Below are 130,000 nucleotides of genomic sequence, written 5' to 3' on the forward strand. Positions count from 1 at the left end.
GCAGCTGTATATCTGTGATAGTGTCCGGCAGCTGTATATCTGTGATAGTGTCCGGCAGCTGTATATCTGTGATAGTGTCCGGCAGCTGTATATCTGTGATAGTGTCCGGCAGCTGTATATCTGTGATAGTGTCCGGCAGCTGTATATATGTGATAGTGTCCGGCAGCTGTATATCTGTGGTAGTGTCCGGCAGCTGTATATCTGTGATAGTGTCCGGCAGCTGTATATCTGTGATAGTGTCCGGCAGCTGTATATCTGTGATCGTGTCCGGCAGCTGTATATCTGTGATAGTGTCCGGCAGCTGTATATCTGTGATAGTGTCCGGCAGCTGTATATCTGTGATAGTGTCCGGCAGCTGTATATCTGTGATGGTGTCCGGCAGCTGTATATCTGTGATAGTGTCCGGCAGCTGTATATCTGTGATAGTGTCCGGCAGCTGTATATCTGTGATAGTGTCCGGCAGCTGTATATCTGTGATAGTGTCCGGCAGCTGTATATCTGTGATAGTGTCCGGCAGCTGTATATCTGTGATAGTGTCCGGCAGCTGTATATCTGTGATCGTGTCCGGCAGCTGTATATCTGTGATCGTGTCCGGCAGCTGTATATCTGTGATAGTGTCCGGCAGCTGTATATCTGTGATGGTGTCCGGCAGCTGTATATCTGTGATAGTGTCCGGCAGCTGTATATCTGTGATAGTGTCCGGCAGCTGTATATCTGTGATAGTGTCCGGCAGCTGTATATCTGTGATAGTGTCCGGCAGCTGTATATCTGTGATAGTGTCCGGCAGCTGTATATCTGTGATAGTGTCCGGCAGCTGTATATCTGTGATGGTGTCCGGCAGCTGTATATCTGTGATAGTGTCCGGCAGCTGTATATCTGTGGTAGTGTCCGGCAGCTGTATATCTGTGATAGTGTCCGGCAGCTGTATATCTGTGATAGTGTCCGGCAGCTGTATATCTGTGATAGTGTCCGGCAGCTGTATATCTGTGATAGTGTCCGGCAGCTGTATATCTGTGATAGTGTCCGGCAGCTGTATATCTGTGATCGTGTCCGGCAGCTGTATATCTGTGATCGTGTCCGGCAGCTGTATATCTGTGATAGTGTCCGGCAGCTGTATATCTGTGATAGTGTCCGGCAGCTGTATATCTGTGATAGTGTCCGGCAGCTGTATATCTGTGGTAGTGTCCGGCAGCTGTATATCTGTGATAGTGTCCGGCAGCTGTATATCTGTGGTAGTGTCCGGCAGCTGTATATCTGTGATAGTGTCCGGCAGCTGTATATCTGTGATAGTGTCCGGCAGCTGTATATCTGTGATAGTGTCCGGCAGCTGTATATCTGTGGTAGTGTCCGGCAGCTGTATATCTGTGATAGTGTCCGGCAGCTGTATATCTGTGGTAGTGTCCGGCAGCTGTATATCTGTGATCGTGTTCGGCAGCTGTATATCTGTGATGGTGTCCGGCAGCTGTATATCTGTGATAGTGTCCGGCAGCTGTATATCTGTGATCGCAGTCGGGGATATGTCTGCTGTGTTTATTTGTGTTTTGTGTAAACTTTCCAAGAGCCGTGTCCTGGAGTTGAACATGAAATTGATCGCCGTCCTCCCCCGGATCACACAGGGTTGTGTCACTGGGCCAATGGCGCGGCCATGTTGCTGCAGCGCCCTCCCTATGGGCGGTGAGGTGAGAGCTGTGAGCAGGAGCCTTGTTGTGTCTAATGTATTCCGAGCTCCGGCCCTCACAGCTCACACTGCACAATACACGGGGATTCATTCCTGCTGGATCCTGTATCATGACGGAGCGGCCTATGGAGTGAGGAGGTGGGTAAGGGCTGCACACAATGGGGCCTGTGCTGGGGACATCCTCGGCTGACGATACACTTGTGTCTCTAAATAGCTGTAACTTGTCGGAGACTCTATATCTTGGTTGTATAGATGTTCTGTCCAGTGCCGACACTTTCCAAAGTTGTACCCAATGGGTTGGCCCTGGGTGTACTGGCGATTTGGACTACAATTAGCGCTCGTCACGATAATTTGGGCGTCTATGATGACCAAAGAATTGTTCACGACTAACGATATTCGTTCTTTTGATCTGGGACAATTAAAGATGTTTATTCATCATTGGAGCATTTATTGTAGCATTTAACTAGAGTTGACTTAGTAATTATCATGCCAAACCTTACCTCATTGATTTGTGCTTCTATCGTAATGATTTTCCATGCATGTCGTTTATAAATAGGGTAAACAAGCCTTGGCAGCAATGCCAGCCCTGTGGGCAGAGGATGGTGCATTGCATGGGCACCAAGGGTCAATGTACTAATATCGAAAGCATAAAGAGGGTTTTTTTTAGGGTTTTAGATAGTATTTTGTTATCATATCTTTGGTGTTAGCTTCATCTCAATGCCAGGCTGCTGCCTGTAAAGTTATTATAGTTATGCCCATTTCTTCACCTCAATGCCAGGCTGCTGCCTGTAAAGTTATTATAGTTATGCCCATTTCTTCACCTCAATGCCAGGCTGCTGCTTGTAAAGTTATTATAGTTATGCCCATTTTGTCACCTCAATGCCAGACTGCTGCTTGTAAAGTTATTATAGTTATGCCCATTTTGTCACCTCAATGCCAGGCTGCTGCTTGTAAAGTTATTATAGTTATGCCCATTTTGTCACCTCAATGCCAGGCTGCTGCCTGTAAAGTTATTATAGTTATGCCCATTTTGTCACCTCAATGCCAGGCTGCTGCCTGTAAAGTTATTATTTTAATGCACATAGTTTAAATTTCTTTATTTCTTATTAGCAACCTTCTGTTCTAGTACAGGGCTCCTTAATTTGTAATGAGTGGGGCCCTATATTCTAATATGTGGGTCTTTGATTTGATAGTGTAAGCTCTTGTGTTTTGCCCATTTCTTCATCTCAATGCCTAGCTGCTGCTTGTAAAGTTATTATATTAATACACATGGTTTTATTTCTTATTTCTTTATTTCTTACTAGCACCCCTTTGCTCTACTACAAGGCTCTACTACAAGGCTCCTTGATTTGTAATGAGTGGGGCCCTATATTCTAATATGTGGGTCTTCTTAATTTTATAGTGTAAATTCTTGTGTTTTTGACCATTTCTTCACCTCAATGCCAGGCTGCTGCTTGTAAAGTTATTATAGTTATGCCCATTTCATCACCTCAATGCCAGGCTGCTGCTTGTAAAGTAAATGTAGTTATGACCATTTCGTCACCTCAATGCCAGGCTGCTGCTTGTAAAGTAAATGTAGTTATGACCATTTCGTCACCTCAATGCCAGGCTGCTGCTTGTAAAGTTATTGTAGTTATAACCATTTCATCACCTCAATGCCAGGCTGCTGCTTGTAAAGTTATTGTAGTTATGACCATTTCGTCACCTCAATGCCAGGCTGCTGCTTGTAAAGTTATTGTAGTTATAACCATTTCATCACCTCAATGCCAGGCTGCTGCTTGTAAAGTTATTGTAGTTATGACCATTTCGTCACCTCAATGCCAGGCTGCTGCTTGTAAAGTTATTGTAGTTATAACCATTTCATCACCTCAATGCCAGGCTGCTGCTTGTAAAGTTATTGTAGTTATAACCATTTAGTCACCTCAATGCCAGGCTTCTGCTTGTAAAGTTATTATATTAATACACAATGTTTTATTTCTTTATTTCTTACTAGCACCCCTTTGCTCTACTACAAGGCTCCTTGATCTATAATGAGTGGGGCCCTATATTCTAATATGTGGGTCTTCTTAATTTTATAGTGTAAGTTCTTGTGTTTTTGCCTATTTCTTGACCTTAATGCCAATTTGCTGTTTGTAAAGTTAATTGATTTTTTTCCCGGCTTCTTCACCTCAATGCAAATCTGTGGTTTATAAAGTTATTTTTTCAAGATTTGCCCATTCCTTCAACTCAATGTCAGGCTGCTGTTTGTAAAGTTCTAAAAAAAAAAAAAGTTTTGCTTATATCTTAAACTCTTAAGCTGTTTTTTTTTTTAAGTTATTAATTGAAGTTTTGTTCATTAATTCACATTAATATAAGGCTGCTGTTTATAACATTATTATTTAAAGTTTTGCCCATTTTTACACCTCAGTGCTGCTGAATATAAAGTTAATTATTATTATTATTATTATTATTATTATTATTATTAATAAGTTTGGTGTTTTCCTTCACCTCAATGCCAGGCTGCTGTTTGTAAAGTTATTAATTGAAGTTTGGTGTTTTCCTTCACCTCAATGCCAGGCTGCTGTTTGTAAAGTTATTAATTGAAGTTTGGGCTATTCCTTCACCTCAATGCCAGGCTGCTGTTTGTAAAGTTATTAATTTACGTTTTGGCTATTCCTTCAATCATTGGTTAAATTCTTGTGTTCTGGACGCCTTGAAGCTTTTTTGCAGGGGGCACCATTGAGTTCTAATAGACCGGACCCCTTCTAATGCATAGGGTCATTCATATTCTAATGTTCAGGGTTCCTAATATTACAATAAATCCTTATACTCATGTGGAGAGTCCCTGATATTCTATATACTGAACCTCTTGCATCCTCGTGTAGAAGACCCCGTCGTGGTCCAATTTCCCTGGCCCCTTGTACCCTAATGTACCAGGCCCCTGGTATTGTAACCCAGATGTGATCATGTTACGAAGTGTTTATACGATTACCCTACAGAATGATATATACCGGCCTGCAGGGAGGCCTAGAGATTTACACCTTTGTATATAGACCTGGGCTTAGCTGTGATACTTTTGGAATTTGGAATTTACATTTTGTTTAGTTATCTATTGTATAAAGAACAAAACTGAAAACTAAGTAACTCGAACATTTGCACATAGCTAATGAGCAATTTGATGTTTTTTTGGCTTTTAGATAATTTGTTTGATGCGTATACGATAGGAAGATCCTCCAGACATATCTCCAGCACTGATTTATATACTCTGACAAAACTATCTGATTGTGGAAAATATTAGTGAGATTTATTTTATTTTAGTATGTCCTTTGGCTATGTGAAGGTGATGGAATATTTTCCATCTTCCAACCTTACTTCGTTAGACAGAACCTCACAATCGATGAGATACTGCGCATCGGTGGTGTGTTCATAATAACTGACCAGTGTCGGACGGCATAAAATTCAGCCAAACCCACCCAGTCTCATGTTTATAGGGGCCTCCTAGCTCTCCCTCACAAAGAAGGACTAGCCAGTTGGATTTCCAACTGTCGTTTCTTTTGTTCTCCAGGAGATACGCCACCGATAGAGGAGTCCAACAATGGATCGCTGATACAGAACACAAGAATGCTCGGCCAAAAGTTCCTGTGTATGGGGGAGCTTGGAGACGCAGCTTTCAGCTGAAGGATTCTTTGGGCAACCACTATCTATTGTGTGGGGGATGTCAACCAGAGGTATCAAGACCAGAGCTTGATATTTTCACAAAAGTTTTGGGAAGAATTGACGTGAATGTCAAGATCATTGGACCAGTGACCGAAAATCCAAAGGATCCTCCAGTTGGCCTAACTCTGTTATGGCACACCTTGTGATATGGATTCGCTAAGCAGTAGGTCTGGAGGAACAGCTCGAACCGGAAGTGTTGGTGCAGTGAGATACAGCACGGAAGGGATAACCGGATGACACATGGAACAATGAAATTGGTTATACTGCATGGTACATCGATCAGTGTGGAAGAATAGAGCTAGATATGCTGGATGTGTGGACAGAGAACTTGGAGCAGCAGAGATATGGATGTCGTCAGGCACCTTAGTACAGAATTACAGGGTGTGTGGACAGGCATCTTGAAGCAGCAGAGACATGGATGATGTCAGGCACCTTGGTACAGAATTACAGGGTGTGTGGACAGGCATCTTGAAGCAGAGGAGCCATCAATATCATCACGCACCTTGGTACAGTATTACAGGGTGTGTGGACAGACACCTTGGAGCAGAAGAGCCTCGATGTTCTCTCACAGCTTGGAACAGTAATACAAGGTGTGTGGACAGACATCTTGAAGCAGGAGAGCCTCAATGTCGTCAGGCACCTTGGTACAAATTTACAAGGTGTGTGGACAAGCACCTTGAAGCAGAAGAGCCATCAATGTTGTTAGGCACCTTGGTACAGAATTAGAGGGTGTGTGGACAGACATCTTGGAGCAGAAGAGCCTCAATGTCATCTTGGTACAATTTTACAGCGTGTGTGGACAGACATCTTGGAGCAGCAGAGACATGGATGTCATTAGGCACCTTTGTGCAGTGTTACAGGGTGTGTGGACAGACATCTTGAAGCAGAGGAGCCATCAATGTCATCAGGCACCTTGGTACAGTATTACAGGGTGTGTGGACAGACATCTTGAAGCAGAAGAGCCTCAAGGATGTGGTCAGGCACATTGGTACAGTAGAGCTGGGTGTGCAAGTTTGTGAGTCAAGTGTGTGGACATTAGATGAGATTTTATTGAGACATATTATAGCTGGTGTACACCAATCTACCTGAATACTCAAGAGGCTTGCAGCTGCCTGAGACGGCCTTAGAAAGTGGCATCTGTGACGCATGCTGCATGACCAAAAGAACAGAGAGAGACATTGCCAAGACATGGAACTAACAGATGCCTCTAATTCAAAACCACAGAAGTACCACTAGGTTCACAGCGTATATTATACAGCGTGTTCTTGTAGTATGTGTGTGATATTTCGTGACTAGAACCTGAAGAACAATGCAGATAGTTGTCACGTGTGGTTGATGTGAGCGGCGACTTCCCTAAATATTTCCCATCTCTGTGACAAGTTATGTGAAGCACGCCGTCAGATCTGACACTGACATCAGTGAGGATCCAGCCTGCCCACAGGACAGGTGACAGCGCAAAATTCATCCTCTCAAGGCAAATACTGGATTCCTAGCCGAGATCGCTTTGTTTGCAAAATATTGTTAAACTGTAGTCTGTTATTGAACAAGGCTACCGAACAACTCAGCACTCTGCTCTGCATCTTACACGGACATGGCACGTTTATTTGTATTTTGGAAAAAATATGTTTATTTTAATAATGTGTGGCAGTCGCATCACTACTCCTGGTCACATAGTACAAACAAATAGTCCATAGGTTGCAATGGGAAACCATAGTACAGCCGTATATTGAGGTCCATTTTAGTGTGATGATAATTGTATCCTCTAATTGACTGGTTTTAACTAGTGTTAATCCAATCCTGTCCTGAGCATTTTCCAGTACCTACAGATACTAACTGACATCTTGCAGCTGTGATGGATAGATGGATGGATAGATAGATAGAGGAATAGATAGATAGATAGAGGAATAGATAGATAGAGGGATAGATAGAGGAATAGATAGATAGATAGAGGGATAGATAGATAGAGGGATAGATAGATAGAGGGATAGATAGATAGAGGGATAGATAGATAGATAGATAGATAGATAGAGGGATAGATAGATAGTTAGAGGGATAGATAGATAGAGGGATAGATAGATAGAGGGATAGATAGATAGAGGAATAGATAGATAGAGGGATAGATAGATAGATAGAGGGATAGATAGATAGAGGGATAGATAGATAGATAGATAGAGGGATAGATAGATAGATAGAGGGATAGATAGATAGATAGAGGGATAGATAGATAGATAGAGGGATAGATAGATAGAGGGATAGATAGATAGAGGGATAGATAGATAGAGGGATAGATAGATAGAGGGATAGATAGATAGAGGGATAGATAGATAGAGGGATAGATAGATAGAGGGATAGATAGATAGAGGGATAGATAGATAGAGGGATAGATAGAGGGATAGATAGATAGAGGGATAGATAGATAGAGGGATAGATAGATAGAGGGATAGATAGATAGAGGGATAGATAGATAGAGGGATAGATAGAGGGATAGATAGATAGAGGGATAGATAGATAGATAGATAGATAGATAGATAGAGGGATAGATAGATAGAGGCATAGATAGATAGATAGTTAGAGGGATAGATAGATAGAGGGATAGATAGATAGAGGGATAGATAGATAGATAGATAGATAGATAGAGGGATAGAGGGATAGATATAGAGATTGCTAGATAGATAGAGGGATAGATATATATGTCGCGGGCAGAGGGGCCGCGCTTGCTACTGTCGCGGGCGGAGAGAAGACGCTGTGCTCACCCACTGCTCGGGTCCGGCTGCTCTGCTGCTGCTGCTCGGTGGTGGCTCGAGCGGTGGGCCGGATCCCGGGGACTCGAGCGGCGCTCCTCGCCCGTGAGTGAAAGGGATGGGTTGTTTGGTTTAGGGATATTGTCCGTAACGCCACCCACGGTTGTGGTGAGGTTGTGACACCACCGCTGCTCTGGACGGGGATCCCGGGAGCGATGACAGGGAGCAGCCTGGATGTTGTTTCTCCCCTCCGTGGGTAGGGGGTTAGTTGTCCCGGGGCCCGGTGAGGGTTAGGGATGGCAGGCGGGTTATGGGGCCTGGTGAGGTGCAGGGTCGCGGGGGCAGCGCTGTGCCGCACGGCACGGTGGTACTCACTCAGCCAATGATCAATGCAAAGTCTCCGGTAGAAAAAAAAAGGCTGGATGGACGGGTCCCACAGACGGCTGCGGTAGCTCTCCCGGTAGGTTGATGGTGACTGCCTTTTCCCTGCACCTGTGTTGTGTTTACGGTTCCAATGGCTTCCCACTGGTAACCCACTCCCCAGCTTGGATGGATGCTGAGGGAGCCCCTTTTGCCCGCAGGCTCTGGCCCTGGGAACTGTAGCCTTGGCGGTGACTGTGTTTCCCTTCATGGTGTGAGCTGTTGCCTTCAATCGGGTCTTGACTGCTGGGAAACCCCGGAGGTTCCCTTCGCTAACGGTTTTACGGCGACTCCTAGCCTGGTCGGGGTCCGTAAGCCCTGCCGAATGGTGCTGGCTTCTCTTCACTCCCCAATCCGGTACCGGCAGGCCACCGCCCGTCCCCGGTCCTTACGGTTCACTCCAATCAGCCTCTCCTGCAGACGGTCACCACCGTCTGCCAACCTTGCTGTATGTGCCCGGGCCACGCACCCGGACACGGTCAGTCTCCTCTACTGCCACTTCACTTCACTCTTCCCTTAACTGAACTGAACTGCTCTCCTTTTCCCGCCTCCAGGACTGTGAACTCCTCGGTGGGCGGGGCCAACCGTCTGGTTCACCCCCTGGTGTGGACATCAGCCCCTGGAGGGAGGCAACAAGGATATTTGTTTGACCTAGATGTGCCTAGCCGGGGTGTGGGGTGTGTTGATGTAGTACCTGTGACGTCCTGGCTTGTCCAGGGCGCCACACTACGCTCGGGTCCGGGGCTGCTGCTGCTCGGTGGCTTGAGCGGTGGGCCAGACCCGGGGACTCGAGCAGCGCTCCTCACCCACGAGTGAAAAGGGGGGTGGTTTGTTTGGGGAAATAGTCCGTGACGCCACCCACGGGTCGTGGTGATAATGGGCACCACCGCTGCTGGTGACGGGGATCCCGGGAGCGATGGCAGGGAGCAGCTGGGATGTTGGTTCCCCCTCCGTGGGTAGGGGTTGGTGATCCCGGGGCCCGGTGGTGATACGGGGAGGCAGGGTAGCTGGGGTGCAGGGTTGCGGAGGCAGAGCGGCGTGGTGCCGGATGGCACTGTTGTACTCACTCAGGCACAGATTCACAGAGTCTCTGATAAACCAAATGGCTGGATGGACGGGTCCCGCAGCCGGCTGCAGTGTCTTTGCTCTCCCCGGACAGGTTGATGGTGGCTGTCTTTCGCTGCACCTCTGTAGAAAGGTTTGACCCCGATGGTTTCCCAACGGTAGTCCGCTCCCCGGCGTGTATGTACCGAAGGAGCCCGTTTTGCCCGCAGGCGCTGGCCCTTGGATCTCTAGCCTATGGCGGTGGCTCTTTATCCTCACTGTGTGGACGGTTGCCTTCTGTCGGGTCTTGGGTGTTAGGGAACCCCTGGGGTTCCGGTCACTCTCGGATTTGACCGTTGTCGGCGGCTCCTAGCCTGGTCGGGGTCTGATGGCCCTGCCTTTGTGCTTGGTGCAGATCTGCTCCCCGGTTCAGTACCGGCGGGCCACCACCCGTCCCCGGTCCTACGGTTCCACTGACTTGCACCACCTCCTGCAGACGGCCACCACCGTCTGCCGACCTTGATGACAGTGCCTGGGCTCCTACCCAGACACTAGCAGTTTCTCCACTCCAAAATCAACTCCTCAGTCCACTTCCACTGAACTCCAAACTGAACTCCTCTTCTCCACTACTCCACTTCAACTCCTTCCCTTCACTAACTGCTTTTTCCCGCCTCCTAGGACTGTGAACTCCTCGGTGAGTGGGGCCAACTGCCTGGCTCCGCCCCACCTGGTGTGGACATCAGACCCTGAAGGGAGGCAACAAGGATTTTGTTTGACTGGTGTTGACTATCCAGGGGAGGGGGTGTGTGTGATGTTATGTTTGTGACTACCTGGCTAGTCCAGGGCGTCACATATACTGTAGATCGAAAGAAAGACAGAAAGAAAAAAAATGAGAAAGAAGGATTAAATACATAGATTAGATGGATGTGATGAATGGAAAGATAGATTGAGGGATAGATAGACAGATAGATAGATAGAGGGATAGATAGATAGAGGGATAGATAGATAGATAGAGGGATAGATAGATAGATAGATAGAGGGATAGATAGATAGATAGAGGGATAGATAGATAGATAGAGGGATAGATAGATAGATAGAGGGATAGATAGATAGATAGAGGGATAGATAGATAGATAGAGGGATAGATAGAGGGATAGATAGAGGGATAGATAGATAGATAGATAGATAGATAGATAGATAGAGGGATAGAGAGATAGAGGGATAGAGAGATAGAGAGATAGAGGTTAGATAGATAGAGGTTAGATAGATAGATAGAGGGATAGATAGATAGATATAGGGATGGATAGATAGATAGATAGAGTGATAGATAGATAGATAGATAGATAGATAGAGGATAGATAGAGGTTAGATAGATAGATAGATAGAGGGATAGATAGATAGAGGGATAGATAGATAGATAGATAGAGGGATAGATAGATAGATAGATAGATAGAGGTTAGATAGATAGATAGATAGATAGATAGAGGATAGATAGATAGAGGGATAGATAGATAGATCAGATTCATATCTTTTCTATCTCTCCCCTGTTGCAGGGTGCTGTGGTCAGACTATCAGGCGGAGGATGGGATATCATAGAATATTGATGTTTATTTTGGGAGTTGTTGGCCGGCACCTGCTGCTGAGCGAGCAGACGAGGGGGCGATGCTTATAGGATGATCCCCCTCCATGTAACTGAGTAGATGGCTGCTGAATGAGGCTTTAGAGGACGGTGTGGAGACATTTGGATGAAGTCCAGTATTAAACTTACTGAGAGCGCTTGGACTTGGATGTGGCAGAATACAGTGGAGTTTATCAATAAATTCAACTCATTGGGGAAATGGCTTTATTTGAGCAATATTGCACAGATCATAGGGCGGTAATGTGATAGAGTTTGTATTTTAAATCTCATTATTCATGGTCTTGGATTTTATTTCAGAGATGTACAAAATTTTCAGACACCTGCATTGTAATAATACTGTATATGACAGATGCGTGATAAACTCACAATCTGATAAATGACCGAACAATATCACAAAAATTATGCAATAAGTTATAATAAAAAGTGATGTGGAAATTACTGGATCCAAAATCAGTTTCCCTTCTCCCATACTCTGGGTGTGTGCTGCTAAAGGGAACATATTCCATTCAATGTAAATGAGATATTTGGGAAGAACTATGATGCTTTGACGTTTACATATTTTATTTTTTAACTTTTAATTTAATTTTTTTTTTACCCACAACTTTTATTACCTCGGTATCATAGCGAGGGAAACAAACAAGTTTATTTCATACATTTGGTTTCGAAGCACTTTTTTTTTCAGGCCAGAGTCAGGAGGGGGTTGTAAAGGAGGAGACATTCTACTTTCCCTCCATTTATTTTAAATTCATGCCTTTTTTGCCATTAAAAAAAGGTGTGGAGGGTTAATAGCTAATGAGGCCTTCAATTACTAGGCAGCATTACCTCCCTATTCTGGAAATTTGCATTTTATTTTTTTTTTACCTTTTGTATAAATGAAAACAAAAGCAATAAAAACTCCAAAACTTCAAAGTCAACCTTTTTTTTCTTCCAAGTAGTGCTTCAGAAAACCAAAGTAATTACTTTGCAAATTGGAGGAACTTCTATGACATTTAGCTCAATTTAGGACTTGGATACATGTGTACCATTGTTGTAGTGTCTTGCAAACTGCATAATTATAATATATATATATATATATATATATATATATATATATATTCGGTATATATGTAGATATGCATATATATATATATATATATATATATACATATATATATATATACACACACACCATTATTATTATTATTAATTATTATTATTTATATATATATATATATATATATATATATATATATATATATATATATATATATATAATGTGTATATATATTATTTTATAGATATGTATTACAGGATGGTCCAAAAGTAGGTGGAGTGGACAGTATGTGTAATAGGGTTATCAAACATGGTGTAAAGTGAAACTGACTCAGTTGCCCTTGGCAACCAATCAGATTCCACCTTTCATTTTCCAAAGAGTCTGTGAAGAATGAAAAGTGGAATCTGATTGGTTGCTAGGGGCAACTGAGTCAGTTTCACTTTAGACCATGTTTGATAACCCTATTACACATACTGTCCACCTACTTTTGGCCCATCCTGTAATACATATCTATAAAAAAAAAAATATACATATATACCGTATATATATATATATATATATATATATATATATGGATATATACACACACAGACATCATATATATATATATGTCTGTGTGTGTATATATCCATATATATATATATATATATATATATATATATATATATATATATATATATATATATATATATATACGGTATATATATATATATATATATATATATATATATATATATATGCACCCACGCACACATATATGTATATTTATTTATCTTTTTCTGTTTAAAGCTATTTTTGGCAGCACATTAAGAATAAAACAATCAATTCCTCTTTGCTTTTGCACGTTTTTATGGAGTGAAAGTAATTTATTTGGGACTTTTATTTGATTACTGTACGTTTACTTAACTTTACTTGCCTTTGCCTATCCGTTATCATTTTATTATTGCCGTGGTTTTTGGTTATTCAGATGTTTTAGGTTCATTCATAATGTTGCACATTTGTTCTCCACTGCCTTATTGGAGTACAAAATCTAATTTATTTTTATTTTTTGTGCAGTTGAGGCATTTTATTGTAAGGATAGTGTAAATATCTTTAAGCATCTTTATGTTTGCGATAATTCAAACACTGTGCGCCAATTTTGATGAATAACGTGCAAAAAGAAAGATGATAAACAATCCTGCAAATGATTCCGGAACTCAATTGTTTTGTAAAATATTTGTTTTTTCTAACTTTTTTTGCCCATTATTAAGTAATAATTTCTTTCTAGTTAGCTTTTTTAAAATCTTCTACCAAACATTAAGTATTGTTAGGCTTCCATGCTTTTTTTCATCTTTTTTTGTCAACCATTATTTTTTTTTTCTTCTTAGCTTTTTTAGTTGCTGTTGTGTGGGAAAAAAAGTGGTGAATATCTTGTGTTGCTGACATTCATTCAGATCATGCGATATTGCTGAAAGACAGCTGGTCTTTATTCAATCAATGCATTTTGAAGTTCACTGACTTCTTCCTCAAGGTCTCAAGACATACGGGTTTTTTTTTTTAAGCTCTTTTGACCACCATTTATACTTTTTTTTATTTTAGTTTTATTTTAGTTTTTTTTGTCAACCATTATTTTTTTTTCTTCTACTTAGCTTTTTTGTTGTTGTTTTGGGGGAAAAAAAGTGGTGTATATCTTGTGCTGCTGACAATCATTCAGATGATTCGATATTGTTCAAATAAGGGTGGTCTTTATTCGATTGACACGTTTCAAAGTCCACTGTCTTCTTCCGTAAGATGTGACACACATAGCTTTTTTTTTTCTTTTATGCCTTTTGACCACCATTAATAGTTTTTTTTTTAGTTTGTTGTAGTTTTTTTTTAGCTTTTTTTTGACAACCATTATTTTTTTTTCTTCTACTTAGCTTTTTATCTGCAGTTGTTGTTATGTAGAAAAAAGTAGTGTATATCTTGTGCTGCTGACAATAATTTAGATGATGCGAAATTGCTGAAAGTATTTAAAGTGGTCTTTATTCGATCGATGCGTTTTGGAGTCCACTGACTTCTACCTCAATATGTAAGACACAGCTTTTTTAAAAAGCTGTTTGACCACCATTAATAGTTTTTTTTTGTTTTAGTTTTTTGTTAACCATTATTTTTTCTTCTGCTTAGCTTTTTTTTGTGTGGGAATAAAGTGGTGTATATCTTGTGCTGCTGACAATCATTCAGATGATGCGATATTATTCAAATAAAAGGTGCTGTTTATTGAATTGACGCATTTCGAAGTCCACTCACTTCTCCTCAAGATCTGAGACACATTCTTCTTTTTATTTTTTTCTTAAACTTTTTGACCACCATTAATACTTTTTTTGTATTTGTTTTAGCTTTATTTTAGCGTTTTTTTGTCAACCATTATTTTTTTCTTCTTCTTAGTTTTTTTTTGTGTGGGGAAAAAGTGGTGTATATCTTGTGCTGCAGACAGTCATTCAGATGATCCGATATTGTTGAAAGACAGGTGGTTTATATTCGATCAATGCATTTCGAAGTCCACTGACTTCTACCTCAATATCTCAGACACTTAGTTGTTTTTTTTTTAAAGCTTAAAACAGTTGTTTTTTTTTAAAGCTTCTTTGACCACCATTAATATTTTATTCTTTGTTTTCATTTTTATTATTATTTATATTTTAATTTTATTACAATTTTTTTTTGTCAACCATTATTTTTTTCTTCCTCTTAGCTTTATTTGTTGTTATTGTGTGAGGAAAAAAGTGGTGTATATCTTGTGCTGCTGACATTAATTCAGGTGATACGATATTGTTGAAAGAAAGGTGGTCTTGATTCGATCGATGCGCGTTTCGGAGTCCAATGACTTCTTCCTCAAGATCTCTGACACACAGCTTTTTTGTTTTGTTTTGTTTTTTGTTTTTTTTTAAAAAAAAAAAAAAAAAAAGCTTTTTGACTACCACTAATAGTTTTTTTTTTAAATTTTTAGTTTTATTTTAGCTTTTTTTTCTCCATCTTTAATATTTTGCTTCTATGTAGTTCGTCAGAAAGCTTAGGAAATAATGAACCCAGTGTTTGTACGTCCTGATCCATCCTACTTATATAGTTAAACCACAAGAAGCCCATCACTTATTTTCATCTTAGTAAATCACAGGGTTGCGTCTAGCAGATTACAGAGGGAGACCACTTAAGTAAACATTTCATTTATGTAAGAAGCTGCCTCCCTTGGACTTGAATAGGTTCCCATAAATCAAATGTAGCTTTGTTGTACATAACAGCGTGCCGCCATATGTCTCTTATCACTATTCAGTAGTTGATCCCGTTATCTCGCTTACCATACAGGAGTTATGATAACTACACAGGTGGAGAGCGGCGCAAAATCTCTTGGATGGATGGAATTTCTCATTTCTTGCCACAATATTATAATCCCTATGGCCTACAGTCTATGGGAACGGGTCTCTACGTGTTTCGATAATGCAAGGATCATTAAGTTATGGGGGGGGGGTTTATTAAAAAAAAAAATCCATAAAATTCCAGGAAAAAAAGAGGGGTGAAAGGGCGATTGAAAATGAAAGATACGGCTCTAAGACATTATAGGGGCCTGAGGGTATTGAAGGAGGTGTGAGGATCAGGTATTTTCTGGAATGTGGCTCTTAGACTTGTGTGTTCTGCATAATATAAAGTCAATGGTGGCTCAATAGGTGGGAAATTTGCTTGTTTTGCTTTTCGACTGGGCCAAAGAAAGAAAATTCTGTGTGGTCTTAAGTCCTTGTCTAAAAAACCAATCTCTTTGAGACACGCACAAGGCAGAATGATGTGTCTTCATAGGCCCAACGTCCTTCATGCTTTCAACTTAATGGCCTACAGGTTGACCTGTGTGGCCTCGGATAGATTAATAAATTACATTTTGTGACATTTGTATATGTCAGCAACCAAACTTACAGAAATTTATTCTCCAACCTTAATGATTTGAAGAGATTCTTGGGTTGGTGGTGAATTAATTTGTTAGTTAATTAATTTATTTGTTTCTGTTTTTGTAGCCTTTTTATAGAAGATCACTTAAATTTTATTTTTTTTCTTTATATATATTATATATATTATATATATATATATATATATATATATATATATATATATATATATATATATATATATGTCAGTATTACATGTATGCAGTATAATAAAATTATATATAGGAAGTCATATTCATTTCACATTCATATATTTATGTGATTACGGTACATAAAATTCCATTAAATGTTAAAAAATTGTTTAAAGGAACTGAAGTCCTCAGTGGTTGATACCTTTTAATGACTAACTGAAAAGATGGTAATAATAGCAAGCTTTCGAGACTACTCAGGTCTCTTCATCAATATACCAGATACCAGAATGTACCGCATCTTTATGGAACTAAAGACAGTTCTGAAGAAGATGAAGAGACCTGAGTAGTCTGGAAAGCTTGCTATTATTACCATCTTTTCAGTTAGCCATTAAAAAGGTATCAACCACTAAGGACTTCAGTTCTTTTAAACAATTTTTAATCTCTACTGGGTAACACGGTACAAAGATATATTTTTACCTGCATTAAATGTTATGCATATATGTTAAAGCATATGCAATTTTTCAGGCATTTGGCTAAAACAAATTACAATAAAGAACCAAAAGATAAAAATGCATACACATAATATAAGTATGATATAAGAAAAATACATGCATATTTAAGGCTCCGTGCACAGGCACAGAAAAGGTCCACATGCTGTGAGCTTCAGGCAGAGACTGAGCAGCAGGGATAAGCGGTGATATCACTCAGGTTATTTGCGGTCACAGCTGGAGGATTTTTTCAATGTTTGTGTTCATTTCTTTTCACTTACAGATAAGTAATAAGGGTGTCTCATAGACCCTCCAATACTAATCTGGGGCTTAGTGGCAGCTGTGAGCTGTCATTAACCCCTTCCCCGATTGCCACCACACTAGGGCAATCAGGATGAGCCGGGTAAAGTTCCGGGATAGTCACATCTAATAGATGCGACCATCCTGGGCGGCTACAGGCTGCAATTTTTAGGCTTGGGGGGCCCAATGAGCATGGATATCCCCAGCTTAAAAATACCAGCCCCCGGGGCGTGTCCTGGACATGGCGGCGTGAGGAAGCTTGTTCCCAGAGCTCCTGCGCCCACAAACGATTACAGTTATATCCCGCTGACCCCGCTTACCCAGGATGGCTCCAAAGAAGAAACCGGGTAGTGCTGCAGCTCCTGCCTCCCCCACGGCGTGTCAGAACTCCCAGGGGAGCATATCCAGGTACCTGGCGGCGTCTGGGACTGAGCCTCCGCTGGCGGCCCGAAGCAAGATGGCGCCGGCGGGCTCGCGGCCCCCTCCGACGGGGAATTCCCCAGGCGCGGTCCGGCGCCCTCCCACAGCCAGCAACATTGCACTGGAGACCAGCGGTGGGGAGGAGCGGCGCAGGGCCCCGGCGCTGATACAGAAGGGAGAGAGCCCAGGTAGGGAGGGCTGGAGGGGTGGGGGGGGAACCGCGCAGCATTCCTCGCGGCCTGCCTCCATACATGCTGCTGCGGGGGAGGCGGAGACCTCGGCCCCTGGGGGATCATGCGATCCGGGAATACCTGCCATCCTCTGCACCCAGGGGTCCCCCCCCCCCGCTGGAGCGCACAGCGCCCCTGTCCTTAAAAAGCACCCTGCCCTCTGGCCCTCCGCAGGAAGACATAAATGCTCTCAGGGAGCTTATCCTAGCCCTCCCCAGCAAAAAAGACCTGGAAGATGTAGTGGCCAGAATTGAATCCTCCCAACAGATGGCGCTGTCCACCCTGAGAGAGGAAATGGTGGTGCTGGAGGACAGAATTGAAGCAACGGAGCAAGCACAGGAGTCCCTGGAGAGCAGATTGGAGCGAATTGAAAGGGACTGTGAATCTTCTAATGCCCACATCAGAGACCTAGCCCTGCTCCTGGATGACCAAGAAAACAGGAGCAGGAGAAATAATGTCAGACTGAAGGGTATACCGGAGAACTGGCTCCAGGATCTCCTGCGTTCTAAAGTCCTGTCCATTTTCAACATGGTCACAGATCGTCCGCTTGAGGCTACTTATCTTTTTGACAGAATCCACAGGGTTGCCAGGCCTGGCACCAGACCCACGCCCTCCTCCAGGGATGTGTTATGCCGCCTACATTACTATGGAGACAGAGAAAAGATCCTGCAGGGGGCCTGGGCACACGGCCCTGTGAAAATAGACGGTGCTATGGTAAAGTTGTTCCCGGACGTATCCAGCCGCACACTGTATATGAGGCGTCTGCTGCAACCTCTCCTGATTAGAATAAAGGAAGCGAACGCCACCTATAGATGGGGCCACCCCTTCCACCTGATTGTGCGTAAGGGGGACTCGGTGTTCCTTCTGAGGAGGCACTCGGAGCTCCCGAATCTTTGTGCCTTTCTGGATATTTCGGACTGCTCGGTTCCGGACTGGACGGCTTGGGAGCCTCAGGCCTATACGGAGCAGAGGAGGAGAAAGGGGGGAGCCACCCCTGCTCAAAGAGAGGTCCCGTGAGAATGAAGGCTCTATATGAGCAAGATCTGAGCAGAGGCAATGCTGGTGGTGAAGGAGACGGGAGCTGGGAGGGTCTTCTGTGAGCCTACGCCTCAGAGGGAAAGAAGAGAAAAAAGAAAAAAAATGACAATCTAGGCGTTAAATCAATTCTAATGGATACAATGTTCTGGGGGATGTCTAAAACATTTGCGTTGGTGGATCCTAAGATAGTGGGCTGGGGGGGGGGGGGCAAAGTTTCTATAAGCTTGTTCTGGGGGGTGGGGTTAGTGGGAGGTTATTTGGCGGACCCTTCCTAAGGTTTGGGAGGGAGGGGCCGGCCAGCAGGAAAAAGAAGGGCGCGGGGTAGCGCTCTGGCCGTGTGTCGGTTCGTGTCCCCGTTTTTCCCTTAAGTAGTCCCTGGGCTGGTCCCCGGTTCTACGAACAGTATATTAACTGTTTCTCTACTTTCCGGTTATCTTCTTGAGTTTCTGTTTTCTCTTTTTTCTAATCTCGAAGTTTTCTTCTCCCCCTTTCTTTTTTTTCTCCCTCTCTCTTCTCCCCTGCCCCTTCTCCCCCTCCCCTTTTTTAATTTTTTTTTTTTTTTCTCTCTCCTCTCTCTCGCCCCTCCCCCCCACCCGGGTTCCTGTGACAGAGCATGGTGAAACAAAAGCAGCATGAGCTACGAGTGGGCTCATTGAATGTCAAGGGACTCCACAGCCCGGAGAAACGCTCTATACTACTCAACCTCCTATGGAGAAACCGAATCCAGGTCGCCTTTCTTCAAGAGACACACTACTGCGAATCCAGACCATACAGACTCACGGACAGAAGGTATCCAATAGTACTCCACTCACCCTCCCCGGATCCTAGATCAAGGGGCACAAGCATCTTGCTGTCTAATACGCTCCCCTGGGAACCGTTAGACTCTCGGTCGGATGCCGAGGGAAGGCTCCTAATGCTCAAGGGACGCATTGTTTCTCAAATAGTCACCTTTGTGGCAGTTTATCTGCCCAACAAGGGTCAGTGTGCCGCCTTGATACGCTATCTTGAGCAGATTGAGGAATTCTCAGAGGGTACCCTGATTCTGGGGGGTGACTTTAATGTCGTGTTGGAACCGTCGAGGGATAGCTCAAAGGGGGTGTACAGTCTCCCACAAAAGGCACTACGCCGGATGAGAAGGGGATTACATGATCACCAACTGATAGACACGTGGCGATTGATGCACCCATCAGACAAAGACTTTTCATTTTACTCAGCTGTTCATAACTGCTATTCACGGTTGGACCTTTTCCTCCTCAGACATGGGGACCTTCATTCTCTGGTGGATGCGTCGATTGAGTGCATATCCTTTTCTGATCATGCTCTGATCACAGTCACTATTTCCCTCGACTGTTCCATCAGAAGACAGGGACAGTGGATGCTGAACACTTCATTACTTGCGGACCAGGCGACGATGCGGGAACTGGGGGAGGCCTTGACTGAATATTTTGACAGCCACAGAAAGGGGGAGGTGTCCCCTAATATTGTCTGGGAGGCGCACAAATGCGTGGCAAGGGGTCTACTCATCAAGCATGGTTCACGTTTGAAGAGGGAACGGGCAGCGGAGGTCACATCTCTCTTAGCCGAAATAAGGGAGTTGGAAGTAACACATAAGGGGTCTTTGGAAGGGGAGATAGGAGTCAGGCTGGGTAGGAAGAGGGAGGAATTGCGTACTTTACTATACCACAAAGCCAAGGGAGCACTAGCCAAGTGTAGAAGACACTTCTACGAATTCGGTAATAAGAGTGGCAGGGCACTGGCTCGTGCCCTGCGGACTCAGAGGGCGAGGGGATATGTCCCTAAAGTGCAAACTCCTGGAGGGGGGTGGGCCACACTGCCGAAGGACATCGCATCCGCCTTTAAAGACTTTTACTCCTCGCTTTACTCTATAGACGAGGGACGGTCCGAGAGAGCTGGGGCGGAGCTGCGGCAACGCATAAGGAAATATATCTTGGATTCCGGCTTGAAACATTTTAAACCCGAGGATGCGGCGGCACTGGAGAGGCCCATCTCCGAGGAGGAGTATTGGTCCGCAATCAAAAACTCCCCCACAGGCAAGGCCCCGGGCCCAGATGGTTTCCCTTTGCAATACTATAAAAAAATGGGCACTCTACTGCTTCCCCCATTCCTTTCAGCCTTTAACAATATCCCATCATGTGATGCAGCCCCGTTGCCGAGGGATTCCTTAGCCGCTAACATAGTAGTCATCCCTAAAGAGGGCAAAGATCCTTCCTCCTGCTCAAGTTACAGGCCAATATCCCTCCTCAATACGGATTTGAAGTTCTTTACTAGAATTATTTCGGACAGACTGTCCCCGCTGATAGGGGAAATTGTTCACACAGACCAGGCAGGGTTTGTAAGGGGAAGAGAAGCAAGAGACAATACAACTAAGGCGGTGAATTTAGTCCATAAGGCTAAAACGGAAGGGACGCCACTCATGCTCTTGTCGACTGATGCAGAAAAAGCGTTCGACAGAGTTAATTGGATATTTATGGAGGAGGTATTGCGAGTGGTGGGGCTGGGGAGGATGATGTTCAAGTGGATCTGCTCTCTGTACAGCATCCCATCGGCAACAGTTAGAGTGAACGGTCTCAACTCAGACAGATTCCCCATTCTTAATGGCACAAGACAGGGTTGCCCCTTATCGCCCCTGATCTTCATTCTGACCCTGGAACCCCTACTATGTCGAATAAGAGGAAACATTAACATATCGGGCCCTAGGGTTGACGGCTCCAACTACAAAATTGCGGCATATGCGGATGACCTACTCTTTTTTATAACTAATCCACAGGTTTCCCTCCCCAACTTATTGAGAGAGTTGGAAATTTACTCCTCTCTTTCTAATTTTAAAATCAACATGTCAAAGTCCGAAGCTTTAAATGTATCTCTACCCCAAGAACAGGTAGTCTCGCTTCAATCTGCATTTAGGTTTAGGTGGTCTAGTCACTCCCTGAGGTACTTGGGGGTCCAGTTGGCAGCGGACATTAGTCAACTCTACAAATTGAATTATCTTCCTCTCTTGCAATCTATTAGAACAGACTGCGCAAGTTGGGGGAAGGGCTACTTTACTTGGTTCGGGAGGTGTGCAATATTAAAGATGAACATACTTCCTCGGCTATTATACCTCTTTCAGTCCCTGCCGATTCGGATCCCGGGCTCCTTTTTCGGGGATGTGGCTTCACTACAAACTAAATTTATCTGGGCAAATAAACCGGCGAGAATTTCCCGTTCCCTACTGTGTAGACCTAAGAGCAGAGGAGGTCTGGGAATCCCCGACTTGAAAAAATACTACTGGGCTACTCACATGGTCAGGGTACTAGACTGGTGCCGCCACTTTAAGACAAAGGCATGGGTGGCACTGGAACAGAGTTTCTCGGACATACATCTCCCGGCCACTCCCTGGCTTTTGCACTTATCCCCGACAAATTTGAAATCTCACCCACTTATTGGAGCTACCCTGGAATGCTGCTCGAAAAACGAGATTCGGCGCCTTCTCCTCCCAGTGCCCTCTTGCATGTCGCCCATATTGGGAGATCCGGAGTTCCGCCCTGGCCTCTCGGACCCTGTCTTTCGGGGTTGGGTTCAGGGGGGTAGATTTAGAGCTTGTCATCTGGGAAGAGGGGGGGATTGGCTACCTCTTGAGGATATCCGTAGTCTCCTGACCCCGAATCCCATGGGGAGATGGAGAGCGACGCAACTGAGGCATTTTCTGCGCTCCCTCCCCTGCTTCACTCAGTATGCAGGGCCCCCCACGAGGTTTGAAAAACTGTGCTTAGAGGGGGGTGTTCTTCGGCATTCGCTCTCCTTAGTGTATACCATGCTAGCAGACCCAGGAGACTTGCCCATTCCGGCATACCTGCAGCAGTGGGAGAGGGATCTGGGGATGACCCTAACTGTCACGCAAAGAGACAAAATTTTAATGTTAGCACATAAAACATCGATCAGCTCCAGATTGCTGGAGGCCAACTATAAACTGCTGGCAAGGTGGTATAGAGTCCCGTCTAGGCTGCATAGGATATTCCCCTCAGTGGACCCTGCGTGTTGGCGGTGTGGATTGGAGGAGGGTGACTATGTACATGTCTTCTGGTCATGTCCCTCTTTGCAGAGGTTTTGGTCAGAGGTGAAGCAGGTAATCAGACAGGTGACCGGGACGAAGGAGACACTGGGACCAGAGCTGTTTTTACTACAATTAACGGGACTCCCGATCTCTAAATATAAAAGTTCCTTGCTGAGATTCCTAGTCATGGCCGCCAGGTCCTGTATTCCTCTTGGCTGGAAGTCTACGGACCCCCCCACGGTGGCTCAGTGGGTATCAAGGGTCAACGACTTAATGCACATGGAGGATTTGACATCCTCTCTTAATGATCGCCGGGGGGACTTCTGCAGGACATGGCTTCCATGGATGGAGTTCACCTCCTCTACAGACCACATAAGACTGCTCTCTGACCCGCGGGAGCGCCCTGGTGGGGGTGTGGGGTAATTCCCCTGGACTTTCTCCCCCCCCCCTTTTCTCCCAAACCCCCCCCCATTCTTCCCTCTTTCCCCCCCCCCCTTGTTTTTTTTTTTTTTTTTTTTTTTTTTTTTTGTCTTTTCCCTCTCTCTTTCTCTTCTTTTCCCTCTCCCTCTCGGTCTCCTTTCCCCCCCTCTTCTCACCTTTTTTCCCTCACCCCCCTTTCTCTCACCTTCTTCCTGTTCCTGATACACAACTTATGATGTTCTCTTTTAGGACTTTCTTTTCTCTCATTCTGCTAAATGTTCTTCTTTCTTTGTATAGAGTTGGTTCTCAAAATAAAAGGTTAAAATCAGACCAGACTCGTAGGGATGGCAGACGGGATGCATAAGGATACTGGAGGTCAGGATTTATGTCAACGTTATATCCCTGATATTTTTCATGTTGCTCCTTGTGGAGCAGAAAGTTTTTTCAATGTCACGAGTTGGTATGTAAAATAAAGAATTTAAAAAAAAAAAAAAAAAATACCAGCCCCCAGCTTTCGGCTTTATTTTTTCTGGGTATCAAAATTAGGGGGGACGACCGCACGCCGTTTTGTAAAATTATTTCTTTAAATAATTTTTAAAAATCTGCATGTGGTTCCTCGCATTTTGATACACAGCCAAGATAGGCACACAGCTGGGGGCTGCAGTCTGTAATGGCATGCTTTATCTATGCTGGGTATGATAATATGGGGGGACCCTACGCCAATTTTATTTATTTATTTTTACACCAATATGCACACAGTGCCTGTGATTGAAAGCAATCAGACATGCTGTCATACAGGTTGGGGGTGCAGTCTGACTGCAACCAATCACAGACGCCGGGACTGCCGATGGGCGGGGGAAGCAGTGCATATGTATGAGGTTAATGAGCAGCCCTGGAAGTAGTGTGAGCGGCCAGGAAGCAGTGTTACAGCTGATCGGTAAACTCAATAAGTATAATTGCTTTCCCCTATTTTTCCTTTTTTTTTTTCAATTACCCGAGTTGCCAGATCCGGATTGTTATGCAGAGTTCCCTGAGAACTCCGGGCCTGGGGTTGTAGCTCGGGTACTTTTGAACCCTCGTGGATCTTGGCTTTTACAGTCTGCGTCCACCCTTCACTATTTATAACTCAAAAATCTGGTGACAGGTTCCCTTTAAGTATTTTTATGGTAAAGGTTTAAATGTATCTTTAATAATAATACTTTTTGCAGAGAGTATAAAAGGAGTAAAAAAAATTAATAGATAAGACTACGTTATGTATTTGCAACATTTCTGCGCATCTTGGTGGGAAAAACGCTGCAAAACTAGGTGCATTTTTGTTGCAGATTTAAATTTGCAAGGAAAAAATAAGGAACGAGTGTATGGGATTTCAGGAGTCTCATTCATGCTGGGAAATCCTTCAGGTTTTGTGAAAAATCTGAGCAGAAAAACAACTGCAGGACAATATATATATATATATATATATATATATATATATATATATATATATATATATATATATATATATATATATATAAAAATAAAAAATATATATATATTTATTTTTATATATTTATTTTTATTTTTTTAATGTTTGATATTTTTGTGGGGTTTTTTTTTATCTTTGAGTGCTTATTTTGGTTTCTTTTTCTACATACATATTCTTTCTTTTGATAATACCCCAAAGCTTAAACCCTTGTTTTCTGTCACACCTGATCTAAAGGAGGATTTAGAGCTCTTTGTGTGTCGTCTGGCAGGTGAGGTGCCGAACAATGGGATCCTGGGGGAGATTACAGAAGTTTATCTAATCACATGTAGAAAGTCATTTAGATATGTGCATGGGAAACAGCAATGGATTTTTTTTCTTCATGGTAGAGCGGTTGATCTCCTTCTTGGGTTTCTTACCTTTAAGCAAAAGTTGAGATTTTTAGTTATTGTATGTGTTTTTTTATTCATATACTGTTTTATTTAATGGTAAACTTGTAAGGACAATATTCCGCCTTATATTTATCCTTATCTTTTACTTAGTGGCTATATGTTCATTTAAATATCCATTGACACTTTGATAATTTCTCTCCCACTAGGATAATGGCTATTAATTAAAGTTCTAAAGGCCCCGTCACACTAAGCAACATCGCTAGCAACATCGCTGGTAACGAACAACTTTTGTGACGTAGCAGCGATGTTGCTGTGTGTGACATCCAGCAACAACCTGGCCCCTGCTGTGAGGTCGTTGGTTGTTGCTGAATGTCCTGGGCCATTTTTTAGTTGTTGCTCTCCCGCTGTGAAGCACAGATCGCTGTGTGTGACAGCGAGACAGCAACAACTAATGTGCAGTGAGCAGGAGCCGGCTTCTGCTGAGGCTGGTAACTAATGTAAACATCGGGTAACCAAGAAGCCCTGTCCTTGGTTACCCGATATTTACCTTTGTTACCAGCCTCCTCCGCTCTCACTGTCAGTGCCGGCTCCTGCTCTGTGCACATGTAGCTGCAGCATACATCAGGTAATTAACCCGATGTGTGCTGTAACTAGGAGAGCAAGGAGCCAGCACTAAGCAGTGTGCGCTGCTCCCTGCTCTGTGCACATTTAGCTGCAGCACACATCAGGCAATTAACCCGATGTGTGCTGTAACTAGGAGAGCAAGGAGCCAGCACTAAGCAGTGTGCGCTGCTCCCTGCTCTGTGCACATTTAGCTGCAGCACACATCGGGTTAATTAACCTGATGTGTGCTGTAACTAGGAGACTGGGGGCTGGTCACTGGTTGCTGGTGAGCTCACCAGCAACTCGTGTAGCCACGCTCCAGCGATCCCTGCCAGGTCAGGTTGTTGGTGGGATCTCTGGAGCGTCGCAGTGTGACATCTCACCAGCAACCTCCTAGCAACTTACCAGCGATCCCTATCGTTGTTGGGATCGCTGGTAAGTTGCTTAGTGTGACTGGACCTTAAGGGCAAGTAATTAGAGATCAGTCATTAGGCGTGGTTGAGGTTTACTTTTATGTGCAAAAGCATTCATTAGGACCCCTCAACACAGTAAAATACAAAGAGAGTTCTGGTCATTGGTGCACATTTACTTCTTCTGTTTTGGACTTTTTTTTTCTTTGGCCTCATGATTAAATTTTAAACTTTATTCAGTATTTTTTTTAAGTAAAGTCTAAACCATTTTAATTTATTTTATTTTTTTACAGGTAAATTTGTTTAAAAAAAAGTAATCTCAAACTCTATAGTGTACAGATGTTTTCTAGAAAAATATTTATTGGACATTTTCAGTTATTGACACATATTTGTAGATTGAATGTTTCATACAATCTTTTTTTGGAAATGAGTTGGATTTTAAAGGGAACCTGTCACCAGATTTGGGGCTTATAAGCTGCGGCCACCACCAGTGGGTTCTTATATACAGCATTCTAACATGCTGTATATAAGAGTCCAGGCCGCTGTGTAGAACGTAAAAATCACTTTATAATACTCACCTAAGGGGCGGTGCAGTGCCGACTGGTTGAATGGGTGTATCCATTCTCCAGTACCGGCGCCTCCTCTTTCAGCCACCTTTGTCCTCCTTCTTCTGAAACCTGGGTACATGACACGTCCTACGTCATCCACACTAGCCGGAATTGAGGTCCTGTGCAGGCGCACTACAATTTTTTTATCTACCCTGATCAGGGCAGACACTAAATACTAGGGCTGGATTAAATTGGCCACAGTATGTCTTACCTTCCTTGTGTTGTCTTATTGCAGTGGCAAGATTAGCGTGTCACTGGCCTTCACTAGTCAGGGTGAATTTAGAGTCAGGGAGGGCCTAGGCATGTGATCGGCACACGGGGTTAAAGGACCCATCTAGGGACGTTAGGAAGTGCAGGGATCAGCCTGAGGTGAGTTTTTGGAGTTGACCCCACTCCCCTTCCCTTAGCAGCAGGGCCTTCCGTTGTATTGTTACCCTGATGTTCCCTCTGTGTTGTACCGCTTGCCGGGAGTCATCCCATACCTGACATTACACCTACGGTCACATCGTGACAGCAGGTCTGCTAAATGGGTGTCGACTAGAGTTCTTTTCCTTTTGGGTAACCTCCCTTGAGGGTTAAATGTGCCACCACTTCCTAATAAAGGAGAACAGTGGGATTGGCTTGTGAAAAAATGTCCAGAAAAACTCATGATTGGATTTTATGGTGATCTAAACTTGGGTCTGTGGAACCCCGGTGGCTCTGGACGTCAGAACTGTAAATTATATGGATGTTAAAATGTTTGTGCACTATGGCTCCATATAAGAGTTCATGTTCTGATCAGCTTGGGCCTGTCATATATGTCCTTCACTGGTTTGGAACATTAATAAATATAATAAGCCACACCAACAAACAACATAAAATAAACAGTATAAACCAAATAGCCAAAATTTTAGAGGAATGTTCTCGAAGCCCCAAACTTAAGACCGGTATAATTTGACCGCCTCGGCTCAGGTCATAGCTTACTTCTAACCACTTCACACCAGCTCAGAGGTACCTGTTAACCAACCTCGCCAATAAGGAAAAACCATTACTCACAAGCCCTTCAATCGCATTAACTTGAGATTATTTAATTACCCATTAGTTAAAAATTGTTTGTACCCTTAATGTGCATAACAATATTAGAAGACGACTCTTCCAATATTGGTAGCTAATGTGTTTGGGAGTTTCTGACGCTCCCTCGATGACGAATGTCAAAGTACGAAGAATTGGGCATATTGAGTTTCTACATGACCAATCCTTTGTTCCTACAGGTGATGTCAAACATGTATGTAGGGGTTAGATTAAAGGTCTCTTTACTCCGGGGCATAATTGGATGAACAAGCATTTGTAGAAGTGCCCGTTCTCGATCAATAGCCATTTGCTCATTGATGGATGACTGTAATTTTTATGTGAGCCCAAAAATCATGATTGGTCAGGAGCGCATCCCCTGTGTAAAGACAGAAGGCATGTTGCCATTTAAGGCTGCTTTACACACAACGATATCGCTAGCAATCTCGTTAGCGATGTGACACGCCCAGATCATTGCTATGATTTGCCGAGATCACTCATAGGTCGTTTTGTAGCGGTCACACGTACCCATCTCACAAACGACGCTACATCGTTCAGCGATATATTGTTTGACCAAGGCGGTCGTGTGGACACCGCCACACAGCATTCCTCCCAACGATTCCGGCAACGACAGAGGCATATAATTATCCATAGCATACACCCTGGCACCAATCAGAGCGGAGGAGGCGTGGAGCATTGCTCGTAACGACACGCCCGCGTCGCTGATGACGGACGCACTAACGATGTTGTTCGTCGTTGGCAGGGTGTCAAATGTAGCAATATCAGACAGCAGGAGAAAAGTAGGTTTAAATACCGCGCCAAACCACAGGAGTCCAGATGATGTTAGTAAAAATCTTCCCTTTATTTTCACAGGTCTACGCGTTTCGAGGACATGTTCGTCTTCCTCAGGACAATGTGCAGAGAATACTATAGTATTATATAGTATCATAGTATTCTCTGCACATTGTCCTGAGGAAGAGGACGAACATGTCCTCGAAACGCGTAGACCTGTGAAAATAAAGGGAAGATTTTTACTAACATCATCTGGACTACTGTGGTTTGGCGCGGTATTTAAACCTGTTTTTCTCCTGCTGTCTGGTATTTCTGCTCGTTGCGCGACCGCTGCCTTCCACACTACATATATGCTTGCAAAGGGGTTGTGACTGGCACAACCCGACCAGGTGAGTGCTTCTGCTTGCATTCACCCTCTTGTGTCATACCGGGTAAGACCCTATTGCGCCTTTTCTCTCCACAGCTTCTCTTGCCAAATGTAGCAATATGTCTGCTGCGTTTGAAACGATGAACAATATTTTGAAAATTAACGACGTGTCAACGATCAACGGTTTTCGCTATTTTTACGATCGTTTGGAGTCACACGTAGGTGTCACACGCAACGATGTCACTAACGACGACGGACGTGCGTCACGAAAACCGTGACCCCAACGACATATCGTCAGATAAATAGTAGCGTGTAACGGGGCCTTAATATGCACACATTACTTTAACAATCATTCATTAAACTGGGATTAGAATGTTAAAATTTAGTTCTTTGGGGTGGACTGGATCATGCATTGTGGTCGTACATGTGCCGCTTCCATTCGTCCTCTCCCATCCCTTGGTTTAACATGACGGAACATGTTGGAAATTTGTCTTTTTTCAACCCCCAAACTGTTTGCATTGGCCTGTGTAGAAAGCCATTTTAGCGATCAGCGATGGTCTCGGTATCTCAATGACCAGATCTCGATATGGGCAGAAATTTTTAATTAAAAAAAAGAGCTAATAAAATATTCCTATTATTTTTACAATCCACACTAATAGCGTTATAGTTAGATGTTGCCATGAGTCTAACCGGTCCTCATAAACTCAAAGTCGTAATTTTGAGGGCGTGTGTATTTATGGAAACAACATAAACCTATTAAAATTTTAAATATATATATATATATTTTTTTTTAATTATGGAAAACTATAAATAGTCTTAACGTGATAATTATCACTACAAAAAATAATAGTATATCTACGTGTAGCGCCAACAAAAAAGTCAGTAAAAATAAAATCAAAGACATTCTGCACTGGGTCGTTAAGACAGCAGTTTATGTTTACACATGCTGTCATCATCACGTCAAGGTTTTTCTTTATTTTTAATACATCTTCATTATCTAAGTCTGGTCTTGTAAGTGACACCACCCATCTATTGGCTGTGACCCTTCCCAGCTCAGAGCTGACTGACAGCCCTAGACCCCCTGACGTCTAAACAATAACAGCTTTGATATACTGATAAAGTTTTGGAAACACCCGTCATTGTTGGGTAGAACTCTTGTTAGGCAGAAGTTGACGCCTCTCCCAGAAATGTACACAGTTAGCACCAGAAAGCTGAATTTACCTGTCTGGTTGCTGTTGTGGGTGAAGTTTCCTGGAACAGAGTATTCAGTAAAGGCTCCGTGCACACTAGGAGAAGAGTGGTCAAAAACACTGAGTATCCGATGAGTATCGAGGCCTCTTGACTTTCCACCAGCAGATGCTGTCAGGGGATACAAGGATCGGGCAGTTATAATTTTAATGTCTGATCCTTTTGTTTTCGGGGCAGATAAGTCTCTGGCTTAGGTGTCTTGGCCGAGCTGACCCATCGTGTATATGGAGTAGTATGGAGAGACAGGTGGCTATACAACAAATGTCCATCTGACACCCATCTCATGTGTCCTTCTCTTCATTGTGGTCTTTGCATCCTCAGGATCCTTACAGTGGTATTGTTAGGATATGTCACCACTTAATGATCATTGGGGGCAAAACTCTGGAACCACTATTGAACCGGAGAATGAAAAGGCCATGGAGTGGCTTCACAGTTTTCCCTTGTAGAGTGCAACTCACAGCCACCTAGACGTCCCCCTTCAATGCAGCAGGAACCAGGAAAAACAGTGAAGCTGTGCTATTTTTAGGGTCAGTGGGGGACCCAGAGGTTAGACCGCTAGCAATGATATCAGTAACTAAATAGGAAAACCCTACAAGCCCCCCCATATATTTACAAAAGTTGCTAGCAGAATGCTCTTTGTCTCAACAGCTATTCATCGTAACTTCTTCAATCAAGCCTGTATGCCTTGTTAATTAAGTCAACTGAACCCGACTATTCTGGCTAGATCGTTTGACCCTTTAATGCTTAGGGTTATGGGGCCTTCTGACTTTCCTCTACAGATGATATCAGGAAAGAAAAAGATGTGGCATGTTGCATTTCCGATTGATCTCCGGGAGATAAGCCACTGCCAGGGGAGTTTGGCAGCTGCCCTCTCATAGAGAGAGAGGAATTGGGAGATAGGTAGCTGTCAGATGACCTCTTAATATTCTGTTTCCTTCTCAGAGTTTCTTAAAAGGGTTTCATTTTTAAAAATAAAAAAAAACAACTTGTGTCCAAAGGCGCAATTTGTTTTAAAAAAAACCCCCAACAAATTCTTGGCTTTACTAACCCTTTCCAGGGCCAACACAGAGGCTACGTGCCCACAATCCGGACATGCTGTGTCCTGGATGTAGCATGTGCTCTCCTGCGGGTCCACGAGTGCTCTCCACAAGATACCGTAGCTGTCCATGCTCACGATCAGGGTACGGGCCGCTGCGGTCTCTCTCTGTTCTCCCTGCGGAGAACACTAACTGCTTCGCAGCAATAAATTGACATGCTGTGGCTTGGGATGCCTTACCGCTTGTCAGATAACACTGTAGGAAATCAAGCACAGTGGGCAGGAGATTTCTATAAATCCCATCCACTGTGCTTGTATTGTAAATGCAGTGTTTTAGAGGCAGCGATAACACGCTGCATCCAAAACGCTGTGAAATCTGATCGTCGGCACGCAGCCGGAGTCTCCGCCGTTTCTCCCAGTATGTGGTATTATCTGCAGCATGGATGTAATGTCCCTGAGCTCAGCAGCACCGTCAACGTAGACTGAAAGCATGAGTTGCTGAGCTTAGTGATTGGCTGCAGCGCTGTCAACATTTTGTCAGTGCTGCAGAAAACAACAAACATTGGTAGCAGTGGTGGAGACTCTGGAAACCCAGGGAGGATTAGTATAGCATGGGTAGTTCCAACTGTGCCTGGGTACATAGGATTTCTGAAAATGGAAAATCCCTTTAATTATTATATAAAAAGATCACTATATGTACTCCAATCCCACCCTCCATTTTTGTCCCCAATTTTAAGTATTACGTAACGATTTCAATCATTGTTCCATAATAATGACCGCAACAGTATGCACATAATCGTTCCAACCACAGTGGCCAAAACAGTAATGTGCTGTAATAGGTGAGCTAACGACAGTGCCCCATAATTATGCCAGCCGCAATGCCCCCATAACAGTACCCCACATATAGTAGCTGAACCAACTCTACAGTTAAAAAAAGTATTGTGTAATTTTATAAATATTTATATTTTATTACGGGCCACCAATTTCTTTTTATTATTACGTATTTATGATGGGTATCATTAAAGGCACCGGTCTGTGTTTTTTACCAATAAATTAAAGAAGTCATCAATTACTGCTCCTCTGCCTTCTGTTGCCGGTGGCTTGCGATTCCAGACTAATGAAATCCCCCGCTCTGCTTTGATTTGTCGTAGTTATGCATTTGCCAGTCTGTCGTTGGCTTTTACCGTGTCTACAGCGAACTTGAGCTTGTAGGAAAATGCTTAATTACCTTGCGGAGGGCAAGCAGCTACAGGTCACCTGCAATGATCTGTCATTATGAAACCACAAGAAGACTTTTATCCGTCGGGATTCCTCGCTGAACCTGCTTACATAAGACGTTTGTCTTCTCCACCTGTTCGGTAATGGCCCGAGTATGACACAACATTATCATTAGCATCTGTTTATAATACAGCTCGTAATCACACAAGCTCAAAGGAAACACCCAAACATCAAGACTGTTTAGCTCATGTGGGATTCTTGAATATTAGGGGGATTTGCCGGTAATACCTCGAGATGCGGTCATTGGTTAGAATGTGGCCGGTCATTGAGATTGACCACACCTGAAATATTTGAGGTCAGATAGTACAAAGATAAGTCTTATAAAGCCTCAGTAAATATCAATAAATTAACACAAGAACAAAAACTGAAGGGCTGTCTTATGGCAAAGAATTGTTTGTAGTTTAGTCCTTCAGAAGGAATGTATCCAACCGAGATCTTCAAGAGATATTCCCAACTTGGCAAGTTACCACCTATCAACAGGTTAGAGGATAACTTGCTGATCACTGGGACCCCCATCAATCTCGAAACAGGTCTTCGAAATATTCCCAACTGAGATCTTCAAGAGATATTCCCAACTTGGAAAGTTACCACCTATCAACAGGTTAGGGCATAACTTGCTGATCACTGAGACCCCCATCGATCTCGAAAACAGGTCTTTGAAAAGCTATACTTGGCTATCTCCAGCAGAACATGAAGGAAGCCACCGCTTCTTTCTAACAAGACATTTCAAAGCCTGAGGATAGGTGGTAACTTGCCAAGTCGGCAATAACCCTTTAATGTGTTCATCTGGCCAATCTTAGCGGTTGGCCAAACACTTTATTGGCTGAAAGCTATCTGTCACGATTACCCGTTGACATGTACTTTTAAGCATGAATAGGTTTTCATTAGTGGGGAACGAAAAGAACCAACATGCACCATCCTTCTCTCCTCCCAACATCATGGTCGAAGAGCGAAGAGTGGTCCTTATACACATTAGATAGTCACCTGATCCCAATCTAATACATATGTATAGTGGCCTTTAGAAGGACCATATAGATAATTTTGTATGTACTTTTATGTTCTGTTATTAGTCCACGTGCAGCTTGTATTTATCTTTATTTATGGATCAGTGGAATCTATATCAAACCTTAGCACGGACCACAGGAAGTGTTTACTCATTACCATGTATGAATTAATGGAAGGATAGTATCCACCATTACTGTAGAGATTGGGATCCCATATGTACTAAAAGGGAGGACAGTATCCACCATTATTACAGACAAAAACTGAGCTGCAGTGAGTGCTGTCATAGGGTGCAATATGGTTGTACGTGACGGGACTGTATTATGGCAGCATAAATGAGGCCAAGTCAAGTGCAGGAAAGACATTTATGTTTGGCTAGGTTCAGACATTTTCGATGCACTTCGCTGAGAGGGGACTTCCATCAGAATCCATGAAAACAGAATTTCGAGAAACACAAACATTAACTCAATGGAGCCATTCACTATTATGAGACCAACGGAGTCTCTATGGACTTTGGCTTCCATCCTGGCCGTGTTAGGCAGAGGTCACACGAGCGTAGATTCTCTCATCGGAGAGAATTGGGTCAATTATGCATACTCACAGGTGAGACAATCGGAGCAGAATGTGAGGAGATGGAGATTGGGGAGCAACATTTTGTCATCTTCTCCATTGTGTGAGTCTGTGGATGTTATCAGATGTCATTCGAGTGTAGCCCAATGATTTCCATGCACTCATTGACTTGCATTGCTGAGTGGTATCTGAATATCGGATCAACCTCGGGTATGCTGCAATTTTTTCCTTGGATTGAATAAATCTATGTGATAGTAAAACAGACTTGGCACTCAAGTAAGGTGAAATAACGTAAAATTTATTAGGGTAATCCAAACCAACACCAGCACAAACATTTCGGTCCTGAACATGGATCTTCACATTTCTGAGTGGTGGATACCTCAGGATGTCCTCAGCGCTTGCTCCCCCCTGGGGCTAAACTAAACATTACCCTTTGCACAGTGATGAAGGTCCATGTTGGTTTGGATTACCCTAATAAATTCTACGTTATTTCACCTTACTCGAGTGCAAAGTTCTATTTTACTATCATATGGAATTGGCTCCTACTTGAGCACCAATACTCAGAAGTGCCATACTTAGTTTTTCCAAGGAAAAAAATTTGACATGTGAGGGGCCCCATAGGCTAACATTGATCCTAGTGCGATCCAGTGTTTTGTCGAATCGCACTCGGACACAAACTATGGCAGTGTGAGAGAGCCCTGACTCTTCTGAAGATCTGCACAAAAGCTTGGTGTCCCCCTTCGATTGCATTCCTGTTTTTTGGTGATTATGATGGAATCAGTAGAGAGCACTGTATGGCTATGTTCACACCACCATATTTCGGTAGAGAGCACTGTATGGCTATGTTCACACCACCATATTTTCGGTCCAAGTCCTGGTTTTAAAAAAATGGTCATTACACGGACAGCACTAGGATCAGTGTTATCCAATAACAATGGTCAGATGACCATTATTTTTTTAAGGATTACATTTTTGCACTACAAAAATCACAGCAAGCGCTAGCTTCAACTCCATGGGTGCACAAATAAAATCGGATCCCATCCAGATGAAACATAAAGCAATCGTTTATTCACGGATTTATTGCCAATATTAACCTAGGAAATTGTGTTTGATCGTGTGCATTTTAAAATGTTGATATATAAAAACGGATGTCACACAGATGTAAAATACGGACACATGGGTGGCACATGGATGACAATATGGATGAAAATCATCTGGGTTTTCTGGATGAAACTAGGATAATTTTTTATATGCTCACGTGAACTGTGATGCACGTCACTAGGTGGCGCTAGATACTACTTGCGTGCAGTGTGAACAAAGAGGAAGTCAGACAAGCCGGGATCAGAAACCAGGAGGACATGACAAGACACATGGAGCAGGCAGAGACGAGATCAAGACACAGGCCTAGGTTCAGGATACCAGGAGAGTACGCATAGGATACAAGGAGCAGGGAAAGACGTGGTCAGGAGAAGGTCCGAGGTCAGAAGCCAGGAGCTAACGACAAAGACAGGAGGGTGGGCCGAGCAGAGTCAACAACTGTCCAGGGTCGAGAAGCCAAGATCAGATAACTGTACACAAATGGGAGCCAGGAGCACTTACTGTGGAACCAAGAAGTACGACTCGCGACGTTCCAGACGAGTATGCTCCCTAATCATGCAGTGCAATCACTCGGAACGAGGAACATTTGAGAAAGCCCCTCCCAGCACCAGCGTAGGACCCAGTGCTGAGAAACAACCTGTACACAGGAGTTCAAGACAAACAGCAGAACATCTAAACCTATAAAATGCTCTGCGTGACGGAACAGGCAAGTACCGGCTCTGCAAGAGAGCATGGCAGAACATCACAGAGCACAATATGCTCCGCACATCGGAACCGTGACATGAACTTAGCCTATACATGTGAACTTACCCTTATCAGTTGGTTTTGAGTCCCAGACAATTGTCTTCACTATTAGACTCCTCCAATATCAAGCTATATGACAGTATCACTAGGGAATGAAGTATTTTCAGAATGAATGCAAAGATGACCGTGTCTCCCCATTGTCTCGTGTTCTGTCCTATTACTAGAGATGTTTCCGTCATCTTGTTGTGATCCCGAGAGACCATTCACCTAAACTCCTTACTGTCTGGACTCGTTTAGTGACTCAGATTCTGCTTTGTGATCATTGACCTTATAGCATTGTGGTTGTCTGTATAATGGTGAAATGTCAGGTTTGTAAAGTGCAGTCATTCAGCCATGAAATGTGAACAAAGATCTTTGCACTATACAATCTTATCTAGAACATTTCTTTAAAAACAACCTTTTTTTTTCTGGAGAAACAATTAGCAGTAAACCTGTTATGGAAAAACTTTCCACCTGAACTGTAGGACATTTAGGCTTTGTGACCTAAAGACCCGCTGTCACAATGTGACTGTTGGAAAGTGAAATACAGGGGCTCATATGCCGTCCCTCACTATAGGGGTCCCTAGACTATCCCTAACCTCAATGTTACCCCTAATGGTGGAGATGCCTGAATCCCATGTCTGGCTAAGCTTTTGACCAGAAGTGATCTTAATCTCCCCTCCCACTTGGGAAGGAAGGGGCAGGAGATATGGAAACACAGATAAAGACAGACAGGGGGGGAAATAAAACTGACACACTGCCAACACACAGAAACCAACAATGAGAGGAGAAAAGCAAGAGCAGGAAGGTAGCGACAAAAAGGCAACAGGGGTTAACTCCACAACCGCACATGTGCCGTTCCTGTGCCAGCAGCCGGGCTGCTCAGATCCAGATCCGCAGTGCCTCGAGGGGTCTCTGGACCCGGGGGGTCATGCGGCCATTCAGTAAAAGGGCAACAGGGGTTAACTCCACAACTGCACATGTGTCGTCCCCGTGTCAGCAGCCGGGCTGCTCGGATCCGGATCCGTGGTGGCTCGAGGGGTCTCCGGACCCGTGGGTCGTGCGGTCATTCAGTAAAAGGGGGATATTTACAAGGGGAATTGAAAGTTCGTGACGCCACCCACGGTGTGTGGTAATGTGGCAGACCACCGCTGCTGATGCGGGAGCCCAGTGGCGATGGTGTAGCAGCAGGATGTTTAACCCCTCCGTGGGTAGGGGGTTTGTGCCCCGGGGCCCGTTGGGTGTTGGTGTTTGGGGTGCCGTTGGGTAGAGGAAAAGGGGCTTTTCAGTGTACTCACTCAGTCCAGGAATAATAACACCGACAGCTTGTAAACCAGAATTCTGAGCACCACTGCAGCTTGAAGGGAGCACGCCGGGATCCGTGCCCTTGGTGTTGTTGTTAGCCTGTGGCCTTTTCCGTGGCACCTTCTTACTAGTTGGATCCTCAAGCTTGAAACTTTTCGGGTCCCGCTCACCCGTATGGCTAATGGAGTGAGCTTGCTCTCAGGGTTCACGCGTAGGATTTCTTTGGACTGTATTTGACAAAGTCCTATCCCATCGATGCGCTAGTACCCCGATTTTGGAGCGGGTTGGGGATGAATCTTGAAGTCTTCACCCCCGTCGGGTAAATCACCAGGATGCGTGAAGCTACTTCCTGGCCTAGGGTCTGTCCACGTACCCCGTTGTGCCCTGGCCCCTGCCCGGTGATGGCTCAAGGCCGCCGGCTGCCCTCCTCGGCAGTCCGTGCCCCTTGACACGATCCCCTGCGACCGGGGTTCCAACTCCTATCAGGCCCAGACCAACGTCTGCCACCTAGTAAACTCCAGGAGCCCTGCTCCGGACCGGTGACCTCTCTCTCCCAGAGAGTCACTTTCCATCTCCTCCTCCTTCACTCCTGTTTCACTTCTCTGTCACTTTCTCACTTCTCCCTACCAACTCCCCATGTGAGTGGCCCTATTCCCTTCAGGCCCTCCAATGGTGTGTCTGGTGGGTTCGGTGTAAAGTGTTCCTAGGATTTTGACTGGCTAAGCTGTTAGCAACACCAAAAGGACCAGGATCCGTAACCAAGGAGGAGTGGATACTGTGCAGAAGGGCAGATTGCACAATACCCTGTGACGACCTGATAGGCCAGGGCGTCACACACACAACAACAAATACTACAACAATCAGTTAAGCCTAGGTCACACGTAGCGACGCAGCACCGATCACGACGACGATCTGACCTTATCAGGATCGCTGCTACGTCGTTACATGGTCGCTGGTGAGCGGTCAAACAGGCAGATCTCACCAGCGACCAGTGACCAGCCCCCAGCCAGCAGCGACGCGTGGAAGCGATGCTGCGCTTGGTAACTAAGGTAAATATCGGATAACCAAGCAAAGTGCTTTGCTTGGTTACCCGATATTTACCTTGGTTACCAGCGCACACTGCTTAGCGCTGGCTCCCTGCACTCGTAGCCAGAGTACACATCGGGTTAATAAGCAAACCGCTTTGCTTATTGTTACCCGATGTGTACCTTGGCTACGTGTGCAGGGAGCAGGCAGCCGGCTTAAAGAAGCTGCGGATTCTGGTAACGAAGGTAAATATTGGGTAACCAAGCCTTTGCTTAGTTACCCGATATTTATCTTGGTTACCAGCGTCCGCAGAAGCCGGCTCCCTGCACATTCAGTTTGTTGCTCTCTCGCTGTCTCACACAGCGATGTGTGCTTCACAGCGGGAGAGCAACGACCATAAAATGGTCCAGGACATTCAGCAACAACCGGCGACCTCACAGCAAGGGCCAGGTCGTTGCTGGATGTCACACACAGCGACATCGCTAGCAAGGTCGCTGCTACGTCACAGAAAATGGTGACTTAGCAGCGACATCGTCGCTGTCGTAGTGTGTGACATGACCATTAGTCTGGATTACAACACCTCACCAGACCAGATAAGATAAACTATAGCTGGCACTAATGGACGTGTCTAGCCAGCATACATAGGAGGGAGCAGATGTGATTGGCTTCCCCACAACATGTGATCAAAGATGACTCAGAAGCAGACCAGCAGAGATTAACTCTTGCTAGCCTCCCTATAAACTACCAATCTGTAGGTCGACGTCTGAGTCAGCCTGTGCTGATTACAGACCTCAGGGAAGTTATTAGTGTCAGAATCAGAAGTCTGAACAGATCCCGAAGCCACCATGAGAGTTGGTAAAGTTAGTAAAAACCTCTTTGTGACACCCCCACTAGCATTAGTTTGGTCAAACATCTGATGTGAATGTTGGTTGAGACACAATGATGGAAAAAGTGGAATTTCATCTTAACGCCCCACAGAGAAATACAATTACAAATCACCTCAACGATGCTCGGACAATGCCAGGCTGGTCTCCTAGAGGTTGCAATCCGGCACCAATTGAAAAAAGTAAAAAAAATTAAAAAAATTTCCATCTTAATAAAAGCCATATATGAAATTTAGAACTTGAGATACATATGGCCATCTCATACCTTTCGAAACCCCATGAGACCTTAATCATAGGAATGAGAGGTGAGCCTAAGTGGAATGGCCACCTTAAAGTTAACTACTCCCATTAGATAGTATTGGAGCACTCAGCTTACTCTCTCATCATTGCTTTTTGTGATGATGGACGGGGCCTGCGGGCAAGGGGGGCCCAGTGCTGATGTTGGCACCGGGCCCCCCTGACTCACGGGCCCCATACCAACCACATGGACTGTCACCATTGGTGGTACACCACTGGTTGGCAGCCCGACAACTATTTCTCCCTAAACTTATCTTTTCGGATCTCCCTTTCCCAGCTAAGAAGGCAAGTGAACTAAATGGGGAGAGGGGAGTCGGCCAATGTCATACACATATGCAAGGTGCTCTGGGAACGATATGATCAAATGAGGAAATGCAACTGAATGGTCCTTTATTTCGGGAGAAAGTGAAAGGCTCCCATACACATCAGATGGTTGGCCCATCCTGCTGAAAAAAGGGCTATAAAGAAAATGCTTCTTAAATAAAAAAAAGACAAGGAATAATCCATTTTCTATATGTCATAATGTTGGAAAGCAATAAGTCTGAAGGGGCTTTTAAGACTTGTAAGTTTCCATAAATCCGCCCATGTTTATCATATTAAGCCGGTGATTACAGATATTTAGTAAGATAAAATATATTAAACGTAAGTGATTTTCATCTTTACAGCTATAATCCCTTACAGAACAACCTCCATTTAAATTAAATAAATTGTGAAGTATCCCTTTAAGCGAGGATTAAAATTTCACTGTTTTTAATCATGACCAAAATTTAGGGCAGGGGTGTGACATCTGCCCCCAGCATTTCCAATTTTGACAAGAATATTGCCTCGAATTATGTCCTGGCTGTTGGAAATGAATCACATCGTAGTTGTGCAGATCTGATAGATATCGTCAATATTTCATAAGTTGTGTAGATTTAGTTTAAAACCATAAAGCGATACAGAATATCACAAAAGTGAGTACACCCCTCACATTTTTGGTCAATATTTTATTATAAATTTTCATGAGACAACTCTGAATCTAAGGGGTACTTTGCACGCTGTGACATCGCTAGCATCAGCTAGCGATGCCGAGCGCGATAGTCCCCGCCCCCTTCGCAAATGCGATATATTGTGATAGCTGCCGTAGTGAACATTATCGCTACAGCAGCTTCACACGCACTTACCTGCCCTGCGACGTCGCTCTGGCCGGCGACCCGCCTCCTTCCTAAGGGGGCGGGTCGTGCGGCGTCACAGTAATGTCACACGGCAGGCGTCCAAGAGAAGCGGATGTGTGGAGATGAGCAGGACGTAAACATCCCGCCCACCTCCTTCCTTCCGCATTGCCGGTGGAGGCAGGTAAGGAGATGTTCCTTGCTCCTGCGGCTTCACACAAAGCGATGTGTGCTGCCGCAGGAACGACGAACAACATCGTATCTCCTATTGGTGCGACATTATGAAAATGACCGACGCTACACAGATCACCGATTTTCAACGCTTTTGCGATCGTTTATCGGCGCATCTAGGCTTTACACGTTGCGACGTCGTTACCGGCGCCGGATGTGCGTCACTTTCGATTTGACCCCAACGATATCGCAGTAGCGATGTCGCAACGTGCAAAGTACCCCTAACTGCCTCCGGAAAAAAGAATATATTGGCTTCTGTAGTCTATAGTAATTTGTCCATCCCCATGGATATCTTAAAGGGGTTGTCCACTACTTTTACATTGATGGCCTGTCATCAGAATAGGTCATCAATGTCAGAACAGCCGGGGTCTGACACCCCGCACCTCCACCGATCAGCTGTTCTCGATGTCAGACGCGACAGCAGGCAGTCAGAAATCCTCAATTCCAGAGCTGCTCCGTCTTCTGATAAAGGCCAAGGCTGGGTACTGCACATCCACCTGCTTTTCAGATCAATACGAGGCAGATGTGACCACTATTCAGAAGATGGGGCAGCTCAGAATGATCATTTCCAGCTGTCTGCTGCCACCGCCGGCATCAAGAACAGCCGATCGGCGGTGGTGCGGAGTGTCAGACCCCGGCCGATCAGCCATTCATGACCTATCCTAAGGATACGCCATCAATATAAAAGTAGTGGACAACCTCTTTAAGGCCCCTTTCACACGTACGTGAAAAACCACGCACGTTTTTCACGAACGTGTCAGAGGTCCGTTTTGCCCTCTTTGACCCGTGTTTATGGGCTACACGTGTTCTCCGTGTGTTATCCGTGATAACACACGTAGAACGGGAACTTTCTACTCTCCTGTCCCTGGCATTGTTGTCCGTGGTGCTGATCTTCGGTCTCCGGTCCTGCCGTCTCCCGCTGCTGCTGCTTCCGGCCGCAGTGAAGTGAATATTCAATGAGCATAATGAGCGGCGGTCGGCAGCAAGTGACAGCAGCTGGAGAGACAGCAGGGCTGGAGAAGGTGAGTAAAGGTTTGTTTTTTTCACGCAGACACATGTCTTATCTCCGGTGCATGTCACACGGAACACATCCGTGTGCTGCGTTTGCGTTACGTGTGACACCCGTGATGCCGGAGAGAAAACGGACACACAGACACACGGAAGTACGGGATGGACACACGTTCCGTGCGCAAATACTTACTTGTGTCCGAAACCATAGGAATACATAGGTCTACGTGTGTACGTGTCTCCGGTACGTGAGAAAACTGTCAAACACGTACCGGAGGCACGTGCGTGTGAAGGGGGCCTAAGATATATAGATATATTTTTCTAAAATTCTCAAAACTATGGATTTATGGATTTCCTGTAGAATAATACGCCTCTTCCACTTTTCCTGGCAAAACGCTGTCATCAGCTAAATAAGCAGTCAAGTAATTTTCAAAAACGGTAAAATAATATTTTTCAGCAGAAGGTCAGATAAGTTTGTTTGGTTTCATGGTTACTGGATGTATATGGTGTTGTAGATATATGGGCTTCTAATTCCAAAAGGAAATATTGCCGCGTGCAGTCTGCAAGGAAATCTCAGAATGACTTCACTTACACAAAGAAAGTTCCAGTGCGGAGAGTACGGTAATCTTTTTTTTTTTATTATTTTTTTTTTATTATTATTTATTATTAATTATTTTATTATTATTTTATTATTATTTATTATTATTATTATTATTATTTATATGCAGGAGCCTTATGTATCTACTCATTGAGTTTGCATTTTTATTTTTATTGTCATTTTGTAAAAAAAAAAAAAAAATATAATAAAATTATGAAATGAAGTGAATTAGGATACATGTTTTTCCTGATACATGTTTAACTCTGCCTTGTGAAAAAAAAACAAGAAAAAAGTCCAGTCATGAAGGAAGACCATTTCACGGTTGAAAAAGTTGATAAAAAAAAAAACTTTCACATTTATTTCTTCAAGAAAAAAATTACAAGCAATCAGACAGCGAAAAGAGAGAACAGTATAAAAAAAAAAGTGAAAATCAACGCATTTCGGCATGAAACCATGAATAAAGCATAGCCGAAACGCGTTGGTTTTCTCGCTTTTTTTCTATATATATGGGGTTATCTTTTTTTTCTGCCTGATTACTTGCAATTTTTATCGATGAAATAAATGTGAAGTTTTATTTTACTCAACTTTTTCAACCATGAGATGGCCTTCTTTCATCTCTAGACTTGTTTCTTTTCACAACTGTTCACATCTTACCAAGGTTCTTCCGTGCAGATAGAGGAGGACGAGAGGCATTAGGTACTTGTGGTGAGCTGAATTTTTTTTTACATTTTTTTTCTTTAATAACTGTCCCTCAACGCACTAGTGGCCATACTAGAAGGCCAAGCATATTCAATTCCGTGCCACGTTAATATATGATTACCATATAGCCAGTGGCGGAGTGTGTGTTTTTCCAGTGCTTGGGGCAAGGACATATTTTGGACCCCCCAACACATGAACCGTTATCACTCCCTGACTCCCTTCAATCATATTAATATGGAATTCCCTATTCGTCAAACAACTGTATTATTTCCCGAGAATACTGATGTAATTATAGTTTTTATTTTCTAATTTTTGTCTTTTATGGAAATCAGTCTTTAAATTTGAAAAAAACAGCATTCTTTCCCAAACCCCAAGCTTAATTCTAGCCCTATCCCTAGTTAAGCTTAGAAAAAAGTGCAAATGTGTAGAAGCAGAGTAATGAATGATTAAATGCTGTCTTTATTTACCAGTTGCTCATGTGCTGTCATTTTGCTATCCACTTTTGCAGTCAATATGAGATTGGCCGCTGTGCTCTGCATAGGCAGTAACCGAGATGATAAAGCTTACTTTAATTATATTGAGCTTTGTCATCTTGGTCACTGCCCATGCAGAGCGCAGCAGCCGATGACCAATTGTAATGCTTACCCTTGACCACAGACTCAGGATGACTAACACGGACAGGCTAGGGCTAGCCACCAAGCCGGCAGGATCTCAAAACCCCTGAAACACTTTATCCCCTGTACCGGGATTTGGAATTACACAAGGTCTAGGAGATCACTGCCTATGGAAGGCTGCAATCTAGGAAAGAGTGGTCATCAGGCAGAGTCCAAACCAGGAGGCATAAAAAGGGACAAAATTGGCAGGTGGGAGCGTAGTCAGGAAATCAGGCAGAGGTCAAAACCGGAAAGGGCAGCGAGTTAAAAAAATGGCAGACAGGAGAGCAGTCAATGAGCAGGCAGAGGTCAAAACACAGGGATCAATAGTCAGAACAGAACAGGAACCAAACACTAGCAGGAATACAAAACTATATCTGGCAGTGACCAGCAGACAACAGGGGGATTAGAAGGGTATGGTGTCTTCCTATTGGCTGTAGTTGAATGATGGTAACTTCAGCTGGAACACACACGCCACCTACAGTCAGCCAGTGGTACTGCAGGTACCAGGGAAACCCAGCTGAGCGGAGCCACTGGCACCGACTCCTCTCCTGTCACCAGCACCGTCCATGGCAGGAATACGGCGGCGCCTGGTGACCGTAGAAGAGGTTGCAGGAGCGGACTCCAGTGGGGACGTGACACCAATTCAGCTTGGCAGTTGTGCTCTGGATGCACAGAACCAGATGGCTTGCCGAGATTAAATAGCACTCGCAAGCAGTGATCATCAGACAGTGGGGGAAGGGGTGAATTTTTTTTTTTTTTTTTTTAAACTGTTTATTTATTTGCAAACGTTTCCATTTTAAAACATAAAAATGCAAAATTACACATCAAAGTTTTTGGCAAAGATTGACAAGACTTTTAGACAGGGGAGACTCAGGGAAAAATAAGGTAGGGAAGAGCATGAGGGGGTGATTGACATATTTTGCATGAAATACATCTGTTCGGCATATCGAGGTATATACATTCTTTTCTCTGGCGGCTAATTATGATTGTTCACAAAAAGATCCCAAGGCGACCATGTCCGTTGGTATTTTTCCAGCTGGTTATTGATACATGCGGTGAAGGTACTCCATCCGTTGTGTCTCTTGGATTCTCAGCTCCAAATCCTGGAGAGTGGGAGGAAGGCTCCTTTTCCAAAATGAAGATATCAAACATTTCGCCGAGGTCCAAATGTGAAGGAGCAGTCTGGCCGAGTCCCTCGAAACCCCCATAGGTGGAACATTGAGAGGGTAGCTGAACGGGTCTAGAGTGACCTCATATCCCAGAACGGAAGGGGTGAATTTCGACCTTCATTGGACTTTGGTGCTCTGAGCAACCACCCTTTTCCTCTGCCCTCAACCACTACACAGAGCTCCATGAACCTTCTACTATTCCATTTTTTCCCCTCCTATTTGATACATAGTATCTAAGGTCAGATTCAATATTACTTCTTATTTACTAAGATATTCTCCCCTAGAAGCATCCAACATGGAAATACAGTGCACGGAGGCCGTATGGCTGACAACACATAGGACAATTCCGGTGAGATCTGCTATGGGGGCAAAAATAAGATCAAATCTGTAGCAAGAAACTCAAAGAAAAGGAAAGAGATGAAAACGAAACAAAAATGAAGCAAAGATAAAAAGGAACAATCAGTTAAAATACTTTAAACAATAAATACAAACTGGATAAAAAACAAAAACATGAGATTAAAAAGTCAATTAATGAAGTAATGGGAGATATCACCTTCTCATATTGTGTTACACTTATGCATGTGTGCTGGTAAATACTAATAGAATTTCATTAAAAGCATCTTCTAAGGTTGTCATCTTCAGAGCGGTAAAAGCCCAAAATATTTTTTACTTTGACCTTCCACCTCCCCTGGGGTGTCGCGCGGCCTCATTATCTTGCAGATATCTGAGGCCCCTGTTCTTGCAGCTGCTCTTCTTAAATTATTTAAATTTCCTTTGATGAGATTTGAAACCTGAGAAGACCGCGGACTGTACCTAACCCCTGGGTGGAAACCGCAAAACTTTTTGGTTCAGGAGGGGGATAAGTTTACAGAACAGTTGAGAAGTTACTAAAAGTTTTTAGCACCAAAATGACAAGATAGACACAATGAGAAGGTCATTCCATGGCGGGGAGGAAATATTTGCCGGGGGTTGGGATTTGCTGCAATAAACCACCACTAAGTTACTTACTCCGGTAATGATATCCACCATTTGTTTTTCTTGTAGGTATTTAATTTTAAAGCCTTTTTGAAGATGAAATGTCATTTTGGTTGATTTTTGTTCATTTAGACCAGTGTTTCCCAAACTCCAGTCCTCATGGCCCTCAGCAGGTCATGTTTTCAGGATTTCCTTACTATTGAATACGTGATGGAATCATTATCAAGGCATCACCTGTGCTAAATTAAGGAAATCCTGAAAACATGACCTGTTGGGGGTCGTGAGGACTGGAGTTTGGGAAGCACAAATTTAGAAGGTCAACGCCATGAGCGAAATGATGCTAGAGTCTTCTTGAGATATTCCTACAATGACTTTTAGGTGTAAACCTTAAAGTTAGAAACAGGACTGGGGAAAAAATATACCTCTGGGTGCACTAACATGTCCAGAGCAGCACAAAAAGGGTACTCTACCTTGGCTTGGATTTTTTTGATAAGGAACTGAATCTTGCAGGAAGTGTCACGAGGGTCTTCGCTCCTTGGGAGACATATGAAAAGTTTGGTTTTGAAGTCTCACATTGGCTTGTGAGACTCTGAATATTTCTTTTAGTGCAGCAAGGGACACACTCTTTCTTTACTGGTAGTTCCTTGTTAGTTCATATCAGTCAGTTTGTGACCACTCCTTTTCCCTTTAAATAGTCACATATTTCATCACCTGATGCCGGTTTCAGAAAGCATTCCAAACTGACCACCATTGAAGGAGGAAGTCTGTTGAAGATGTTGAAGCCGTACCACCTTGAGCCCTTGAGCCGTACCACCTTGGCTGCAGCAGTTAAGTTGCTGACCTCTGGCCTCATGCAGTCTTGGTGTTTGGCTGCAATAGTTGGTGCATATTCTTTTGTCTATGTCTGTCCTTCACCTGTGTTTTATCACAGTGGTGGTGACATCTAGTGCAGAGTTCTCCAACTCAAGGTCCACCAAAAGTGCATTCTTTCAGGATTTCCTTAGCATTGCAGAGGTGTTGGAATCATCACCTGTGGAGGTGAATAAATTATCACCTGTGCAATACTAAGGAAATCCTGAAAACATGTGGAGTTGGTGGGCCATGAGGACTGGAGTTGAGGAACATTAGTCTAGTGGACTCACTGGCCATGGCACTATACAGCGTGAGTGAAGGGACAGTTAGGGACTAGGAATGAGACGGTGACAAGGGGAAGAACTCGCATAGGGACATTAGGGTAGCTCAGGGTTCAGACACAGGTTAGTATCAGGAGGTGCCCTGACCACTGCTCCCTAATGTCAGAGCATTTCTCTCCTTCTCCATCCCCAGTGTACCTCTGTATTGTGCCGGGTGTCCCTTTGCCTTCCAATGACTTTGTTTACATGTCTAAAATTCTTCAAAGTCAAATAACATTGAAGTGTCCAATAAGCTGGAGATTGAACTTAGTATTTTGATAGGCTATGCATCTGGCTTGATGGGATTTAGAACTACAGTATAGGTCCAAGCATTGGGCAGCAGATAAAGGCTACATAATATTTATTCCTTATACAGCGCTATTAATTCTACAGCGCTTTATAAACAGTGTGTCCACCCATATCCTGTCCACGACCATTAACTTGAGAACAGCGGCAGCTATAGGCATAGAAGTGGTGTCTAGGTATAGTAAATTAGCCATGCGCTACTCAATGAAACAACCTATAGCGCCACCTGGTGGAAAGCAACGGAGATAGCATTTTTATTTCAAAAACGGAACGAGATAGAGAAAAAAAGTGAATTACAAAGTTGTAGGGCATCATCAATTCAATACGAATCAACACCTTGCATTCAGAAATGCTATGATTAGAATGAGTAAAACTCACAAGGCTGCGGACGTGAAGCGATACCTCATAGAGACCTTCCTACAAGTCATTGGGTATGGTGGCTGTATGGAGTGGCCTCCGCGCTCACCTGACCTGACCCTATTGGACTTCTTTCTGGGAGGTCACATCAAACAGCAGGTGTATGCGACCCCTCCACCAACATTGCAGGACCTATGACAGCGTATCACAGATGCTTGTGCAAACGTGTCACCTGCCATATTGCACAACGTGCAGCAAGATACAATATGCTGTGCAGAGGCCAGATGTGCATTGCAGCTGACGGGGGCCCTTTAAAGTTAAATGAGCGCCATATGCGTGACCAGCATTCATTGTTTTTGGGGAGGGGGGGTCATGGGTTTCATATCATAGCATTTCTGTATGCAAGGTGTCGATTCGTATTGAATTGATGATGCCCTACAATTTTTTAATTGACATTTTTTCTCTATTTCGTTCCGTTTTCAAGATAAAAATGCAAACTCCGTTGTTTTCCACCAGGTGCGCTATAGGTGGTTTCATTGTGTAGTGCATGGGTACTTTACTATACCTAGACACCACTTCTATGCCTATAGCTGCGCTGTTCTCAAGTTAATGGCTGTGGACAGGATATGAGTGGACACACTGTATATTGGCAACACTGTCCCCATTGGGGTTCACAATCTACATTTCCTATCAGTCTTTGGAGTGTGGGAGGAAACCAGAGAACCCGGAATAAACCCACGCAAACACAGGGAGAACATACAAACTTCTTGAAGATGTTGTCCTTGGTGGGATTCGAACCCAGGACTCAAGCGCTGCAAGGCTGCAGTGCTAACCACTGAGCCACCGTGCCGCCACATCAAGCCAAAATAGCATCATCACCAAAATAGTCATCACCAGATTTCCAATAGTTTGATATTTCTGATCGTCTAGCAACTGGATGATTTCAAAAAGCTTGACAGCAGTAAGGTTTTTAATAATTTAACAGACCACTCCAGATTTAGGGTTTTGTTCACATTAGTGTTTATAATAGAAGATACAACGCTGTGGTGGATCTAACACATGACAGACACCAACAAAATCTAATTAACGTCATGGATATATAATGGAGTCCAGGGGCGGACATATCATTGGTGCAACCTGTGCAGTTGCATAGGGGCCCAAGAGGTAACGGGGCCCATTTTCACCCCCAAAGCAGGTGGACTTGTCTATTATGATGGGTTATTGGACTGCAAAGGGGCCCCGTATACTGTTCTTGCACAGGGGCCCTTTTCTGTCTATGTCCGCCAATGATGGGGTCCATCACATTCTCCCAGGACATGTGCACCATGGATTCCAAACAGATCCTCTGACAATGATATGAGCAAGGACTTCATGTTTTCTCAATTTCCCTTTCTACTTAAAAGGGTTAAAATTAAAGTTATTGTAGAGAATTCCCAATATTTATTTCTGAAAATTAATTCAGGTTCACTTCTTCAAAAAACATGAGAAACATTTAAATTGTCTTTAGATTTGTCACCTTTCTCTAAACCCAAGACAAGATTAATTATGCATATTTACACAATTACCTGTAATTATGTGTCTTTTATTGAGGTTTTCATTATTTTCAGGACTTTCAGTATTGTTAATTCTTAAAATGACAGTGCGAAATATGCCACATATGTGTGGTCACTCTCATTTAGAGGCCAGGACAGATGGAGAAACATTCTAGCACATCTACTATTTATTCATTTCAAGGGGCTTCCAATAATACGTATGGATAAACTAGAGATTTGGTAGAAAAATACTAAGCATGACTATAGCCAACAAATAATTATAGAGAATCACATTTTTCTTTTCATCTTGAGACCGATTAACATATGTGTGATCTACATGTGTGATGTAGGCAAGTCAAATTAGGAATACCTTACTTTTTTGTTTTTGAAAATATCTGCAGAGTAAGCTTCTGGAGACACTGATGTGTCTGTCAAGAGAGTGCTGGGTGACAGGTTGTCATTTTAGAACTTAATCCCATTATGTGGTCTTGGTTTGTAAGCACAAACCTGCTGATTCAATAGTTAAATATAAGGAGTTTGATGTCAGCATTCTTTGTGTGTTATAATGAACTTGACTACATGTGTTACAAATGTTTCTAGAACTTTTGCCCTGTGATAAACCCCATGGCGGTACCACATTTATGGTTAATGAATATAGTGCTTTGACTACATGTGTTACACAGGTTTCTAGAGCTTTTGCCCTGTGGTAAACCCCGTGGCGGTACCACATTTATGGTTAATGAATATAGCGCTTTGACTATATGTGTTACACAGGTTTCTAGAACTTTTGCCCTGTGATAAACCCCATGGCGGTACAACATTTATGGTTAGTGAATATAGTTCTTATAGGTAATATTTATAACAAACAATTTTTATGTTAAGGTCGACATAGGGAAAATGTTTTTAAAACATAAAAAAGCAGGTTGCCCTGAACACTGTATTGCTCTTAATTATATGGTTTACTTGAAATATTGTTCACTATTATGTAAAAATTTCCCCTGCAGTAGTTTCATTGTCTTATCTTTTTAAAAACGTAGTCAAATTTGACTTCATTTTGTTTTTTTTGTTTTTTTTTTTTAGAAAGCTGCGTGACAATCAACATACTATGTATTACTACTCCCATTAGGGTAGTCAGGCAAATGTTTTAACATTATTGACCAGTTATGATGCGAAACAAAGTGTTGGAAATTATCAGTAACAGTTTTGCTTTTGAAGGGTTAAAGATGGGTAATGTTTCAACTATAATTGTGACCGTGGACAATATGTCTATGACCAGCATTAAAAGGCATGGATCACTTGACCCTATACTTAAAGCTGAATTAGAAATGTTCAGTGAAGGAGCGGACATTAACAATCCACATATTTGTGTTCCAGGCTATGGATGGACATTCAGAATTGAGCTGGAAAGTGAAAAATTTGTCATCCAGAGGGTTAAACACGTGAAAAATATGCACTAATTACAATTTCACCCATTCTGCATCTTTCTTGGGATTTCTTTTTTATTAGATTGGTAAGTTACACTCGCTTATGTCGAAACTTTTCTATGTTTGTTATATTAAAGAGGTTATAAGCTACTTTAACAAGGGTGGCCTAGCCTATAGGGCACTTTACACACAACGACATCGCAAGCCGATGCTGCAATGCCGTGTGCGATAGTCCCTGCCCCCGTCGCAGCTTCGATATCATGGTGATAGCTGGCATATTGAACATTATCGCTATGCCAGCTTCACACGCACTTACCTGCCCTGCGACGTCGCTCTGGCCGGCGACCCACCTCCTTATTAAGGGGGCGGGTCGTGCGGCGTCATAGCGATGTCACACGGCAGGCAGCTAATAGAAGCGGAGGGGCGGAGATGAGCGGGACGTAAACATCCCACCCACCTCCTTCCTTCCGCATAGCCGGCGTGAGCCGGTGGACGCAGGTAGGAGATGTTCCTCGCTCCCGCGGCTTCATACACAGCGATGTGTGCTGCCGCAGGAACGAGGAACAACATCGTAACATCGGTCATTTCCAAATCATGGAAATGACCGATGCTACACCGATGATACGATTACGACGATTTTGCGCTCGTTAATCGTATCAAAAAGGCTTTACACACTACGATATCGACAGCGAGGCCGGATGTGCGTCACTTTCGATTTGACCCCACCGACATTGCACCTGCGATGTCGTAGTGTGCAAAGTGCCCCTTAGGATAGGTCATCAATGTCTGATCGTCCGGGGTCTGACACCCGGCACCCCCATGGATCAGCTGTTTTCGGTGCTGGCGGCAGTAGAAGGCAGCTAGAAATCCTCATGTCATGCATGTGACTAGCAGCGTTTACCTAGTACCTGATAAACCCCCAGAAGATGTCACAACACACAGGGAACACAATACAACGGAGGTCCCTGACGCTAGAGAGAGGTGTGAGGGGACACCTCCTGAACTCACCCCAAGCTGACTCCTGATCTCCCTAGTGTCCTTATACAGGTTCTTTCAACCTGTCGGCGAGCAGGATACCTTGGACCCTCAGCTGGCCCTACCCTCACCCTGGCTAGTGAGCAGGCCAACGAGATCACTAGACTCACCACTACAATACAGAAACACAAGGGAAGGAATACAAACAGGGGGAATAGACATGCAGGGAAAAGATAATCCAGGTGGCTTCAGTTCAGCAAACACCACTGCTGCACACAACAAGACTAACTTCTTCCAGATCGGGCTCCTTCCAAAGTGGACTACATAGAAATGAGGGATTCAGTTTCTATCAAAGGCATCATGTTAACAGATCACATGACTTAAATAGGGAAGGGGAGTGATCCCGAAGAGCCACACCTGAGATTGGCAGCTGCAGCCAGCAGCCAGGCAGAAGAGGGTGCTTAATCCTTGCAGCACCACAAGCAAGGAGATGTTATCAAAAAACAGTAGTGAACCTGCCAGCGGCACCAGACACCAGATGCACATGGGGTCTCCCCCGAGTGAGATAACACTCACGATTGCTCAGTTCTGGAGCCGCCCTGTCTTCTGATAGCTGCCGAGGCCGAGTACTGCACATCTGCCTCCTATTGATTTCAGTGGGAGGCAGATGTGCAGTGGTTGTTTGAGTAGTGGCTGATGATCCATTGCCAAAAAAGTCCTAAGTTGCTCAATCATAGGTAGCATTTATTTGGACATACACAAAAATAAATAAATAAAGAAATAAATCAGTGCTGCCTAAATCCAATGTACGTGACCGCTAATGGATAATTACAAAAGGGAACTCCAGAATAACATACACTGCCCCTTTAACAGATACCGCATTGATGTCATGGACCTGACAAGGGGATTTCGGTCAGCGACACGTCTACTTCTATGTAAATAAACTGCAGGAAGGCGTTTTGTGTTTTGTCAGGACTTTTTTGCTCTGGATTAAATTTGGAAAAACATCCTGTGAATCCGAGCCAAATACAATAGCCCGGGCGGCTGTGGCTCCGAGATTAAACACGTCCTCAGTGGATAATGTGCTTATCCTGGCGCTGACGGCGAGAATGGGCCCATTAGATGTCACAGAATTCTGATCGGATCGATAAGCGGTGCCGAATGCACACAAATAACTAACTTGTTAGGTATATGGTGCCAACATAGTCTGTAGCGCTGTACAAAGACTGCTCACTCATCAGCCCCAATTCTCTATCAGAAGACAAACGAACCACGTGGTTCTGGTAGATTTGAACCCTAGATTCTAGAAGAGGACCTGTTTTCTTCCTGGAAACCATCAGCAAGCAGGATATCATTTTAATGTGTTTGGAAAAGAAGGTGCAGAAGAGTGTACGTTTCTTTTTTTTTTAATATATGGAGGGAAAGCTTCCTGAATCCTGATGCCTGAATTTATACAATAAATAATCATATTACTAAAAATAATAGCTGTATGCAGCCTGCTTTTTGACAGTTTCCACATAGCAATAAACAAGAAAGTGAACAAAGCAGAAATCCGAATGATAAGTTTAGAATACTGACACATTCCATGAGGTCAATCAGTGGTAATCACCTGAACATGTTAGGGAAACAATCAACAAGCAGGTTATACGCTTATTATTATGATACAAGATGATCTCTTCCATATTGATATTTTTCTATCCTCAGGTATAAGGGAGGCTGTACTGATGGCTGCATGAATTGGACCTTCTTCTGCGATGGAATTGTGGCCGGCGGTGGCCTGGTTCCTGTTCTTAGGTCACGTTGCTGACTGGCTGCAAACAGTTCACTCCCGGGACTTCACAGTGCAAGATATCGTCTTCCTCTATCCATCAAGTAAGATTCAGTTCCGATATTTATTTATTGACCTTGGTATTACTGAGTGAAGTAGTCATTATCTGTGGAGTTTCCCTTTAAGGACTGCAATTCCTTTAGGACAATAGTATCTTGAGTTTTCCTCTATTGTTAAATTATTAAAAATTTGATTTCTTAGTTATTTTACTAGGTAAGCGGAGTGAAAAAACAGTCTGGGTGGCACTACAAATCCCACTGGAATGTCACCCAGCTTTTCCAAAACCTGAATGTCACCCAGCTTTCTCAAACCCCTGCATGTCACCCAACTTTTCCAAACCCCTGCATAATCACACAGCTTTTCTGAAACCGGAATGTCACCCAGCTTTCTTAAACCTCTGCATGTCAACCAATTTTTCTAAACTCCTGCATGTCACCCAGCTTTTACAAAACACCAGCATATCACACAGCTTTCTCAAACCCCTGCCTGTCACCCAACTTTTCATACCTCCTGTATATCATTTAGCATTTCCAAAACTCTTGAATGTTGCACAGCTTTTCCAAAACCTGATTGTCCCTCAGCTTTCTCAAAAAAAAAGCCTTGCAAGTTACCCAACTTTTCTTAACTCCTACATGTCACCCAGCTTTCTCAAAGCTCCTGCACATCACACAGCTTTCTCAAAACCCTGCCTGTCACCCAACTTTTCATACTTTCTGCATGTCATTTACCATTCCCAAAACTCTTGCATGTCATCTAGCTTTTCCAAAACTCCTGCATGTCGCCTAGCTTTTACAAAACCTGAATGTCACCCAGCTTTCTCAAACCCTTACTTGTCACCCAACTTTTCATACCTCTTGCATGTCATTTAGCATTCCCAAAACTCTTGCATGTCACCCAGCTTTCCCAAAACTCCTGCATACCACACACAGCTTTTCCAAAACCTGAATGTCACCCAGCTTTCTCAAAACCCCTGCAACTTACCCAACTTTCCAAACTCCTGTATGTCATCCAGCTTTCCAAAAACTCCTGCATATCACGCAAGTTTTCAAAACTCCTGCACGTCACCCAGCTTTCTCAAACCCTTACTTTTCACCCAACTTTTCATACCTCCTGCATGTCATTTAGGATTCCCAAAACTCTTGCATGTCACCCAGATTTCCAAAAACCTGCATGTCACCCAGCTTTCGCAAAACTCCTGCATGTCACCCAGCTTTCCCAAAGATATGCATGTCACCCAGGTTTTCTTTTCTACATTGCTGCAGTCATTCCCCAGCAAATCCTATGGATCTTAAAAAATGCTGTGCGCACACTGCGTTTTTTTATACCCGTGGATTTTCCGCTGCAGAATTAATGTGCATGTCACTTCTTTTCCGCAGGTACCTGCGGTTTTTGCCATAGATAAGGGTAAAAATCCGCAGGGACCAACCCGCGGAAAATTCGCAGCAAACCGCGGTAAAACCGCATGCGGATTTTGTTGCATTTTTTTACCGCAGGTGCGGGATTCTTTAAGAGGGTCCAGATTTTCCTTACGAAAAAGTCACTTTCTAGTGCACACATGGCCTTAAACCTGAATATCATCCATGATTCTCAAACACCTCCATGTCACCTCAACCAACTTCTCCAATCTCCTTCATGTCACCCAGCTTTCCCAAAACTCCTGCATACCACACAGCTTTTCCAAAACATGCATGTCACCCAGCTTTCCCAAAACTCCTGCATACCACACAGCTTTCCCAAAACTCCTGCATACCACACAGCTTTCCCAAAACTCCTGCATACCACACAGCTTTTCCAAAACATGCATGTCACCCAGCTTTCCCAAAACTCCTGCATACCACACAGCTTTCCCAAAACTCCTGCATACCAACACAGCTTTTCCAAAACATGCATGTCACCCAGCTTTCCCAAAACTCCTGCATACCACACAGCTTTCCCAAAACTCCTGCATACCAACACAGCTTTTCCAAAACATGCATGTCACCCAGCTTTCCCAAAACCTGAATGTCAACCATGATTCTCAAACACCTCCATGTAATCCTCACCTGACTTCTCCAATCTTCTGCATGTCACCCAGCTTTCCCAGACTCCTATAGATGTATGCAGTAATCTATACCCACCTGCTTTATATGCAGACATAAGCTGGTCAGACATATCAGAAAGCTGTCATCTGCTCGCTCAGCCTACAGCGCTCTCTTCTGAGCCACTAGACACGTGCACGCTCGGCTCTGCTATGTCCTTCAATTAGTAAAAAGGCTGGACCCATTTAGGCTTTTATGCACACAGTCTTTTTTGGGATTAGACAGTGGCTATGCGCACAGATTTGTTTTGTTTTAGGAGGAGTTTTTGGAGCGAAATGCAAAAGTCCTCAAAAAACTTAGAGGTCCTGCTCAGTTTTGCTTCGAAAACACTGCAAAAAAATTTGGTGTGCACTTAGCCATGGATCAGAAAAATTCCATTTTTTTTTTTTGAAGATTTTCAAGATTTGGAGGATTTAAAGAGTTTTCACTCCAAAAACTCATTGAAAAACTCCTTGGAAGTCCAACCATATAATATGTATGGGGACCTCCCAGCCCTCATTAAAGGGAACCTGTCATCAGAAATTGAGCTTTAAACCTAAAAGTTTCCCCCTCTGCAGCTCCTGGGCTGCATTCTAGCAGGTTCCTGTACTTTTTGTGCCCCCTTTTAAACCAAATTAAACACTTTATAAAGTTGTACCTTTTTGTCTGCAATTCTTGTAAATCGTCCATGTGGGCGGGCTCTCTTGCGTCCGTTACTGTCCCTCCTTCTGGTTTACGCCATCCCCCATTGCTTCATTTCATAGATCAGGACGCCGCCCACTGCGCCCGAGGTCCCGTGCACGCGAGAACTGCTGGTGACATGGTCGCAGGCACGATATTATGGGCGGCGCTGTGAATGCATCACCAGTGCCCGCCCATAATACCGTGGCCGCGCTCTCCCCTTTGCCTCCTGCGTTCTGCGCAAGCGCTGGCCAAATGATCCGACGTCACCTTTGCCATCTTGCCCTGCAGCAGGAAATAGATGGGAGGAGCGGATCAGGCCACCACAGGTTACGAGGAGACGCTTGCGCAGAACGCAGGAGGCAAAGGGGAAAGTGCGGTCACGAGGTTATGGGCGGCACTTGCTGATGACACTCACAGCGCCGCCCATAACCTCGTGCCCGCGCAAAGCGTCACCAGCGGTCACACGTGCACACAGTGCACAGCACCGCTACAGTCGCACAGCGCATGCGCGGGAACACGGGCGCCCAGGGGCGGCGTCCTGAGGTTTGAAATTCAGCGTTCGGGGGCGGCGTAAATCGGCAGGAGGACAACAACGGACACCAGGCAGCCCGCCCCCATGGATAATTTTCAAAATTTGCATACGAAAAGGTACAAGTTTATAAAGTATTTATTTTGGTATAAAAGGGGCCACAAAAACTATAGGAAGCTTGCTAGAATGCAGCCCAGGAGCTGCAGAGGGGGAAACTTTTAGGTTTACAGGTACATTTCTGATGACAGGTTCCCTTTAAGGGCAGATGTCTGGGTATAGCAGAATTGGGCAGATCTACACATCAACAGGTTTGATCCTTTTGTTCTCGGGGTAGATTTCTTTCCCATTGTCCTATATGAGCACATGCACCGTAGGCTGACCTGAGTGGACATCCGTATGTCGGGGGGCTTTATAAACATGGCAGACATGTATGCGCCATGTTCGGCGCCATCTCTTGTGTCCCCGCCATCTTTTTTAGTTAAAGGTTGCATTGCTGTAATAGGAGCAGCTTCTTTAACGCGCACCTTGGTGATATAGATGTGTTCCCTAACAGTTGGATGTACTGTTTTTATAGCGACGCCGTACCCCGGGGGATTTAAATGTTTCACCTGCGAAAAGGCAAGAGATAATTACGAGTGCAATCGCTGGGCCCCAGATGTCTACTGCCCAAGAGGTGAGTGCTATCATGCATGAAATCATATTCTCTAATCCTTTAATGACTGTCACACACCGAATTTTTGCCCTCGTGATGAAAGCACATTGGTTACACTTGCGCAGCGTTCTGCTTTAGAACTTGGTCTGCGTGTCACTATAAATCCGCGCCCCCCCTTCCCCCGCCCGCCCCCGACTTTGTGAACCCAGTTAATTGTAAGAATTTTCCTTTAAAAGAATGTTAATCTGTTATGTAGAAGGTTTTGAAGTTTGTGTCAGTTTTAATTTTCGGATGAATAGAAAGTTGGGGAATTTCTTACCTTGATCCTATTAATGCGTAATTAAATGAAGGTTAAAGGGAAAAAGCACCCAGCAATCCGGCGCTGTACAATCCGAGATCTCCAAGGGTACGGGATACAATAATAGGCCATTACTTACCATTATGGAAGGTATATTACTAGTACCGGTACTATGTGCATCTATAATGCAGAGCCTGGAGTCTGATGGAAATCACTGCTACTCCATACAGCGCCACCCTATGTGCTCCATCTGGCACCGCCCCATGTTCTCCTTCCAGCGTTGCCCTATGTGCTTCAACCGGCACCGCCCTATGTTCTCCTTCCAGCGCGGCCCTATGTTCTCCTTCCGGCGCCGTCCTTTGTTCTCCTTCCGGCGCCGTCCTTTGTTCTCCTTCCGGCACCGCCCTGTGTTCGCCTTCCGGCGTCACCCTATGTGTTCCATCTGGCACCGAGCCATGTTCTCCTTCCGGCGCCGCCCTAGGTTCTCCTTCCGGCGTTGCCCTATGTGCTTCAACCGGCACCGTCCTATGTTCTCCTTCCAGCGCCGCCCTATGTTCCCCTTCCGGCGGCGGCCTATCTTCTCCTTCCGGCGTCACCCTATGTGTTCCATCTGGCACCGAGCCATGTTCTCCTTCCGGCGCCGCCCTAGGTTCTCCTTCCGGCGTTGCCCTATGTGCTTCAACCGGCACCGTCCTATGTTCTCCTTCCAGCGCCGCCCTATGTTCCCCTTCCGGCACAACCCTATTTGCTCCATCCAGCACTGCCCTATGTTTTCCATCCGGCACTGCCCTATGTTCTCCTTCCGGCACCGCCCTATGTTCTCCTTCTGGCGCCGCCTTATGTGCTCCATCCGGCGCCACCCTATGTGCTCCATCTGGTGCCACCCTATGTGCTCCATCTGGTGCCACCCCATGCGCTCCATTCAGTGCCGCCCTATGTACTCCTTCCGGCGGCGCCCTATGTTCTCCTTCCGGCGGCGCCCTATGTTCTCCTTCCGGCAGCGGCCTATGTTCTCCTTCCAGCGCGGCCCTATGTTCTCCTTCCGGCGCCGTCCTTTGTTCTCCTTCCGGCGCCGTCCTTTGTTCTCCTTCCGGCACCGCCCTGTGTTCGCCTTCCGGCGTCACCCTATGTGTTCCATCTGGCACCGAGCCATGTTCTCCTTCCGGCGCCGCCCTAGGTTCTCCTTCCGGCGTTGCCCTATGTGCTTCAACCGGCACCGTCCTATGTTCTCCTTCCAGCGCCGCCCTATGTTCCCCTTCCGGCGGCGGCCTATCTTCTCCTTCCGGCGTCACCCTATGTGTTCCATCTGGCACCGAGCCATGTTCTCCTTCCGGCGCCGCCCTAGGTTCTCCTTCCGGCGTTGCCCTATGTGCTTCAACCGGCACCGTCCTATGTTCTCCTTCCAGCGCCGCCCTATGTTCCCCTTCCGGCACAACCCTATTTGCTCCATCCAGCACTGCCCTATGTTTTCCATCCGGCACTGCCCTATGTTCTCCTTCCGGCACCGCCCTATGTTCTCCTTCTGGCGCCGCCTTATGTGCTCCATCCGGCGCCACCCTATGTGCTCCATCTGGTGCCACCCTATGTGCTCCATCTGGTGCCACCCCATGCGCTCCATTCAGTGCCGCCCTATGTACTCCTTCCGGCGGCGCCCTATGTTCTCCTTCCGGCGGCGCCCTATGTTCTCCTTCCGGCAGCGGCCTATGTTCTCCTTCCAGCGCGGCCCTATGTTCTCCTTCCGGCGCCGTCCTTTGTTCTCCTTCCGGCGCCGTCCTTTGTTCTCCTTCCGGCACCGCCCTGTGTTCGCCTTCCGGCGTCACCCTATGTGTTCCATCTGGCACCGAGCCATGTTCTCCTTCCGGCGCCGCCCTAGGTTCTCCTTCCGGCGTTGCCCTATGTGCTTCAACCGGCACCGTCCTATGTTCTCCTTCCAGCGCCGCCCTATGTTCCCCTTCCGGCGGCGGCCTATCTTCTCCTTCCGGCGTCACCCTATGTGTTCCATCTGGCACCGAGCCATGTTCTCCTTCCGGCGCCGCCCTAGGTTCTCCTTCCGGCGTTGCCCTATGTGCTTCAACCGGCACCGTCCTATGTTCTCCTTCCAGCGCCGCCCTATGTTCCCCTTCCGGCACAACCCTATTTGCTCCATCCAGCACTGCCCTATGTTTTCCATCCGGCACTGCCCTATGTTCTCCTTCCGGCACCGCCCTATGTTCTCCTTCTGGCGCCGCCTTATGTGCTCCATCCGGCGCCACCCTATGTGCTCCATCTGGTGCCACCCTATGTGCTCCATCTGGTGCCACCCCATGCGCTCCATTCAGTGCCGCCCTATGTACTCCTTCCGGCGGCGCCCTATGTTCTCCTTCCGGCGGCGCCCTATGTTCTCCTTCCGGCAGCGGCCTATGTTCTCCTTCCAGCGCGGCCCTATGTTCTCCTTCCGGCGCCGTCCTTTGTTCTCCTTCCGGCGCCGTCCTTTGTTCTCCTTCCGGCACCGCCCTGTGTTCGCCTTCCGGCACCGCCCTGTGTTCGCCTTCCGGCGTCACCCTATGTGTTCCATCTGGCACCGAGCCATGTTCTCCTTCCGGCGCCGCCCTAGGTTCTCCTTCCGGCGTTGCCCTATGTGCTTCAACCGGCACCGTCCTATGTTCTCCTTCCAGCGCCGCCCTATGTTCCCCTTCCGGCGGCGGCCTATCTTCTCCTTCCGGCGTCACCCTATGTGTTCCATCTGGCACCGAGCCATGTTCTCCTTCCGGCGCCGCCCTAGGTTCTCCTTCCGGCGTTGCCCTATGTGCTTCAACCGGCACCGTCCTATGTTCTCCTTCCAGCGCCGCCCTATGTTCCCCTTCCGGCACAACCCTATTTGCTCCATCCAGCACTGCCCTATGTTTTCCATCCGGCACTGCCCTATGTTCTCCTTCCGGCACCGCCCTATGTTCTCCTTCTGGCGCCGCCTTATGTGCTCCATCCGGCGCCACCCTATGTGCTCCATCTGGTGCCACCCTATGTGCTCCATCTGGTGCCACCCCATGCGCTCCATTCAGTGCCGCCCTATGTACTCCTTCCGGCGGCGCCCTATGGTCTCCTTCCGGCAGCGGCCTATGTTCTCCTTCCGGCGCCGCCCTATGTGCTTTAGCTGGCTTCGCCATATGTGCTCCATACAGCACACACTGTGTAATGCTTACACAGTATTGCATCCAAGTTACTATAGAAAAACTGGTGATGGTGGCACAGAACCACATTACTGTAGTTATCCTATGTTCATACAGAGTTGTTTGAGGAGTTTCTTGGCGCTGATCCACACCAAGGTCCTCCTGAAAAAAAAAAACGTTTGAAGAACACTTGGAAAATCTTCCTATTAATTTCCATTGCAAACACTCATTGGGCGATATTTAAAAACTGAGCGGAAACTCTCCAAATCCTCCTCCAAACTTCAAAACAACCTCAAAAAGTTGGCTTTTCAGCTCCAAAATCTCAGCAGAAAGACCCCAAGTGCACATAGCCAGTTTCTGATGCAAAAACTCATCAAAAAAACTTGGCTGTTCATATGAGGGTTTTTTTTTTTTTCTACTGGGGAGGTGGGAAATTCTATTTAGGCCACATGCACACGTTCAGTATTTAACATCAATATTTATTGTAAGCCAAAACCAGGAGTGGGTGAAAAATGTAGAAATGGTGCACGTTTCTATTTTACTTTTCCTCTGATTGTGCCACTCCTGATTTTGGCTATAGATACTGATGTGTTTTTTCAACTTCTGAAAAATACTACATGTGAACCAAGTCTACGACGTGCAAAGTTATTCGAGGCTGTGAAAAAGATGGGTTTCTCAAGTGGAAACAGTTTCTGGAAGTATTTTTTATTTTTTTTTTTAAGATTTTGGAGGAGTTTTTCATTCCCTGAAGCAGTTTTGAAACTTTGTGCCTAATTTGGAGCATTTTCCATCAGGAGTCAATTTAACAAACTCACTCCTGACTGTCTTTTCTCCTACTAAGTGTTTTCCAAATCTAAAAAAGGGAAAAAAAATTAAAAAAAAATGTATGAAAAGTAAAGGGGTTTTACAATTGAAATGAATAGGAAGACTTTTTCAAGTATTTTTAAAGAGGTTTTCAGGCATTTTTTAACACTGAGTCTTATGCTCATAGATACCAACAGTCCAGAATTTGCCAGGACGGTTCCAATTTTTCATATACATTCCAGGCAGATCTGAAACGTAAAAAAATCTGATGTTTTATGTAATCCCAAACTAAAAGTGGGTGCCACAAAGCACTTTGGGGGTATTCCCTGTGAAATAAGCAGCACTTTTGGGAGGGTCTGGGGATGGTATAAACATCCCAATTGCTCCAACTCTATTATTATCATGCATGAATGGGTCACATTGGTGGGTCTGGAAGGTGAGGGCGCCAAAACAGTCCCTGTGGCTAGTTTAAAAAAACAAACAAAAAAAACCCAAAAAACAAACATTTGCCATATTAACTGTGAGAGCGCTCATACAGTCACATTAGTCTCACTGGTTTCAATGCATATACGGAGAGGGATGTGGATCCATGTTTTACCCTTCAATCTGTTAAACGGGGGTTTCAGCACTTTAATATTGATTATACTGTATATCATTAGTATAGGTCAATAATATGTGATCATTGAGGGTCCGACTCTTGGCATCAGCTCTGGCGCATGGGAAGCTTCACAGCTCTATTTATTGCAAACACCCCCCCCCCCCAAAATCTGCATCTCCAAATACTGCAAGTGTGAACAGGTGCCAGCTACTATAACTACCCAAAACACAAACAAAAGCATACATATTCCTAAAGCTTAGCATGGACAAAACCGAATTCATTATCTTTCCCCCATCTCTCTCAACTCCTCCAACAAGCCTATCCATCAAAGTTGATGGCTGCTCACTCTCCCCAGTCCTGTGTGCTTGTTGCCTCGGAGTAACCCTCGACTCTGCCCTATCCTTCAAGCCACAGATCCCAGCCCTTTCCACCACCTACCACCAACTCAAAAATATCTCCCAGATTCGTCCATTCCTTAACCAAGAATCAGCAAAAACACTAGTGCATGCCCTCATCATTTCCTGTATCGACTACTGCAACCTACTGCTCTGTGACCTCCTTTCCAACACTTGCACCCCTCCCATCTATCCCAAACTCTGCGGACCGATTAATCCAACTCTCCCCTTGCTATTCCCCAGCCTCTCCTCTCTGCCAATCCCTTCACTGGCTTCCTATTGCCCAAAGACTTCAGTTCAAAACACTAACCATGACCTACAAAGCCATCCACAACCTGTCTCCTCCTTACATCTGTGACCTAGTCTCCCGGTATTTACCTGCACGCAACCTCAGATCCTCACAAGATCTCCTTCTCTGCTCCTCTCTTATCTCCTCTTCCCACAATCACATACAAGATTTCTCCCGTGCCTCCCCCATACTCTGGAACTCTCTACCCCAGCATATCAGACTCTTGCGTACCGTGGAAACCTTCAAAAAGGAACCTGAAGACACACTTCTTTCGACAAGCCTCCAACCCACAATAACTCTCAGACCAGTACACCACTGCACAACCAGCTCTGTCCTCACCTACTGTATCCTCACCCTTCCCCTGTAGACTGTGAGCCCTCGTAGGCAGGGTCCTCTCTCCTCCTATACCAGTCTGTTTTTGCAATGGTCATGATTTTTTAACTTGTTTTTATGTATAGATTTTTCACTTGTAAAGCGCCATGGAATAAATGACGCTATTATAATAAATAATAATACAGCCGCACTCTGTAGGTGCCAAGACATATGCAAACATAGAATATATTAAATTTAAACTTAATGCTCTATAAAATATACTTAGAAAGATGAAGATTCTTGGTACCAGAATTGGCCAGTTCATGTGAGCTCATCTACCGTGCCAAGGTGACCTTTCTTTGATGGGACCCTATCCGAGTGTCATCCCTCTCCTGGACTAAAGGTCCACAAATAGATACCCTGGGGTCGATGAGCAGAGAGCACAGTGAGAATAGAAGGCTGTCTACAGCTCAAATATATACTACAAAAACAAAAAAACTGCATCTCCAAATATTGCAAGTGTGAACAGATGTCAGCTACTATAACTACACAAAACACAAACAAAAGAATACAGCAGCACTCTGTAAGCGCCATGACATATGAAAACATAGAATATATGAAATTTAAACAGCATTAATGCTATATAAGATATGCTTAGAAAGATGAAGGTACTCAGTGCAAGAATTGGCTCATTCATGTGAGCCCATCAACCGCGGCAAGGTAACCTTTCTATGATAAGACCCTATCCTAGTGTCATGCCTCCCCTGGACTAAAAGCTCCATTTATTGTATAGTGGGAGAATTCTATTGCGCTTTATTGAATATTGGACTACCATGTTCACACATGGAAAAACGATACATCCTTGTGCTGCAGCGGCCATGTTTCAATACATCTTTTTACCTTTCTCTGCAGGAACCAGGGTTATTATTTGGAGCTACATGAATGCAAGGGGTTTATAGTGAAACCTAAACCTGAATTTTAGACTAAATAAACCAGCTTCATATCTATGGCAATAGACAATGTTGGGAAGTCTGAATCTAATCAGAAGATCATCTGTGCAACCCAATATTCTGATATGCACTTAGCGTCTCTGATCAGATAATACATTTCTTAGATTACATGGGATTTAGCCGAGGGGACAGAGCAGATGATCTGAGAATGGCACTTCCCATACAGTTAGAGTGTAGCAGCCTCTTAAGTATCCTCATTCAAGACGTCTCACCGCACAGTGGCCACCGGTCCGTGCAGACTGCGCACAAACAATCCACTCAATGATTTTCTTCCCACGCCCAGAAGCCAGGGAAAAAAAGAGCAAAAATCCATTATTAGTGTAGCGGCTTCCGGCTGCCTCCACATAGCGCTCTCCACCGAGGAAATGCTTAAGATTCATGGTTATTATTGGGAACAGATCCTGTCAATGGCATTACCAGGAAAATAGGTTCCACCAACAGAGAGGTGATTGCACATTTGTCAGGATCTCGGCTCCAGGCTTCTGCGTCCTTGAGTGACAGATTTGCCAAGTGTCGACACCGGCCAAGTCTGCTTTTTTATATGGCTCAGATTTTTATAAAATCTGCGCTAAATTTAAAAATTGACCAAGAAAGTAGCTTAAAGAAGACCTATTACCTCTTCAGACGTGCATGTTTTGGGCATTGTTTCCATACAATCAGCCATCCCTTGTTTAGTTATTTCTTGTAGGCATTTTTCTAATATGCTGGAGGGAAACCGATAACAGAATTCATCCCATATCATTCTATAGAGGCGTTTTTGTGCTGGACCAATGCCGGGGTGTGTTTTTCATCCAGTTGCTAACACTAGACCTTTGGTCATTCTCGGACACAAAGAAAAGGGCTCCTGTGCAAGAACAATACATGGGCCCTTTGCAGCCCAAGAGTTCATCATAATGCACAATCCCACCTACTTTGGAGGTAGAAATGGCCCCCCCTGACCTCTTGGGACCCTTTATGGTTGCACTAAGAATATGTCGGCCCCTGCTTCCAGTGCAAAAAGTTAACAACTTTGTCATCAGTTGTGTCTGGCTTCGACAAAAAAGCAAGACCGGCTCCAGGATTATGCGGAACTTTGGTTATTGAGTCCCAATGGGCCAATCTTTAGCCCGCTTTACACGCTGCAATGTATCTTACGATGTGTCGGCGGGGTCACGTCGTAAGTGGCGCACATCCGGCATCGTAAGGTACATTGCAGTGTGTGACAGGTACGTGCGATTGAGATTGAACGGTAAAACATTCATCGCACGCACATCGTTCATTCCTCATGAATTGCACGTCAGATTGTTCATCGTACCCCGGGTAGCACACATCGCAGTGTGTGACACCCCGGGAACGATGAACAGATCTTACCTGCGTCCTGCAGCTCCCGGCCCACAATGCGGAAGGAAGGAGGTGGGCGGGATGTTTACGTCCCGCTCAGCTCCGCCCTTCCGCTTCTATTGGCCGGCTCCCGCGTGACGTCGCTGTGACGCCGAACGTCCCTCCCACTCCAGGAAGTGGACATTCGCTGCCCACAGCAAGGTCGTATGGACGGGTAAGTACGTGTGATGGGGGTTAATCGTTTGTGCGGCACATTCAACAAATTGAACGTGCCGCACATACGATGGGGGCGGTTATGATCGCATACGATATCGTATGTTGGATCGTAAGGTGTAAAGCAGGCTTTTGCTTTCAAATTGTCTTCTTTTGCTTCAAAGAGCTATGTACAGTATTTAGTTTTTGGGGGTTTTTTTTTGGTTTGATAAAAGTTGTGGGTTTTTATCATTGCCATTTTCCATTCGACTTTCTGATCTCTTTTTATTCCATTTTCTTTTGAGGGGACCAAAAAGAGCGATATTGATTATTTTGGTACAGCACAGATGGCATCCATGCTCTATGGTGCAGGCTCAGGTTCTGAGCTCGCTTCATACATGCATTACTCAAAGGGCCAATGTATTGGTCCCCAGAATTCATCCAGGTCCGTCGGGTGCTGATACGACCCTGCATATAACAATTTGTTGGATACAACAGATAGATCGAAACTCAGCTGTATCAAATTCATGTATTCTCCATGAAGCAACAATTGTCAATAATTATGCTTTAAACTCTGTTTTTACTCACTGACAATTGGGTGTAACAATTACCCTTGACAAATGGTGTGTCACTAGAATTAGGACACCCCACCCCCAGTGGTAACACCTTGTGATCAATTTATACATTAATTTCTAGGAGGAAACATGTCCGATCCTTTGTAAACCAAATGCATAAAGTAGCAATAAAAGAAGTGATGCAAAATTTGAACAAAAATTTAGGAAACAATCTTCTATTGGTAATTGATGGCATAAAAAAAAGTGTTTTTTTTCCTTTCAGGACCTTCAAAATGCACCAAATTTACAATTGACTTTAAGTAGATTTGGTCGATTACATATTGGTCAGTACTCGGTAGTAACGATTTTGCCAGGATTGCAAAGGGAGCTTAGAAAAACCAAACCCAAAAGTGGGAAGACCTAGTCATATTCAGGGACATTACTTGGGTTACGTGTCCCAAATTTTGCTTTCTAAACCTTCGTAAGTATGCAAATGCCATCGTTGCACTAACTTTTGACTTGCATACAATGTGCCATTATTAGAAAACATCAATCTATGAGATTTAGAGAAACATCTAAAGAGCCTGTGACAAGTTTTTCTCAAAATCTCCCATGGTGAATCCGACCAGGTGGTTGCAAAAGTGGTTGTCCGTCTTCATCTGTTGAAATGGTCGTGGGCCGAACAATGGTCCGGCCGAATATTTGGCCGCATCTATCTCGGGTGTTTCAGGAGCACTCACTTTGCCGAGAGCACCTGTGTTCTCAATGAGGGAGCCATTGAGACTACTTTGGCTCCCTATCAAATCTCCCATGGTGCATCTGACCAGGTGGTTACAAAAGTGGTTGTCCTTCTTCATCTGTTGAGATGACTGTGGGCTAAACAATGGTCCAGCCGACTGTTTGGCCGCAGCTATCTCGGGTGTCTCAGGAGAAATCACTCTGCCGAGAGCACATGTGTTCCCAACGAGGGAGCCATTGAGACTACTTTGGCTCCTTATCAAATCTCCCATGGGGCATCCGACCAGGTGGTTACAAAAGTGGTTGTCCGTCTTCATCTGTTGAAATGGCTGTGGGCCGAACAATGGTCCAGACGAATGTTTGGCCGCAGCTATCTCGGGTGTCTCAGGAGCAATCACTTTGCCAAGAGCACCCGTGTTCCCAACGAGGGAGCCATTGAGAACTACTTTGGCTCCTTATCTCCTGGAATACAAAAGGATTGAGAGTCTGAAATTGGAGACACCGACTCTGTATCTCCCCCGACAGCATCTGTACAGGGCTCCCATACACATTACACCGTCGGCTGAACTTGTTGATATCAGTGGGTTTGGTTGGCGTTAGTCCAATGTATATAGTTGACTTACAAATTGGGCTGAGTAAATCTGCAAAATCAGCTCCAGACCATATTAGGGACTTGCATTTATACTCTGATTTAACTGGAATTTTCCTTTAATAATCTTTAATTCTAGAAAACATGACCTTGTGGGCAGTAACGGTGCAGGCTGTAATCAGTATTGTTATGGTGGAGCTGTACTTTGTTTAGTTTTTCATTAATTCCTTGGTTTAATTCTTTCAGGGCAGGAATTTGTTTGCCGTGAGCGACCTCATACCTCATTCCTGCTTTCTTACTTCTTTCCATTACTGCCCTGTGCTGCCTTAAGGCGATATGTCTCCTCCACCTCTGCACATGTGCCAAACAATAGAAAAGTGGGACAGGGGAAGGTCATACCCTACTAAGTACAGGATAGGCATGTGGGGGTATTATTACTTTTCAGGCAAAATGTACCATGTAGACAACAAATTACGTGGGGTCCTTTTAAAGGGAACCTGTCAACCGGATCTACCCCTATAAACCTCTCTGACCCGTAGTTCGCACATGAACAGATCATCATTCGATTGTAGCATCTTATGTTGTCTAAAAACTACTTTGAAAAAAATTCTTCATCTACAAGTGAAGGCTGAAGTGTCCACTGGATGTCTATGGACCATGGAAGTGTCCTGGTGACTAAATTGGTGATAATTTTCTGCTGCTGTGGATCTGACAACTAAAGGGTGCTTTGCACGCTGCGACATCGCTAATGATATATCGTCGGGGTCACATCGTTAGTGACGCACATCCGGCACCGGTAGCGACATCGCAGCGTGTGACACCAAGGAGCGACGATCAACGATCGCAAAAACGTTAAAAATCGTTGATCGTTGACACATCGCTCTTTTTCATAATATCGTTGGTGGTGCATGCCGCTGGTTGTTCGTCGTTCCTGCTGCGTCACACATCGGTATATGTGACACCGCAGGAACGACGACCATCTCCTTACCTGAGACCACCAGCAATGAGGAAGGAATGAGGTGGGCGGCATGTTCCGGCCGCTCATCTCCGCCCCTCCTCTGCTATTGGGCAGCCGCTTATTGACGCCGCTGTGACGCCGAACAAACCGCCCTCTTAGAAAGGAGGCGGATCGCCGGCCACAGCGACATCACTAGACAGGTAAGTACGTGTGACGGGTGTTAGCGATGTTGTGCGCCACGGGCAGAAATTTGCCCGTGTCTCACAACCGACGGGGGCTGGTACGCTCGCTAGTGATATCGATAGTGATATTGCAGAGTGTAAAGTGCCCTTAAGACCATCAGCGAATCCCAAGAATAAGACTTTTGGTTCTGGAAAATTAAATTCTGCAGATTACTGTCTCAAATGGAGTGGGAGGTATGAAAGGTTCAATCTCTGCTCAATTCATTGTCTATGGGACTACCAAAGAAAGCTCTCACAAGGATGTTTTTGAAAGCATTGCCGACTGTCATGGCGGCATCAGGCTCTGCAGAAACTCCAGATTCTTGTACTCTGCATTCTAATGTCTCTGAGATATGGAGACTCTGGCATTGTCTTACAGACTTGTAGCTCCTAGGCAGGCTAGTAAAAGTTAATCTCTGCTGCTCTGGTTGTTAATCTCCTTTTGTCACATGCTCTGGGAGAACCAGTTATATTCTCTTTCCTCCTATATATGTTGGCTGGACACTTTCATTAGTGCCAGCTATAGCTTGTCTATACTGGTTTGGAGGGGTGGCTTTATCCAGACTTACTGGTGGTTGTGTGTTATATTGTTATGAACCGTTTTGTTGTACTACCTTGCTTCATTTGTTTCTTAGCATTCATTTCTGAGTGTGCAGTGTGACTGAGCTTCTGTTATTTCTGTCTAAATCTGTGTCTTCCCGTACACTCCTGCCTCCTCTTTCCCTAAGGAAAGGGGGGGGGGGGGAACAGATTAGTGATTAGTTCTGTTTAGGAGTACAGCATGGCACGAGACTCAGGCATCTCCACCATTAGGGGTAATCCTGAGGACGGGGACAACCTAGGGCCCTGTAATGTGAGAGACAGTATAGGAGCCAATTGTCCCTTGCTATTCTACAGTGACAGTGTGACAAAACCTGAGTATTCTTTCCCATAGACTATGTAATTGGTGTCATTCAAAACTGGAACTTCTCCCACAAAAAAACAAGCCCTCAAATGACTATGTTGATGGAAAAGTAAAAAAAGTATTTTTATGACAATTAAGTAAAAAATTTAACTTTAGAAAATCTTTTAATGCAAAAGAAAGGTGGTGGGAGCGGTTAAGAGGGATAAGTCCTGCTGATAAATTCCCTTTTAAGCAGGCATAAGAAAGCACAGATTATAGTTTCATATTAACTATTTGCCACCCAATAGACGAAAGTTGTCAGTGCAAGATGATGCAGATTTACTTTAATTTAACAGTTGATGTCAAACATGATTGTAGTAAAAAATCACTTCATGTTACAATGGAGGAAGAACCCTTTGTAATGTAATTGACTCTATTTCCTCAGTATATTTTGCCTCTGTGGCCTCACAATTTGCCTCTCTGGCCCCTCTTTGTTTTTCCTCTTTGGCCTCACATTTCAACTCTGTGGTTCTTCCTATGTTGTGCCTCTGTGGCTCCACATTTCACCTCCAAGGCCCCTCTATATTTCACCTCCATGGGACTTCTATGTTTCATCCCTGTGGTTTTTGTTTCTCCTCTGTGGCCTCACACTTTACCTCTGTGGTGCCTCTTATGTTGTGCCTCTGTAGCTTTACATTTCACCTCTGTGGCCCCTCTTATGTTGTGCCTCTGCAGCCTCACACTTCGCCCCTGTGGCCCCTCTTATGTTGTGCCTCTGCAGCCTCACACTTCGCCCCTGTGGCCCCTCTTATGTTGTGCCTCTGCAGCCTCACACTTCGCCCCTGTGGCCCCTCTTATGTTGTGCCTTTGCGGCTTCACATTTTGCCTCTGTGGCCCTTTATATATTGTGCCTCTGTGGCCCCTCTTATGTTGTGCCTTTGTGTCGCGGGCGGAGGAGGGGACGCTGCGCTCTCCCACTGCTCGGGTCCGGACGCTGCTGCTGCTGCGGCTGCCGCTGCTCGGTGGTGGCTCGAGCGGTGGGCCGGATCCCGGGGACTCGAGCGGCGCTCCTCGCCCGTGAGTGAAAAGGGGATTGATTGTGGGGATTTATGGTTATTGTCCGTGACGCCACCCACGGTTGTGGTGATTTTGGTGACACCACCGCTGCTCTGTACGGGGATCCCGGGAGCGATGACCGGGAGCAGCTTTGTTGTTAATTCCTCCCTCCGTGGGTAGGGGGTTGGTTGTCCCGGGGCCCGGTGATGGGGTAGGGGTGGATGGCAGGCGGGTTACGGGGCCTGGTGAGGTGCAGGGTTGCGGGGGCAGCGCTGTGCCGCACGGCATGGTGGTACTCACTCAGCCCAATGATGAAGACACAGTTCTCGGTAAAACACTCGGCTGGATGTGTTGAGGAGAGCCATAAGATCAAATACTTAATTAACCTCTTGACAAGGGATTGTGGGAAATATGTCGATTTGCCTTACATAATTCAGGTTTCAGATCATACACATGACACAGATATAAAGATGGCTGACATTGCCTGTTTCTCCACACCTTGCCTGGAATGCAAGGAATGTCCAGATGTAAGAAGATACCATATAAGGGAAGACCCCTGGTCAAGCTAGAAGACCAAACCAAAGATCAGATGACATTACAGACCAGACCATCCAGCATGGATCCACCAGATGACGTCCCTCCCATCACCATCACCATGGATCCATCCAATGATGTCATAGACCCGCCTACAATGACGCCTACCAATCAGCTCATGGACTAACACATTGTTCGATCCACTGACTAATGAACACATCCGGACATGCCCCTTTGCAAGGTTATATCAGAGCAAGCGCAGTTGTAATAAAGCAGAGCATGGGCTGACTTCTGTCGAGGAAAGATGAATATCCGACTGTGTCTGATCTCATTTTTCAAGCATGCACTCGATCCACACCAATTTGGCCAGGCAGTAGGCAACTAGTGATCTCTGGTTAAGAGTTCACCTTAACATTATTGGTGCCCAACGTGGAGCCAATAGACGGAGACACCTGAAATCCTGATGAACCGGCAACTGGAATGGCATGACGTGCTGGACACCCCAGGAAACTGATCACTTCCTAACGAGAGTATGGTAAGTCTGCTGATTTTTCATAATCTGTAGTCTTCCCGTGGTCTCGATGGGGTGTGTGGCACTGATTGCCTGACTGTGTCCGGTTTGTTGGGGTATCTGTTGACGGGCAGACGTGATCTCTGGTTAAGAGTTCACCTTAACAGATGGACGGGTCCCACAGACGGCTGCGGTGTTGTTGCTCCCGGCAGGTTGATGGTGACTGCCTTTCCCTGCACCTGTGTATGGTTGTTGGTTCCGATGGGTCCCCACCGGTAACCCGCTCCACAGCTTGGATGTGGGCTGGAGGAGCCCCTTTCTTGCCCGCAGGCTCTGGCCCTGAGAAACTGTTGCCTTGGCGGTGGCGGTGTCTCCCTCTTTTGGTTGGACTGTTGCCTTCTGTCGGGACTTAGCTGTTTGGAAACCCAGGAGGTCCCCTTCACTAACGGATTCGGCAAATTCACGGTGACTCCTAGCCTTGCCGGGGTCCGAAAGCCCCTGCCAGATGGTGCTGACTTCTCTTCGTGTACCGGTCCGGTACCGCCGGGCCACCGCCCGTCCACGGTCCTTACGGTAACTCCGATAGGCCACTCCTGCAGACGGTCACCACCGTCTGCCAACCTTGCTGTCTCGCCCGGGCCACACACTCGGACGCTGTCAGTCAGTTGCTCCACTACTACACTTTCCTCCTTCCACTTTCACTGTCAAAACTAGACTGTCTGTTTTTCCCGCCTCCAGGACTGTAAACTCCTCGGTGGGCGGGACCAACCGCCTGGCCCACCCCCTGGTGTGATCATCAGCCCCTGGAGGAAGGCAACAAGGGTTTTTGTCTGACTTCGGTGTGCCTGCTGGGAGTGTGGGGTGTGTAGGTGTTGTGCTCTGTGGCCCCTGGCTTGTCCAGGGCGCCACATTTGCGGCTTCACATTTTGCCTCTGTGGCCCTTTATATATTGTGCCTCTGTGGCCCCTCTTATGTTGTGCTTTTGCGGCTTCACATTTTGACTCTCTGGCCCAGCTTATGTTGTGCCTCTGTGGCCCCACGTTTCGCCTCTATGGCCCCCATTACGTTGTGGCTCTATAGCCTCATGTATCGTCTCTGTGGCCCCTCTTATATTGTGCTTGTGTCCCCTCTTATGTAGTGCCTCAGTGGTCTCACATTCCATCTTCATGGCCCTTCTTATGTACTGCCTCTGTGGCATCACATTTCGACTTGTGGTCCCCATTATATTGTGACTCTGTGACCTCATTTTTCACCTCAGTGTTCCCTTTTATGTAGTGCTTCTGTAGCCCCATGTTTCTCCTCTGTGGCCCCTATTATGTTGTGCCTCTGTGGTCTCAGGTTTCGCCTCTGTGGCGCTCATTATGTAGTGCCTCGGTGGTCTCACATTCCACCTTCATGGCCCTTCTTATGGTGTGCCTCTGTAGCCTCACGTTTCCCTCTGTAGCCCCCATTATGTTGTGCCTCTGTGGTCTCAGGTTTCTTCTTTGTAACCCCCATTATGTTGTGCCCCTTTGGCCTCACATTTTGCCTCTGTGTTCCCTCTTACGTTGTGCCTCTGTTGTCTCACGTTTTGCCTCTGTAGCCTCACAATTTATCTCTGTGTCCCCTCTTATGGTGTGCCTCTGTGGCCTCTGGTTTCGCCTTTGTGTCCCCCATTATGTTGTGCCTCTTTGGCCTCACGTTTCGCCACTGTGTCCCATCTATGTATTGCTTTTGAAAGGCCATCATGTAATACACGTTCTGCTCACTACCCATGTATCTATGACTCGGTACAATACTTAGTGACATCTGTCAGCTTTGCGTGCACAGGTTTACAGCTGAATGTGTCAAGTTACTGGATGTGTATGAAGTTTAATGGCTTGGGGCAAAATGTAAGGTCTAAAAGCGCCCATGTTGCAAAAATAAACCCAAATAACAGCCGCCATTTTTATTTCTGGTATTTCAGAGAAAGTTCAAGATCAGGCATTCTGCCTCCTCCGGGCACGTAACCTCCTGCACCTGATATCTCCAACTCTCACTGTAAATCTGCTCTCAGTGATGTGGGAAAGTGCGGCTATGGGGAGACATGCGGCCTGTCAAAGCTCAGAAATAAAAACCTTTCCTTTGTATCCTCTGTTTTATGCCATTACTAAAATGTGTCCGGCAGGTAATTGTAAGGATTGAGATTGTGCAGCACTTGCTGGTGATCTCATCAGTGCACATCCTTGATTTATGGATGCCATTAGTTACATGGAATTCTTCTGACCTCAACATAATGAACTTGTGATAAGTCTGTACGGCTGCTGATTTTTGATTTAGCATTTTCCTTTAAGAACATCAAAGGGTTTTACCATAAAAGCTTTTTAAATATTACTGACATCTCCTCCTGCAGCTGCATCTCCCTCCTATCCCTACTTCTTGTCTTTCATTACTGTTTTATACTAGGCAGATTTTTAGATGAATTTGGAGGTTTTTGAACCTTTATAGAGATCTTGCAAGCATGGAAAGACGTTTTTAAGGGTTTTATTTACTGCTTGCTTTAAAGTGTAAAGGGTACTTTACACACTGCGACATTGCTTGCGATCTCATTAGCGGTGTGAAATTCTAGATCGCACATGCGTAAAATGCCCTATGTGCGATCTCGAAAGATCGCACTTGCGATCCAGAATTTCACATCGCTAATGAGATCACTAGCGATGTCGCAGTGTGTAAAGTACCCTTAACTGTCATTTTAATTTTTATTTTTTTTTTTTTTAAAAAAAAATCAATAGTGCACATCAAAATAAACAACTTTGTAATACCGCTATCTCCTATCTCAGTAATTGTAAAGTCTTCACTGAATACAGATTTTAGCTCAGACTTTTGATAATGACTGATTAATCCTGGCACAGAAAGAAGCAGATTTGTCTGATAAGATATATTACAAAGTTGCTTCTTTTCATGTGTAATATTGATTTATGTAATAAAAATTAAAATAATAGTTACGCTTTAAATGCACGTTTTCCTTCCTGATGCATAAGTGGGTGGTCTTTTCCTGGTGCAATGTCATAGCTGTGCTCTGAGCCGTTCAGGTGTCTTTTTCCACTGTCCTTCTCTCATCTACATTTCAAACAGTTTCCCAGAAGCACAAAGAAAAGCTGCAGCTGCATCTCCCTCCTTCCCCTATTTCTCATTTTCTAATAACTGTTTTATCCTAGGTGCGTTTTTAGGTCACTGAGGAGGTTCCCAAATATTTATAGAGATCCTGTAGGCATGAAAAAAGGTGTCTGGGGTTTTATGAAGATGCCAATCCTATAATATTATATATAACCAAGTTTTCTATTTTCAAATGCACTAATTATGCATGTAAATGTTAGGACTGGCAGCAGTATTCAATCTGTAAGAAGCTTTTTACACTCTGAGGCAGGGTGACCCAAGTGAATTTAATGAAAAATGTTGGCGCTCTGGACCCACTGGGTCATCTCATGGATGCTCCAATTTAAATGCGTTTGTCCTGTCCCATTTATTATCTCTTCCTCATATGGTTTCTCGAAAACACTGAAAAAGAAGCTGCAGTTGCATCTCCCTCCTATCCCTACTTACTGTTTTACACTAGGTGGATGTTTAGGTTGTCAAACATTTATAGAAATTTAGCAGACATGGATATGGGTCTCTAAGAGGTTTCTTTGCTTATATATAAATAAATATATATATGTTTTTCATGCTTGCATAGTGGCTGGGCTTTTCCTTGTGTGAAATCAAATCTGTCCTGGGTGTTCTAAGCCAATCAAATGTTTAATTACACTGTCCTCTCTCAGCGCCTCTCTATTCAGTTTCTTAGAAACAGCTGCAGCTTCAGCTCCCTCCTTCCCCAACTGCTTGTTTTCTATTTCCTGTTTTACACTAGGAGGATTTTTGGGTGAATGAGGAGTTTTCTGAACATTTGCAAAGATCCTCTAGGTATGGAAAGGAGTGTGGAATTTAATGAAGATGACATAATCCTCTAAAAAATAAATAAATAAATAAAAAAATAAAATTATATATATATATATATATATATATATATATATATATAAATCAGTCTTTTATTTTCAATTGCACTACTGATATGATGGGCTCTTCACAGTAGTCAATCTGTAAGATACTTTTGGCTAGCTCACTGGGGGGCAGGATGCACTACATGCATTTGATACCAAATTTCGGCAGCCTAACCCAGTGGGGCGTCCTATACAGTGTGTGCACCCATATCCTTTCCACTGCCATTAACTTGAGAACGGCGGCAGCTATAGGCATGGAAGTGGTGTCTAGGTATAGTAAAGTAGCCATGTGCTACGAAATGAAACCACCTATAGCGCCACCTGGTGGAAAACAACGGATTTAGCATTTTTATCTCGAAAACAGAACGAGATAGAGAAAAAAAGTGAATTACAAAGTTGTAGGGCATCATCAATTCAATACGAATCGACACCTTGCATACAGAAATGCTATGATTAGAACGTGTAAACCTCACAAGGCTTCAGACGTGAAGCGATACCTCATGGAGACCTTGCTACAAGTCATTGGGTATGGTGGCTGTGTGGAGAAGACTCCGCGCTCACCTGACCTGACCCCATTGGACTTCTTTCTGTGAGGTCACATCAAACAGCAGGTGTATGCGACCCCTCCACCAACATTGCAGGACCTACGACGACGTATTACAGATGCTTGTGCAAACGTGTCACCTACCATATTGCACAACGTGCAGCAAGATACAGTATGCTGTGCAGAGTCCAGATGTGCATTGCAGCTGACGGGGGACACCAAGAGCATCAAAGTTAAATGAGCGCCATATGCGTGACCATCATTCAATGTTTTGGGGGGGTCATGGGTTTCATATCACAGCATTTCTGTATGCAAGGTGTCAATTTGTATTGAATTGATGATGTCCTACAACCTTGTAATTCACTTTTTTTCTCTATCTCGTTCCGTTTTCGAGATAAAAATGCTAACTCCATTGTTTCCCACCAGGTGGCGCTATAGGTGGTTTCATTGCGTAGCTAATGGCTACTTTACTATACCTAGACACTACTTCTATGCCTATAGCTGCTGCCGTTCTCAAGTTAATGGCGGTGGACAGGATATGGGTGGACACACTGTATATTCAATTTAGAGGGGTTTGCCCTGGTCTCAATGAAAGTTAGCACTTTTCCCCTACAGAGTCATTGTGTGCTGTGGCCATGTTTGCGTACGGGACTCCTGACAGCTCTAATGATTTATACGTTACCTGCGGAGCATCACTCGCCACCTCACCTGGCGTCTGCGACTAACGAGGAGACAGCGTTTCAGCATGCCCTCAAAGTTTTCTTTATTTCTAGGAGGAAAATGGCTTTTTTATTTACCAAACATCAACATCCGCACAGAATGTGTTTTCGCCTAATGATAAAATGCGTCTGGAACCCACACACTAATTAATCACGCACAATGGCGCTCTGTCCGGAGCGGATTAAAGCTGCAGCGCATTATAATGCTCAGCTGCTTCATTTTAAGTGAGATTATTATCAGGGGATTATTACCATGAAGACAAGACAGAGAGGATGAAAAAAGTGTCCCCCAAATACGTAAAATACAAAAGTATAAAAACACTACAATTAGCTGTTATTGCAGTATAAATATTCAGTAAATATGTATGATAGTTGATCTGCTAAATGTTTAATTGTTCCTGATGGACAGGGCGGTAGTTGTGGGACTGGGGTCCTGAGCGCTATTCCAGCCAGTTTATATTCAGGACCACTATAAACGTTTAGTCCTCACATTCCAAAAACTGCACCTCACCACAGTACATCATCCTGGACCCCGCAGGGGTAACTGGGGCGAATGTAGCATTTTCATCCCAATTTATCATTTACATTTTTTTAAGTCGTTTTTCTTTCTTCTCGTCTCATGATTATTGATGGGTGAACACAAACTGTAAAGTTCGGGGTCAATGCCGAACACCTAGTCTCCGTGCATGGACTCCAAACAACCAATCACAGCACAGCTTCCATTTTTAAAACACTTTGTCCATAGCAACCAATCACATCACAGCTTCCATTATTTCAAACCACTTTATTGTCCATAGCAACCAATCACATTACAGATTCCATTTTTTTCAAACCACTTTATTGTCCATAGCAACCAATCACATCACAGCTTCCATTTTTTCAAACCACTTTATTGTCCATAGCAACCAATCACATCACAGCTTCCATTTTTTCAAACCCCTTTATTGTCCATAGCAACCAATCACATCACAGCTTCCATTTTTTCAAACCCCTTTATTGTCCATAGCAACCAATCACAGTGCAGCTTCCATTTTTTAATACACGTTATTGTCCATAGCAACCAATTGCATCACAGCTTCTATTTTTTGCAAACCACTTTATTGTCCATAGCAACCAATCACAGCACAGCTTCCATTTTTTTTAAACCACTTTATTGTCCATAGCAACCAATCACAGCACAGCTTCCATTTTTTTTAAACCACTTTGTCCATAGCAACCAATCACAGCACAAGTTCAATTTTTTAAACTACTTTAATGTCCATAGCAACCATTCACAGTACAGCTTCCATTTTTGAATCCACTTTATTGTCCATAGCAACCAATCACAGTGCAGTTTCCATTTTTGGAATCCACTTTATTGTCAATAGGAACCAATCACAGCAGTTTCCATTTTTTAAATACACTTTATTGTCCATAGGAACCAATCACAGAGCAGCTTCTTTTTTTTTTTTAAAAAAAAACACTTTGGTAAAATGGAAACTTTCCTGTGATTTGGTTGCTACAGTCAACGACGACCATTTTCCTTTTATAATTACATATTTTTCTCCCATATTCTCTGCAGTTCACATCTATTCATTCCAGCGAAAAATCTCAACATATACCTCACAAATCACGTATCAAATCCGTCATCTGCCAGAATTCTTGTTTTTATTTTTCGGGTTTTTTTTCGGCTGGATAAATATTTTGCTTTGAATCGTAGCCTTATCTGTTAGGCGTGGAGATGAGAGATTTGTCAGACGACTTGTAAAAACACGGCAGCTTCTGTCGGGAAGGTTTTGTTTCGGGGCAGGCTGACATCATTACGCCATTGTGTATTTTTCATATGTATTTAACTATTGAGGCCCCATAGTCATGGCGATGTGCCAAGAACCCATAATGGAAAAAAAATGGCACAATATGGTTTGAATTCTTGCAATCACTGGGAGTAGCCTAAAGGGGGGTTTACACGCAACGACATCGCTAACAAGATGTCGTTGGGGTCATGGAATTCGTGACGCACATCCGGCCTCGTTAGCAACGTCGTTGCGTGTGGCACGCAGGAACTACCGTTAACGATCAAAATTACTTACCTGATCGTTGACACGTCGTTCTAATCCCAAATATCGTTGCTGGTGCTGGACGCAGGTTGTTTGTCGTTCCTGAGGCAGCACACATCGCTATGTGTGACACCCGAGGAACAACATAGTTCCTGCAGCCGCCGGCAATGATGAAGGAAGGAGGTGGGCGGGATGTTACGGCCGCTCATCTCCGCCCCTCCGCTTCTATTGGGCGGCTGCTTAGTGACGTTGCTGTGACGCCGCACAAACCGCCCCCTTAGAAAGGAGGCGGTTCGCTGGCCACAGCGACGTCGCTAGGAAGGTAAGTATGTGTGACGGGTGTTAGCGATGTTGTGCGCCACGATTTGCCCGTGACGCACAACCGACGGTGGTGGGTGCTTTCACCAGCGACATCGCTAGCGATGTCGCTGCTTGTAAAGCAGCCTTTAGACTTTTTGCCAGTAGGGTTAGAATGATATCTATACTACTTCAAACCTCTTTAAAGGGAACCTGTCAGCAGATTTGGGGCATATAAGCCGCGTCCACCACCAGTGAGCCATTATATACAGCATTCTAGAATACTGTATATAAGAGCCCAGGCCGCTGTGCAGAACGTAAGAATCACTTTATAATACTCACCTAAGGGGTGGTGTGGTGCAGACAGGTCGGATGGGTGTCTCCGTTCTCTGGGTGCGGCGCCTCCTCTTTCGGCCATCTTTGTCCTCCTTCTTCTGAAGCCTGAGTGCGTGACGCGTCCTACGTCATCCACACACCGGCATTGCTGTAGTGTGCCTCGTGTAGTAGTAGCAGGTAGTGCAGGACGTGGAAAGAAAAAAAAAGAGATTCTTCATCTTCTCCATTCCGTCAGTTCGTGAAAATCAGACGCACTCAGATGTCATTGGATTCTTGGAGGAAAATCGGGCTTGCTGCAATTTTTTTCACACCCTGAATCGCACAGTGATGAAATTGTTCATCTTCGCTGCCTCATTGAATAACATTTGTCCAAGTGCGCTCCGTTTTTTAACGAATAGTACTGGGATTGATACTATTACATCCTGGAGATGTTATGATTAAAGGGATCTTTCGAAAACTAAATAACATCTAAAACGTGTGTCCGTGATCTGTTTTTGGTATTGCAGCTCAGCCTTATTAAAGTAAATAGGTGTGAGCGGCAATACCACTTACAGTCAATAGACGTGAGTGGCGCTGTAACGTTTTTCTAATCAAGATTCTTGTGAACAGACTCACAATTTTCTCCCTCTGTTGAGGACATACAGCGTGTCCACCCATATCCTGTCCTCCGCCATTAACTTGAGAACAGCGGTAGCTATAGGCATAGAAGTGGTGTCTAGGTATAGTAAAGTAGCCATGCACTATGCAATGAAACCACCTATAGCGCCACCTGGTGGAAAACAACAGAGTTAGCATTTTTATCTCGAAAAGGGAACGAGAGAGAAAAAAAAGTGAATTACAAAGTTGTAGGGCATCATCAATTCAATACAAATCGACACCTTGCATACAGAAATGCTATGATTAGAACGTGTAAAACTCACAAGGCTGCGGACGTGAAGCGATACCTCATGGAGACCTTCCTACAAGTCATTGGGTATGGTGGCTGCGTGGATTGGCCTCCGCGCTCACCTGACCTGACCCCATTGGACTTCTTTCTGTGAGGTCACATCAAACAGCAGGTGTATGCGACCCCTCCACCAACATTGCAGGACCTACGACGACGTATCACAGATGCTTGTGCAAACGTGTCACCTACCATATTGCACAACGTGCAGCAAGATACAGTATGCTGTCCAGAGGCCAGATGTGCATTGCAGCTGACGGGGGACACTTTGAGCATCAAAGTTAAATGAGCGCCATATGCGTGACCAGCATTCACAGTTTTGGGGGTGTCATGGGTTTCATATCATAGCATTTCTGTATGCAAGGTGTCAATTCGTATTGAATTGATGATGCCCTACAATTTTTTAGTTCACTTTTTTTCTCTATCTCGTTCTGTTTTCAAGATAAAAATGCTAACTCCGTTGTTTTCCACCAGGTGGCGCTATAGGTGGTTTCATTGCATAGCGCATGGCTACTTTACTATACCTTGACACCACTTCTATGCCTATAGCTGCCGCCTTTCTCAAGTTAATGGCGGTGGACAGGATATGGGTGGACACACTCTATACTGCTGGTATATAAGTTGTAAAGATGTCTAATGTTCATATAATGTCATTTTTTCCCCAGATACCAAATATTGCTACTCTCAGCACAATATGGATTCTTTAGGGGAAAGTTTGTCAGTGACTAAGAGCTGTGCCTCGCTGGGGAAGTGCCTGAACACAGGATGCAGAGAGTCCGGTCTTCATGGACACAGGGTAAGACATGTACCTGTAGTTTTTAACTTACAGATAATGCTGTTTTTAGGGTTGGGATTGGGAAACCCCTTTAACTTAATCTTTTAGTTCCTGCTTCTCTCAATTGAAGTCTTCAGCACTCAATGTACAGTCATGTTACTTTGCAGCCCCCAAACGTCAAGCCTCTTTATATGGAAATAGTGAATGTCATCTCTTTATTTTTATGTCAGCCTTTGGTTTTACTAATTTGTTAGTATATCTTTAATGCAGCCAGAACTTTATTTTCCTATATAAAGCTTAAAATCCTCTGTATAGACAGAAGTTAGAAGCATAATACTTGGCTGCCTTCTGCTACCACTAGAGGGAGCTTAGGAGCTTACTGCATACTGTGTCATTGAGTAAAGGGTGTAGACTAAGCAGTACTTTTCCTCTGATGGTGACTGCAGTCAGTTCATTCTTGAGGTGACTGTAGTAAGCTCCCTTCAGTGTTGACAGGCTGCATTAAACTCCATCTGCAGTAAGCTCCCTCTAGTAGTGACTGCAGCAAGTTCCCACTAGTGGTGACTGCGGTAAGTTCCCACTAGTGGTGACTGCGGTAAGCTCCCTCTAGTGGTGACTGCGGTAAGCTCCCTCTAGTGGTGACTACGGTAAGTTCCCACTAGTGGTGACTGCGGTAAGTTCCCACTAGTGGTGACTGCGGTAAGCTCCCTCTAGTGGTGACTGCGGTAAGCTCCCTCTAGTGGTGACTGCGGTAAGTTCCCACTAGTGGTGACTGCGGTAAGCTCCCTCTAGTGGTGACTGCGGTAAGCTCCCTCTAGTGGTGACTACGGTAAGCTCCCTCTAGTGGTGACTGCGGTAAGCTCCCTCTAGTGGTGACCACAGTAAGCTCCCTCTAGTGGTGACTGCAGTAAGCTCCCTCTAGTGGTGACCACAGTAAGCTCCCTCTAGTGGTGACTGCGGTAAGCTCCCTCTAGTGGTGACTGCAGTAAGCTCCCTCTAGTGGTGACTGCGGTAAGCTCCCTCTAGTGGTGACTGCAGTAAGCTCCCTCTAGTAGTGACCACAGCAAGTTCCCTCTAGTGGTGACTGCGGTAAGCTCCCTCTAGTGGTGACTGCAGTAAGCTCCCTCTAGTGGTGACCGCAGTAAGCTCCCTCTAGTGGTGACCGCAGTAAGCTCCCTCTAGTGGTGACCGCAGTAAGCTCCCTCTAGTGGTGACTGCCGTAATCTCCTTCTAGTGGTGAGCGCAGTAAACTCCCTCTAGTGGTGACTGCAGTAAGCTCCCTCTAGTAATGACCGCAGTAAGCTCCCTCTAATGGGGACTGTAGTAAGCTTCCTCTAGTGGTGATGACAGTAAGCGCCATCTAGTGGTGGCAGCAGACTGTAAAACATTATATTTCTAATAAAGCACCATTATGGCAGCCAGCATTCTGTCCACAAAGCTGCAGACACAGGGAAGCGGTGTTGGTAGGTTTTGTCCTGTAGGTAATTGTTATTTAAGCAATTCCCTAGTGAGTTTTTACCTGTACTCTCTTCTTCCTCTAGGTTTGCACTTCATGTTGTGAAGGGAATATCTGTAACATGGCTGTGCCCAGGAACGAAACAGATGCCGTTTTTGCAACAACATCCCCACTGAGCTTCTCCCAGAGACATTCCGCGCACAGCGCCACCTACCTGCCATGCTTAGTATTTACTATATGGCTATTACTAACGTGAGCCGGATGCGCATCACTGATGTGTACATACGATTTATTTATGTGACCCCTATGGCTTTGTATATAATGTGTGCCTATCATTAATTTATATGCCAATACACATGTACTATTATTTTGCAATGGTGTAATATTTATAAGAATTTGGCTGCAGATCGAGACACCTTGGGGCTCAATCAGTTAATGATGTTTGGATGTCATGTTGCACTTTCCACTTCTCTAGATTCAGACCCATTAATGTATCTATACTGTTACTCTCTGTGTATTTAAAGACCATTTTAGTTCCTAACATAGTGCTGGTTACTTTTTCAGATTTCTTTATGGTGTCCAGAGTTTAGATATAGAGCTCAAAATCATCGATGATAAAATTTCTAATACCCACAGCCACCACTAGGGGGAGCTCATTACATTCTGTGTTATTGGGTTCAATGTATATCCAATATGCACTGATCTCCCCCTAGTGGTGGCTGCAGGCATTAAAAAAATTATCTCCTAAGTCAAAGCCTAAGCTGGCGGATTTGGAGCTCTGTATCAGAAAAATGGAGCTCTAACAGCAATAAAGATATTGCATAGAACAACATAATTTTAAACAGTAGTCAATCACATTAGATGGCAGGTGATATAAACTAGAAATTCAATGTCAAAGTTAAATATTAACCTATTTATGTGCCAAGTACAGTTGTATCCTAGTGTTTTTAATAAGCCCCGCAGTCCTATTAGTCGATTGTATGCACTTAAAAATGCCCAACCGCCACCTTAATGACAGCCAAATGTACTATGATATTATCATAGCTGATATTCTTATTTCTTTTTAAGTCCTGTGCTTTTTAATTACACATTATCTATAGCTTTATATGAGATTTCTGGGCTTCTGACTCCATGTGATAGAATATTTGTGCATGGAGCCACCACTAGGGGGAGCTAACTGAATAGTGTAAAGACTCATTGTGATCAGTACATATCTGCATGTAGTGAGCTCCCCCTAGTGGTGGCTGAAGTTAGTAATTATGCCAGTGTTACGGTAAGCAGAGAAAGCAATTCAGTTCTTCCTGATGTACCACCTAGTCCACATATTGATCTCCGTACAGTGTAATGAAAATTATGGGCTGTCCATGGTCCTTCAGACAATCAATTTTGCTATCAGATTATCCCAATAGTGGGACACCCTGTGATCATTTTTTTTAATGGAGGACCCCTGTAACAAAATGGGACCATCTAATCTGTACAACCCCCACCACCACCCTGTCCTTCAAGACCACAATATTAATATGTAATATTTGTATAGGACGGACTATGAGTGTATACGGCACAGACTCTTGTATATAGCCACCCAGCCGATATGCTGAAATATGGGCTCCTGTATATGTCACTACCTATGGCCAGAACAGTGATGTACATACATAGAATGTATTTTATGTGATGTACAAATATTTATTGCTATATATCTGTATATATTGTACAGCTTTGTACTTTTGTTACATTTCCTGTGTATAAACTCGCTGCTGCAATGTAATATATATAATAAAGTGACATCTATGTTTAATGTAAATGCTTCTTGTATCTATCCATCTATCCCTCCATCTATCCCTCCATCTATCTATCTATCCCTCCATCTATCTATCTATCCCTCCATCTATCTATCTATCCCTCCATCTATCTATCCCTCCATCTATCTATCCCTCCATCTATCTATCCCTCTATCCATCTATCCCATCTATCCCATCTATCCCATCTATCCCATCTATCCCATCTATCCCATCTATCCCATCTATCCCATCTATCCCATCTATCCCATCTATCCCATCTATCCCATCTATCCCATCCATCCATCCATCCATCCATCCATCCATCCCTCTATCTATCCCTCTATCTATCCCTCTATCTATCCCTCTATCTATCCCTCTATCTATCCCTCTATCTATCCCTCTATCAAATCAAATCAAATAAGCTTTATTGGCAGGACCAAATACAAATTAGTTTTGCCAAAGCAAGTGTACATTAGGGACTGGGGCTGTGGGGATGGTGGGTGGGGACTGTAGGAAGGATGGATGGGGCACATCCAGGGTGGGGACTGTGGGGGCACTTCTAGGATGGGGGCTATGGAAGTCCATGGCTTATGATGGGGCATATCCAGGGTGGGGACTGTAGTAACGGTGGTTGGGGCATATCCAGGGTGGGGATTGGGGGGCCACATCTGGGATGGGGGGCTATGGAAGTCCATGACTTATCATAGTTCTCTTTCTCGAAGTCTATGACATTCGCTCACATACTGCGCTGCTATCTCCACTGCGCTCTCTTCTTCCCCCAGCAGGATATATTTTTTCTCTTCCTCCTTCATGGAGCTGAAATCCGGGAAGAGATGGGAGAGTCTCCTGAAGTGAGTGTCCCTCACTGCTGAGTACTTGGTGCAGTGTAGCAGGAAGTGGGTTTCATCCTCCAGGGCCTCCAGGTCACAGTGTTGGCACAGTCTGTCCTCCCTGGGGTTGTAGCTCTGCTTGTGTCGACCGGATTCGATGGCTAGACTGTGGGCACTGAGTCTATATCGGCTCAGGGTCCTGCGGTCTCTGGGATCCGGGAGTTTTTCCAGATATGGGGCCAGTCTGTAGTCTCTCTGTAGTCTCTGGTACGTGGTCAGTTTCTGTGAGGTGTTGATGTCGGTCCTCCAGTCACTGACATACCTCTCCTGGCCCTCGTCTACCATCTTCCTGATTCTGGTTTTTGTCAGGCTGGTGTGATTGGTTATTTTGTCCAGTTGGGTTTGGGAGAGCTGTGCCAGAGGTCCTGGTTCATCTGGCCCACGTATATATATCAGAGCTTTGTGGTGATGGGAGCTTGGATTGCTACTCTGTAGGTGAGCCTGAAATGATAGTGACCTCTTCAGAGCTGCTAGGTGTAGAGGGAATCTGCCCAGCTCAGCTCGACAGGCGCTGTTGGAGGTGCTTCGATGGACCTGGAGAAGGTGCTTACAGAATTCCAGGTGGAATATTTCTGTTGGGCTGGAATCCCACCTTGACCAATCTGGGTAAGTGTGAGGGCCCCAGACTTCGCTGCCGTACAGGAGGATTGGGTCAATGATGGAATCGAAGATTTTTAGCCAGACCCTGACTGGTGGCTTCAGATGATACAATTTCCTTCGGATGGCATAAAAGGTTTTGCAAGCCTTGTTTTTCAGGGTCTCTATGGCTTGTTTGAATCTCCCTGACTGGTGAATTTCCAGGCCCAAGTAGGTGTATTTGTCTGTTCCTGTTAGAGTGCAGCCGTTTACGACAAATGAAGGATGCTGGTCAAATCTTCTTTTTCTCTTCTGGAACACCATGATGTTGGTTTTCTTTAGATTGATCGGTAGTGCCCATGTGGAGCTGAATTTCTCCAAAATTTGTAGGTTGTCTTGGAGACCTTTCTCGGTTGGTGACACCAGCAGTAGGTCATCTGCATAGAGCAAGAATTTCACCTGGGCGTCATGGAGTGTGAGACCTGGAGCAGGTGAGGATTCTAGAGCAGTAGCCAGCTCATTGATGTAAATATTGAAGAGCGTTGGACTTAGGCTGCAGCCCTGTCTGACTCCTCAGCTCTGCTGGAAATAAGCCGTTCTTCTACCGTTCACACTCACGCTGCAGAGGTTCTCGGTGTAGGAGCTTTTGATGACATCGTAGGTCTTTCCTCCTATTCCGCTTTCCAGCAGTTTCAAGAACAAGCCCGGGTGCCACACTGAGTCAAAGGCCTTTTTAAAGTCTACAAAGCAGGCGTATATCTTCCCATGCTTTGTATTGTGGACGTGGCTCTGAATGAGACTGTGCAGGGTGTAGATGTGGTCCATGGTACGGTGGTTTGGCACGAACCCTGCTTGGCTTTTGCTCAGGACATTGTGCTCGGTAAGGAAACTGATGATCCTTTTGTTTAAGATGCTGTTGAACAGTTTTCCCAAGTTACTGCTGACACATATGCCTCTGTAGTTGGCAGGGTCATACCTGTCCCCACTCTTGTGGATCGGTGTAATGAGTCCTTGGTTCCAGGTACGAGGGAAGTAACCACCACTCAGCACAATGTTGAACAGTTTAACCATTGCAGCTTGAATTTCTGGTGGGCTGTACTTCAACATCTCTGGGGGGATTCCATCCAGACCACTAGATTTTTTACACTTTATGGAAGTGATTTTCTCTGCAACTTCCTGTAATGTAATTGGTGTGTCCAGTGGATTTTGGAAGTTTTTGATTTTCTCTTCCATTGCCTTTAGTTTTGATGTTATGTGTTCCTGCTCTTGGCTTAGTCCTTCTTTTGGGATGTCTTTGTAGAGGTCTCTGAAGTACTGGAGCCAGATGTTGCCATTTTGGATATGGGTGTCATTCTTTTTCTTGCTCTTTGTGTCCATGTGGCTCCATATTTCCCAGAAGGAGTTGTCTTGGAGGGCGTCTTGGAGTTGGCTAAGTTTGGTAGAGATGTAGCTCTGCTTCTTCCTCCTGAGGATGGTTTTGTACTGCCTTTGTATGGTGTCATAGGCTTCCCTCAGGTCTGGGTTGTTGGGGTCTCTGTGTTTATTGTTTGAGGCTGTTCTCAGGGTCTTTCGAACGGCTTTACACTCTTTGTCAAACCAACCATTGATCTGCTTTTCTTTTGGCCTCTTGTAGTTGACTTGTTTGAGGTCGGACAATTTGGCCATGGTGTGGAATATTTTGTTGAGGTCTTTTGCAGCTTGATTCACTCCTTCTGGGTTTCTATCTATCCCTCTATCTATCTCTCTATCCCTCTATCTATCCCTCTATCTATCCCTCTATCTTTCCCTCTATCTTTCCCTCTATCTTTCCATCTATCCCTCTATCTATCCCTCTATCTATCCCTCTATCTATCCCTCTATCTATCCCTCTATCTATCCCTCTATCTATCCCTCTATCTATCCCTCTATCTATCCCTCTATCTATCCCTCTATCTATCCCTCTATCTATCCCTCTATCTATCCCTCTATCTATCCCTCTATCTATCCCTCTATCTATCCATCTATCCCTCTATCTATCTATCCCTCTATCTATCTATCCCTCTATCTATCTATCCCTCTATCTATCTATCCCTCTATCTATCTATCCCTCTATCTATCCCTCTATCTATCTATCCCTCTATCTATCCCTCTATCTATCTATCCCTCTATCTATCTATCCCTCTATCTATCTATCCCTCTATCTATCTATCCCTCTATCTATCTATCCCTCTATCGATCCATCCCTCTATCGATCCATCTATCTATCCCTCTATCTATCTATCGATCCATCTATCTATCCCTCTATCTATCTATCGATCCCTCTATCTATCCCTCTATCTATCTATCTATCCCTCTATCTATCTATCCCTCTATCTATCTATCCCTCTATCTATCTATCCCTCTATCTATCTATCCCTCTATCTATCTATCCCTCTATCTATCCCTCTATCTATCTATCCCTCTATCTATCTATCCCTCTATCTATCTATCCCTCTATCTATCTATCCCTCTATCTATCTATCCCTCTATCTATCTATCCCTCTATCTATCTATCCCTCTATCTATCTATCCCTCTATCTATCTATCCCTCTATCGATCCATCTATCTATCCCTCTATCTATCTATCGATCCATCTATCTATCCCTCTATCTATCTATCTATCCCTCTATCTATCTATCTATCTATCTATCCCTCTATCTATCTATCCCTCTATCTATCTATCCCTCTATCTATCTATCCCTCTATCTATCTATCCCTCTATCTATCTATCCCTCTATCTATCTATCCCTCTATCTATCTATCCCTCTATCTATCCCTCTATCTATCTATCTATCCCTCTATCTATCTATCTATCTATCCCTCTATCTATCTATCCCTCTATCCATCCATCTATCCATCCATCTATCCATCCATCTATCCATCCATCCATCCATCTATCCCTCTATCCATCTATCCATCTATCCATCTATCCAGCTCTCCAGCTCTCCAGCTCTCCAGCTATCCAGCTATCCAGCTATCCAGCTATCCAGCTATCCAGCTATCCAGCTATCCAGCTATCCCTCTATCCCTCTATCCCTCTATCCATCTATCTATCCATCTATCTATCCCTCTATCTATCTATTTATCCCTCTATCTATCTATCCCTCTATCTATCTATCGATCCATCTATCTATCCCTCTATCTATCTATCTATCCCTCTATCTATCTATCTATCTATCTATCCCTCTATCTATCTATCCCTCTATCTATCTATCCCTCTATCTATCTATCCCTCTATCTATCTATCCCTCTATCTATCTATCCCTCTATCTATCTATCCCTCTATCTATCCCTCTATCTATCTATCTATCCCTCTATCTATCTATCTATCCCTCTATCTATCTATCCCTCTATCCATCCATCTATCCATCCATCTATCCATCCATCTATCCATCCATCCATCCATCCATCCCTCTATCCATCTATCCATCTATCCATCTATCCAGCTCTCCAGCTCTCCAGCTCTCCAGCTCTCCAGCTATCCAGCTATCCAGCTATCCAGCTATCCAGCTATCCAGCTATCCAGCTATCCCTCTATCCCTCTATCCATCTATCTATCCATCTATCTATCCCTCTATCTATCTATTTATCCCTCTATCTATCTATCCCTCTATCTATCTATTTATCCCTCTATCTATCCCTCTATCTATCTATCGATCCATCTATCTATCCCTCTATCGATCCATCTATCTATCGATCCATCTATCTATCCCTCTATCTATCTATCCCTCTATCTATCTATCTCTCTATCTATCTATCTATCCCTCTATCTATCCATCTATCTATCCCTCTATCTATCTATCCATCTATCTATCCCTCTATCTATCTATCTATCCATCCGTCTATCCTTCTATCTATCTATCTATCTATCCATCTATCTATCCCTCTATCCCTCTATCTATCCATCTATCTATCCCTCTATCTATCTATCTATCTATCTATCTATCCCTCTATCTATCCCTCTATCTATCCCTCTATCTATCCCATTTAGTGAAAGGTATTGAGCATCTTAATAATTGAATTCTGTTTATTTCATTCAGCCATGTTACCCCCAGGGTATAATCTTCTTCCATTAACTGTGATTAATTATTATTGAGAAATGAAAGGAACCGCAGCAACTGAGCTATGAAATGGTGACCCCTTAACGTTACAGTTATAGTGGGGGCTGAGGAGCAGAGGGTAGAAAAGTCACTACTGCTCTGCTGACTCCATAACTGCAGAGTCCAGACCTCCTCTGGTAACATTAGTAGAAACACTGCGCCCACCAGGAGCTTCAAGTCCGAGTAGCTGCAATCGTACATCACCAGGCGCAATGCCGAGTCATACATCACCAGGCGCAATGCCGAACCATACATCACCAGGCGCAATGCCGAACCATACATCACCAGGCGCAATGCCGAACCATACATCACCAGGCGCAATGCCGAACCATACATCACCGGGCGCAATCCCGAACCATACATCACCGGGCGCAATGCTGAACCATACATCACCGGGCGCAATGCCGAGCCATACATCACCAGGCGCAATGCCGAACCATACATCACCACGCGCAATGCTGAACCATACATCACCGGGCGCAATGCTGAACCATACATCACCGGGCGCAATGCCGAGTCGTACATCACCAGGCGCAATGCCGAGCCAAATATCAACAGGCACAATTCAGAGCCGACCATCACCAGGCGCAATGCAGAGCCGACCATCAACAGGCACAATGCTGAGCCGACCATCACCAGGCGCAATGCAAAACCGACCATCACCAGGCACAATGCCGAGCTGCACATCACCAGGCGCAATGCTGAGCAGTACATCACCAGGTGCAATGCCAAGTGTTGGATGCAGCGATATAAAGCCGCCACCATTGGACTGTGGAGGTGACGTGTTCTGTACAGTGATGGATCGTACTTCTCTAGTTGCATCTTATGGGCGAGTCTGGGTTTGGTGATTCTAGGAGAATGTTACCTCATGCTTGCATTGTGCCCTCTGTACAGTTTGGTGGAGGACGATGATGCTCCGGGCTGTTATCAGAGGTCGGCCTCTTCGTTCCAATGAAGGGAAATTTTCATTCTTCAGAATAATTGTAGCCTCCAGCTTTGAGGGAACAGTTTGGCGAAGGCCCTTTTCTGTTCCCCATGACTGTGCCCAGTACACAAGGCCCATCAAGTTATAATTGAGTGGGTTTGGTGGAGGCACGTGAGCAGCCGCACAGAGTCCCGACCTCAACCCCCTCCAACACCTGTAACGAAGATTGTGAGTCCAGCCTCGCCCAACACATCGGTGTCTAATCTGCAAATGCTCTTGTGGATGAAGGGGCAAAACTTCAAATAGACCCCGCCAATATCTTCTAGAAATCCTTCCAAGAAGAGCGGGAGCTGTAATATTTACAGAGGTGTCAATGGATATAGAATGGAAGGTCAGAAAAGATTCTGGAGGTGTATTGTGGGGGTGTGAGAGGGGGCACACACTTTTGTCCATATAGTGTATGTATCCACCTATCTAATCTATCGGTCACTTGTTATCTGACCGTAAGGCGGGCTTTGCACGCTGCGACATCGATAACAATGTGTTACCGATGCTGCAGTGATAGTCCCGCCCCCGTCGCACGTGCAATATCTAGTGAAAGCTGCCGTAGCGATTATTATCGCTACGGCAGTTTCACACGCACATACCTGCCGTGCGACGTCCCTCTGGCCGGCGACCCGCCTCCTTCCTAAGGGGGCGGGTCGTGCGGCGTCACAGCGAAGTCACACGGCAGGCGGCCAATTGAAGTGGAGGGGCGGAGATGAGCAGGATGTAAACATCCCGCCCACTTCCGTCCTTCTCATTGCAGCCGGCGGCAGGTAAGGTGAAGTTCCTCGCTCCTGCGGCTTTATACACAGCGATGTGCGCTACCGCAGGAACGAGAAACAACTTCGTACCTGTCGCTGCACCGGCATTAAGGAAATGTCGGAGGCTGCAGCGATGATACGATAACGACGCTTTTGCGCTCGTTCATCGTATCAAAAAGGATTTGCACGTTGTGATATCGACTGCGACGCCGGATGTGCGTCACTTTCGATTTGACCCCATCGACATCGCACGTGCAATGTCGCAACGTGCAAAGCCGCCCTTAGACTTGTTACAGGCTAAGATTAGCGAATCAGTTACTTTAATAAAGATTTTCTTTAGACATCATCGGGAAGTTTTAGGTTTTCTATGAAGGAGGAGATTAAGATATTTCCATTGTTCGTGAAAACCAGAAACGCCACTTTAACTTTAGAAGTTTAACAGTAAATGACAGCTAAAAGGCTGCGAAGCGGAAGTCATCTATTATTGGATTAATGGCGGAGCGGGGGTTATTTGGAGGATATTATAGTCGCTATTTACAGAAGGGAAGTGTTTGATCCAGAGCCATGAGATGGAACACAACACGCCTTTATGGATGGAGTTAATATTTGTTGTTAATGTGGTTGATGGAATCAATGGGTTGCTAAACCGGAGGCGCAGTGTTCACAGGTCAGCGGTACATTCATGGCACCAATACATTGTAATAATATAATAATATTATATACCGTAATAATATCATAAAGTTCTTTGTTGGTTTTTGCATCTCCCATCTATGGCCATAGAACTGGACCTCTCCACTGTGACAGTTTGAGAGAATTGGTCCAACCCTTCCGGACCTTTTTTTTCTATATATTGACTCAATTTTTGGGGTAAAGGATATAAAAATAAACTTTCAATAAACAATATACAGCAAAAAAAAAAAGTTTCCTTTCAACTTTTGCTGCTTGTAGGCACAAGTTTGTGACGGTGGGATGGACCACTGTACTTCACCATAGAGCCGGCCCTGAAGGTCATTCCTTTGCGTAGTTATGATGGAGGCCGCCATTCTGTACGTGGAGCAGCTATCTGTGAGAATGCAGTCTGACCTGTCATTGCTTCTCAGTGAAATCATAGACAGCAGGAATGTGACTTCTGGGGTCAGGACCTCATGGAATTTTAGCAACGATAATCCCGAGTCTTTCCTGGGGAGATCTTATTGGTTGCCACCTTTATAGAGTTGTTCCAAAAACAAATTAAATCATCTATCTACAGAATGGGAGGTCCGATTACTGGGAGCTTCATGATTGAGAGAATGGAGGAGTCTCCTGTGTGAATGGAGTCGTAATGAGCATGAGCGACCACTGCTCCATTCATTGTATAGGGTTGGTGGTCGCACATGTTCACTGCGGGTCCATTCACCCAGAGGACTTTGGGACTCTTATTCTTATTCTTAGGATCAAAAGGGGTCTGAACAGCCAGAGACATTTATCATCTATCTTGTGAGCAGGTGACAGATGTTATTTAGACGATGCCTTTAAGGGAAGATTTCTCAAAAATCCTTGAGAAGGCCAAGGGATGTAAAGGAAAGTGCTTTGCTCTGCTGGGCTCCAGGATCAGTCAAATGGGTCAATGCCTCAAGTTTCCCTCAACTGCTGCTATGTATTTCGGAATACCAATGTATATAAAGAGAGTCTGTCAGCACAGATTGAGGGTTTCTGTGGGTTATGTGGCTATGCTTCCATAGCGGATTATCAGAATTCTTTAAAGGGAATCTGTCAGGTGCAATCTACACCCAGAACCACGAGCAGTTCTGGGTGCATATTGCTAATCCCTGCCTAACTGTCCCTGTATCTAGTAGCAAAGATAAAGAGATCTTTAGAAAAAGTATTTTTAAAGATCCTTTATGATATGCTAATGAGTGCAGGGATGATTCACAAGGGCATTCATTCCTGCGCTCATTTCGCCCTCTTAGTATGATAGCACACCCACAGCAGCTATCTATGATAATATGCTATTCAGTGCCCACTGCCCAGCATCATCATCGGTGACGCGCTTACCTGTGTTCGTTGTCACCGCTTCGTAATTCTGGGTTTAGGGTCAGTGCGCATGATCAAAAATCCTGGCGCTTCTGGTCATGCGCTCTAGACCTCTCTGAAGCCGGGACGTGTACACCCGGCTTCATAGTGCGCATGACCGGAAGTGCGGTGACTTCTGATCATGTGCACTGACCCTAAACCTATGAAGCGGCGACAACTGACACAGGTACGTGCATCACCACTGATGACACTGGGCCATAAGCATTAAATAGTATTTTAGTACGCTCCTGTGGGCATGCTAAAAGGGCGGAATGAGTGCAGAAACTACCACCCTGCCTCATTAGAATATCATAAAGAATCTTTAGAAATACTTTTTCTATACATCTCTTTATCTATGCTACTATATACAGGGAGGGTTAGACAGAAATTAGCAATATGTACCCAGAACTGCTCGTACCTCATACCTGACAGGTTCCTTTTAATTACCGGATTGGCTCTTGATGCACCCTTCATGCGACTAAAAGTCCAGTGCACCTTCCCACCTACTTGTTTTCCATCTAAAAAAATTAAGCAATAAAATAAATTACATTTGGAATTGTTTTGTGCAATTGGATGTTAAATTAAAGTAGACCCGTCACCATGCTGGAAATATTTATTTTAAGAACTAATTGTATTTAGTAATTTTGGAGCAGCTTTTCTTCACTGTGTCGCTCCTCTGTTATCTCTTCAGGACACATTGGAATAAATTGATACCTTGGCGTTACCAGTTAGTAATTGTTATTGACCAATCAGTGCAGACTATATAGGGGCACACTTTTTTGACAAGGGGAATGCTACCCTAAACATTTATAGGAGGAATAACAGAGGAGCCACAACAGAGTTCTCAGAAAATCTGCTCCACTCTTGTTATTTCATGGAGAATGCAAGTATTGAGTAACATAGACATGTCAGCAAAAGTGACAGATCCTCTATAACAAAAGAAGGCGATGTATGGCAAATATACAAGAAATCCCCGCAATTAATTTTCTTCTTTTCCTTTTATTCTGATCTGACTCATTCTGCAAACAACAAAAGAATTTTTCAATAGATGTAAAAATATATAACATTTTCTCCCCTCATTTCTCATAAACCTCGGATTGGTCTAGGACGTCTGTAACGCAACTGGAGGCTGCAGGAGCCCTTCCCCAATGCCCCGGTGGCAGCAGAAGCCCTTCCACAATGCACCGGCGGCGGCAGGAGGCCTTCCCTAATGTCACGGTGGCAGCAGGAGCCCTTCCCTAATGCCCCGGTGGCAGCAGGAGCCCTTCCCTAATACTCCGGTGGCAGCAGGAGCCCTTCCCTAATGCCTCGGTAGCAGCAGGAGCCCTTCCCTAATGCCCCGGTGGCAGCAGGAGACCTTCCCTAATGCCCCGGTGGCAACAGGAGCCCTTCCCTAATGCCTCGGTGGCAACAGGAGCCCTTCTCCAATGCACCATCAGCAGCAGGAGCCCTTCCCTAATGCCTCGGTGGCAGCAGAAGCCTTTCAACAATGCACCGACGGCAGCAGGAGGCCTTCCTTAATGTCCTGGCGGCAACAAGAGCCCTTCCCCAATGCACCAGCGGCAGCAGGAGATCTTTCCTAATGCACCGGGGACAGCAGGGGCCCTTTCCCAATGAATCAGTGGAAGCCGGAGCCCTTCTCCAATGCATCGGCGGCAGGAGCCCTTCCCCAATGTAGCGGCGGCACCAGGGACCCTTCCCCAATGCACCGGCGACAGCAGAAGCCCTTCCCAATGCTCCGGTGGCAGCAGGAGCCCTTCCCAATGCACTGGCGGTAGCAGGAGTCTTTCCCCAATGCATTGGAGGAAGCAAAAGCCTTTCACCAATGCACTGGCAGCAGCAGAAGCCCTTCCCTAATGCACCAGCAACAGCAGGAGCCCTTCCCCAATTCACTGGCAGCAGCAACAAGAGCCCTTTCCAATGCACTGGCGGCAGCAGGAGCCTTTCCCCCAATGAATCGGAGTAAGCAGGAGCCCTTCCCTAATGCACCAGCGACAGTAGGATCCCTTCCCCAATGAATCAGAGGAAGCAGGAGCCCATCCCTAATGCACTGGCGGCAGCAAGAGACCAGGAATGCTAACCTTCACATACTTAGCTATCTCCAAATAAAAAAGTTTGGCGGAAAAGGAAATCCTTGTTCTATGCAAGATTTCTGCAGGTTTGCTTGTTTCCTGAGCATGCATGCAGTAAAAGAAATCTTAACCTAAACTTCTAAAGTTTTGCTATCTCTGTGTCTTCCAAATTCCTAGCAAAAAAACCTAAACAAGCTAAAAGGTGTGGTGACCTTAAAGGGAATCTGTCAGTAGGATCTACCCTTCTAAGCCATTTATATGAAAGGGGGTGATAACAGTGTGAGCCATGTAATGACTGACAGTCTGCTCTCATAATCACACATAGCTCTGCAGTGTTACCAGAACTAACAGTATCATGCCTCAGGATTTGATCCAGTGACCTTCTGCTCCAGAGCCGGTTTCCTTCTCTGTTGAGCCGTAGCTTGGTCTGTCCTTGCCTAAATACTGAAGGTCTATTACTTCTTCATTTGCTTCTATTCCTTTGTTATGCGGTCACAGGTATTATGACTTGCTCATTTTGTCTTTCCAATCACATGTCAGGTGGGGCTTTAAATACTTTCCTTTTTCCAGAATTAAGTACTGGCCATACGTCTGTGTGGATTGCTTCTAAGTTTTGCAGCTTGGGATTTCGTCTGCTATGTGACAGAGACCTGTTTTTTGGATTGGGTGGTGACATTTGTTGAGAAATTCATGTTAATAGCACTTTTAGAAATAAATTTACATAGAAAATTGGTGATGTGTTCAATATTTATATACTGTACAGACATCAAAGATTATACTCAATTAGAAAAATATTTAAGTCATTTATAAAAAGTAATACTATATATAATATAAAAATAGTAAAAAAAAAAAAAAATGACATTAATGAGTTAAAAATGCAAAAAAAAAACAAACCACTGTTGGAGATAGCTCAAAATAGCAGCGGTAGAGTAAAACATAACTTTGCCCAGTAATTAAGGTGCAAAAAATGTCTTAAAACCCAATACGCGTATAACCACCAATCTTTATCCAGATGCACATTAGCATAGAATATTTTTTCCCCACTAGTATAATTTTTTTTTTTAATATAGTTTGTTCGGCACTGCATATATCAAAGTCAACTAAAGTCAAGACTCGGTAAAGAGACCTCACAAGAGGATACTTTAACTCAAGTGTTGTAATTGTACTACCGCTATACCCTTATCTAGACAGCATTTGTATCAAATAGTCTTAGTAGTGTTTGTGTTTTTAAGTTTATAGCTTCAAAGACCTAGACCTGGGCTGATAACCTAGAGAAAGAATGTCTATGGGGCCCTGACTCTTCTTGGACTGATGATATTGGGGGAGAGAAGGACCGGACATGTTACAACATCCAACGCTTTCACTTCTCGGGAAGATAAGATACCACCAGAGGTGTCAGGCTTTACTCAACGTTCTTCATTAAAAACACATGCACACTTGGCCTAATGTGGAAATCGGCAAAGATGGCAGCTCCCTAGATATGTACAAACACCGAATATATGAGATTTAAACTCCATTACTACCACATAGACTATACTTAAAACACCGAGGTACTTAGCGCAAAAATTGTCCAATTTGTGTGTGCCTACAAGACAGCCTTATTTTTGATGGGACCATATATATATATATATATATGTATATATATATATATATATATATATATATATATATATATATATATATATATATATAGGGATTTCAACTAATAGAGTGGAGAATTTGGTCAGGATTAATGGTGTGATCCAGGCAGATACTTATCCATCATGTAATACCATTGGGAGACGTCCGATTGGCTTTGAATATATTCTGCAGCCAGAGAATGTCACCAAACATCCAGCCATTGCCATTAGGAACAAGGAGTCTTGTAGGTGATTATCCGGCCCCCGCAGAGCACTGATCTCACAGATTAAGGGTGTCTCCCATGCTGAGAAATACAGGCAGATACTTATTCATCATGTAATATCAGGGAAGCATCTGATCTGCTCCAAATGTATTCTGCAGCCGGAGAAGACACCAAACATCCAGTCAATGTCATTAAGAGCAAGGAGTCTTGGAGGTGATGATCCTTTCCCCCGCAGAGCACTGATCTTACAGATTAAGGGTGTCCCCAATGCTGAGAAATCCAGGAAGATACTTATTCATCATGTAATACAATCAGGGAAGCATCTGAAATGCTCCAAATGTATTCTGCAGCCTAAGACGACACCAAACATCCAGCCAATGTCATTAAGAATGAGGAGTCAAGGAGGTGATGATCCGGCCACCACTGAACCCTGATCTCAAAAGTTCATGGTGTAATCATTGCCAAGAAGTCCAGGCAGATACTTATCCGTCATGTAATAGCATCAGAGAGGCATCTGATCAGCTTCATAATTTATTCTGCAGCTGGAGAACAATTAGAAACAGCCAGCCAATGTCATTAAGAACAAGGAGTCTTAGAGGTGATGATCCGGACCACCGCAAAGCACTGATCTCATGGATTAATTGTTGTCAATGCTGAAAAATCTAGGCAGATACTTATACATCATGTAATACCATCCGAGAGGCGTCTGATCGGCTTCAAATTTATTCTGCAGCTGGAGATAGAACAACTAGAAACAGCCAGCCAATGGCATTAAGAACGAGGAGTCCTGGAGATGACGATCCAACCCCCACAGAGCCTTGATCTTATGTATTCGTGGTGTAATCAATGCAGATACTTATCCATCATGTAATACCATTAGGGAGGCGTCTGATTGGCTTCAAATGTATTCTGCAGCTGGAGAACAACTAAGAACAGCCAGCCAATGGCATTAAGAAAGGGGAGTCCTGGTGGTGATGGTCCAGTCCCCGAAGAGCCCTGATCTCATGGATTAATGGTTTCCTCAATGCTGAGAAATGCAGGCACTTACTTATTGATCATGAAATACCATAAGTGAGGTGTCTGATTGGCTTCAAATTTATTCTACAACTGGACAACAACTGCAAACATTCAATCAATGTAATTAAGAATGAAGATCTTTGGAGGTGATGATCCGGCCCCCGCAGAGCTCTGTTCTCATGGATTAACGGTGTCCTCAAAGCTGAGAAATACAGGCAGATACTTATCCGTCATGTAATACCATCCGAGAGGCGCCTGATTGGCTTTAAATTTATTCTGCAGCTGGAGAACAACTAGAAACAGCCAGCCAATAGCATTAAGAATGAGGGGTCCTGGAGGTGACGATCCGGCCCCCATAGAGCCTTGATCTCATGAGTTCATGGTGTAATCAATGCAGATACTTATCCATCATGTAGTACCATCAGAGATGCCCCTGATTGGCTTCAAATGTATTCTGCAGCCGGAGAACAACTAGAAACAACCAGCCAATGTCATTAAGAAAGAGGAGTCCTGGAAGTGATGATCCAGCCCCCGAAGAGCCCTGATCTCATGGATTAATGGTTTCCTCAATGCTGAGAAATACAGGCAGATACTTATTCATTATGTAATATCATAAAGGGACGCAACTGATTGGCTTCAAATTTATTCTGCAGCCGTAGAACAACCCTAAACATCCAGCCAATATCATTAAGAGTGAAGACCACTAGAGGTGATGATTCAGCCCTTCGAGAGCTCTGATCTCACAGATTAATGGTTTCCTCAATGCTCAGTGAGCCAGACAGATACTGATCCATCATGTAATACCAGGGAGGCGTCTGATCACCCTCAAATTTTTTTTGCAGCTGGATAATGACACCAACCATCCAGCCAATGCCATTCAGAACAAGGGTGTTCTGGATATGATGATCCGGCCCCCGCAGAGCCCTGATCTCACATCATCTCATCTATCTGGAATTACATGAGGAGACAGAAGGAAGCAGAAAAGCCTCATACACAAAAGATCGGGGGTCAGTTTTCCAAGATGTTTGGAACAACCTTCCTGCTGAGCTACTTAAAAAAACAGTGTGGAAGCGACTGAGAAGAATTGATGATGACAGAGTGCGGTCACCAAATAATGTGATTTACATTTCTTTTCTCTTCAAAACTAAACTATTAACACTTCTATTTTTTAATGCATTCTTACTATTCTTACTGTGCAGCAATTTTTCCACACCTGCCTAGAAGTTTTTCACACCACTGTATATACAGTATCCATATCATATATTCAGGTTTTTTTTTAAATTTAGGATATGTTCACATTTCCGTTTTCTTGCATCAGTCACCTGCGTTGCTTGACGCTTGTGACTAACGCGTTGTACAACGGGTGACAAGAATTGTCACGAGAAAGCGGATTGCGTTGGTGAAATGCTTTCAGTATAAAAACGAGAGCTCAAAAGCCGGCCACCGGGAGATCAGCTGATCGCTCTCAAAAGCCAGCGGCTGGCTATTGTGAACGATCAACTGATCGCCCGGCGGCACTTTTATGAGAGTGATTGTTCACAGAAGCCGGCCGCCGGGCGACCAGCTGAGCGCTCACGGAAGCCGGCCGACCAGCTGAGCGTTCACAGAAGCCGGGCGACCAGCTGAGTGTTCACAGAAGCCGGCCGATCAGCTGAGCGTTCACAGAAGCCGGCCGCCGGGCGATCAGCTGAGCGTTCACAGAAGCCGGCCGCCGGGCAATCAGCTGAGCGTTCACAGAAGCCGGCCGCCGGGCGATCAGCTGAGCGTTCACAGAAGCCGGCCGATCAGCTGGTCGTTCACAGAAGCCGGCCGATCAGCTGGTCGTTCACAGAAGCCGGCCGATCAGCTGAGCGTTCACAGAAGCCGGCCGATCAGCTGAGCGTTCACAGAAGCCGATTGTTCGGCCGCTGAGACAGACATTGATTTGAATGATTAAACACAAGATCTGAGCATGCGCAGTGAAAACAAAAGGATTCCACTGCTCAAAAAACGTTACATGCTGCGCTCCTGACGCCCGACGGAATCCGCCAAACAGATTGCATTATCATAGTGGTGGATTGTGACTGATCCTAAACAATGGAAATTTGTGAACATAGCCTGTAAGCACTGGAGAACTAAAAAAAAATGGTTACAAAACTCTACATAACATTTTAAAAACTCGGATATCTTGACGAGAAACAAAACCACCTGAAGACAGCATCTGTCAGAAGCAGAAATATGGCCTCAATAACCTAAAGGAGCTTAAGATCTTCTAAGAAGATGTATTGCGTTACCGGTACTAATGACTGGAATCCGCTGAATCTACCGGAACTCAAACACGCCACGGGCTGCAGAGCGGCCGCGGGCTCCGGCCTCGGAGATGGCGGTGACGGGGGGACGTGGTAGTGTGTACAGGTGTTTATCGTGGTGTCAGGTATTCTCTCATTCTCGGAACTTTCTATAAACCGTTGTTTACTTTTAAGAATAAAAGATTATTTTTTTCCGTGAGTAATGAATTTCTGCAGTCAGGAATGTCACCTCTGACCCAACTCTTGACACCTTTCTATGGTCCGCTGTCAGGACACTCCCCGGCCCGCAGCACGGCCCGCAGGCCAACATAAATTGCTAATGTTCTTACAAATATCTCTCATTGTCTGGACCCCATCCTTCACCGTCCGGCACGCACTCTGGCAGGCGACACACGTCATGTGCACAATTAACTCACACAACACTTTATACACATTCAACAGAAACAACAGGGTAGTACTGTTAAACTACCAAAGATGTATGGAGATCTATAGGGCAGGCAATGCCCCCTGGGAAAAGGGTATGCAAATCAGCTCTTCTTCACCGGGAAGAAAATTGACTCCCTGGTCCCACCTACTGGAGGTAGCTGCAATATAACACAATGTCCGACCCTATTTGAGCTTAGGATATGTACTCAAACCACAATTTTCTGGTAGATAAAAAAACCCCACCTTCATTGGCACAGAGCAGTTTCTGGTTTCTTGCTCCTCATCAGCGCAGAGCAAGGAACTGATTAGAGGTTAGTTGGGTGAGATGCCTTCAACGGAGGTCAAGGGTCCTGTTTGGTTTAATATCCTTACTTGTCGTAATGCGGGCGTCACACGAGACGAGTATCGCGCGATGCATTGTCGGGGTCACGGTTTTCGTGACACAGATCCGGCATTGCTTGCGACGTCGTTTCGTGTGACACCTCCGAGCGATGCAGAATCGCTCACAAATCGTGAGTCGTGTACTCGTCGCTTATTTTTAAAAAATTGTTTATTTTTAATGGCTTTGTGTGACACCCCGAAAACGATGAACACAGCTTACCTGCGTACCGCGGCTCCCGCCGGCTATGCGGAAGGAAGGAGGTGGGCGGGATGTTTACATCACGCTCATCTCCGCCCCTCCACTTCTATTGACCGGCCGCTGTGACGCCAAACGTCCCTCCCCCTTCAGGAAGAGGACGTTCGCCGCCCACAGTGAGGTCGCTCAGCAGGTAAGTACGTGTGACGGGGGGTTTCACGACTTTGTGCGCCACGGACAACTAATTGCCCATGACGCACAAACGACAGGGGCAGGTACGATCGCTCGTGCAATCGCACGATAGATCGTACCGTGTGACACCCGCATAAGGCTTATTAAAAGACAGAGATTTACCTACAAGGCAGCAATAGGTGGCAATTGAGAGACAAATTTCTTCCTCCTGGAGGAGAGATAATTTGCATATGCTGGGAGCTTAGTATCAGGAAAAAATGCTGCCTAATGATGTTAGGACTAGTGATGAGTGAGCACTACCATGCTTCGGTGTTTGGTACTTGAGTCACGCAAATCTGAGCATCCAACTGCTCATTACGAGTACCGAGCACCCGAGCATGGTAGTGCCCGCTCATCACTAGTTACGAGTACTGAGCACCCGAGCATGGTAGTGCTTGCTCATCACTAGTTACGAGTACTGAGCACCTGAGCATGGTAGTGCCCGCTCATCACTAGTTACCAGTACTGAGCACCTGAGCATGGTAGTGCCCGCTCATCACTAGTTACGAGTACTGAGCACCCGAGCATGGTAGTGCCCGCTCATCACTAGTTACGAGTACTGAGCACCCGAGCATGGTAGTGCCCGCTCATCACTAGTTACGAGTACTGAGCACCCGAGCATGGTAGTGCCCGCTCATCACTAGTTACGAGTACTGAGCACCCGAGCATGGTACTGCGCACTCATCACTAGTTACGAGTACTGAGCACCCGAGCATGGTAGTGCCCGCTCATCACTAGTTACTAGTACTGGGCACCAGAGCATGGTAGTGCCCGCTCATCACTAGTTACGAGTACTGAGCACCCGAGCATGGTAGTGCCCGCTCATCACTAGTTACGAGTACTGAGCACCCGAGCATGGTAGTGCCCGCTCATCACTAGTTACGAGTACTGAGCACCTGAGCATGGTAGTGCCCACTCATCACTAGTTACGAGTACAGAGCACCTGAGCATGGTAGTGCTCGCTCATCACTAGTTACGAGTACTGAGCACCTGAGCATGGTAGTGCCCACTCATCACTAGTTACGAGTACTGAGCACCTGAGCATGGTAGTACTCGCTCATCACTAGTTACCAGTACTGAGGACCTGAGCATGGTAGTGCCCACTCATCACTAGTTACGAGTACTGAGCACCTGAGCATGGTAGTGCCCACTCATCACTAGTTACGAGTACTGAGCACCTGAGCATGGTAGTACTCGCTCATCACTAGTTACTAGTACTGAGCACCCGAGCATGGTAGTGCTCGCTCATCACTAGTTACCAGTACCGGGCACCCGAGCATGGTAGTGCCCGCTCATCACTAGTTACGAGTACTGAGCACCTGAGCATGGTAGTGCCCGCTCATCACTAGTTATGAGTACTGAGCACCTGAGCATGGTAGTGCTCGCTCATTACTAGTTACGAGTACAGAGCACCTGAGCATGGTAGTGCCCACTCATCACTAGTTACGAGTACAGAGCACCTGAGCATGGTAGTGCTCACTCATCACTAGTTACGAGTACAGAGCACCTGAGCATGGTAGTGCTCACTCATCACTAGTTACGAGTACAGAGCACCTGAGCATGGTAGTGCCCGCTCATCACTAGTTACGAGTACTGAGCACCTGAGCATGGTAGTGCCCGCTCATCACTAGTTACGAATACTGAGCACGTGAGCATGGTAGTGCTCGCTCATCACTAGTTACGAGTACTGAGCACCTGAGCATGGTAGTGCCCGGGCCGCTCATCACTAGTTACGAGTACTGAGCACCTGAGCATGGTAGTGCCCGCTCATCACTAGTTACGAGTACTGAGCACCCGAGCATGGTAGTGCCCACTCATCAATAGTTACGAGTACGGAGCACCCGAGCATGGTAGTGCCCGCTCATCACTAGTTACGAGTACTGAGCACCCGAGCATGGTAGTGCCCGCTCATCACTAGTTACAAGTACTCAGCACCTGAGCATGGTAGTGCTCACTTATCACTAGTTACGAGTACAGAGCACCTGAGCATGGTAGTGCCCGCTCATCACTAGTTACGAATACTGAGCACGTGAGCATGGTAGTGCCCGCTCATCACTAGTTACGAGTACTGAGCACCTGAGCATGGTAGTGCTCGCTCATCACTAGTTACGAGTACTGAGCACCTGAGCATGGTAGTGCCCGCTCATCACTAGTTACGAGTACTGAGCACCTGAGCATGGTAGTGCCCGCTCATCACTAGTTACGAGTACTGAGCACCCGAGCATGGTAGTGCCCGCTCATCACTAGTTACGAGTACTGAGCACCCGAGCATGGTAGTGCCCGGTCATCACTAGTTACCAGTACTGAGCACCCGAGCATGGTAGTGCCCGCTCATCATTAGTTACGACGGCGGGATGCAGTTTTATGTCGCAGGACGCCGCATCCGGCGTCCATAGGCTTGCATTGTAAATTGCGCCGGATACGGCGCGATGTGGTTTTTTCGCCGCACAAAAAAACGTGCCAGGCAACGTTCTATCCGGCCGCCGCATGGGCTAAATATGCCGCATCCGGCAAAAACCGGACGCAACGCAAGGCCATGCGGCACAATATGGTGTAATGCAAGTCTATGCGGGAAAAATCGCAACCGGCGGCAAAAAAAAAAACGGTTGCGTTTTTTCTGCAAAGCATCGTATTGTGCCGCTCAGCAAAAACCGGATGTGTGAAAGCAGCCTTAGGCATTAAATGCTGCAGTTGAAAAAGCAGCAAAAAAGCAGGTAAAAAGCAGGTAAAAAGCAACGTGCGGTCGCACCCTTATTCCGTGCACTTTGGATGCAGCTCCCACTCTGTCTATGGTGGGGGCAGCAGCCATAGCGCATGAAATTGGCATCTAATCTGCTAAACACTGTATCCATTATGCAGTGTTTCTGCAGCGATTTGAAGCGCACATGTGCTGTCAAATCGCTGCAGAAATTTCAGCATTTACATGCGAACAAGGCCTTATAGTGGCACTATCATTACCTGGGAAAACCCTTCTTAAGCATTAGGCTCTGTGCGCACGTTGAGTATTTGGTTGCAGACATTTCTCCATCTCTTGGCAGGAAAAGTGCTGCGTTTTTGGTGCATTTTTTTCCTATGCTTTCTGGGGTGCAAAATCGCTGCAAAAATGCTGAGAGAATTGACATTCTGCAGATTAATTTCTGCAACAAATCTGCAAGGAAAAAAAAAGCAACGTGCAACAAATGCAGCAAAAAAACGCAGCTTTTTTACTGCTAAGATCAGGTTTTGTTGCAGAAAAAAATGCAACGTGTGAACACAGCCTTACTATATTTTTTTTGCTCCTTTGTAGCAGCAATCCGTTTTTGAGCCACAGTACGAGCTGCAAGTCTCCGAACCCCAAATGATTAATAGGCGGCTGAGCGAAACTGAACGGATTTTTCCTGAAAAATAGGACTTTTGCAGAAGTATATACCGTATATTTATGGTGTATGCACATTATATGGGTCATTGTATTTACATTTGTGCTTCATTTCAGTGTCTTGTTGATTTTGCTCTCCGCTTTAGATGGTCACAAGTTCACAGGGTAAACGTTATTTTTCAGGGCGTGTGAGAGGACGTGAACTTTAACATAAAAAGTGACATAGGTAAATATTAGCTGCTTGATGGCACTGTCAGCTTTACATAGCACTCAATGGTGTCACCTTGCAGCGCCCTGCTCCAACCTGTTTACCTGTCAGAAAGCTTAGTTCTGCTAAATTTACATCAAAGTGGTCAGGGGACACGTATGATACATACGGTATACAAGAGGGAAAAATGATGAAAATTTGCTCAAGTGTTTGTATGAAATTCTAAATTCATTGCAGAAACAGCGCCACGCTTGTGCAGTGGCTGAGTCTGGTATTGCAGGTCGGCTCTATTTTGGTAAATAGAAGTTAGGTTGCAGTATGAGAATCGATCCAATGGCCCAAGGATGGAGAGGTTTGGGGAACACATATTAACTGTTTTCCCAATCTCAAATAACTGTGATGTCTCCGAAAATACCCCCCAAAAATGTGAAAGACCCTGTAGGCAAGTCCTAACAGATCCATGTGCATTTTATAGGCTCAGGTGACAATTTAATGCCGGGGATCATTGTCAGCTCTGTTGTTTTGCAGCCTTGGGTTCACATCCCGGCACCATCAACATTTGTATCGGGGTTTCCTTTGTGCAATCTGCGCTTATGGATCTTCATCCAAAACATACCGATTAGTTTCCAATAAACTTGGCTTTATATGTCCGACCGACATCACAAATCACAATACAACTCTATACATTATAAACAGATCATGTGGACCTGAGGGGGCTAGTGTCCTTACCTAAAAAACAAATGTCACAATGAAGGCATATATTATTTTTACATTTTCCGGACTGATTTCAAAATAAGCATTTTATATACTGTAGTTTTAACTTTTCAAAAATGAACATCCAGCCACATGGACATTTTCAAAGTAAGTACACCGGCCTCATTGGTTCAAAAGTAAGTACACCGGCCTCATTGGTTCAAAAGTAAGTACACCGGCCTCATCAGCTCAAAAGTAAGTACACCGGCCTCATAAGCTCAAAGTAAGTACACCAGCCTCATCAGCTCAAAGTAAGTACACCGGCCTCATCAACTCAAAAGTAAGTACACCGGCCTCATCAGCTCAAAGTAAGTACACCGGCCTCATAAGCTCAAAGTAAGTACACCGGCCTCATAAGCTCAAAGTAAGTACACCGGCCTCATCAGCTCAAAGTAAGTACACCGGCCTCATCAGCTCAAAAGTAAGTACACCGGCCTCATCAGCTCAAAGTAAGTACACTGGCTTAATCAGTTCAAAAGTAAATACACCAGCCTAATCAGTTCAAAGTAAGTACACCGGCCTCATCAGCTAATAGTAAGTACACCAACCGTATCAGCTCAAAGTACACCAGTCTCAGCAGCTCAAAAATAAGTACACCTGCCTCATCAGTTCAAAGTAAGTACACCGGCCTCAGCAGCTCACAGTAAGTACACTGGCATAATCAGCTCAAAGTAAGTACACTGGCCTAATCAGTTCAAAAGTAAGTACACCGGCCTCATCAGCTCAAAAGTAAGTACAGCGGCCTCATCAGTTCAAAAGTACACAGGCTTCATCAGCTCAAAGTAAGTACACTGGCCTCATCAGCTCAAAGTAAGTACACCGGCCTCATTAGCTCAAAGTAAGTACACCAGCCTCATCAGCTCAAAAGTAAGTACACTGGCCTCATCAGTTCAAAGTACACCGGCCTCAGCAGCTCATAGTGAGTACACCGGCCTTATCAGATCAAAGTACGTACACTGGCCTAATCAGTTCAAAAGTAAGTACACCGGCCTCATCAGCTCAAACGTAAGTATACCGGGCTCATCAGCTCAAAAGTAAGTACACTGGCTTCATCAGTTCAAAAGTAAGTGCACGGCCTCATCAGTTCAAAGTAAGTACACCGGCCTCATCAGCTCAATGTAATGTATTACAAATGGATAGCGTTTGCTTTATGAAATCTGGTGACAGATGTACTTATGTGCCCCTCTTCAGTGACAGGGATATGAATGGTGAAAGATTTCTCTACTGTGCTGCAAAACATGTTGGTACATTGATGTGAAAAAACAAAACTTCAGTACGGGCCTGTGCACATGTTCCAGATTTGTGGTGTTTATTTTTTCTACGCAGATTTGTGTTTCCCAGTCCCAGCAAAGTGAATGAGATTCCTGAAGTCTCATGCACACATTGCTTATTTTTTTTTTCCTTGCAGATTTGATGCAGAAAAATCCGCAGTGTCAATTATTTCAGGGTTTTGTTGCAGTTTTCACTGAAATGGAAAAATCTGCACCAAAAATGCATGTTAAAAAATGCATCAAAAATCAAACAAAAAACAAAAAAGAATAAGTGCACTTTGAGTTTTTGGAGCAGTAACTGAACAAAAAACTCTCCAAATCTCAAAATGCCTCAAAAATTTGGAGTTTCTGGGCCAAAAATTTAGCAAAAAGACTGTTAGGCTATGTGCGCACGTTTCGTCGGAGTACCTGCAGTTTATTCTGCACGTTTTCCTTCCCTTGGTTTTTGACCAAATGGCTTTTGACCATTTTTTAGCGCTAAAAACGCATGCGTATTTACCGCGTTTTTAGTGTGTTTTCAGCGCTTTTTACCTGCGTTTTCACCTGCGTTTCTGCAGATGCGTTTTGTAGATCAAGACACTGAGAAATAAAGTTGGAATAGTCAAAAAGAATGAAAAAAGAGAAAAAAAAGGATAAAATTAACTTTTAATAAAACTATATGGAAAATTATCAATTTTAATGAAATAATAGCGGTTATGCACATTTTAACAGAAAAATAGGTAAAGTTTATTATTTTTTAGCATTTAAATTTTCGGTTATTGTGTGTGTGTAAAGGAACATTATAACCCTTTAATTTTATGCCAGAAAAACATGCGTTTTTGAAGCCAAAAACTCAGTGAAAAAGCAGGGAAAAAGCAGGAAAAACGCAGGAATTTAGATTTTGGTTGCCTTTTGCCATTTCTCATTGACTCCAATGTTATGGAAACGCTGCAGAAATTGCAAAAACAACTGACATGCTGCTTCTTTTTCAGCATGGTTTTTGACCAAAAATATGCAAATTAAACGCTGCAGAAAAAAAAGCAAAGTGCAGACAGGATTTCAGCTTTTCCCATAGACTTTGCTGGAAAACAAAAACGCTGCCGCTAAAAACGCTGCAGAAACGCGGGTAAAAACGCAACGTGCGCACATAGCCTTAGAAAAGCTTTTGTCCTGCAACAATGCGGCACCTGATAACGATATATATTCCTATTAATTGACAGCAAGCAGAGATCTAGAAAGCTGTAAAGGAATTGATGTTGAAGGTTTATTCACTCCGTACGGAATGAGATTTATTTGCAGAATCCCTTCAAGAAAGTATGGTTAGTTTGGATCCTGGGATCTCGCAGTCACAGCCCAGTGGACGGATGAAATGTACAAATCCCAAATCTGTTTCATGTCCTGAGAAAGGAAATGCGGAGGGGATTATAGGGCTGGAATTACACACAGCTCTGGGCTGATCGCGCCGCGTTATAACTTCCTACAAATTGCCTTTCTGTAATTCACGTTATGTAAAATAACTACTAACGGAGGAGAGACTGAGAAGACCTGAAGAAGGTGCCGCCGGGGGCTGAGGAGCCGAAACCCGGATATGAAAATTATGGTGAAAAAATCCCTTATTCTGCCATAATTCACTCTATACCCCGCAGTTCTCAGTAAACCCTACAAGCTTAGAAAAATACGATTTAGATCTCCGTAAAGTGTATGTTGCGGTTTTATCGCATTTTTCTTACACTTTTTTGTTGTCCATGAGTTTTTGCGGCAAAAACTGCAGCAATTTTATTATTATTATATTATTTATTAGTATAGCGTCATCAATTCCATGGCGCTTTACATGTGAAAGGGGTGTACATAATAGGGACAAGTACAATATTCATAAACAATACAAGGCACAGACAGGTACAGGAGGATAGAGGTCCCTGCCCGCGAGGGCTCACAGTCTACAAGGGATAGGTGAGGATACAGTAGGTTAGGGTAGAACTGGTTGTGCGGCGCTGTAGCAGACTGAGGGTTACGGCAGGTTGTAGGATTGTTGGAAGAGATGGGTCTTCAGGTTCATTTTGAAGCTTGTTAAGGTAGGCGAGAGTCTGATGTGTTGTGGCAGAGCATTCCAGAGTATGGGGGAGGCACGGGAGAAATCTTGGATGCGATGGTGGGAAGAGGAGATGAGAGGGGAGTAGAGAAGGAGATCTTGTGAGGATCGGAGGTTACGTGCAGGTAGGTACCGGGAGACTAGGTCACAGATGTAGGGAAGAGACAGGTTGTGGATGGCTTTGTAGGTCATGGTTAGGGTTTTGAACTGGAGTCGTTGGGCGATGGGAAGTCAGTGAAGGGATTGGCAGAGAGGAGAGGTCGGGGAGTAGCTGGGGGACAGGTAGATTAGCCGGGCAGCATAGTTTAGAATAGATTGTAGGGGTGTGAGACTGTTAGAAGGGAGGCCACAGAGCAGGAGGTTGCAATAATGCAGGCGGGAGATAAAAAGGGCATGCACTAGGGTTTTTGCAGCTTCTTGGAATTTAAAAGTCTCAGGAAAGTGACCCTATACTCACTTTCCATACTGTCCTGGGTCTTTCGTGGGGTTGTGACATCACGCTAGCTCCATGTTTCCCCAAGGTAAAAAAATAAAGCCTATACTCACCTCCGGTACCGGCGCCGTTCTAGCGGTGTCCGGACTTGTGGTGCCGGGGCTCACGTGGGGTTGTGATATCACATGAGCCTCGCATCCAATCAGCATCGGCTTCCGTCTCCCCGCCTCCGGACCAAACCAATAATCAACAGGAAGTGAGCACAGCCACTGTGCTTATTTCCTGTTGATGAACTGATTGGATGCGAGGCTCATGTGACATCACAACCCCACGTGAGACTCCACAAGCTTGGTCACTGCTGGAAGGACGCCGGAACAGGAGGGGAGTATAGGCTTTATTATTTTCCCTGGGGGAAACATGGAGCCAAAACGGGTTGTCCTAGTAATGGACAACCCCTTTAACAAACTTGTAGATTATTTTGACTGCAGTTTACAGTGACTGCAGCTGATGTCTTCATATCAGAATTATGGGCTGGAGACATGGATCACTAATAATCATTTATTCTATTTTTCAAAGTGTTCATAAAAAATATTGTCTGCCCATAATTTTTTGGGGTCTAAGCCAGATCAGATCTCACACTTTGCACTGACGAGGGACAATCATCCCGAAACAGTGTGTCTGCAAATTGAAATTCTGATCTGGCATTAAATCCTAAGTCATATGACAAGACTCGTTAAAGAGCTACTTTTGACTTTCAGGATTGCTACTTCCAATAGGTGGCGCTAGAGTTTGTCTCCTTCCTCCCTAAAGAGACAATTTGCATAATTTTTTGATAAGCGGTCCAGAAAAAGTAAAAAGTCAAGTTGGCAGCCCTGGTGCACCTAACACTTAGAATTTGGGCACATAACGCCTCCTTTTCTGATAAGTTTTTCTAAGCGATGCCGCTGCACAGAAATGCCAGGGTCCTTTCCTGCCGCGACTTTCCTGGCGTCTATACTATCGCTATACAGCAGCTTCCGAACATGACCTGCCCAAATAGTAGACAAGCTGCTTCTTCAAGGTTTCTGAACCTTGAAGCTGTTAAAAGAAGTAACAAAGGAATGAAGTAGAGCACAGCAACAGGGTTTTTACAATGCTGTGCAAAAGAAAAAAAACTGAAAAATTAAAATCAGCAACCTTTACTGAACAAAAAAATAAAAATCAATCAAAACATTGTTTTGGAGGATTGCTGATGTGGTACCGATATTTAAGAAAGGTAAGAGGGTAGATCCAGGCAACTAGCGTCCAGTAAGCCTGACATCAGTAGTATGCAGAGATTTTGAGGGCATTTTAAGGGATGACATGCAAAAATATATTGCAGAAAATAAAATAACTGACAGACAGTATGGATTCATGAAAGATAAGTCGTGTCTAACCAACCTGTTGGGGTTCTATGAGGGGGTAAGTGCAAACCTGGATATTGGTAATGCAGCTGATGTGATTTATTTGGGCTTTGCAAAGGCATTTGATACTGTACCACATAATAGCCTTATACTAAGGCTCCAGAAGCAAGGACTGGGGGAAACTATATGCAACTGGGTAAGGCGGCTTTCACACTACGTTTTTGTAACATGCGTCCTGAACGTTTTTTTAACGCAAAAACGGATCCAGTGCAAATGCGTTTTCATTTCAATGCATTTGCAATGGACTCGCGTCAACATGCGTTCACCTGCGTTTGCGTGCGTTATAGTGAGGATCCAGCGACTTGCAGTTTTTTAACTTTTTTCAAAACGCTACTTGTAGCGTTTTTGAGCTGCGTCCAAATACTGCAAGTCGCTGGATCCTGACTATACTGCACGCAAACGCATGTACTGGCATGCTGATAGACAGGATCCTGCTTGCTCTACTGAGCATGCCCAGAAACCAGCCTCGCGTGATCAGTCTCTCTCTCTCCCTCCCTCTCTCTCCCCCTCTCTCTCTCTTCCCCGCCTGAGAGCGGCGGACGCTCGTAACCAAGGTAAATATTGGGTAACCAAGCAAAGCGCTTCACTTAGTTACCAGATGTTTACCTTGGTTACGTTTGCATGGAGCAGGCAGCCCAGCTTTTAGCAGCTGCGGACGCTCGTAACCACGGTAAATATCGGGTATCCAAGCAAAGCACTTCGCTTAGGTACCCGATGTTTACCTTGGTTACCAGAGTCCGCAGCTTCCAGATGCCGGCTCCCAGTCTACCACATTCAGTTCCCCTCACTCCCGATCACATGACTCCAATGCCCACCCATAAACTTCAAGTGACAGGATCCTGCAAAATAACACATGCGTTTTTCTTTGTAAAAACAGGATCCACTTTTACAGCAAAAAAACCATTCATGACGTATGTTAGAAAAACGTAGTGTGAAAGCAGCCTAAGGAATTGCTAAAAGATAGGAAACAAAGAGTAGTCATAAATGGTACATTCTCTATATGGGCTATAGTCAGCAGTGGGGGCCGCAGGGATCTGTGCTTGGACCGATTCTTTTTACTCTCTTTATTAATGACCTTGTGGATGGGATTGATAGTACAGTGTCAGTCTTTGCTGATGACACCAAACTATGTAGGATATTAAAAACTGACCTTGATAGTAAACTATTACAAAGAGATCTGGATAAGATGTCTGAATGGGCAGATACTTGGCAAATGAGATTTAATGTTGATAAATGTAAAGTAATGCACCTAGGACGGAGTAATCCTATAGCTGCGTATACATTAAATGGAAGTAAACTCGGGACTACAGAACAGGAGAAGGACTTGGGTATTCTCATTACAAATAAGCTGAGCAGCAGCACTCAATGTCAGGCAGCAGCTGCTAAAGCAAACAAGATTCTAGGGTGTATAAAAAGAGAGATTAGATCCCGTGATCCCAACGTATTGTTACCCCTCTATAAATCACTTGTAAGGCCACATCTGGAATACAGGATCCAGTTTAGGGCTCCACATTTTAAAAAGGACGTTCAGAAGTTAGAGTCAGTTCAAAGGCGGTAACTAGACTATTACAAGGAATGGAGGCCGCCCGTATGATGGCAGGTTGAAAAAGTTAGATATGTTTAGCTTAGAAAAAAGACATCTCAGAGGAGATCTCATGTAAATGTATAAATACATGCGTGGTCAATATAAAGGACTGGCACATGACTTATTTCTTCCAAAGACAATACTAAGGACCAGGGGGCACTCACTGCGAGTGGAAGAAAAGCGATTCCGACACCTAAATAGGAAAGGGTTCTTTACAGTTAGAGCGGTCATACTGTGGAATACACTACCACAAGAGGTAGTAATGGCAGATACTATAACAGCTTTTATAAAAGGGCTGGATGATTTCCTCAGTACACAACATTGTTAGTTATAAGTGACTTGGGGACAAAATGAAGAACTGGTGGAGGAAGGTTGGACCTAGGTCTTTTTTCAGCCTAGGTAACTATGTAACTATGTATTGTATGTTACCCAAAATAGTACCGATAAAAACTACCGTTCAGCAAACAGCAAGTCTTTTAAAAGGAGCTTAAAAAAGTTACAGGTTTTGAAAAATGACAAGAAAAGCCACTTTTTTAAATTTTATTTTAGAAACTTCAGAATTTTTTAAAGTCACTAACATAATAATAAAAAAAAACTACACAAGAATGGTATCGCCGTAATCGTACCGGCTTCAAAAAACATTTTGCCACAAAAGTTTTACTGCACACATTAAACTTACAAAAAACCATAGTGTAATTTTTACCGTCATCTTATTTGAATTTTTTTCTCCCATTTTTTGGTAAATTGTGATGTTCCAAAATACAACTCGTCCCGCTTTAAACAATCAAAAAACATCTATGTGGCCGGAAAAAATAAAAAAAAAGTTGTGACTCTTAGAAGAAGGGAAGGAAAACAAAATAAAAATGGTCTCCTTCCTTATCCGTTTCCGACGTAGGTGCAGCGCAAAAATCTGCAGATATAGGGTTCACGGATGGAAGAATTTGTTGTAAAGTTACTTTTAGGGTAAAGAATAGGAGTTCGATATCAAAGGCGGAAAATCTGATTACAGCGGCGCGTCGGAATAATCTGGAAATGAGGACATCTCCGATAACACCGGCCGCGCTGCTCCTGCCCCACAAGGATCTCACTTTCTTTTTTGAAGCTTTTTTTTTTTTTTTGTAACCAGTGGCTTAAATTTCCTCCGAGCTTCAGCCGCTGATAATTGGAGTTTTGTTGGAAAATTTAAATCCAATAACAGCTTTGGAAAACGGTTGAAATAACGAATCAGATGAATCTGCCTTCAACTAAGGTCACGGATACATTGGCCGTAAACGAGATTAAGGGAAAACAAAGTAATTAGATGGACTTGTCACTTTTGACCCCTATTGTGTTGGGGTTGGGAGGCACTTCAATATATCAGGGCCGGTTAGCAGGTTTTTCTTTTTGGTTTGACTTCTTGTTCAGCCTAAAGGGTACTTTCACGCTGCAATCTCGCTAGCAAGATCGCTAGCGAGCGTACCCGCCCCCGTCGGTTGTGCGTCACGGGCAAATCGCTGCCCGTGGCGCACAACATCGCTTACACCCGTCACACGGACTTACCTTCCCTGCGACGTCACTGTGACCGGTGAACCGCCTCCTTTCTAAGGGGGTGGTTCGTGCGGCGTCACAGCAACGTCACATGGCAGCCGTCCAATAGAAGTGGAGGGGCGGAGATGAGCGGGACTAACATCCCGCCCACCTCCTTCCTCCCTCATTGCCGGCGGCCGCAGGTAAGGTGTTGTTCCTCGTTCCTGCAGTGTCACACATATCGATGTGTACTGCCGTAGGAACGACAAACAACCTCGCTACTGACCAGACAAGATTTTTGGTAAGTGAACGACGTCTCTCATACCAATGATTTTTGCCTCTTTTGCGATTGTTTAAGGTCGCCCATAGGTGTTACATGGAACGACGTCGCAAACAAGGCCGGATGTGCGTCATGAATTCCATGAACCCAACGACATCTCGTTAGCGATGTCGTTGCGTGTAAAGCGGCATTTAGGGTCCCGTTACACGTAGTGACGTTCCAGCGATCCCGACAACGATACGACCTGGTCAGGATCGCTGGTACGTCTCTAAATGGTAGTTAGTGAGCTGGCAGACAGGCAGATCTAATTAACGACGCAACGATACAGCGATCCGTATAACGACCTCGGCGGTCGTTGGGACCCTGTCACACAGCAGCTATTCTGACGACTCAGACCTCGATAGAGGCGTAGCGTTTCTACCCAGGTGTGCCTTTGCATTGCCTTTTCCACGCTCCTCTGCTCCGAATGGTGGCCACTACTGCTGTGCTGTCATTCTCGGATTGGGCGACCTTGCCATTAAAAGGCAACGCAGTAGCGCTTCCTTCCTTTGTTCCTGAGCGCGTACCTATCTGTAGCTCGTATTATACCTCCATTTCACCACGCGGTTTACATCAGCGCCCAATCATAACGCAGTTGTGACCACCAATCGAAGCAGAGGGGGCGTTGAAAAGACAAAGCAAAAACACGCCCGCGTCGATGAGTTCTGAGTCGCCAACGAGGTCGCTCGTCGTGGTTATGGCGTCAAACACAGCGATGCATGCTGCCCAGCGGGACACCAACAATCAAAAAATGAACCAGGACATTCAGGTACAATCGGCGATATCGCACCGGGGACCGGTCGCTGCTATGTGTCACACGTAGCGAGATCTCTAGCGAGGTCGCTGTTGCGTCACAAAACCTGTGACGTTTCAGCGATCTTGCTAACGACATCGCTATGTGTAACGGGGGCTTAAGACTTTATTCAAACATCCGATTTTGAGCCAAAAACGATCAATTTTTCATCAATTGTTTGGATCAGATTTTCATCCATTTTTACGTCCTGTGTCCATTTTTATTTTCACATATGGGAAAAAAAAAGTTTGTATTTTTCCCTAAGATTCTACTACCGGCTATTAGGCCTCCTTTACATCTCCGTGTCTCCGGTACGTGGGGCGTCTGTTTTCACACGTACCGAAGACACGTTCACACGCATACTAATTAAAGTCAATAGAGATCTTCAATCTCCGTGTTTTCCCACGGATCGTGTGACTGTGTGAAACAACTGCGTGTCCGGTGATTATCACGGAGACAAGTCAGTTTTTTTTCGGCAGCACGGGTCAAATACGAACGGCATCTATTGGGCACGTAGTGGGAAAAAAACAGATGTTACTGAAATTAATGTTTTTTTATGTGTAAAAGATGTGCAAAGCAAGAAAAATGATAGATAGTACAGCCATTTAGCTGAATTGATACATAATTTAAGAAAATAAATGATAAGTCCCCCCTAATTTTCACAACCAGCACAGGTACAGCAGCAGGTGCAGGCTGCAACCCTCAGCTGTACCTTGGATAGTTTTCAAAAATAGAAGGGATCTCATGCTGATTTTTTTCAATTATTTGAAAAAAATAATGAGAAAAAAAAAAAAGGGTGGGGTTCCCCTCTATTTTTTTCAAAACCAACCAAGGACAAACAACTGGGGGCTGGTATTCTCAGACTGGGGAGGCCCATGGTTATTTGGTCCTTCCCAGTCTAAAAATAGCAGCCTGCAGCTGCCCCAGAAGTTGCACATCTATTAGAGGTGTCAATTCTGATTGGCGCTGTACTCCAAATACTCCTCATACTAGCAATAATATAAAAAAAAGAGTAAAGAAACAAATTAGCAAATCACAATAAAAGCCCTTAAAATCTAAAAGTTAAAATCATCTCAAGCATCTGTTGTGCATTTCAAACCCCCATCACCACGCAGAAAGAACAAGAGAGAAAATTACTAAATTCTTATGTGATACGGCTTAAAGGGGTTGTCCAGATTTTTATAGCCTAGTGGGTTATTTAGAAGTAATAGACTGAGTCCTCTGTTTCTGATCCACATCTTTTGGCCAGAGCAGCGTGCGGTTACAAATAGCGTTCCTCCGTCTGGAGGACTTGCCCGTTGTAATGCTTCACTTTTCCTATGGGGGTGCTGCAGGAAAACTGAACACTTACTTAGGTTTCTGTACTGATTACAGGTCAGAGTTGGGGATCCCAGCAGGGGGAAGAGAGCACTTTTGATTTGCTCACTGTGATGGGCGCCACTTCTGTATGTGTGGCCGTGTTTGGTACTGCAGCTCTGCCCTGCAGTGGTCTACGCTATATTCTTTATAATCAATCAATATTCCTGGGGAGCCCCTATCATTGCTGTATCAGAGACACTTCAGCAAGCTCTGCAGGCCTCCTTCCACGCTGGCCTGGTCAGAACCTCAGGGGACGGACATCTACAATCTTATCCAATAGGACCTACCTAATTGCCAAAAATGTCTTTTTTTTTTTTTTACCTAGTATAAATGCTGATCAAATCTTGAATTTTGCTTCTTTGTTCCTCTCCGTTCAAGAAATATGGCCTACTTTTCCCTGTATGTAAATCATACATACATCTCAAAACGCCCAATGAGAAGAGCTTAGGACCACACCCCTTTGGCTAACAAGACTATACACAGGGATTTCGGGCCCTTATCTCAGGAATGGAGAGGCGCTGAAAGAAAAGAAAAACAACGCCGGATTCAGGAGAACAGCGGCATCAACATAGCGTTAATATATTACATATTTATTGAAAGACACAGGTCCTCCTTAAATATGAAATATAGTCTTACACAGCTTAGTTAAAAAAAATTGTGAAAAATATTGATAAATTAATTTGCAATTTATCCTTTCAAGAGGCCGAACTATAAAGGAGCCCAACAAAAATGTACAATAAAGCGGATCGACTAGAACATGAATATAATCTACTTCAGCCGACGTTAGATCTTCTGAAAGACCTCACCTGTTGTGGGTCAGTGCATCTAAAACTACAAAGCTGCGATTTAGGGCATCAGAGCCGGGACATCTCGTGTAGAATGACACCTCAATTATGAAGAAAAAAATAAAAGGATCTGGAAATCAAGATGGCAGACAAGAAAGGGCGCAGTCTCTCCGGAGAAGGACCTCTGACCTTGTCTTATAAGATGCCTCTTTATAGAAAACTCTACAGGCAGAGGGGAAATAATGGCTCCTTCACAGCTTGGGGGTCCCTGAAAGACGCCATATTCTTATCTGAAAGAACTGTATGAATAGATATTATTTGGAGTTGCTCCCTCGTGTGCCCGATAAATAAGAGGTTAAGTCACGTAATGTAACCTGGGAAATAATCCACAATGCAATGTCGTAATAGAAAGGCGAGAGACAGTAAAATAAAGAAATAGAATAAAAGTCTAGAAATTTAACAAAAGAAAAAAAATAATATTTTATACCATTGTAATATATAAAATATAGTAAGATTAAAAAAAAAAAAAAAAAGTAATCTAAGAAATAATCCATGGTGAAGTTATGTAATAGAGAATGGAAAAAAAAAACAAAAAAACCCCCTGAAAAATAGAAATGATTAAATACATACAGTATGTCTAGTGATGGGCGAACCCAAACTGTAAAGTTCAGGTCCAGGGGCTGTATATATTTTATATATATATGTATATATATATAAAAAGCACATTATTAAAAAACATTATTATGATTATACTTCCAGGTCCCACGACGCGTCCCGCAGACTCTGTCTCCCGGCCGCTTCTGGTTCCGATCACTGCTGTGCCTCTGGGTAACCACCGCTGACTAAAGGACTGTCCATGATGTCATAGTCATGTGACCAGTCTGATGTGAATGTTGTACAGACATTGGCTTACAGACTGGTCACATGGCTATGATGTCATGGAAGGTCCTGTTAACTTCCGGGGATATTCATTACACTGCTCGTCACTCGGCAGTCTTAGGCTGTTTTTGGCCGTGCTCGCGGTGACGTCAGGGTTCACCCGAGTCCATGGCTCATGGACTCGATTGAACTTTGACTTTCACTGTGCGAGTCTTGCATCACATCAGCGGGCACAGCTCACACTCTCCCGATAGATGCAGGTCGGCTGCATGTATTTCCATGCAGATGAGCTGACCCTGTCTGGAGAGCGTCACGCCGTGTGGGGTGATGCAATGCGAGACTCGCACGAGTCATATGTTAGTGGGATTGTACCCTCAGTGTCAGCCTGCTTCTCCCTCTGTGGAAACACTTGTCTGTACAGAGCAATGAAACTAAGCTGATATTGGCCTACCTGTAGACTACGTCAGACTAAGATATTTTATAATAAAGATGTAGTCTCTAAATATTTGTTTTGTTTTATTTCTAATAAAATTATTTTTTCTTGTATTGTGGTTTTTTTTTACGGTTTACTAGAAATTCATGGTGGCCATGTTTAATTTGGCATTACAACATGGTTTTCGGGCTTAGTACCAGCTGAGAATACAAAGCTGGTATTAACCAATTTATTACCCAGCATGCCACCTCCATCAGAGCTACTGGATGAGCCGGGTAAAGTGCCTGGAAATGGCGCTAAGAAACAATTCATCAATTCCATCCATGGACAGCTGCAGTTTTTAGCGTGGGGGGCCCAGAACGCTTGGGCCTTACCATGCTGAGAATCCCAGCCTCCAGCTGCCTGGGTTTACCTGACTGGCGATCAAAATACGGCGGAAGCCCACGCATTTTTTTAAAATAATAATAAAATTAAAAAATTAAATAATGGGCTTCCCTATATTTTGATTGCCAGCCAAGCTAAAGCCCGGCAGATGGGGTGGCAGCCCGTAGATGTCCGCTTTATCTACGCTAAGAATCAAAAATACTGCGGAGCGCTATGTCATTTTTTTTAAATTATTTATTTTTACACTACTATAAGTGTGAGGGACCCAACAGCCAATCACAGACGCTATCACGCAGAATGGGCGTCTGTGGGAGTAACCTGGATCTGCCCATACATTTTAGATGCTAGAATGCATGGGCTCGTTTCAGGTTACTCCAGCATCCAATCACAGACGCCCATTCTGTGTGATAGCGTCTGTGATTGTCTGTTACTTTAACCGTAAAATAAAACACAGAAAAAAAAAATATTGTATTAGAAATAAAACAGAAGACATTTAGGACTCCATCTTTATTACTCAAAAAAACCCCAAACCTCCGACGTACTCCAAAGGTGGGCGAGCATCTTCAGCTCTGCTATATCTGACTTACAGGACCTTCCATGATGTCATAGCCACGTGACCAGTCTTGTGTGAATGTTGTTACCTCATGGGTTACAGAACTTTCCGTGACGTCATAGCCATGTGACCAGTCTGTAACCCAATGTCTATACAGCATTCACACCAGACTGGTCACATGGCTATGACATCATGGAAGGTCCTGTAAGTCAGTGGTGGTAACTTGGGGGCACAGCAATGATTGGACCCGGAAGCAGAAGCGGCCGGGAGACAGAGTCTGTAGGACGTGTCGCTTGACCTGTAAGTATAATGACAATGTTTATTATTGACTATATTCTTTATATTACAGCCCATCCCATAACTGTAAAGTCCATGTTCGACATTTAGACGTAAGTTTGCGTTCTCAGAACCCGAACTAGAACTTCACAAAACGTTCGGGCAAGGCTCCCAAACACGAACATCGGGGGGGTTCGCTACATTCGTCTTTAAACTGATGAATGCATTCTGTAAAATAAAATAAAATAAAAAATTGCCTTGGTTTCTTTTAGAGAAATAAATATCTACAGTATCTACTGTGGAGTTCTGTAATCTAGATAGTGATTAAAATATAACAGTGAAATACAAACAAAAAAAAAAAATGCTGAATTTTCTTTCAGGCCAATTTTAGACAAATGTTTTTATGTCGAAAAATAAACAAAAATAACAGACATTTATCTATAGCTTTGTGTTTAAAAATAAAAAAAGAAAATACAGAAGTGCAAACAGAGCTTCCTTTGTTAAAGGGTTTTGCGGATTTCCCTCTGTAGTTTGTTTTATTTCCCCTCCCCGGATCCAGCGTTGAGTCTTCCCTGCTGCTCCCGGGTTCTGATATTGTGTGCAGCGTTGAAAGCGCTGCAGCCAATCAGTGAGCTCAGCTTTCACTTTATGAACCGCTGAGCTCACAGATCGGCTGCAGCGCTTTTGATGTGATGTCAGTGTCGTAAACAAAAGCAGCAGCACCACTAGGGGGTGTGGAACTTGCTTTTCTTATAATCTTTAGGGTCCACTCACATGAGCGTATGACTCGCATGAGTGCAGTGAGAAAATCTCGCATTGCACTCGTTCCCATGTAAGGCTGCTTTCACGCATCCGGTTTTTGCTGAGCGGCACAATCCGGCGCTTTGCAGAAAAAACGTAATAATTTTTTTGCCGCCGGTTGCGTTTTGTCCGCATAGACTTGCATTAGCGCCGTATTGTGCCACATGGCCTTGTGTTGCGTCCGTTTTTTGCCGGATGCGGAATATTTAGCCCATGCGGCGGCCGGATGGAATGTTGCCTGGCACGTTTTTTTGTGCGGCGAAAAAAACGCATCGCGCTGGATCAGGCACGATTTACAATGCAAGCCTATGGACGCCGGATGCGTTTTTTTGCACTGCACATGCTCAGTATCAAGCCGCATCCGTCAAAAAAACGGACGGGCCGCATGGAAAAACTTATGCAACGGATCAATTTTTTTCGCCGCATCCGTTGCATAGGTTTTTGAGCCGGATTGAGCCGCAGTGCTAAAACCGGATGTGTGAAAGCAGCCTAAGACAATGCTGCAGCTCAGATCTGCAAGTTTTTCCTCAGCCCTAATCGAGAAAAAAATCTCAGCATGCCGCGATTGTCCGCGAGTATTGGATCACTCGCACCCATACAATTCTATGGGTGCGAGAGAAACATTGGATTGCACTCAGATGACATCTGAGTGCAGTGAGATATACGCACAGACTGACAGTGAAGGAGATGGGGAGATTAATCCCTCCCTTTCCTCCACAGCTGAAATCCAATTGCAAGTTCAGATCACAGTATAATGACACTCACTCAAACCACTCTGTGGGAGCCGAGGATCATCAGCATATGGCATCCAATGCACTCGCATCGCATGCCATACGCTAGTGTGACTCCAGCCTTAAAGGGAACCCATCAGGTCCAATATGCACCCAGAACCACGAGTAGTCCTGGGTGCATATTGCTAATCCCTGCCTAACCGTCCCTGTATACACTAGCATAGATAAAGAGATCTTTAGAACAAGTATTTCTAAAGATCTTTTATCGTATGCTAATGAGCGCAGGGACTAGTCCCCTTGGCGTTAGTTTCCCTGGCCAGTCACACCCATTAGCATGTTAGTATGCCCCTGTGGGGCTTCAAACTGAAGTAGTGCTCATGACCGAAACTCCAGGGTCATGCTCACTGAGCCGAAATCCAGCGTCGTAAGCAATGACACTGGAGAGGTGAGTGAGATCATCCTGTGACGCTGCACATTCATTAGCATGTCACCACACCCACAGGGGCCCACAGGGGTGTACTAACATGCTAAAAGATCTTTAGAAATTTCTTTATCTATGCTAGTGTATACAGGGACGGTTAGACAGGGATTAGCAATATACACCCAGAAATGCTCGCGATTCTGGGGGCATATTGGACCGCACAGATTCCCTTTAAAAGGGACAAAACTCTTCCCCCCCCTCCAAAAAAAAAAAAAACGTCCGGAATCATTCTCTCATCCTTATTCTTGCTCTCCCTCTCTCTCTGCCAGGAACTCAGAAATGAAAATGTCGGAGCAGATGTTGTTTTATCCGTCGGATACTGAATAGTGGCGAATACATTTGCTCATCCCTATTAAAAATTACAATTGCGTTTGTTTTTTAAAGTCCTCATTAGTTCTATGTGTCCATGTTTATTTGTATTTATGCTCGTGTAATTCTCCTCGTCGGTCACCCGCCAGTGATTCCCCCATTTTGTCTCCATTAGGCTATGTGCGCACGTGTGCGTATTGCATGCAGTTACGCTGCGATATGCACCGCAGCGTAACTGCATGCGTCCTGCGTCCCCTGCACAATCTATGAAGATTGTGCATGAGACGTGCGCACGTGGCGTATTAGAACGCTACTGCCCGAAGCGTGCGTTCTAAGAAGTGACATGTCACTTCTTTCGTGCGCTTTGCATGCCGTCTATAGGGAGAGGCAGCATGCAGAGCGCACAAATTCTACAGGCACCAGGCGCTTCAGAACGCAGCTTTTCAGCCGTGCTCTGAAGCGGACCTTTTGTGTGCGGTGCAGAGTGCGCACATAGCCTTAGGGGTACTTTGCACACTACGACATCGCTAGCCGATGCTGCGATGCCGAGCGCGATAGTCCCCGCCCCCGTCGCAGATGCGATATCTTGTGATCGCTGCCGTAGCGAACATTATCGCTACGGCAGCTTTACACGCACTTATCTGCCCTGCGATGTCGCTTTGGCCGGCGACCCGCCTCCTTCCTAAGGGGGCGGGTCGTGCGGCATCACACGGCAGGCGGCCAATAGAAGCGGAGGGGCGCAGATGAGCGGGATGTAAACATCCCGCCCACCTCCTTCCTTCCGCATAGCCGCCGGCGGCAGGTAAGGTGATGTCCATCGCTCCTGCGGCTTCATACACAGCGCGACGTGTCCGCAGGAACGAGGAACAACATCGTACCGTCGCTGCTGCTAAATTATGGAAATGTCGGACCCTGCACCGATCATACGATAACGACGCTTTTGCGCTCGTTAATCGTATGTAAAAGGATTTGCACACTACGATATCAACAGCGACGCCGGATGTGCGTCACTTTCAATTTGACCCCACCGACATCGCACCTGCGATATCGTAGTGTGCAAAGGGCCCCTTACTGTATTAATACATTTATATATTTCTTATTCTTTGGCTGAATACATTTTTTGTAGGTGGTTTGTATGGATTCATTGTTCTTAGCCAGTGACCATGTTTTGGCTTTATTTTGGTGCACTCTGTTGTACTTTATTACTATTATATACTTTACTCATTTTGGCATCATTCTGATCGCCGCTCTGGTTTGTTGCACATTTGAACAAACATGAATTTCTGACTTTGGTCGAAAAGACATAATACATGGAAGGAACGTAAAAGATTATAGCCAGGTCTCTGCCATGTGTGACTTAGTGAATCAGCCCCACTGTCGCCAGAGCTTGGCTGTTAGACAATAAGAAAAAAATGGAATGCAGTATTATCTGAGAAATTTTTGTAAGTTTTTTTTCCCCCTCAGCTTTATTTTTTTTAATTGTAAAATCTAGTATTGTTGAGGTGAGCTGTGACATCACATATTGTGCATAGTGGATCCTGTATTACTTACTGTATATAGAGGAGGTGAGCTGTTATATCTATAGTAAATGGTGGATCCTGTGTTATCTACTGTATATAGAAGCGTTATCAGTCATTGTACAGTAGGAGGAGGAGGTGAGCTGCGACATCACATAGTGTATAGTGGATCCTATGTTACTTAGTGTATATAGAGGAGGTGAGCTGTGATGTCTATAGTAAATGGTGGATCCTGTGTTATCTACTGTATATAGAAGCGCTATCAGTCATTGTACAGTAGGAGGAGGAGGTGAGCTGCAACATCACATATTGTGTATAGTGGATCCTATTATTTACTGTATATAGACGAAGAGGTGAGCTGTGATATCTATAGTAAGTGGTGGATCCTGTGTCATCTACTGTACATAAAAGTGTTATGTCTTTGTACAGGAGGAGGAGGTGAGCTGTGACATCACATGTGGATGTGGATCTAGTATCAGTCATTGTATAGGAAGAGGTGAGCTGTGACATCACCAATTCTGAATGGTGGATTCTGTGTTATCTACTGTACATAGAAGTGTTATCAGTCATTGTACAGGAGGAGGAGTAGGTGAGCTGCGACATCACATGTTGTGAATGTGGATCTTGTATCAGTCATTGTACAGGAGGAGGTGGTGAGCTGGAACATCACAGTGTATAGTGGATGCGATGTTATTTACTATATATAGAGGAAGAGGTGAGCTGTGATATCTATAGTAAATGGTGGATCCTGTGTTATCTACTGTATATAGAAGTGTTATCAGTCTTTGTACAGGAGAAGGAGGTGAGCTGCAACATCACATATTGTGTATAGTGGATCCTGTGTTATTTACTGTATATAGAGGAGGAGGTGAGCTGTTATATCTATAGTAAATGGTGGATCCTGTGTTATCTACTGTATATAGAAGTGTTATCAGTCTTTGTACAGGAGAAGGAGGTGAGCTGTGACATCACATGTTGTGAATGTGGATCTTGTATCAGTCATTGTATAGGAAGAGATGAGTTGTGACATCACCAATTCTGAATGGTGGATCCTGTGTGATTACTGTATATAGAGGTGGTATCAGTCATTGAACAGGAGTGTGAGGATGTGTGCTGTGAATGTGGATCTTGTATCAGTCATTGTATAGGAGGAGGTGAGCTGTGACATCCCCTATTGTGAATGGTGGATTCTGTTTTATCTACTGTACATAGAGGTATTACCTGTCATAGTAATTATGTCTGTATAGATAAAGGAGATTGCTGACAACTGCTTTTCTACAGGACAGTGTAACACGAGTCCCAGAGTAAAACATACAAGATTGGCGTTTTGTTATTTTTCTTCCCAACACTGACTTAGAGGACAGATCATTCTCTGATAATCCGGTCCCTCTAAGATTTGTTTGTTGTCTCACGAGAAACGAAAAGGTGTAAATCATAACACAACATTTGTAAAACACTTTTTACTAAAGATCTTTTTTTTTTTTTCAGATGTTGAGAACATTCACAAATATTTTACAAGCAGAGAGTGCCCCGTCACAAAATTTACAACGATCATCCTTGAATTGGCGCCCGGCTTCTCATAAATAAAAGGCTTATATTAGTTAAATACATTTGCACAGTTTCTCATCGGACGTGCTCCCCCTTTTTTCACGAGTCGGGGAGACGACGTATCAAGTTTAGAGGTAATGGCTGGGTAGTAAAACTTTGCATTAGAGCTCCCCCAACTTCCTCATGATGGCGCTGCCCGCCGGGGCGTTGGTGAATATACTGCCCACCACGACGTGCGTCCCCCACACATTGTGGCGGATCACTTTACAGCAGCCCAGGTCCTCCACCCGGAATCCCAGATGTCGATAGCGTTCATCGGTTTCGTAGAGAGTGTTATTCGTGTAAGGTCCAAAGTACTGAAGAAAACAAGAACCAGGGTAAAAACACAATGTCAAGGAAAATCGCACAGAAAAGGTTGCATAAGTTGCTTTTTTTTTTTCTGTATTGCAAGCTACGTGTAAAAAGAGGCAAAATACATTTAAGGAATTCATCCGTTCGTCAAATAAAACTTTGCAGTCACTCTATGTGACTGCACACTTCCAAATCCGGACAGTGTGCACGCTGTCAGGATTCTCCAGTATTGTTGGCGAGAACGGGCAGTCATGTGACCACAAGTATGACATCACTTGTATTGAGAGAAGCCATGCATGGCTAGTCAAAATGTGCCCAGAAGTATGTAAATCACATAACAAAACCGCCCACTCATCAGCAATACCGGTGAATCCGTGCACACTGCACACTGTCAGGATTCAGAGGTCTGCACTCGTATAGTGATTTAAAACTTATCAGAAGACAGGGCAATCCCTTTAAGTGTACTCCTGTATTAAAACAATTGTTTAAAGGGGTTAAACATTTTGGTAAAAAAAAAAAAATTCAAAATGGCTGAAGAAAAAAAAAAAAAAAAATAAAAAAAATCACTTATCCATGTTGGTTAGTATTGCTCTTACATACAATATTGTTCTGTTTCATCTGTTTCATCCCACATCTTTACTTTTTCTACCATTTTCATCTCCTTCCTCGTGGATTGAGGTGTAACGCTGCCCCTGAACAGAGGCAGTGGGTTATGTATTGAAACGTCCCACCAGCCCCTCACCTGCCCTGTCGGACTAATGCATTAGTTCAGCGCCTGTGCCCAAAGAGGTCATTTTGATCTGTGCATGCGCACCCAGAATCGCGAGGTTAGTGAGGATATTATGACAACAGAACAGGGCTGGGAACTCTGGAAAGCTCAGAACATCAAGCGTGTTGGTTGGCTTGATGTAATCATGGCCAGATAACAACAGGAGAGCGAGGGTATACGACTGCACTCCAGAAAACTTGGAAGGCCCCCCTTACTGTAATGTAAGCAGATTATGGTGGTAAACTACTGCCCCTTTAATTGGGCAGGGTCTCCTAGCGTCCTGTTAGTGCTGTGCTCATCTTCTCACTTTTGCTCCTTTTACTCTTCACAGCATGTAGTTTCAGAGACAAGAAAGACTGCAGCTGCATCTCCCTCCTACCCCCCTCACTGTGACTTTTTATTTTTGTGCAAATTTGAAAATGAACAATATGTACTGTATTTTTCAGTTTATAAGAATAACCGGATTAGAAGAGCACACCAAATTTAGAGAAATTTAAAAAACAAACAAACAAAAAAAAAAAAAAAAGTGGGTGGTCTGCCTTATAATCCGGTGGCGCCAGGAGTGATGGAGCAGGGTCACGAGATGCTATGGCAGTGGTGAAGCAAGGCGATGCGGCAGGTGTCCCAGATACTCACTGTGGGCGCTGTGAGGCAGAAACATCCAGAAACTGTCGGTGGTCCGGGCTTAAAAAAACAAAAACAAAAAACGGAGCCCGGAGTCTGTGCGTGCGCAGATTGTTAGCTTCAACAAGAAGCAGAGATCTCATCAGTGCATGCGCCGTTTTCCTTAAGTTCACTGCTGGTGGAGATCAAAGGGTTGGCGGCTGCGCGTGTGCAGATGAGATCTTGAGTCGAGAGCTGCATCTGCGCGCACACCGCCATTATTTGAAGACCACAGCGCCAACATTTTCATGATGGCCCCTGCATCACGACTTTCAGAATTGCCCCCGTTTCCTGCGACCCCTCTCCACCACCTCCCGGTATGCTACTTTCAGATTATAAGACGCACCCCTCATTCTATTCCAAATTTTTGGGAGGAAAAGTGCACCTTATAATCTGAAAAATACGGTAAATTTGCAGCAAAAATAAAATGAGAATGTGGCTGAAGACCAGGTGTAGTGTCACTTACCGCCAGTCCTGATGAAGGGTCAATGAAGTCCGCCCAGTATCCTTCTGATCGTAGGGCATAGCAAATTTCTTTGGCACCATTAATAAACTATAAAAAGGGAAAAGAAAACAAATTAAAATTACCCGTCAGCTATTAAAACAATGAGCGACTGCAAGTAAAAAGTCTATTCTTGGAGTATGGGCTCCTGGACGCCGAGTACCCGGGTTGCAGGGGAAACGCCAGGTATAAAGCACAGAGTAAACATCATCCAGAACAGTAACTTGTGAAAAATAAAGCAACCGACGCGATTACACCTGATCATACAACGTGTAGTCAAACTTCGCTTCTGGAAGGTTTCCCAGACTTGTGGTTTCACTTGGAATGAGAGAGAAGACGAACGCTTTATACCTGGGTATTAAGTAACAGAGTATCTTGTACGGGTCATAGAAACTTCACTCTCCACATAAAACAAGCCATGAACATGTATGAAAGAGTCACGTCCATCTGCATTACCTCCATTTTATTTTTTTCCCCACAGCTCCTATTTTGACATTCATGGCCAAAAGTGTTGGCACCCTTGTAATTGTTCCAGAAAATGAAGTATTTCTCCCATAAAATTACTGCAATTATAAATTTTATCTCATGCACAAGTTTAAATTCCTTTTTATTTGAAGAACACACACAAAAAAAAAAAAAAAGGCAAAATCGGACATAATGTCACACAAAACCCCAAAAGTTGGCCAGACAAAATCGTTGGCACCTTTCCAAAATTATAAAAAAAAACAAAACTTTGTTTCGAGCATGTGATACTCATTCAAACTCAAATCGGTGGCAAATAACAGTAGTGAGCAATATGAAAATCACACCGAAAACCAGATAAAAAGGGGAGAAGACTCAATCTTTGTATTGTGTGTGTCTGTGTGTGTCACACTTAAGCATGGATAACAGAAAGAAGAGAAGACAACTGTCTGAGGACTTGAGAAAAAAAAAAAGTGTTGAAAAATATCAACAATCTAAAGGTTACAAGTCCATTTCCAGAGATCTTGATGTTCCTTTGTCCACGGTCAGCAACATATTCAAGAAGTTTACAACCTATGGCATTGTAGCTACGGTCGCTGGAAATGGATGGCAGATAAGTGTACAACCCATGGCGCTGAAGCTAATCTTCCTGGATGCGGACGGCAGAGATAGGTTGATGAAAGGTTGTAAAGCAGGGTAGTCCGGATGGAAAATAAGCAGGGCCAAGCAAGTTCCAAAGAAACTGAAGCTGTTCTGCAGGCTCAGGGGGCATCAATGTAAGCATGAATTATTCATCCGCATCTGAATTAATTGAAACGCTATGGAGGAGACCCAGGAGGACCTCACTGCTGACACAGAGACATGAA

At 44.5% G+C, this 130,000-nt stretch overlaps 2 protein-coding genes across 3 annotated transcripts in view; one reads left to right on the plus strand and one right to left on the minus strand.

Moving 5' to 3' along the window:
* The first annotated feature begins 1,662 nt into the window (after positions 1-1,662).
* On the plus strand, positions 1,663-84,800 carry LYPD6 (LY6/PLAUR domain containing 6). Its single transcript, XM_075318810.1, has 6 exons — positions 1,663-1,816; positions 50,716-50,851; positions 53,445-53,612; positions 57,413-57,511; positions 81,434-81,564; positions 83,085-84,800. The coding sequence occupies exons 3-6, from the start codon at positions 53,495-53,497 to the stop codon at positions 83,253-83,255; spliced, it is 519 nt and encodes a 172-aa protein (XP_075174925.1). The 5' UTR covers positions 1,663-1,816; positions 50,716-50,851; positions 53,445-53,494; the 3' UTR covers positions 83,256-84,800.
* A 41,484-nt stretch (positions 84,801-126,284) lies between these two features.
* MMADHC (metabolism of cobalamin associated D) overlaps positions 126,285-130,000 on the minus strand; it is a 35,559-nt gene continuing 31,843 nt past the window's right edge. For both annotated transcript variants that reach the window (XM_075317185.1, XM_075317186.1), the window contains exons 7-8: positions 128,637-128,723; positions 126,285-126,743 (exon numbers count right to left, since the gene is read on the minus strand). In XM_075317185.1, the coding sequence (XP_075173300.1) occupies positions 126,549-126,743; positions 128,637-128,723 (282 nt within the window). In that variant the 3' untranslated portion in view covers positions 126,285-126,548. The remainder of the gene's footprint in view (positions 126,744-128,636; positions 128,724-130,000) is intronic.

Source organism: Anomaloglossus baeobatrachus, chromosome 7 (assembly GCF_048569485.1).
Source record: "Anomaloglossus baeobatrachus isolate aAnoBae1 chromosome 7, aAnoBae1.hap1, whole genome shotgun sequence".
NCBI lineage: Eukaryota > Metazoa > Chordata > Amphibia > Anura > Aromobatidae > Anomaloglossus > Anomaloglossus baeobatrachus.

Excerpts from the sequence above, each read along its gene's own strand:
- LYPD6 (XM_075318810.1), top strand. The coding sequence starts at position 53,495 with ATGGAATTGTGGCCGGCGGTGGCCTGGTTCCTGTTCTTAGGTCACGTT. Across the intron at positions 53,613-57,412 it reads CGTCTTCCTCTATCCATCAA|CGACGCCGTACCCCGGGGGA; the intron begins GTAAGATTCAGT and ends CTGTTTTTATAG. Across the intron at positions 81,565-83,084 it reads CCGGTCTTCATGGACACAGG|GTTTGCACTTCATGTTGTGA; the intron begins GTAAGACATGTA and ends TTCTTCCTCTAG.